Raw genomic sequence first — 144,179 nt, 5'->3', positions numbered from 1 at the left:
AGGATAACCCCTTTAGGATCATGGGTGCAGCTTGTAATATAGATTGCAATCCATATGGTTTAAGCATAGACAAGTGGTCATGCTGAAAGTGAAATTATAGATTTATTTACACCACATAAACAACCTGCCTAGGAGTACACAAACTAAAAAATGTCAGCGTCCATGTGAACACTTGAAATTGAAAAAGGATGATCAAAAGCATAGTACACGTCAATATACTTTGACGCACTGTTCAGTTCGATGTGATTGTAAAAATTATACATAATAATTTTCATATAAAGAATAACAACTAAAAATTAATGTACTTACAATGCGACAAAACCTCCTATATATACACACACTACCGTTCAAAAGTTTAGGGTCACTTAGAAATTTCCTTATTTTTGCAAGAAAAGCACAGTTTTTTTCAATGAAGATAACATTAAATTAATCAGAAATACACTCTATACATTGTTAATGTGCTAAATGACTATTCTAGCTGCAAACGTCTGGTTTTTAATGCAATATCTACATAGGTGTATAGAGGCCCATTTCCAGCAACCATCACTCCAGTGTTCTAATGGTACATTGTGTTTGCTAACTGTGTTAGAAGGCTAATGGATGATTAGAAAACACTTGTGCAATTATGTTAGCACCGCTGTAAACAGTTTTGCTGTTTAGAGGAGCTATAAAACTGACCTTACTTTGAGCTAGTTGTGAATTTGGAGTATTACATTTGTGGGTTCGATTAAACTCTCAAAATGGCTAGAAAGAGAGAGCTTTTATGCGAAACTCGACAGGATATTCTTGTTCTTAGAAATGAAGGCTATTCTATGCAAGAAATTGCCAAGAAACTGAATATTTCCTACAACGGTGTGTACTACTCCCTTCAGAGGACAGCACAAACAGGCTCTAACCAGAGTAGAAAGAGAAGTGGGAGGCCCCGCTGCACAACTGAGCAACAAGACAAGTACATTAGAGTCTCTAGTTTTAGAAATAGACGCCTCACAGGTCCTCAACTGGCAGCTTCATTAAAGAGTACCCGCAAAATGCCAGTGTCAACGTCTACAGTGAAGAGGCGACTCCGGAATGCTGGCCTTCAGGGGAGAGTGGCAAAGAAAAAGCCATATCTGAGACTGGCTAATAAAAGGAAAAGATTAATATGGGCAAAAGCACACAGACATTGGACAGAGGAAGATTGGAAAAAAGTGTTATGGACAGACAAATCGAAGTTTGAGGTGTTTGGATCACACAGAAGAACATTTGTGAGATGCAGAACAACTGAAAAGATGCCATCTGTCAAGCATGGTGGAAGTAATGTGATGGTCTGGGGTTGCTTTGGTGCTGGTAAAGTGGGAGATTTGTACAAGGTAAAAGGGATTTTGAATAAGGAAGGCTATCACTCCATTTTGCAATGCCATACCCTGTGGACAGCGCTTGATTGGAGCCAATTTCATCCTACAACAGGACAATGACCCAAAGCACACCTCCAAATTATGCAAGAACTATTTAGGGAAGAAGCACGCAGCTGGTATTCTATCTGTAATGGAGTGGCCAGCGCAGTCACCAGATCTCAACCCCAAAGAGCTGTTGTGGGAGCAGCTTGACCGTATGGTACGCAAGAAGTGCCCATCAAGCCAATCCAACTTGTGGAAGGGGCTTCTGGAAGCATGGGGTGAAATTTCTCCCGATTACCTCAGCAAATTAACAGCTAGAATGCCAAAGGTCTGCAATGCTGTAATTGCTGCAAATGGAGCATTCTTTGACGAAAGCAAAGTTTGAAGGAGAAAATTATTATTTGAAATAAAAATCATTATTTCTAACCTTGTCAATGTCTTGACTATATTTTCTAGTCATTTTGCAACTCATTTGATAAATCTAAGTGTGGAAAACACAAAATTGTCTGGGTGACCCCAAACTTTTGAACGGTAGTATATAATATATAATATATAGAGAGAGAGGAGAAATAACACACAGATGCTGCTGGTATGCTCAAAATACTCCTCTGGAGGTTTATTGCCAAACTCAATTATAATAATATCATTCAAATGGGGTGTAGGCTTGAGGTTAACCAATCAGAGGCAATGTGACAATAACTCTTATTCAGCCAATCGCAGATGATAAGAATATTTCAAGTACATAATTCTAATTCTACATTAAAATGCTGACATCAGGTAACACCTGGAAACAAGCATATAATGGGCAGTTGTTAGTGGTTTGTTCCCATGGGGGAATTTGTTGCGATAATGAGAAATAGTTGCACTTTGTCTGGGCGTTCAGCCAACCCGCTACAATGGGGTATGAAGACCATATTATGAACACATAAAGATAAGACATTTCTTTGAATTATATAGAGGAAAGTTCATTACAAAATGGAGAATACATATTTTAGTAATTCGGCATCCTGCTTGATAATTCATACTGTAATTTAATACAGAGAATATAAGCAAATAAACCATCCTTCATACTATCTACACAGTCCGTGCTGCTGCTAGAGGCAAGATAGCTAATACAAGTGATTAAGATAAACTATTATAATGCACGCACTATAATACCTTTTCACTGAAAGTGGAGCTTTAATAATGCCCGCTTGGTAGGTAATTGTGGGAACCTTGCTAGCAAAGAAGTCAGGAATTAAGATAGACGTTCCTCTTTTGAATAATAGCATTAGTAGGTGTGTGAGTGACATGTCATATGATATTGTGAAGGCAGAAAAGCAACTGAACAATAAGTTTGCACAAGAAGGGGATGAATCAATGGCTTTCAAGAGGGAAAGTTTTAACAAGAGTATTGCAGCTTCAAAACATCTTACTTATATTTTTCAAGAATACCAATAAAGCAAGATTTTCAAGCTTTTTGGAAGATGCTGCATTTCTGCAGACATTGACTTACTTACTTAGCCAGTAAACATGCTCACCGCCACAGACAACTTTTCGCTATCAAGAACAAACAAAAAGGTTGGAAAACACCTGCAAGTACATCAAGTTGCTAGTCAGCCTGATGAAGAAGTCATTGCATCAGAAATCAGCCATTTGAAATCCTTGTCAAAGAACCGGAAGCATTATTTTCCTTCCTAAGTCCACATGGGTTTGATTTGAGCAGAATTCTGCAGCAAATCCAACCAAGAATTTGCAGGGAAATCCACAAGACAAATCTGAACCATGCTGCAGTTTTTTCTGTGGATTCCCTAAGTAGCCAAAAAATAAAGTAATTAATTTCAAATCTGCACTTGCGGATTCTGCTGCTGATCCACGGGTAATATGAAATCAAAGGGGAAGATCAACAACAAATTCATGCTCATTCCGTGACAGAAATGGAGTCCTCAATATTCATGAGTTGCTGCTAGCGCCGCCCAAATTGATGTCTTATCCTTCGGATAGGACATCAATATTAGATCAGTGGGGCCCCGAATCTCGGCAACCCCACTGATCAGCTGTCTGAAGGTGCCTCAGCGCTGGTTTGATCGCTGCAGCCTCTTCATAGTTTACATAGGTTTCATTTTTTTTGTACTTACAAATGCTGTTACTTTCATAGTGGCTGTTGAAGGCTATATGGGACATCCCTGCAATACCTTGCACAGCCACTATGTAAGGAATGGCATGAGCAAGTACATACAGCTGAAACACGAAGTAAACAATGAAAAGGCTACAGCGCTCACTCGAGCACCATGGCCCCTTCAAACAGTTGATCAGCGGGTGTGCCGAGAGTCGGAACCACAACGATCGAATATTGATGGCTTAACTTTTGGATAGGCCATCAATTTTGAAATCCTGGCTGACCCCTAAATTGCACAGCTCACCCTGCATAAAGAAGAACAGAAAAGTGAACTCTCGTGTGATCAAACACTGAAGATAATAGCCAAGTACCAACTGATGTATTTTTAGGCATTCATAAATAATATCCTGCACTCTTTGAAAAAGCTGTGAATATTCTACTTCAGTTCTTCATGTCTTATCTTTGTGAGCAAGTCTTCTCATGCCTGACAAACATTAAAAGCAAGCAAAGAAACTGTCTGCTTTCTGTTGAAGATGAATTGAGAGTGTGTTTTTCATAAATCTGGCCATTGATACAACGTTTATGCAAAAGAAACAGCAAGCTGAGGTATTACAGTTGAAAAATAAGGCCCCATTCACACGAATGTATTTTTGCGGCCAAAATTTACCCGCAAATCTTCGGGTGAATTGCGGCCCCATACATTTTAATGGGCCCATGCACACGACCGTGGTTTCCATGGTCCGTGAATTGCCCAGGAGCATGGACCGCAAAAAGAACAGACATGTCTTATTACAACCGTGTTTTGCAGTCCAGGCTCATAGAAATGAATGTATGCGGTCATGTGCATGGACAGCGTTTTGCGGGCGGCCGCGGTTGACACTCCGCGGCTGTCCGATCCGCAAGTCACGGCCCGTGCACACCACTACGGTCGTGTGCATGAGGCCTAAGTGTCTTTTTCTCCCAATTTCAAAGCAAAATTCAGGTACTAATAGCAAGCAGTGATTTGTAAGTATTGCGTGTTACTTGTTTATTGGGAGCAGGTTGGTAGGCACCTAGGAAAAAGTGACCATAGCATAATACATTTTCGCCTGTCTTTCCATAGGAATACTGAACTTCAAGAAGGCAAAAATTGATCAGCTTAGGGCCTGTTCACATCACGTTTTTTGTTTACGCCGAGCGGATACGTTTGAATACACTAAAACGATATTCAAACATACCCCCACGACGTATAGATAGACAATAATTGTCCCAACGTAGACCAAAGTACTGTACTTTTGTCTATGTTTAGCCACATTTACGTCTTTTTACGTTTTTTTTTTGTAGTATGGAATAGCGTATACTACTACGCTATTCTGTTCTTTAAAAAAAAACGCATACCTGACATATATATATTTTTTTTAACATTTAATATATAGAGAGAGAGAGAGAGAGAGAGAGATACGAACACCCTTTAATATTTTATATATATCAGGAACAAAAAACTAGTAACAGCACCAGGACTTCAATGTAGGGGAGATGTTGGTTTATTCACCACCGGCTAGAGAAAAGTTCAGGTGTGAACCGAAACGTTGCTCATTCTTTCCACCTGGTGGTGAATAAACCAACATCTCCCCAACATTGAAGTCCTGGTGCTGTTACTAGTTTTTTGTTCCGGTTATTCCATTCCAAGGAGTTGGATTCATCCTTTTACTCGTAACGTGCACATGGCCTGATGTTCAGGTTGCCTTGAGTGCTGTGTTTTTCCTATCTATTTGAGATTATATATATATATATATATATATATATATATATGTGTCTGTGTGTGTGTGTGTGTGTGTATATATGTGTCTTTTTATATATATAGTTATGAGTCAGCACACATAAATACAGTATATATACACACATATATATATATATATATATATATATATATATACACATACATACACACTACCGTTTAAAAGTTTGGGGTCGGCATTGATCGAATACATTGCGGTGTCAGAGGTGGAGATGTCAAGAGGACACTTGCACAAAAAGAGTGCAGGTGGATTGTCACATTGGGTACTATGACCCCTCATGGTCTCAATGAGAATCTGAGCTTTTCCGCCTACTTATAAGAATTCCCTCTTTGTTTAAATATCGCTTTATCTACTTAGAAAATGTCTCTCTTTTATAAATATTCCCTTAAATTTTAAGTGTTATTAATTGATATTTACGCCTGTTCTTTTCGTATTGTCATATTTAGTTGACTGGGTGATTTAAATTTGCTGTCCTTCTGATATATCCTTCGATAACATTTTGGATGCAGCGACCAACCACCGAGGACAAGAAGAAATCTATTATATTTGTCACCTCTGTTTGCTTTGACATCTCCCTATTTTTAACAAACGGTCTTTTTGTCATTCAATGTGACGTAAATTTCTGTCATTTTCCCCTTTTTTACGGCTTTATTATTGCATGATTTAATTAACATTTATTATTTCTCTTACATGTCACTTATCGCAAGTATATATATATTTTTGCTTGCGTCCTCGATTCATGTTGATCATGTTATTCTTGCTCACATGTGTTTTGTGAAATTCTTTTAAACATGTATATATAACTTATAATCCTATGGTTATCACTTCTCTATGAGCAGTAGTTTTAATGTATTATAATGTATGGTTTGTCATTATATCACTGCATTACCAGTAACACATTTATGTATCTGTCAAAATAATCTTATGGTTATCACTCTTCTATGAGCAGTAGTTTGAATGTATTATAATGTATGGTTTGTCATTATATCACTGCATTACCAGTAACACATTTATGTATCTGTCATAATGAATGTAGAGCGTTTATTATGGTCACTTCCACTTACCTTATTATCTCTTGTTCTGTTGTCTTTTTCTCTTTGTTCTTCTTTTTCTTTTCCTTTCTTTCTCTTTCCTTCTCCCTTTCTTGCTTCTTTCTTTTTCCGTAATAAGGGATAAAATAGGACATCCGTTAGCTTTTTATCTACATTAAGGCCCAAAAATAAATGTCTTTTCCACACTTACTTCAACACTCTCTTGTCCCGGGGTCGCGCATGTGTTGGCGAGTCTGGGAGCCTCACCCGGCTCTCTGTCGTCTTTACGCTCGTGCTGCGCCTGCTCTGTCTCCATGGACACGCAGGGGGCACGCAGGCGCAGTGCGAGCGTGACGATGGACAGCTGGGATCTCGCGGCTCATGTCGGACTCTCGCGCATGCGCCGGGGACCGGAACAGAGGACAGACACCGGAACACAATAGTCATTACCTACCCAGTCACATATAAAACCGGACAATGCCAAGTCACAATATACTACCCCCTGAGGAAGCTAGATTGGCGAAACGCGCGTCGGGGCGCTACCATATCAGGCTGCAGTGTGGGGCCACCTTAACATCCAATTCTATGGGTAAGCCTGCTGCAATATTTACCGTGTTTAACAGACTCTTTTTGTCTTGTATATGCTTTGGATACTTGACTCTTCTTTTGGCTGTGTTTGCCCGACTCTGACCCTTCTCTCTTGATCTATCTTTCATTATGGCGTAATTGGTTATGCAACCCTTTGCTTTTGGGCACCTAGGAGCATACGGTTATATGATGAACCTTCTGTTTCGCTTGAAACTGTATCTGTGTCGTTACAAATAGGTTGCATACACGCCCATACTATATGACTTAGACGGGTGATTATTGGTCTTTGTGAGGCTAACACAACTGCCAAGGAATTCTTTGTGCAGGACACTTTAGACTTAATCAATTTGAAGCAACCACACTGTTTCTTTTTAGATCCCTTTGAATTTTATATACATGTCATTTTATGTTGTATGTCCTAATAAAATTTGTAATTTCCCAAACATTTGTGGCGCAACGGCTTCTTTTTCTCAAAGTTTTCTATAAAGTAAAAATATGCCCAGTTGGGCATTTAGCAACTCATTAGCATAAATCTAAAATCGCTAATAAAGTGGTGAAAACAGATCGTTTTATTAAATAAAAAGCATTACTGTCACCTACATTATAGCGCCCATCTCCTTATATAGGAGATAGGCCACTTATAATGTGGTGACAGCGCCTCTTTAAGTTATGCTTATTTATTTAGTATTTGTTGCTGGTATATATTAATGCATTGTTTTTTCTGTTTTTGTTAATAAAATGGCTGCTGTGGCCAATTCATTCCAGCTCTAAGTCTCAGTGTCATCATTTGGTGAAAGAAAGGTAAAGGGTAGTTTAAGGGAGTTGGGAATGTCACACGCAGTTAATGCTTTAAGGGTTACGGAACCGTACTCTGTTTATCCCACGGTCAAGAACGGCCGGAGCTGAGACCCGGGTGCAAGAGGAGGCCATATGACCGGGGGAAACAGGAAGGGGAGCAGCTTGGACACGAGGCAGTTTGAGCGCCAGTCTGTCCGGAAACACAGCAAGGAGCAGTTGTCCCAACCTCCCTCCCTATTTGTTTTTGTTTTTTTGGGGGGGTTATGTTCTAGGGGTCCATGTTGTTTGGGCAGGTGTCATGGCAGCGTATGGCGGGTTTTGGGGGGTCCTTGGAGTTGGTTAAAATTGGTGGTGGTGCGATTCATACTGGTGATTGTTCCTCCCAGATTATACATGGTGGGGGATCTGGCTTATATGGGCTCCTGCTGAATGGGGTCCCGGGGAGAAAAATGGAAATGCTTTAGCCATCTGCATTTCGCATTGTGCCCCTGAGCCTGTAGCAGGACGGCTGGGGGTAAAAAATACAGATATGGGCAGAATGGCGCCAGATCCTTCTTATTATCTCCAAGAACCTTCCCAATTTTCCGTTTGGGGTGTATGGTTTTCACGTCAATGATGTTTGTATGGGGGGCTTGCACGGAAAGGTTATTAAGTTATGGTTATTTATTTGGTATTTGTTGCTGGTATTTATTAATGCGTTGTTTTTTCTGTTTTTGTTAATAAAATGGCTGCTGTGGTCAATTCATTCCAGCTCTAAGTCTCAGTGTCATCATTTGGTGAAGAAAGGTAAAGGGGTAGTATAAGGGAGTTGGGAATGTCACACGCAGTTAATGCTTTAAGGGTTACGGAACAGTACTCTGTTTATCCCACGGTCATGTGGATAAACAGTCATCCTTACCTCTGTGGGAGAAGTGTTTTGGTGTGCTGCTGTATCAAATAAAATTGTTGTATGCTCCATCGAATGCCGTATAGATGCCTATTTTCATCCATATAAGTCGATGGAGGCTGAAAAATCTGTGCCTACAGATAAACACAAAAACCTTGGTGCAGGCTTTGTATAAAAACTGTTTTTCTTCCCTAAACTCCATATTGGCTAGTTTTGAAGCAGGAAATACATCAGAACTTATAAGGATCCCATACAGAACACAATATAGAGCTCATATGGTAGTACATGGAACTTATACAGGGCTTGAATGGAACATTATAAGTAAAACATACGGTCAATAATACCGTACCTGTGCAGTTTACACATTTGTTCAGAGAGCCGATCGGTACCAATTCTTCATACAGCCATGTGGACGAAGCCTAACAGATGTGGTTTAGGTGCATAGACAGAAGCAATCCCCTTTGGCCTCAATGCTGGAATTTGGGGACCCTTATCACCTATTAGTATAGGTTCCAGCTAAAACTAAAGTTTTCATTTTTGTTGTCTGGAAATTGGCCTTAAAGTTAAATAATGCTGTGCACAACAAGGTCATCAAAAGTTCAGCAAGTTGTATTGCCTCTCTTAACTGTAAGTAAAAGCTAATCTTGGCGGTCATCAAATTTATTCCATAAAAGTGGTTTGTCACATTCCCATGAACTATATTATTCATGAAGTTCTCAGTGAGGGAATGACAAGATGACAAGTGGAGTAGAAAAAAACCTCATAAATTTAACAAAGCATTTTCGTTGATGTTTTCTATTCCCCAGTAGGCACTCCTTGCCTTAGCTGCCCTCTTCATACTCATAACCTTTCCTGACCTTCTAGCCATGTTTTAATGTTCATTACATTAACCCCTTCCCGTCATAAACAACTTTCAGATTTTAATTTTCATGTTTTCCTCCCCACCTTCCAAAAGCTATAACTTTTTGATTTTTCCGTCGATATAGTCCTACGAGGACTTGATTTTTGCGGGACGAGTTGTAGTTTTTCATCACAAGAAAAATGGGGGGGACCCAGGGTAGTTGGCAGGCACGATAATGATTAACAGGAAAAGAAAGGAGGATCGCCAGCAGGCGACAAGCCCAATTTCCCAACTACCAAAAAGATTGAATTTAAACTTTATTAGCTACGTATAGCAAGACAGACCACATAAACAATTTTAAAATTCTCACTACCAAGGACCGGACAAAAGGTAGTTTCCCTGTAGGTACATGCATAAGTAGGTACTGGTAGGGAACGTGTACCCCTGAGGACGCTACTCGTTAGCGAAACATGTCGGGGGGGCTTCTAATCATATTTTAATACCTACCATTGACCGGACTTACTATCTACCTAGTCAATTTGAAAATCTAACTTGCTGAACTTAGGAATACGTTCCCTACCAGTAACGTACCTACAGGCAAACTACCTTTTGTCCGGTCCTTGGTAGTGAGAATTTTAAAATTGGGGGGTTAAACGGAAGCTGTAAAGTTAGAAACAATAAAATAATTAATCTATTAATATTTTGCAGCATGATTGAACATTTTGCAGAAAATTTGAGGAATTAAAAGGGATATTCTCTTTCATTTCAACAGAGAGCTATATCCCCCTCTGACTGAGACCAGGGGTCTCAGAAGTCCAGTTAGAGGAGGAAAGACTCTCGATTAGGCGGAAGTTACAGACACACCACATACTGACATCTTTAAAAGGGTTAACAGACAGTGCCCCCTTCTGAATACTCTGCTCGGTTGGGCAACTCATCAGGAAAAAATTCCTGTGAGGCGTTTGCCTCACTTAACAGGTCCCCTGAGGTATTTCCCTCAACCCAAACTTGGAACTGGGAGTCGGATAGGGTCACCAGGTCATCAGTCATAAGCAGATGGTCAGTGTGGGTTTAGCAGGCAAGACACTCCCTACTAAGTTATATTCACAAAGATAGCAGAATCGTCTGAAGTAAGAGATTTTGTTCAGTTGGCTTTTGCGTCAACTCTTATTAAAGAGGATGATTTGGTCCTTAGAAATTGTATTGGGATCCCCGATATCCAGGCATTAATTGCACCTGAAATTGATCCAGCTCTCCTGTCCATTTCAGGCTTGTCTTGTTCCATAAGACCAAACCTTGAGGAACATACAGTTTAAGGTTGCAGATGCAGCTGGACCTTTGTTTTTAATGCTGACCAAAGCCGAACAGGAGAGTGACATGATTTACAAGAGTAGTATTAACACCCTCATCTCCTCCAAACTAGCTCTACTTAATGCGATTAGCAGGGAGATTCTCATCATTGGTCAGTCCTTTAATTACATAACGAATATAAGGAGAGCTCGCTGGTTGACATCTGCTGGAATGTCTGATTTGGCCCCTAAGAGCCATGAATATCTAAATAAGGATTCCTCATATTTATTTGGCCCTGAATTCATTCAGAAGGTGAAGGGACGATATAGAGCTCGTAAGTCATTTGCAGATTTAAAAAGACCTGCGTATTCCTTCAAACTACCTTTTCGGTCAGAGGGCCGATCCTAAAACCCCAAGGGCAGGTCCATGATTTTGAACAAGGACACATTAGGAGGTCATCCAACAGAGGACAAAGTTCTTCCTCAGCAAGAGGCGGTTATTATAGAAACTACAACAACAAAAAAACAGTCAGGTAAGGGAGACTCCGCTAATACTGTCAAGAGCATATTTGCAAGATTGGCAAATGATTACCTCGGACCTATGTGTCTTAAACAAGGCATGGTTTATGTCTTTCTCTGAAAAAATTTCCATTTCAAAGGCGCATACCCAGGTTCAGGACAGGCAGGGGCTTAGACGCAGTTCTAGAACAAGCGTTAGAAGAAGGGAAGATTTCCCTCCGGAACAGAAAGGATAAATCAGCTATTTATTTCCGATCACGAAACAGGACGGATCAGTCAGACCGGTCCTCAATGTAAAACCACTAAACAAGTTTTCAAAGGAGAAGAGTTTCCGGTTAGAAAGTATGACTGACTTAAAATTCCTTTTAAAGATAGATTTAAAAGATGCCTTCCAATCTATATATGTGGCTCCAAAGCACAGATGGCTCCTCCAATTTAAGTGGAGAAACTATACCAATGAAATGTTAAGGAATTTGGCCCTTTTAAATGCCCCATATACATTAACAAGGGTAATGAAGCGATCATAACTTTTCTGAGAAAGAAAGGAGTTCTCAGTTTAATTTACCTAGAGGAAATACTTTATTTCATCAGGACAGAGAGATCTTGATTACACACAGAGTCATGCTAATGTCCACCCTGTCAGACCAAAGTTTCCGCATAAATGTAGAAAAGTCAGTTCTTCAGCCAGCATCGAGTTTAATTTTCTTAAGTTTTCACCCGAATACAGAGACGTTTCTAATACAGGTCCCAACAGAAAAGTGTTTCGACTTAAAGGAAAGGTGTCATGATTTTTTTTTAAATTAATTAATGTGTTTTTATGTGTGTGTGTGTGTGTGTGTGTGTGTGTGTGTGTGTGTGTGTGTGTGTGTGTGTGTGTGTGTCTCATCAAAAAGTTAAGTTATTTCAGTAATTCAATTCAAAAAGTGAAACTCATATATTCTATAGATTCATTACACACAGAGTGATCTATTTCCAGCATTTTTTCTTTTGATGTTTATGGCTAACAGTTAATGAAAACCAAAATTTAGTGTCTCAGGAAATTAGAATATTAAATAAGCCCAATTTAAAAAATAATTTTTAATACCGAAATGTTGTCGTACTGAAAAATATGCACAGTATATGCACTCAATACTTGGTCGGGGCTCCTTTTGCATGAATTACTGCATCAATGCTGCGTGGCATGGAGGCGATCAGCCTGTGGCACTGCTGAGGTGTTATGGAAGCCCAGGTTGCTTTCATAGCGGTCTTCAGCTCGTCTGCATTGTTGGGTCTGGTGTCTCTCATCTTCCTCTTGACAAAACCCAATAGATTCTCTGAGGTTTAGGTCAGGCGAGTTTGCTGGCCAATCAAGTACAGGGATACTGTGGTTATTAAACCAGGTATTGGTACTTTTGGCAGTGTTGGCAGGTGATCGCCGGGATGCCGTTAGTGGCAGACTGTTGCTGGGTCTTACTAGACCCAGCACAGCCCTATCAGTAACAATCGTCACTATGAGAGGGCTGATTTCCCCTGTAACTGGGGCTGTTGTGCAGCCCCAGTTACAGTGGAAACACATGGTGTAAGAAAAAAATAAAAAAAAAATATAAAGTTCCCCAAAGGTCTTTTTTGACCTTTGAGGGACAGACCATAGTAATAAAAAAATAGTAAAGTGCAAAAAAAATTAAATAATAAATACACATAAAATACCCACCCCAAAAAAAAACTTTCCCCCTGCCAATCATTGTTGTAACGCTAGCGCTGACCCAATTACCCTAATATAGACATGTAATATATTAAAATTTACGGTAAACAATGACGATTACAAATAAAAGGTCTATTTTAGGGTAAAACTATGTTATTACCAAAAAAAAAATAGCTGAAACGTAAAAAAGCTTATTTTTTTACTATTATTTTCAAACTTTATGAATAAAAATTCTAAAATAGCAAAAAAGGTGTGCATAAAAACGATAAAAAACGAAACCTGCATTGTCTACGGAAAAAATGTCGCAAAAATCACGTCGTTAGCCCAACAAATAAAAAAGTTATAGCCATTTAACTAACACGTGCTAAAAATGGCTAAACGGTGTCTGGTCCTGAAGGCTCAAAATAGCGCGGTCCTGAACTGGGTAAAGTCACTGGCCGACGCTAGGTGGGAGATTATGCAGTAAGGGGGAGGGCTAACCATCTAACTGACGGCAGCTAGCTCTTTGGGGGGGATAATAGTTTCCCCCCATAGAGCTCTCTTCAGTCAGTTAGACGCTCAACCCCCCCCCCCCTCCTTGCAGTATAGCAACTACTGAGGACCCTATGGGGGAAGGCGGGATTATTCCTAGAGCCCTCTGCCTGCAGTCAGATGGTTAGACCCCCTTGCAGTATAACTCTTCCCCCCCCCCCCCCATAGAGCTCTCAGCAGTTATTATATATATATTTTATTTATTTTTTTAATAAAAATGTCTATTTGGTGCAACTTTGTAATTACGTTTTATTAAAAAATATTTTCACTTTTTGAGATACAGCTGCTTGTATCCTGTATCCGCAGGTCAGCAGGACTGACGGGATCAGTGAAACGGGCTCTGCGCTAAATTATAATCTTAGATGTGATAGATTTGAGGTGGATCCTGCGTGTCACTGATCCTGTCAGTCCTGCTGACCTGACGGATACAGGATACAAGCAGCTGTATCCCAAAAAGTAAAAATATTTTTTAATAAAATCAATCAATCACACTGATACACGCACATACATTATATATATATATATATATATATATATATATATATATATATATATACAGTGAAGGAAATAAGTATTTGATCCCTTGCTGATTTTGTAAGTTTGCCCACTGTCAAAGTCATGAACAGTCTAGAATTTTTAGGCTAGGTTAATTTTATCAGTGAGAGATAGATTATATAAAAAAAAAAACAGAAAATCACATAGTCAAAATTATATATATTTATTTGCATTGTGCACAGAGAAATAAGTATTTGATCCCCTACCAACCATTAAGAGTTCAGCCTCCTCCAGACCAGTTACACGCCCCAAATCAACTTGGTGCCTGCATTAAAGACAGCTGTTTTAAATGGTCACCTGTATAAAAGACTCCTGTCCACAGACTCAATTAATCAGTCTGACTCTAACCTCTACAACATGGGCAAGTCCAAAGAGCTTTCTAAGGATGTCAGGGACAAGATCATAGACCTGCACAAGGCTGGAATGGGCTACAAAACCATAAGTAAGACGCTGGGTGAGAAGGAGACAACTGTTGGTGCAATAGTAAGAAAATGGAAGACATACAAAATAACTGTCAATCGACATCGATCTGGGGCTCCATGCAAATTCTCACCTTGTGGGGTATCCTTGATCCTGAGGAAGGTGAGAGCTCAGCCGAAAACTACACGGGGGGGAACTTATTAATGATCTCAAGGCAGCTGGGACCACAGTCACCAAGAAAACCATTGCTAACACATTACGCCGTAATTGATTAAAATCCTGCAGTGCCCGCAAGGTTCCCCTGCTCAAGAAGGCACATGTACAGGCCTGCCTGAAGTTTGCAAATGAACATCTGGATGATTCTGAGAGTGATTGGGAGAAGGTGCTGTGGTCAGATGAGACTAAAATTGAGCTCTTTGGCATTAACTCAACTCGCCGTGTTTGGAGGAAGAGAAATGCTGCCTATGACCCAAAGAACACCGTCCCCACTGTCAAGCATGGAGGTGGAAACATTATGTTTTGGGGGTGTTTCTCTGCTAAGGGCACAGGACTACTTCACCGCATCAATGGGAGAATGGATGGAGCCATGTACCGTCAAATCCTGAGTGATAACCTCCTTCCCTCCACCAGGACATTAAAAATGGCTCGTGGCTGGGTCTTCCAGCACGACAATGACCCGAAACATACAGCCAAGGCAACAAAGGAGTGGCTCAAAAAGAAGCACATTGAGGTCATGGAGTGGCCTAGCCAGTCTCCAGACCTTAATCCCATCGAAAACTTAAGGAGGGAGCTGAAGATCCGAGTTGCCAAGCGACAGCCTCGAAATCTTAATGATTTACAGATGATCTGCAAAGAGGAGTGGGCCAAAATTCCATCTAACATGTGTGCAAACCTCATCATCAACTACAAAAAATGTCTGACTTCTGTGCTTGCCAACAAGGGTTTTGCCACCAAGTATTAAGTCTTGTTTGCCAAAGGGATCAAATACTTATTTCTCTGTGCACAATGCAAATAAATATATATAATTTTGACTATGTGATTTTCAGTTTTTTTTTTTAGATAATCTATCTCTCACTGGTAAAATTAACCTAGCCTAAAAATTCTAGACTGTTCATGTCTTTGACAGTGGGCAAACTTACAAAATCAGCAAGGGATCAAATACTTATTTCCTTCACTGTATATATATATTTATAATATAACGTTTTTAAATGTGTACATGTGGCACTATATGCAAGGGGGAGCGCTGTGAGGCACTATATACAAGGGGGAGCGCTGTGTGGCACTATATACAAGGGGGAGCGCTGTGTGACACTATATACAAGGGGGAGCGCTGTGTGGCACTATATACAAGGGGGAGCGCTGTGTGGCACTATATACAAGGGGGAGCGCTGTGTGGCACTATATACAAGGGGGAGCGCTGTGTGGCACTATATAGAAAGGGGGAGGGCTGTGTAGCACTATATACAAGGGGGGGGGCTGTGTAGTGCTATCCACAGTGGTATGTGTGTGTCACTCTTTATAGGGGGGGCTTTTTGGTGCTATTTACAAGAGGGGGAGGGCTGTGTGGCGCTCTCTACAGGGGGGCTGTATGGCACTATTTATAGGGGGCTGTGTGTAACGCTCTCTACGGGGGGATGTGTGATATATAGAGGGGGCTGTGTATGGCGATATCTATGGGGGTGTGTGATATATACAGGGGGCTGTGTGTAGCACTATGTACAGGGGGCTGTGTGTATGTGTGTATGTGGTGTTTTACAGTGTGTGGTATTATTATATTCAGGCGCGCAGTGTTTGGTGCTATTATATTTAGGGGTACAGTATGTGGCACCATGATAACTTTTTTTTCGTTTATAGGTGTGGAAATGTTGGAAAAGTGAGGAGACGTCTGAGTGGCAAATTCTGCAGAAATGAGTCATGGCCGGGACAAGTCATGAGCGCTGGACCGGATGGAGAAGAAAAGAGGAAAAATACTACTAGAATCTGAGACACGTCACCTGTGAGTCACTAGATTTATAGAGAATCTGTCACCTCTCCTGACATGTTTATTATAGGAAATCCTTGTATTTCACAAAAAGTGTTTCTGCAGTCCAGGACTGATAGACAATTCTCCTTTGCAGGAGGATGTGTCCCAGCACAGTGTGATACTGTCAGTATGTAGGGACACAGCCCTGTGACAAGGGAAATCGTAACACTGTTAATGCTTGCCCAAAAAAGTAGTGTTAAAAATAGTTACGGCGCGGCAGGGCGGCAGAGCGGAAGGGGGGCCCAAGTTTCCGTAACAGCCCAGGGCCCATGGTCTACTTAATCCACCACTGGTGCAACACACCACCCCCCCCCCCACTGTTCTTTTTTACGGAACACGGTTTTTAAAAACACTTGCATAAAAAAATAACGGCTCACTTTCCCATTGATGTAAATGGGGAGCTTAATCAAGCGTTTGACGCTTTTTTCACGTGTTTTTTTATGCATTTTGTGTGCACTTTTTGGCGCATAATTAGTGCTCCCATTGACTATGGGAACATTTGGCACATTTTACGTTCAAAGGAATTGACTCGACACTTCTTTATTTACACAGCGCGTTTTTTAAAAACTGCTTAGCAATTTGAAGACACATTTTCCTGGCTTGAAGCCAAAAATAGGGATGGGGTGAGATTCCCTCCCACATTTACAGCAGCTGTGAGTCAGGTTGCTTTACCTTATTCACCTTGCTGTAATTCTAGGAAGTGATCCCTCTGGTGGCCAACATTGAAAAACATGTCAAATTATTATTAAATTTTTAATACATCCCACCATGTGGAAGAAAAAAAAATACAACAAAAAACGTAAAAAATGTAATAAAAATAAGTAACTTACTTATTCTAATTCAGACGCATCTCTCATGGGGTGGGGAGCCTATTTGCTAAACTCCGCAATAAGAGGCACTTGGTCAGGCAAATTGAAAAGGGTACATATAAATGTCTAAGGGTATGTTCACACACAGTAGCAAAATACGTCTGAAATTATGGAGCTGTTTTCGCTTGAAAACAGCTCCTGATTTTCAGACGTTTTTTAACAACTCGCGTTTTTCGCGGCGTATTTTACGGACGTTATTGGAGCTGTTTTTCAATGGAGTCAATGAAAAACGGCTCCAAAAACGGCCCAAGAAGTGACATGCACTTCTTTGACGCGGGCATCTTTTTACGCACTGTCTTTTGACAGCGACGCAGAAAATTACACCTCGTGGGAACAGAACATGGTAAAACCCATCGCAAGCAATGGGCAGATGTTTTTAGGCGTAATGAAGCCGTTTTTTTCAGGCGTAAGCCGAGGCGTAAAACGTCCGAATTACGTCTGAAAACAGTTGCGCATGAACATACCCTTAGAATTAAGAGCAGCGAGATAGGAGGTACCAAATCCAGATAGGAGGTACCAAATACAGAAGGTCCTGTGCAGAAGCTCTAGAGTTCTGAACTTGGGCGATAGACCGGAAGCTAGACTTGACAGCACAATATGTTCCAGGGCACACAAACAAGATTGCAGATGCAATCTCCAGAGAAAAACTAACCTTGGCAACGGTTGCCCTAAAGAACCAACTTTTCAAATTAATAATTCAGAAATTCGGGACCTTGGAGATAGATCTATTTGCGTCAGAGACCACAGCTCAGATAGTGAGATTTGTTGCACGCAGATGGTCCCCAAGAGCTTGGAGGATAGAGGCCCTATCCTTCCCATTTAAGTACTTAGTACACCTTTATGCTTTCCCTACCCTGCTACCACAAACTCTTCAAAAGATAGAAGAGGAGTGTATAACACGGTTAATATTAGTGTACCTTGTATGGCCATCGAAACTGTGGTACCCCAAACTACACTCTGACAATAGAGGAGAAGCTCCCTTTGGGGATGACAGTGGAGTGTTTCCAGGGTTAAATGGTCCTCCTATTAAAGCTACCACAACTAATGTAGATCGCTGCGGGAGTCAGCTGTTCTCATTTCCAGAGTTATTAGAACAGGGAAACAACCTAATTAATTTGTCCTTGAGACCAAGGACACGTAACAGATATCGAGCCATCATATCGGAGTTCCAGGCTTGGAGATTACAAACATACAGAGAAGTTCGTGATCCTTCAGATATGTAGGCAGCACTAGAATTCTTGAATTCAAAATTTAATTCAGGTATAGCCTCCAACACTTTAAAATCGACAGGTTCTGCTCTTAATGTTATTATTCCTAATCTGACGGAAAATAGAATATACTTAACCCCTTAATACCGAAGGTGTTTTAAACCTTAATGACCGAGCAAGTTTTTCCATCATCGCATTCACAGAGCTATAACTTTTTTATTTTTCTGTCGATATAGCTGTATAAGGACTTTTTTTTGCAGGACAAGTTTTATTTTTGTATAGCACCATTTTGGGGTACATATCATTTATTGATTAACTTTTAATTAACTATTTTAGTAGGGTACTTGAAAAAAACTGAAATTTCACCATTCTTTTTTGAGTCTTAATTTCACGCCATTTACCGTGTGGTATAAATAACATAATAACTTTATTCAGCGGGTTGTTACGATTACGGCGATACCAAATTTATATAGGTTTTTAATGTTTTCCTATTTTTTAAAAAAAAATATTTGTTTTTGTGTCGCCATATTTTAAGAGCTATAACTTTTTTTTTTTTTCGAAAGATGCAGCTGTATGAGGGCTTTTTTTTTTTTGCGGGACGACTTGTAGTTTTTATTCTAGTAAATGCGACTTTTTGATAAGTTTTTATCAAATTTTTTTGAGGGTAGGATGAACAGAAAACAGCAATTCTGGCATTGTTTTTTATTTAATTTTTTACGGCGTTCACCGTGCGGGTTAAATAATGTAATTGTTTTATAGTTGGGTTCGTTACAGACGCGGCGATACCAAATATGTGTAACCTTTTACTTTTTTTCATAATAAAGTATTTTGTAAGGGGAAAAAGTGGGGTTTTAATTTTTTTTTACTTGAGACTTTTATTTATTTATTTATTTATGTCATACTTTATTTAACTTTTTTTAGTCTTACTAGGGGACTTTACTATGCGATCTTTTGATCACTTTTATAATACACTGCAATACTTCTGTATTGCAGTGTATTATTGCCTTTCAGTGTAAAACAGGCAATCACTAAAGGCAGACCTGGGGGCCTTTGTTAGGCCCCTAGGATGCCATAGAAACCATCGGTACCCCGCAATGCACGCGGGATGCCAGTGGGGTGAGAGAGGGAGCCCCCTCCCTCTAACACGACTCAGATGCAGCACTCGTTATTGAGTGCAGCATCTGATTGCTAAATATGATCGGAGACCACTGCTAGTCGTCTCCGATCGTCGCCCTGAAGCCCGAGGCCGTTGCCAACAGTCCAGACTTCAGGAGCACCGCGCACGATGCAGGAAAAGTTCTACTGAAGTGCCATTGTGAAAAGCCGGCACTTCAAAATAACTACCCCAAATGGCCGATATAAAAACACTATACGTCGTTAAGTTAAGGCTTTTGAAAGGGGCTTTTAAGACATGTGACCTCATACCGTGAGAAGCGAAAACAAAAGGAGATATATGCCAAAGAAGGATTGTCCACACGTATTTCAAAAATTAACTTCAGCGTTTATGTTGTTGTCACACAAACGCAAAAAAAATCAACAACATAATTGTATTAAATACACACTTGCTTTTGTGCACCAACATGCTGCTTAATAAAGGGAAAACATAACACAACCCAGAAGTGTTTACACTTTTTAGAAATTCCACGGCCTTGACCATGCACACCTACAAATCGTGGTAGGAATGGGGCGGAGAGGTTTAGCCGGACATGCCAGCTGTCCACGGCCCTCATGAGGATGTTCCTCAACAGCATAGTGGTGCTGAAGCTGTGGCTGGTAGCCGTGAGGCTGGATGGGAGGCTGGATGGGAGGCTGATAGGTTTGGCCGGGTCAGTAATAGGGAGCAAAATGACGGTCACGGCCAGCCATCGGACCATGGGAGAAGTGGATATGCCCTGGCCGATATTGCGGCATACTTGCGATGGGGGTGGCCGGTTGTGAGGGCCCAGCGATATTGTACCCCACCGAGGGCACTGGGACAGCACGACACTGCTTGATTGCAGAGAAGCACCGCCCTGGACTATGCGGTGGGGTAGCACTGTCAATCAACGACACTATGGCCGACTGGAGGCGCCCCAGCCTATGCTCCGGTACCCGGCGCATTAATAGGGCCATGCTGCGGCAGAAAAAGTCGTAGTTGTCTTCATCTGCGGTGCAGCGCAGGTAGTCCAGGACCTGAGCATCCACCTGTGCACGGGTTCATTGGCCGTCTGCGTCGGGGTGCAGCAGGCTGAGGTGGCACTTCCTCCTGTGGGACTGCTTCTGGCGCAGTGGCTACTGGGCCAGGCTCCTCTGCTGTGGGATCCGGGGTTAGGGTCACCAGGGGAGCGGCGGGTTCTGACGCCTGACAGGACTCGGCCCGTGCCTCCTTTTGCGAGTCATCCAGATTGTCGCTAGTTCTAGAATAATAGAAACGAACACTGAGTAACACATTTTACAGAAGGAAAAGACAGGCTCTTTGCCGTAGATGACATTTCTGCGGGGTCACTTCTTCAAAAGGGTGAAAGGTCGACTACTTACTGTCGCATGTCCATGATGTCTCTCAAGAACAGCAGCTGGTTATAATACATGTAGAGCCTTTTCTTGGTGCCACCATCACCGCTGCGCCCTCTGGACCCATATTCCCGGCGGAACTGGTTGCGTGTGCTACGCCACCGTGTCTTTACATCATCCACTGTAGAATGAACACCAAACAAAATGGGTACACATGATGTTACTGCACACACAGGCACTGTTTCGAAACGAGAGGAAAACACCTACACAGAAGAACAGACATTACTGAAACTGATAAAGCTGCGAGTGAACCGAAACGTTGGGCATGAGAGGAAATGTTAACACAGGGACACACTAGTGAATATGGATGACATTACACATATATCTATAAAGACATCGACTCACCAATTCGTTTACGGTCGCGGGTGGTGCTCTTGGACCAATCCTGCTGGAAGAGCGCCTCCGCAATCTGGTCCCATGCCACCTCCTTCGTTGTCCGGTCATGTTATGACTCCACGTTGGTGTTCCATACCTCAGGCCTCTCCTGCACTAATGTGATGAGCTGCTCGACATCCATGTTGCGTGGCATGTCTGCAACTTCTTCTGCTGCTGGAGTATGGTATGCTGTCTTTTCAAACCAGGGCTAGAAACCACTTCCTGGTTTCTTCTTGTTTGGACCAGTTTGCTCAACCTCATTAGCATAGAGTCAACCAGTCTGGCGTGAAAAACGCGCGTTCCACGGTGGTGCCTCCGTGTGGCATGCGTGATTTTCACGCACCCATTGACTTCAATGGGTGCGTGATGCGCGAAAAACGCCTAAATAGAGAACATATCGTGAGTTTTACGCAGCAGACTAACACCCCATAGACTTGTATAGGTCCGTGCGAGCCGCGTGAAAACCACGCGGGCTGCACGGACGCAAATCACGTTCGTCTGAATCCGGCCTGAGAGACAGACCGATTTAGTCGATCAGAAAACCCGGTCTAGGGACTGTTAAATTATGAAAGCACACGTTGTGTATTCTGTGGCGATTTGCCGCGCGTATTTTCATGCAGCAAATCCGCAGCGTAAAACAGTACCAGCAAAGTAAATGAGATTTCAAGAAATCTCATCTACACGGTGTAGATTTTTTCTATGCGTAAATTGACCTGTATTTTAAAATCCGCAGCATGTTAATTTATCCTGCGTTTTCGCTTGCGAGTTGTATCTGACTAGTTTTAAAGAAAAACGCACCAAAATACGCATCATAAAACCGCACCTATTTCCACATGAAAATGTAAATACTGCACCTAAAAATGCATCAAATTAAGTAACGTGTGCATGCAGCCTTAGGGCTCATGCATACTACCGTAGTGGTGTGCACGGCCCCTGATTTGCAGCTCGGATGGCCGAAAAGTGTCAACCGCGGGCCGCCTGCAAATCGCGGGCCGTGCGCATTCATTTCATTGAGCCAGGACCGCAAAATACAGCCGTAATAAGACATGTTCTATCTTTTTGCAGACCAAGCTCCCGGGCAATGCACGGACCGTAGAAACCACGGTCGTGTGCATGGGCCCATAGAAATGAATGGGACCGCAATTCACCCGCAGATTTGCGGGTGAATTTTGGCCGCAAAAACACGTTCGTGTGCATGGGCCTGAGAGTTTGCAACAAAGTGCCATAAGCAAACATCTGTTAGCCAGGGTGTCTAACATACATTTATCTAACCACTATATTGTGGATTATGTACATAATATTTCAAGGGCTTTATGTCATTTTATTAATGTAATTTAAAAAAACAAAAACCTGACATTACCTATACTACTATGAAACACATAGTAACTGTAGAGTTAGTAAACACAGACTGCAGAGCACAATTTTTATTGCATTAACCAATCATACAGGAGAATCATTACTTTACAAATGAGTAACATGCATAGTATAGAAACTGATGTCATCCACTTTAGAAAACAGACAGAAAGATAAAATGCATTTTAATAGCTGGTCTCTGGAGCGGTTTCATTTTATGTCTAAGAAGTAATTTTATTAAGTCTGTCAGAAATAAATCACTAATTTTATTACATTGGATTTTACTCATCCTCTATCAATGTAATGAAATGCTAGACAAAAGAAAAATAGAAAAATACTAATAGGAGACATTTCTTGTAATTCCATTTATGCATGCATTAAAATTATTGTATTTATTTTTTAACAATATTTTGTCAGTGTGAGGTACTAGAAAATTGTTGAGTAGAACATATTGGAATCTGTCACGTGTGTGTGTATAGGAAGGGAATACATTTACAGCAATTCTCTAATATATAGAGATCACTCAAATCACTCCCTATAAGATAGTGTGATGCCGGTAATATGGGACCTCAGGCTGCTTTACCTGGTGCAAGCATTTTATTACAGGGGTGTATTCTGCCAGTAGAGGGATAGAGGCAGTCTTTTCTTCTCTCCATTGACCATATTTAAGCATTTGAGATGGAGCTTGTATTCTGTTAATGGGGCAGAGCGTCAAGGGAGATTTGATTTCCCACTCTTGCTCTTCCATACTAGGGTAAAGTCCCACATTACAGCAATTGGGGGGAATTTACTAACTATTCTTTGCCAGCTCTTTGGCATAAAAAGGTCGTAAAATGCTCAAAAGTCGCAATTTGCAGGGAAAATTGCAACTCCTGGATAGATTATGGCATTTTTAAAAGTTTGTGGGGCTTAGCGGGTCTGACAAATTTACTGTAATTTAGGCCGGGCTTCGTCCATTACTATAGACCAAAAAAGAGAGAAGATGCAAGTATCAAAAATAGTCAGACAAAACGCCAGTCTTAATAAATGTCCCCTATTGTGTGTATTTTTTGGTTTGGTTTTGGAAGTGACAAATCACAACAAATGAAAAAGCAATTTAAATTAAAATGCAATGGGTTAAAAGCATTATGCTGAATGAATTAAACTGGTCAGGCAACAGAATCTGCTGCATGTGACTGCACCATTAAAACACAATTTTTCAAGCCACTGATGAGCAATCATAGCCGTGGATCTGATGGAGAATTCTATTATTACAATCCTTGCCGACATTGGGGAGAAGATTCCTCCTGACCCAGTGAGGACAGTTATTCGCGAGAGCTGTGAACTAGGCAGAAATCACTATTGTAAGTGTCTCTACAAGTGGCATTTACATTTACAGATAGTGCCACCAATAACAATGATTTTTATGGCAACATGGTGTAACTTTGCCTTAATGCCTTAAGGACACGGCCAATTTTGGCCTTGAGGATAGAACAATTTTTTCACATTTCCCTCTTTGCATCCCGACGCTCATAACTCTTTTATTTTTTGTACCATGTAGTTGTATGAGACTTTGTTTTTTGCGGGACGAGTTGTACTTTATGTAGGTAACATTTTTTGGTACAAATACATTATCGTTTAATTTCTATCAATTTTTATTTTGGCAAAAATGCAGAAAAAAAGCAGTTCCACTGCAGTTTTAATATTTTTTTTTTACACCATACACCGATGATCATAAATAATGTTATTAATTTGTTGTACAGGTTGTTACGGTCATGTCGATACCAAATATGTCTATATTATTTAATGTTTTGGGACTTATATTTTAAAAAGTTTATTTTATTTATTTTTTACTTTTTATTTATCATTAATTTTTTTTACATTCATTTAACTTTTTTTTTTTTAATCCCATAAAGGGATTTATCATTTTGATTTTGATTTTGTAACTGTAATGTACTGGCATAGATCTATATACCAGTACATTAGCCTGTTACTGATTGTACACAGGCAGCTGTTAGGGCATACCTCAGTATGCCCTAACAACAGGAAATATGGTCAGACAGCTCTGGGGTCCTTCAATGGACCCTGGGCTGTCTGGCAATACAAGTTATGGGCTTTGATCGCTTCACAGTTATTTTCTGTGACGCGATCAAAGTGCAGTCCCCTCTCCTTGAACTCCGCGATCAGCTTTCATCGTGACATTCAAAGGGTTAATGGCGGAGAGAAGATGTTTCTCTTCTCTGCTGTCAGAGCGGGGCCGTGGCTGTGTATTACAGCTGGTGCCCTGCTCCCGATCGCGCCCAGAGACGGCTGTCACACAGGACGAGAATGCTCGTCCTAATGCGCCAAGTACTCGCCGCTCAGGACGAGCATTCTCGTCCTGTGTCGGCTACCAGTTAAAGGGGCTGGCCACCATCAACATAAAATTTCAAAAGTGCCCCAGATAATAAAGAAAGCCCTAATACATTTTTATGAGGGAAAATAAAGTAAATAATATATGATTTATGTGGCACCTCCATCTTATCATGCAGCAGTAGCAGCGCTCTCTCTGCAGGTTTGTATGGAAGAGACACGTCCAAAATGAAAGTAAAAATCCCAGCATGCGTCATTCCCAGCACAGCACAATACATCCTTCTCTGCCCATCGTGTTGTGTCTCAGATTATGGCTGCACAGCACCTCAGCTGCCGCTGTACAACTTTATAATAAGGGGTGCCTCACTGTACACCCAACAGTATAATAAAAAAATGGTGCGTTTCCCCATTCTCATCTCTGAATAAAGATTTCCCACTCCCACCTAAAACTGTGAAATGGATATATATATATATATATATATATATATATATATATACTAGTCCTTCCCAATGAATTAGAATATCATCAAAAACGTAATTTATTTCAGTAATTCAATTCAAAAAGTGAAGCTCATATATTATATAGATTCATTACACACAGAGAGATCTTTCCAGGATTTTTTTCTTCTAATGTTGATGATTATGGTAACAGTTAATGAAAACCCAAAATTTAGTGTCTCAGAAAATTAGAATATTATATAAGCCCAATTTCAAAAATGATTTTTAATACCGAAATGTTGGCCAACTGAAAAGTATGTCCAGTATATGCACTCAATAGTTGGTCGGGGATCCTTTTGCATGAATTACTGCATCAATGCGGCATGGCATGGATGCAACCAGCCAGTAGCACTGCTGAGGTGTTATGGAAGCCCAGGTTGCTTTGATAGCGGCCTTCAGCTCGTCTGCATAGTTGGGTCTGGTGTCTCTCATCTTCCTCTTGACAATACCCTATGGATTTTCTATGGGGTTTAGGTCAGGCGAGTTTGCTGGCCAATCAAGCGCAGTGATACTGTGGTTATTAAACCAGGTATTGGTACTTTTGGCAGTGTGGGCAGGTGCCAAGTCCTGCTAGAAAATGACATCAGCATCTCCATAAAGCTTGTCAGCAGAGGGAAGCATAAAGTGCTCTAAAATCTCCTGCTAGACGGCTGTGCTTACTCTGGACTTGATATAACACAGTGGACCAACACTGCTGCTCAGTGATCCAAAGTCCTGTTTTCAGATGAAAGTAAATTTTGCATTTCATTTGGAAATCAAGGTCCCAGAGTCTGGAGGAAGAGTGGAGAGGCATCAATCCAAGTTGCTTGCGGTCCAGTGTGAAGTTTCCACAGTCAGTGATGGTTTGGGAAGCCATGTCATCTGCTGGTGTTGGTCCACTGTGTTATATCAAGTCCAGAGTCAACGCAGCTGTCAACCAAATCCACCCCTCCCATGTACCTATTGTAGTCCAGGATACAGTCCGGTTTGGGGGTCTCTTTAATGGTACCTCGTACTGGTACATGGGTACTGGTGTGGCCATGTATTGTTGTCAATACAAGGGCATCTCTTTTGTCCTTGTACTTGAGACACAATATGATGCTGCTAGAATGTGCCCTGCTCTCACCCCTTCTGAGTCTTTGGCTAAGCAGTATCTTAGAGAGGCCTCTCAGATTTTTTTCTAGCAGTACCGCATGCCACAATACTTCTGGAAGCAAGGCACTTGAAGAGTGGGACGCCGGTATGAAAATTATCCAGGTAGAGGTGGTAACCCTGGTCCAGCAGTGAGTGCACCAAATCCCACACAATCTTTGCATTAACTCCCAGAAACGGGGGGCATTCTGGGGGCTGAATACTGGTGTCCTTTCCCTTCATGTACCCTAAATTTGTAAGTAAGACCTGATGCACTGACGCACAGCTTATACGTCTTCACACCATACCGTGCCCTCTTATTCAGCAGGTACTGTCAGAATTGAAGCCTCCCTTTAAAATGTACCAGGTACTCATCAATAGAAATACACTTCTCAGGGTGTATGCTTGGGCAAACCGGGCACTGAAATGGTCTCATAGGGGACTCAGTTTATATAAATGGTCAAAACTGGGGGTTATCTCAGGGTGGGAACTGCTCATTATCAGCATAATGTTAGAAGCGAAGTATTGCCTCATAATGCACCTTGGACATAGCCATGCGGTACATCGGGGTGTGATATGAGAGGTCTGTGCTCCAGTAAACCCTAATGGATGGCTTCTTCAAAAGCCTCATGTTCAAGAGCAGTCCCCAGAACTTAATCAACTCTGCTGCGTCTTCAGGAATCTATTTCAGAGCCCTGCCATATTACATTTTATCCCTGGGCTGCCCGTGTACTCGGGGGATTCAACTGCGGGGGGGTCACGTCTCTCTGGGGTTTCTACTGTGGTGGTGGAACTGGGGGGGGTCTCCTAGTGCGTTCCTCCTCTTCACCACTAGATGAGGATGTTGACAAATAAAAAAAAATCTCACCATCCGACGAGTCTGTGTCGGAGGCAAGAAATGCATAGGCCTCTTCGGCAGTAAATTTTTGTTGGGACATGTTTGTTATGTTGTGCTTAGACACGTGTAAAATGTATTATTATTTATATAGCAAAAAAAAAAAAAAATGCTTCCCTAACTGGGAGCAATAGGCTGATACCTAAACTTAGTTTTTGTTTTTCTAGAACAAGTGGACTTCCCTGACACTAAACCTAACTAGGGCGAGGGTTCCTAACACTAAACCTAACTAGATTTTATGTGAACTTCCCTGATGCTAAACCTAAGTAGGGCGACAATTCCGACACTAAACCTAACTACAGTACTCTGAGCTTCCCTGATACTAAACCTAACTACGATGACGGGTACCTGACGCTAAATTCCATGATGCTATATCTAAATACGCTTTTTGAGGGTTCCCTGACACTAACCCTAATACTAACCTAACTAGCTTAATATCTGTCTAAACCAACTTTTTTTTATTTTTATAAAGAAAAAGAAATAACCAAGAAATGTGGCCCTGAAGATGTGGGGGTGACAAGGGCAACACAAGAAGGAGGAGGACAGGAGTGGGAAGTGGATGGATTAGGTAGGAAGCAAAGAAAGATAATTTTTCATGATTTTTTTCACAGCACACTCTCTCCACAACCACTCTGAACGACTCTCAAACACTGACAGAGAAGTTCATGGAGGCGCAGCAGGATCTTATGGGCAGGAAATGAGGTCAGCGATCGCAACTATTGGTCAGTAGTCACTGCGTAATCAATTGCGGCGATCGCCGAGGCAGGACCATTGCGTATTGGTCCCTGCACATTGAGCTGTGATGGTCTGCTCATCAACACGCCGGTGGAAAATGGCGCTGTGTTTTCCCCATAACGTGCTATTACCACACCGAGCGCGAACGATGACGGAATAGTATGTCAAGTAGAGGGAAGAGGTTAATGTTGCTGAATTAAAAAAAGAAAAAAGTAGTGACAAGTCACTTCTTGAATAGTTTTATAAGCTGATATTTCCCATTTCCTGATTAAAAAACTGCCCGAAAAATACACCTCAAAATATGCTTCAAAAACTATTGCAAAAATGCTTTGAAAATCAGCTCCAAAAAACACCTGGATTCAGCTATTTTCTCTTGAAATCAGACTCGTATTTTTCAGCCTGCACATATGCAATGTCAATGTGACCATAGCGTCAAGGTTTTCAAGTTAAAGGGAACCTGTCACCAGCATTTCACCTATTAAACTAGCAATACCTGGTGGAAGTGGGTGAAAAATAATTTTTATGTAATCTATAATTATCTTCTAAGTAGAACCTTTAGTAGTACCTTTAATAATCCGTTTTCAAGTGTTCCCGTACCGTGTGCTAATGAGCATGAGTCATATCTTTGTTTGAAAACCCTCATATCTTCATTCCTCAAGCCTTTCTGAGTTAACACTACCTCTTTACTTTTTATTGACAGCTCCTCGCCTCCCCCCACCAGAAAAGAAATCGATGTCCTGTCCTGGTGCGTGCACACAAAAGTCTGATGAAGGGACCAGTCTGGCATTGAAACGCGTTACCTTAACTGGTTCCCGACTGCTGGCTGTGTTTTTACGGCCAACGGTCAGGGTCCTTAAAACCCGAGCCATAGACTTTTTATGGCTCGGGTTTTAACTTGCTGCCCGAGCGATCGGGCAGCTGAATGTCGGGTCTCCGGCTGTCAGTGACTGCCGGGGACCCTGAGGAGAGGATAGAAGCAGCTTTCGCTGCTTCTGTCTTCTCCGATCTCTTTTACACAGCGCTCAATGAACGCTGTGTATAGGAATAGAGGCAGCGGCCGCGACACTGTCTCTATTCCTCCCGGTGTTCATGTGACTGGTCACATGATTGGCGGGTATTGTTACTGACAGACTGCTGCTGGGTCTAACTAGACCCAGTACAGCCCTATTAGTGACAATCGTCACTATGAGAGGGCTGATTTCCCCTGTAACTGGGGATGCTGTGCAGCTCCAGTTACAGTGGAAAAGCATGTTGTAAAAGAAAGAAAAAAATATATATAAAGTTCCCCAAAGGTCTTTTTTGACCTTTAAGGGACAGACCATAATAAGAAAAAGATAGTAAAGTGCAAACAAAAAATCAATAATAAATACACACAAAATACCCACGCCAAAAAAAAACGTTCCCCACGCCAATCATTGTTGTAATGCTAGCGCTGACCCAATTACCCTAATATAGACATGTAATATATTAAAATTTACGGTAGACAATGACGATCACAAATAAAAGGTCTATTTTAGGGTAAAAGTATGTTATTACCAAAAAAAATTAGATGAAACGTAAAAAAAGCTTATTTTTGTACTATTATTTTCAAACTTTATGAATAAAAATTCTAAAATAGCAAAAAGGATGTGTATAAAAACGATAAAAAAAGAAACCTGCATTGTCTACGGAAAAAAACATCGCAAAAATCACGTTGTTAGCCCAACAAATAAGAAAGTTATAGCCGTTTAAATAACACGTGCTAAAAAGGCTAAATGGTGTCTGGTCCTGAAGGCTCAAAATAGCCCGGTCCTGAACTGGTTAATAAATACTCCTTAAATACTTAACTCAATTTCTTTCCACCTCCGGATGGAGTAGCGCTTCTTGACTTCCTCTAATATATGTATTTCATATATATATATATATATATATATATATATATATATATATTTACATTTTTTTTCGCACTGATCCGCGTGCACACAAAGGGACACAATAGCGGCGCATGCGCAGTAACTAGATTTGAGACCCGGACAAAGCAGGGAAGGGTGTCATCCATGCATGACGGGCGAATGCACGCTATCTCAGACAATATTTTGGCATTCAGAGCGGCCCAGTTTTCAGTGGTGGGCTGGCATAAGAACGAACGAGACTGCCAGATTATTACCGTAAAAGGCGCAAAATGTTTGCAGACCGTTATTTATGGTCGCAGTTTAGAAGAGGGGATAACGGCAATGAACTTTTGACAGCAGCGGCCAGCGAGGGGTGAGTAGAGTTCAAAAGGTGAAATGCTGGTGACAGGTTCCCTTTAAGCTTTAGGGAGTTGCATTTTAAATTACATATTAATAAAAAACAATAGTGTCTTGGGTTTAACCACTATCCGCACGAGTAAGTAACTATACGTTGTCGTGTGAGGTTACTTCCCGTACGAGGTATAGTTACTGAGTTGTTTCCGGTCAGCTGTCGCCGACAGCTGACACTCCACTCTTGCCGGCCAGCGGTCCTTTGCCCCTGATTTTGGCAAATTAACCCCTTAAATGCGGCAATCGGTTGCGATCGCCGCATTTTAGGGGTTTCTAGCATATCGGCAGACCCCGGTCTGAAATCGCGGGGTTTGCCGATAGTTAGAATGGCAAACGGAAGCCAAACAATGGCCTCCGTGTCTGCCATGGACGGAAGCCCATCAGGACCATCCTCCGGCTGAGTGACAGAAAGTTACTGTGTCGTTCCCGATGCACACTGTCGGCGACAAGGTGTGCATAGGGAACTGGGAGGTCAGCTGTCCCCGACAGCTGACACTCCAGTGTTGCTGATCAGCGGCTCATCGCCGCTGATTTTGGCAATTAACACCTTAAATGCGGCGATTGATTGCGATCGCCGCATTTAGGGGGTTTGTAGCAAATCGGCAGCCCCCATGCAATTGTGGGGGTTGCTGATTCTTGTGATAGCATCTGGAGGCCAGGCAACGGCCTCCGGGTCTGCCATGTATGGAAGCCTATGGAGGACCAGCCTCTAGCTGGTCCTGATAGACTTACTTTCAGAGTGAGGGTAGGTTCACACACAGTAGCAAAATACGTCTGAAATTATGGAGCTGTTTTCGCCTGAAAACAGCTCCTGATTTTGAAACGTTTTTGTAACTACTCGCGTTTTTCACAGCGTATTTTACGGACGTTATTGCAGCTGTTTTTCAATGGAGTCAATGAAAAACGGCTCCAAAAATGTCCCAAGAAGTGACATGCACTTCTTTGACGCGGGCGTTTTTTTACGCGCCGTCTTTTTACAGCGACGCATAAAATTACACCTCGTGGGAACAGAACATCATAAAACACATTGAAAGCAATGGGCAGATGTTTGTAGGCGTAATGGAGCCGTTTTTTCAGGCGTAATTCGAGGCGTAAAATGCCTGAATTACGTATGAAAATAGGCCGTGTGAACTTACCCTGACTGTGACGTCACACTGACAGTTGGAATACATTACACTACAAGGTAGTATAATGTATTATAGCAGCGATCAGAGCTGCACGTAAGAAAAGAAAGTATAAAAAGTAAAAAAAGTTTATAAAAATGTTTTATAAAAGTGTAAAAATAAAAGTTTTTCTTTTCCAATAATCAGAAATCTATTATAGGAAAAAAATGAAACCGTTAAAAAAAAAAGTACACATATTTGGTATTGCCTTGTTCGTTACGACCCAAACTATGAAACTATATTGTTATTTTTCCCGTACGGTGAACGGCGCAAACAAAATAAATGTAAAACTATGCCAGCATCGCTATTTTTTGGTCACCACCCTTCCCAAGATGTAGAATAAAAAGTGATCAAAAAGTCACATTTACCCCAAAATAGTACCAATAAAAACTACAACCCGTCCCACAAAAAACAAGACCTCCCGCAGCTTTTTTGACTATAAAATAAAAAAATTATGGCTCTCAGAATATGGGGTCTCAGAAAATAAATAATTTTATAGAAACGTAATATTATTGTGCAAACGCTGCAAAACATAAAAAACCTATATACATATGGTATCGCCGTAATCGTACTGACCCGCAGAATAAATTAAATCTTAATTTATTGCGCACAGTGAACGCCGTAAGAAATAAAGAATTTAAAACGCCAAAATCGCAGTTTTTTGGTCACCTTAGTCCTAAAAAAAAAAATTAATTAAAAGTGTTCAAGAAGTTGTGTGTACCATAAAATCAAACCAATAAAAGCTACAGCTCGTCCCGCCAAAAATAAGCCCTCACAGCGCTCAATCGACCAAAAAATAAAAAAGTTCTGGCTCTCAGAATCTGATGATACAAAACAATTCATTTTTTTTAACAAATAGTCTTTTCTTTGTAAAAGTAGTAACGTATAAAAAAAAACTACATAAATTTGGTATCACTGAAATCATATTGAGACGCAGAATAAAACTAAAGTTGTCATTTTTACCGCACGGTGAAAGACGTAAAAATAAAACCCCAAAAACAATGGAGGAATCAGTTTTTTCCAATTTCAACCCGCACATAATTTGTTTTCAGTTTCCCAGTACATTTTATGGTACTTTAAATGGTGTCAATAGAAACTACAACTCCTACCGCAAAAAATAAGCCCTCACACCACTCTATTGACGGAAAAATAAAAAAGTTATGGCTCTTGGAATGCGGGGAGTGAAAAACGAAAATGAAAAAGCAAAAAAGGATCAGTCCTGAAAGGGTTAATTAATTTCTAATAAAAAAAACCATTTATGACCACATGTGGGGTATTGCCGTACTCGGGAGAAATTGCTTTTCAAATGTTGGAGTGCTTTTTCTCTTTTATCCCTTGTGAAAATTAAAAAATTCAACATTTTAGTGGACAAAAATGTTGATATTCATTTTCACGGCTTAATTCCACTAAATTCTACAAAAAACTTTTGGGTCAAAATGCTCACTATACCCCTAAAAAAATTGCTTGAGGGGTGTAGTTTCCAAAATGGGGTCACTTTTGGGGGGTTTCCACTGTTTTGGTCCCTCCAGGTTGTTGCAAATGCGACATGGCACCGAAAACCTATCGAGCAAAATCTGCGCTCCAAAATCCAAAAGGCGCTCCTTCCCTTCTGAGCCCTGCTGGGAGTCCAAACATCAGTTTATGACCACATATGGGGTATTGCTTTAATCGGGAGAAATTGCTTTACAAATGTTGGGGTGCTTTTTCTCCTTTATTCCTTGTAAAAATTTAAAAATTCTATGTTTTTGCAAAAAAAAAAGGTGATTTTCATCTTCAAAGACTAATTCCACTAAATTCTGCAAGAAAACTGTGGGGTCAAAATGCTAACTATACCTCAAGAAAAAAGCCTTGAGGGGTGTAGTTTCCAAAATGGGGTCACTTTTGGGGGGTTTCGACTGTTTAGGCACCACAAGACCTCTTCAAACCTGACATAGTGCCTAAAATATATTCCTAAAAAAAGGAGGCCCCAAAATCCACTAGGGGCTCCTTTGCTTCTGAGGCCTGTGTATCAGTCCAGTAGCACACTAGGGCCACATGTGGGATATTGCTAAAAACTGCAGAATCTGGGCAATAAATATTGAGTTGCGTTTCTCTGGTAAAATCTTCTGTGTTCCAGAATTTTTTTTTATTACAAATGAATTTCAGCAAAAAAAATAGAATTTGTAGATTTCACCTCTACTTTGCTTTAATTCTTGTGGAATGCCTAAAGGGTTACAAAACGTTCTCAATGCCGTTTTAAATACTTTGAGGAGTTTTTAAAATGGGGTGATTTATGGGGACTTTCCACTTCAGAACTGAACTTGTCCCTGAAAAAACATAGCCTTTTGAAATTTTCTTGAAAATATGAGAAATTGCTACTAAATTTCTAAGTCTTGTAACATCCTAGAAAAATAAAAGGACGTGAAAAAAACAATGCAAACATAAAGTAGACATATGGGAAATGTTAACTAGTAACTATTTTTCTGTGGTATTACTATCTGTTTTACAAGTAGATACATTTAAATTTAGAAAAATGCACAGTTTTGCAAATTTTCGCTAAAATTTGAAGTTTTTCACAAATAAATATTGAATTTAATCGGCCAAAGTTTTTCACTAACATAAAGTACAATATGTCATGAGAAAACAATCTCAGAATCGCTTGGATAGGTAAAAGCATTCCGAAGTTATTACCACATAAAGCGACACATGTCAGATTTGAAAAAATCATCTGTGTCCATAAGGCCAAAACAGGCTGTGTCCTGAAGGGGTTAAACAATTTAGAAAGACAAATATTTTAGATGTCATTGACAACATGCAAAATGGTTAAGATCTACTGTAAAATCAGATTTTGAACGCAGCTAAACTTCTAATTTATCCTAAAACAAAAAAATAAATGGGTAATTTCAAAACAATTGAGCTTTTCTTGGCACTTTAGAAGAATTACGAAGAATTACTAAGCAAAATACTTCAGAATTCTGGCCCAAAGTGTGGCAAGAAGTGGAGTATGTGTTTTGCACCAAATTTATTACGGTATCTTTTGGCATCTACCTCGACAGTTTGAAAAAAGGGCATGACTAAGAGGAGTGGTAAAATGCGCTAATTGTATTATGAACGTGGCGTAAAAAAGAGAAGTATTTAGTGATGGTCGTTTCCAGAATGACTTGTCGTTCATGGTTGCTCCGTGAAGGTTGTCGTTCTGAATGAAGAAGCTGATCTGTGGCCTGGCCTGGTCTGGCCTTTGATTGACTTTGACTTTACAAGGCTGCTCCCAACAATGAGCAAAATATCAAACATGGCAGATCAACTTTTCCACAGATTTCCATCTTCGGTTATTCTCTGTCATGCTCGTCTGTGCCACGAAAAAGTGGCAACAGTCGTCAGAAAATGGTCTAAATCTGCATTTTCGGATGTCCAAAATCTGTAGTGCATGACCAGCTTAAGAACACATGTCCTGAGATCAGATCCTGTGAACTGTTTGAAATATAAAACTAGTGTAAAATTCAAGTGCAGATCAAAAATGTCAAGGTCTTAAAAATTGTAACAGTAGAAGCTATGCATGTTACATAATGAATATTTGGCATTTAACTATATTTGCACTCTAGCCAACCAGTTCTGTCGTGCTTCCAGTTATTATTTCAGTTGATGGACCCCACAAATTAGCTATAAAGAGGGTCATACTTCTGAGGGATTTCTTCTCGGATAGACAAATATATTCATATTTCTCTAGACAGTTTCCTTCTGTACAATACAATACAATACAATACAATACAATGTAAGTAAATGTAAATTAATTCATAATGCTCAGAGTTTGCTGTGAAGGAGGTGTGAGGATTCCTGCCAGACTGGTGAGGTCTTTAAATTATTTACTTTTTCCCTTCCGAGGTATATATCCGATTGAATAATCTGCAGGGCTGCTTCTCTGTTACTTGTTGACCCACTTTGAGGTTAAATTGGATATTTAACTTATATTTATAGTGCAAGTAAAATGTATTTAGGTTAAATAAACAATGTGTTCATACGCCATACAAATGCATTACATGAAATATTGGTTAATGCAAAAATCTAGATTAAAATTTATTAAAATGAATAAACTGTTTCCATGACTGTTATAACAGAAATGCTGAAACAATTGAGTTTTCCATTGTAATATGTTAACAGTTCAGTAGCAGCAAATGTGGCTTGTCCCACAAGCATCAAGGAGAGGTTGACGGCAGCCAGTACTCAGCGCTAGACTGTAGAGCTTTATCAGAGGGGACCTGGAGGGGGAGTTTTCCATTAAAGGGGTATTCCAGTTTCAGAAAATTTTATTTTCCTATAATGAAAAGTTATGTCATTTTCCAATATACTTTCTGTACCAATTCCTCACGGTTTTCAAGATCTATGCTTGTTAGGTAATGTATCTCTAGCAACCAGATTGGCAAAACTGTCTCAGTTGATCTGCTAAAAGCTGGATTGGCACAGTGCTGACAGCAGAGCAGGGAAAAGCATCCTAAGGCTGGGTTCACACGGCCATGTTACGTCCGTAATGGACGGAACGTATTTCGGCCGGAAGTCCCGGACCGAACACAGTGCAGGGAGCCGGGTTCCTAGCATCATAGTTATGTGCGACACTAGGAGTCCCTGCCTCGCTGCGGGACACTGTCCTGTACTGTAACATGTTTTCAGTACGAGACAGTTGTCCGGCAGAGAGGCAGGGACTCCTAGCGTCGTACATAACTATGATGCTAGGAGCCCGGCTCTCTGCAGTGTGTTCGGTCCGGGACTTCCGGCCGAAATACGTTCCGTCCATTACGGACGTAATGTGGTCGTGTGAATCCAGCCTTATTGTATTTCATACTTTCCAACCATCCTGGACAACACAGCAGAATAAAAAAAAAGGGTAGACTGCTGGAAGAGCAGGCAAATTTTCTGCAAAAATTTATTCAATATTTCTATGGTGCTGATCATTGTTAATAAATGTCTGCTTTGTCCAATGTCCGATTTTTTTGCGGTGGCTCATAGCAGCGTGACAACCTAGAGATCAGCTCATGCATTGTGAACCACAACTGTCCAAAGCGGACAACTTCCTGAACTAATAATATTGTGTTCTGTGTAACAAAGGCCTCTGCAGTGGTTTCTTTACAGTGGTATGTGTAATATTATATGACAGTTTATACATCCTTTTATCTACAGTGGTTTTAGCTACCACCCACAAGCTTTATTTAGTTCTTGTTCCTGTCTGATTATCACAATCAGTCATGTGGTGCACTTTTATTTTTCAGATCTAAGCTTTATAAAATTAACCATTAATTAACCCACCACATACATGCTGAGATATTGAAAAAGATTAAAATGTTTGTTATAGGTAAAATGGCTGTTTCATACTCCTTTACACTTCTCCTAATTTTTGCTGTAATGGCTCTTTTAACTGTTTAAATTTGATCAAGAATAAATATTAAAGTTGCAAGATCTGTATATATATATATATATATATATATATATATATATATATATATATATATATATATATAGAGAGAGAGAGAGAGAGAGAGAGAGAGAGAGAGAGAGAGATAAGCAGCACCGTGCAAAGGATTCCAACACGGTAATGGGTGCAAGCAGGTAATCCAGATCCGTGGATTATAGTGACAACTTGGGGTAAGTTAGCTCACAGGATCACACGGTTTTTCCCCAGACTGGGAGCCCTGTGTTAATAGATCACACCTTTCTTAAAGGGAATGTGTCGCTAGAATATTTTTTTTTTTTAGTTAAACAGTTAGTGTATAAATGATTAAACATTGTTCTAATTTTTTTAATTTTTTCACGAGTCAGGAAATATTATAAATTAGATTCTAATTTATAACATTTCCCAGTGCTGGTCACTAGATGGAGCAATTCCCAAAATTGCAGCATTGGCATGTGGTAAAGCAACCATATTGCTTTATGCTGCAAAATTTGAGAAAACACACTCGCTCTAGTGAGCTCTCAGAATCCCCCCTCCCTTATCCTGGCTAGTGCCAGGAGAAAGGAGGGGATTGAACGGTCAAACCTCCTACACTGTGTGTCGCCATTTTTTGAGCTAACACACAGTGTAGTAGGTTTACATACAGTAGTAAACACACAGTAAAACACGTACATACACAGAAATAACTTACCTGCTCCTGCCGCCGCCGCTCCCTCCGGTCCGTCCGGTCCGTCTGCTCCCTCCACTCCAAGTGCTTGCATTAGAACACAAGTCCGGAAGCCGCGACCGGAAGAAGTAATCTTACTGTCCGGCCGTGGCTTCCGGTCCACAAGAAAATGGCGCCGGACGTCGCTCGGCCGAAGACCTTCCATTTGGACTGTGTGGGAGCGGCGCATGACACCCGTCCTTTAAAAAGGAGCCTTCACAGGTGGCAGCTAATGAGACACCTAAGGCAGCCCAAGCCCTGGATTGTCCTAAAGACGGAGTGGAACTTCTCTCCCTCTCCAGCAACCCAGACCTTTTCCAGATTTCTTACATAATAAATAAGAGAGGACACTTTCTCCCGTAACATTCCTTTTAAGTATTACATTCTGAGCCCAAATCCTGGCTCTTAGTAGCTACAAAAATGGACAAAAGTATTTGGACACCACACCATTCAATCATTAAATTCAGGTGTTTAATTCAGTCCCATTGCCACAGGTGTATAAAATCCAGCACCTGGCCGTGCAGCCGCCATTACAAACAATTGTGAAAGAACGGGTCGTTCTAAAGAGCTCACTGAATTCCAGCATGGCACTGTAATAGGATGCCACTGCTGTAACAAGTCAGTTTGCGAAATTTCTTTCGTCCTAGATATTACGCGATCAATTGTAAGTGGCATTATTACAAAGTGGAAGCATTTAGGAACCACAGAAACTCAGACACGAAGTGTCAGACAACGTAAAGTTAGGGTGGTGTCGCCGTGTGCTGAAGTGAATAGTTCATAAAAGTCCATACGCTCTGCTGACTCAATAACTGCAGAGTTCAAAACCTCCTCTCGCATTAACCACCGCAAAAGAACTGTGCCAGGAGCTTCATGGCATGGGTTTCCACGGCAAGCAGCTGCATCACCAAGAACAATGCCAAGCGTTAGATGGAGTGGTGTAAAGCAGTGGAAATGTGTTTTGTGGAGTGACAAATCACACTTCTCTATCTGGCAGTCTGATGGACAAGTCTGGGTTTGGTGAATGCCAAGAGAAAGTTACCTGCCTGACTGCATTGTGCCAACTGTAAAGTTTGGTGAAGGAGGGATAATGCAATGGGGTTGTTTTTGAGGGGTTTGACCTAGGCCCCTTAGTTCCAGTGTAGGGGAATCTTATTTCTTCAGAATACCAAGACATTATGGACAATTGTATGCTCCCAACTTTGTGGGAACAGTTTGGGGAAGGTCCTTTTCTGTTCCAGCATGACTGTGCTCCAGTGCAAAGCAAGGTCCATAAAGGCATGATTGGGTTAGTTTGGTGTGGAAGAACTGGGCTGGTCCGCACAGAGCCCTGACCTCAACCCCATCAAACACATTTGGGATAAACTAGAACGGAGATTGCGAGCCAGGCCCTCCTGTTCAACATCAGTGTCTGACCTCACAAAAGCTCTTCTGGATGAATGGCCAAAAATTCACACAGTCACACTCCAAAATCTTGTAAAAAGCTTTCCCAGGAGAGTGAAAGCTGTTTTGCTTTAAAAGAAAGGACCAAAGCCATATTAATGCCTATGGATTTAGAATGGGATGTCATAACAGCTCCCGTAGGAGTAATATAGAGGTGTCCAAATGCTTTTGTCCATATGGTGTGGACATATATATATATATATATATATATACATACACACACACACACACACACACACACACACACACACACACACACACACACACACACACACTAGTCCTTCTCAATGAATTAGAATATCATCAAAAAGTTTATTTATGTCAGTAATTCAATTCAAGAAGTGAAACTCCTATATTATATAGATTCATTACACAGAGTGATCTATTTCCAGCATTTTTTTATTTTAATGTTGATGATTATGGTAACAGTTAATGGAAACCCAAAATTTAGCATCTCAGAAAATTAGAATATTATAAGCCCAATTTCAATAATGATTTTTAATACCGAAATGTTGGCCTACTGAAAAGTATGTCCAGTATATGCCCTCAATACTTGGTCGGAGCTTCTTTTGCATGAATTACTGCATCAATGCGGCGTGGCATGGAGGCGATCAGCCTGTGGCACTGCTGAGGTGTTATGGAAGCCCAGGTTGCTTTGATAGCGGCCTTCACCTCGTCTGCATTGTTGGGTCTGGTGTCTTTCATCTTCCTCTTGACAATACCCCAAAGATTCTCTATAGACTTTAGGTTAGATGAGTTTGCTGGCCAATCAAGCAGAATGATACTGTGGTTATTAAACCAGGTATTGGTGCTTTTGGCAGTGTGGGCAGGTGCCAAGTCCTGCTGGAAAATGACATCAGCAACTCCATAAAGCTTGTCAGCAGAGGGAAGCATAAAGTGCTCTAAAGTTTCCTAGTAGACGGCTGCGCTGACTCTGGACTTGATATAACACAGTGGACCAACACCAGCAGATGATATGGCTTCCCAAACCATCACTGACTGTGGAAACTTCACACTGGACCGCAAGCAACTTGGATTGATGCCTCTCCACTCTTCCCCCAGACTCTGGGACCTTGATTTCCAAATGAAATGCAAAATTTACTTTCATCTGAGAACAGGACTTTAGATCACTGAGGAACAAACCAGTCCTTTTAAAGGCTTAGGAAACCTTTGCCGGTGTTTTGTGTTGATTCGCTGATTAGAGTGCGACACCATGAGTCTACAATCTAAAACTTTTACCCAATATTATAATTTTCTGAGAGACTAAATTTTGGGTTTTCATTAACTGTTTGCCATAATCATCAATATTAAAAGAAAAAAATGCTGACAATAGATCACGATGTGCGTAATGAATTTATATATGTGTTTCACTTTTTGAATTGAATTGCTGAAATAAATTAACTTTTTGATGATATTCTAATTCATTGAGGAGGACTAGTATATATATATATATATATATATATATATATATATATATATACACATACACACACAGTTAGGTCCAGAATTATTTGGACAGTGACACAATCTTCATGATTTGGGCTCTGTATGCCACCACATTGGATTTGAAATGAAATAACTGAGATGCAATTGAAGTGTAGACTTTCAGGTTTAATTCAAGGGATTGAACAAAAATATCCTGTGAAACGTTTAGGAATTCGCAACCATTTTTCTACACAGCCTCCTCATTTCAGGGGCTCAAAGGTAATTAGATAAATTCACATTACCATAAATACAATATATATTTTTTAATACTTTGTAGAGAATCCTTTGCCGGCAATGACTGCCTGAAGTCTGGAACCCATGGACATCACCAAACGCTGGGTTTCCTTCTTTGTGATGCTTTGCCAGGACTTTACTGCAGCCGTCTTCAGTTGTTGCTTGTTTGTGGGTCTTTCTGCCTTAAGTTTTGTCTTAAGCAAGTGAAATGCAGCTCGATCTGGTTGAGCTCTGGTGATTGACTTGGCCATTGCAAAATATTCCACTTCTTTGCCTTAAAAAACTCCTGGGTTGCTTTTGCGGTATGTTTTGGGTCATTGTTCATCTGTACTGTGAAGCGACGTCCAATTAACCTTGCTGCATTTGGTTGAATCTGAGCAGAAATTATATCCCTGAACACTTCAGAATTCATCCGGCTGCTTCTGTCTTCAGTCACATCATTAATAAACACTAGTGATCCAGTGTCTTTGGCAGCCATGCATGCCCATGCCATCACACTGCCTCCACCATGGTTTACAGAGGATGTGGTGTGCTTTGGATCATGAGCCATTACAGGCCTTCTCCATATTTTCTTCCTCCCATCATTCTGGTACAGGTTGATCTTAGTTTCATCTGTCCATAAAATGCTGTTCCAGAACTGGGCGGCTTCTTTACATGTTGTTTGGCAAAGACTAATCTGGCCTTTCTATTTTTGAGGCTGGTTAATGGTTTGCACCTTGTGGTGAACCATCTGTATTTGCTCTCATGAAGTCTTCTCTTTATGGTAGACTTAGATACTGATACACCTACTTCCAGGAGAGTGTTCTTCACTTGGGTAAATGTTGTGAAGGGGTTTTTCTTCACCATGGAAAGAATTCTGTGATCATCCACCACTGTTGTCTTCCGTGGACGTCCAGACCTTTTAGAGTTCATGAGATCACCAGTGCGCTCTTTTTTTCCGAGAATGTACCAAACGCTTGATTTGGCCTCTCCTAACATTTGTGCTATCTCTCTGATGGATTTCTTCATTATTTTTCAGCCTAACGATGGTCTGTTTCACTGAGAGCTCCTTTGACCTCATGTTGTGGGTTCACAGCAACAGTTTCCAAATGCAAATGCCACACCTGGAATCAACTCCAGACCTTTTACCTGCTTAATAGATGATGGATTAATGAGGGAATAGCCCATGCAGCCCATTAAATGGCTTTTCAGATAATTGTCCAATTACCTTTGGTCCCTTGAAAAAGAGGCAGCTACATATTAAAGAGCTGTAATTCCTAAACCCTTCCTCAAATTAGGATGTGAATACCCTAAAATTAAAGCTGAGAGTCTGCACTTTAAGCCCATATTGATTATATAACGGTATATTCTATATATATTGGTAAACAGCTAAAATGCCAAAACTTGTATCACTGTCCAAATAATTCTGGACCTAACTGTATATACCGTATTTTTTGGACTATAAGACGCACCTGACTATAAGACGCACCCAGGTTTTAGACAACAGAAAATAGGAAAACATTTCATATTTTACTTCTTTTACAAAGAAAAAACTATTGGTTAAAAAAAATAAAGATATCTGCTTGCCGCCATAGTATAGGAACCTTGAATAGGTCATCCCAGAGAGTTGTAAGACAAAGTTTATAAACAATAAATACGCAATAAATAAGGTTCCCAATGAAGGACAGCAAGCAGAGATCTTGAAAACTGAGGAATTGATTTTTATTCTAAAAGAGAACCTTTATCAGATAAAACTGACACACCAACATCCCACGTGCAGCAAGTGTAGTAGCGGATATCAGAACTGCTCAGTTCCAAACCTGATATATTAGGGCATTGCTCATGATGCATATACCCGACGTACGCAACCACAAAACATCACCATTTCTGTTTGTCTTCTGTTTTAAATAAAGATGTATTATTATTGAAGAATAAAAAAAACTTGTTCTTCCACTCTGTGCGCCGTTGACATGTGAGGAGCGTCTGTGCGCCTAATGACGTATTGGCGGAGGGCGGAGTTGGCGAGAGGCGCTTGCGGCCCCGCCCCCTGCACCGTCAGTTCGGTGTGTGGCGCCCCCTCTGCTGCCGACGGTCAGACAGTGACAGGGAGGTGGCCAGAGTGCAGACGGCTGGGTGTGCAGCCACCGGGCTGACAGGCCGCGAGTCTCGTAGAAGGCACAGAGTAGCATTCACCCGTTCGCTTCCGTCGCCGGGCTGCTGTTAGTGGTGCTCGGGATGTCAGCGACTTATGGCTCGCTGGGGCTGATGACAGGAGGCGGGGAAGCGGCGACGCTGCCCACAAGTGCCCCGCTGCTGTCACAGCCTCAGGAGAGCTTTTCCCCGTTACCGCCGCTGCCAATAGCCTTCGAAGGCTTGGGGCTGGGCCCTGTGGAAGAAGCGGACTCCCTGGACGGACCCGAGTATGAAGAGGAGGAGATGGAGATCCCTCTTAGTGCGCCCCCTACCAACCAGTAAGTAACCCCGTGTAATACCAATCTGCAGTGGGTGATCATGCCAGGGCCAATGCTGCTCTCCGGGGTGTTGGTGTCTGTTCTTGTCTTCTCTCGGGCACACCCTACCTCCCTCCACACCCCGCACTGTCCTCCCATGCTTCCCTGCAGCCGCCTCACACCCTGCTCTACTAGTCCAGGGATGGAGAACACCCCCAGCATTCCTCAAGGAGTAGTGAATGCTGAGCCTTGTAGTCACAACAGTTGCAGGGTGTGTTGAAGCTGGGCACTGATGCTGGCTATTGATGTGTTTGGCCAGTGTTTGTAAGCTGGAGTACCAGTCATCTGAGGGGCACAAGACCTGGCACATGAAATATGTTGTATTAATGGATGGTTTATACATTTTCTTGACTGGTACATGGAATCTGGACGTGTCAGTCCTTTCACATCAGTAGATGGGTTTATAACTTGTCTTCTGTGTTATGTAACTGTAAAGAATAGGGCACACCGGCGACGAAAGCTACCGGCTCGTCCAATTCCCCGGGTTACAATGATGCACGGTCCTTTGTATGGCACAATAATAATTTTTGCCCGATGGAACTGCCCTATCAGTCATGAGTTGTGATGACGATGGTGCTCGCATTTCTTTCCACTCTTGATCTAAACAGATGAGTTATTTGCTGACCTCAGATTTTCCCCGCTGGTTATAGTATCTGATTGAAAAACTGATGGACTGATCTCTAATCTGTTGTCCATCAACTAATGGGGAAGGGGACAGGCCGTGATGAATACGTTTTTCAGCAGGGAATTGGAGAAGCTGCGCTTGTACTGTGATGAATCGATTGTTTTAGCAGGTTTTCCCCCCAGACATTGTCATGTCATTTGAATGTACTTTCAAGGTCTGATCTGTGAGATTCTGACCAATGCCTAAAGCACTTTCTACTTGTTTCCCTGCCACTCTGGTCCTAAATCTTGGACCCCCACTGATCAGACATTGATGACATAACCTAGAAGGCAGGGTTATTACCAACATAAACATTTGACATATCCATGGGTGATCCCATTCTGGAGATAGAGGTGGGTACCAGCTCTGGGGCACACATCTATCAGACATATATGGCATAGCCTGTCGATATGCCAGGAATGTTTACATTTGGAATAGCCCTTTAACCCGTTAGTGACCGCCAATACGTCTTTTCACGGCGGCCACTAATGGGCTTTATTCTGATGCATAAGCCTTTTTACGGCGCTGCATCAGAATAAATAAACAGAGCAGGGAGCCGTTAAATCTCCCTGCTCTCAGAGGGAGCGGAGGGCTGGGGGCGTCCCTGCTCGAACGTGTGAGATCGATATTAGTATCAATCTCACCCGTTTAACCCCTCAGATGCAGCGCTCAATAGCGAGCACCGCATCGGAGTGGTTTTGGAGAGAGGGAGGGAGCTCCCTCTCTCTCCCACCGACACCCGGCGATAAAATCGCCGAGTGTCTGTGACACCGATGGCAGCCGGGGGCCTAATAAAGGCCCCCAGGTCTGCCTGTAGTGAATGCCTGCTAGGTCATGTCGGTGAATTCCGTAAAAAATAAAATAACAAACGATGGAACAATTGCTGTTTTCTGTAAATCCTGACTTAAAAAAAAGTGTGATAAAAAGTGATCAAAAAGTCGCATCTACTCCAAAATGATACCAATAAAAGCCCTCCTACAACTGCATCGGCGGAACAATAAAAAAGTTATATCTATACAAATTTGGTGGTATTGCAATCGTAACAACCCGCTGAGTAAAGTTATTGTGTTATTTATACCACACGGTAAACGGCGTAGATTTGGGACGCAAAAAAGAGTGGCAAGAGTTCTGTTTTTTTTTTCTATCCCCCCCCCAAAAAAAAGTTCATCAATAAATAATATGTACCACAAAATGGTGCTATTAAAAAATACAACTTTTCCCCGCAAAAAACAAGACCTTATACAGCTATGTCGACGCAAAAATAAAAAAGTTCTATTTCTTGGAATTTGACTATGGAAAAAACATAAAAAATACCTTGATCATTAAGGGGTTAAAGAGGACCTGTCACCTCTCCTGTTATGTCTGTTTTAGTAAATACTTGTATTTCCCGTGAACTAATTCTGGAGCATCTTTTCGGAGAACTCTGCGTTGTTCCGTTCCTCTGGTATTTCTCTCAAAAATGTATGAATAAATTGACAACTGGGTGTTCGCATTTCCCTTGTCAAAGGGTCGTGTCCCTACACATTCTCACTCGGTCAGCACTGATTGGACAACCAGTTGTCAATTTATTCATATACTAGCTGTGCCCGCGACTTCAAACGCGCAGACCACTAAAAAAACGTACCCATCCCGTTTTTTATAAGTATACTCCTAGCCTGGGACTATACTCCGAACAAAGTGAAAAAAAAAACAAAGACCATAAACAAACTTCAATTAAAAATAGTTTTCTTTCAGTAGTCCGGTTCACTACGACAACGCTTCCCTGTAAACAGTGTTAGCAGTAGAACCACCAGGGATGTGGGCATAAAGATTGGTGGAGTCGCTAACATTGGAGAGAGCCACACAGAGCTGGCCATGTGCAAAGCAGGTGACACTGAGGTCCACGCCCGCAATGCACAGTGTTTGGCCCTGCGCTTTGTTGATGATCATAGCGTAACATTAGCTGACAGGAAACTGTACACGTTTAAAACTGAAGGGAAAATTAGTTGGAATGAGGGGGATTCAGGGTATAAAAACGCTATCACCTGCGCCGCATCCTGTTAAAATCTCAGCTTCTATCGGTATAACGTTGTGCCACAGACTTGAGCTCTTTAGGCAGGCTCTAATTTAATCTGCCCTCGTTCCTCATGGTATGACTGGCAAAGTCTGTCTAATATCGCCACACAAAAACATTCATACCACCCATGGGCTGGTCATTTTGTTTAATATCTCGCAAGGTTCCATCTACTGCTTGTACCGGTTCACGGTTTGCCATAGTGCACTCGTCCCATATTACTAAGCAGCAATCGCGTAGAACCCTTGCTTTTCAATATCGTCAACCTTTCGCAATTTGGCAAAAGAAGTATGTCCTCGCACTGTATGAAGAAGTAAGCGTAAGTAATAACATCCGGAGTTGTTTGGATGCACCGTATAGACTCTTCCAATGACATGTTCTTTTAAAATGCCTGGCTCGCCATTCACAGCTGTTCCACGTCTTCTACGGCACCTTGCTGCTTATTATAAGTATAATATGACGGAACTTCGTTTATAACAGTGTTTTTGCAAAATCATCTGTTTCACAAAGTTGAAAGTATGCCAGCAAAGTGGTTTGTCTCGGTTTTCCTAACCGCTCTGCCACATTTTCAGGGTTGAAGTACACCCGCTGCCCGCCTTCAAGGTGAACATCAAGATGCACCACTGGCGGATATCTCTCGTGAATGTGGAAGCTCAAAATGCGCCACACCGCCTCAGAAGAGCTTCTATATCGGCCAGGATGGAACCTAGTGACTTTGTCATATTCATTATTTCTCAACGCAAATGTGGCCTGGTCACTAACCTTGTTGACGTATTTACATATATATTTGATGGCTTTGACGCTGTTACATATTTCGACGTTGATGTGAGCTGGAAATGTTCTTGATTACACCAGTGAATAGGGTACAACCCATCGATTGTCCAAAATAATTTCTTGACCACGTAACCTGACTGTAGCTGTGAAACCGTCTTGTAGAGGTGATCTTCGACGATACAACGGATACCCACTACATCGTTTGCTCTAGTAGCGCTCTAGGGTATCTTTTAGAGCAATGACCCTCCTGCTTGCTAGGAGGGTTTCTATTTAAAGCGCCGCATGGCCCATGAACCATGTGCGTCTTTACAATCTCGTGAAATATCGGATCCTCGTTCCGGTCAGGAATTTCAGCACTTATGACGGTGTCAACAGTATCGTGACATTTTTTCTTGCGGCCACAGGAGAATGTGGGCGTCTGGCAAGCCACGCTTTAGCCACTCCACGCTGTACATGAAACGAAGAGCTGAACCGAGCTGTTTTGTGATCAGGTCGTTCATCAACTCTAATTTTAAGTAGAGAACTCTGTCTATAATATCATGCCTATCATAAGACGCCTGTCCCGTGAGATGTTCTTCGGAAATTTCGTACCACTTTGGATTAGTTGTAATCGTTATGAAAAGGTCAGGTCGGACGTAGCAGAAAGCATATTCATGTAACGCGGACCACCGGTAAAACTGGATGGCAGGATAAGTAATCGCCCTAAGTTTTCCACGTTGTTATCTTGTTGCATGGTGTCTCGCAGATGCACGTAATCTTCAGCGCGTAAACGCGTCTGGTTAGTGCGTATCTACACTAAATGCTCCATCTCTATTTTCGCATACATGTCCTCAATAAATTGGCTGAACATTGAAATCCTTGCAAATAGATAAACGATTACGCCTTATCTGCAGCAGGTATGAATACAATTGCTGGGCTGATATATTTTTATGAAGATTTGTTACCCTAGTAGTAGGATTAACTTGGTAGAGTCCAAAATTGCACCCATCTTCGCCGTGGCAATAAATTAAAGGATATTGCAAGGCATCGTAAATTGTGTGTTTCAAAAATGCGTTGCAGGCGATAATCGTGAGTGCGCAACACAATGTCACGCCTATCGCACTGCTGATCAACTAAAACCCTAAAACCACTGTAACTTCAGCTGTGACGGGTGTTCTATCTGGCGCGGTGTTCAGCAACAGGACGTCTATCTGCGCTGACGATCATTTTGGAATCATTGCTTTGCCCCTGCTGTATAGACTGTAATGCAGCATGAAACTATGCACGTGTGGATTCACCTGATGCAGCATGTTTTGAAGTTGATATACAAGGTTACTATTTAGTTCTGATTTCTGATATTGGCCTGTTCATTGTAATCTGATCAGAAATAAAGCTGAAGACATTTTGGCTCCTCTTGTGGTAGCAAAGACCCGATGAGATTGTAAACTTGACCTTGCACCTTGAAGGTTGGCATGAATGGTCCCTCTGTAATTAGTATTTGCCCCAAAAGATGTTGTTTGGAATGCGCTGTTATATAAACGGATACTGTCTTAGGCCTCATGCACACAAACATGCTTTTTCGGCCGCAATTCCCCCGAAAATCCACCGGAGAATTGCAGCCCCATTCATTTCTATGGGGCCATGCACACGACTGTAGTTTTTACGGTCTGTGCATGGCCTAGGAGCCCGCACCGCAGAAAGAACGTCAAGTCTTATGCCCGTGTTCTGCGGTCGAGACTCATTGAAAATAATGGCCGCGGCCAAGTGCATGGCCCGCAATTTGCGGGCGGCTCGCGGCTGATAGTCCGCTGCTGGCCGACCTAAAAATCACGGCCGTGCACATGGCTACGGTCGTGTGCATGAGGCCTTAGAAGTGTTTTGATTGTGAATGGTCACCATTTAAAAGTTGCTTAAAACCCTCTACGTGTTTTTGGACATCAGTTTATAGATTTTTTTACTTTTCGGTAATTGCTTCCTCTGCACCATATTCTTTTCTGGGCCAGTACAAACTCTGCCCCCTCTACTTCCTAGTCACGAGTAATTCTGAAACCAGAAGTGCAAAAATTCCTTGTCCTCTTCAAAATTTAGTTTTTGCTTTTGTGGTACTTCTGGTTTCTTAACTTTTTTTTTTAGAGACAAAGCTGTTCATGAGATAGAACCTGGCCAGCCAGCCTTGTTTTACAGAATGCCTGGCTCCACGTGTTCTATTCACTGGACGATGCTTGCCATTTGTCGTCTACTTCTACTTTAAAAAAAAATTGGATTAATGTCATGGCAAGGAATTGTAGAAGAGTTTCGAGCACTGCTTGAGTTATGATATGCTGGTTGCTAGAGATGTGGCTTCTGGCAGCAGTAAAGCCGTATCCGTCCTCATCTTGGGCTCTATGCACATTGGCCCACGTCTATTAATGCTGTCGTATAGATAGACAGCGTAAACTTAGACCAGGCAGGCACAGATTGCGGCAAATTTATCACGGTGCATTCTGTATGATCATTTTGGCACATCTTGTATGACCTGTTAGACACTTTTTTTATTCCTTTGATTTCACTTTCATTTGTGCCAGGCTTTTGGTGCATTAAAGCCATGCCCCTTTAATGGGAGCCACTACCCTTTCTTGTTAAACCTTGCCCCCTTTTCAAGACCCGTTGCTGTTTCCACCTCACAAAATACTTTTTAACCCCTTCCCTCTTTAGCCACTTTTGACCCTTCTGACAGAGCTTTTTCAAATCTGCCATGTTTTATTTTATGTGGTAATCACTATGGAATGCTTTTACCTATCCAAGCGATTCTGAGATAGTTTTCTCATGACGCTTTGGACTTTGTTACTGGCAAAATTTGCTCGATGCATTCAGTATTTAATTGTGAAAAATTGCAAAAATTAGCATTTTTCTAAATTTAAATGTATCTGCTTGTAAGGGCTTATTCAGACGAACGGGATATACGTCTGCAACGCGCGTGATTTTCACGCGCGTCGCACGGACCTATATTAGTCTATGGGGCCGTGCAGACAGTTGCGTGATTTTTACGCAGCGTGAGTCCGCTGCGAAAAACTCACGACATGTCTGTTCTTTGTGCGTATTTCACGCATCACGCGCACCACACGGAAGCACTTCCGTGGGATGAGCGTGATTCGCGCAACAGCTGTAAAACTATGAATGAAAACAGAAAAGTACCACGTGCTTTTCTGTTAACAAACATCCAAACGGAGTGTCATAATGATGGCGGCTGCGCGAAAATCACGCAGCCGTGCATCATACGGGGCTGACACACGGAGCTGTTAAGTGCCTTTTGCACATGCAAAACGCCGTGTTTTTTGCGTGCGCAAGACTCACACGCTCGTGTGAATCCGGCCTAAGACAGGCAGTTATACCACACAAAATTGTTGCTAATTAACATCCCCCATATGTCTACTTTAGATAGGAATTGTTTTTTGAACATCCTTTTATTTTTCTAGGACGTTACGAAGCTTTGAACTTTAGCAGCAATTTCTCACATTTTCAAGAAAATTTCAAAAGGCTATTTTTACAGGGTCCAGTTCAGTATGAAGTGGCTTTGAGGGACTTGTATATTAGAAACCCCCAATAAGTCACCCCATTTTAAAAACTTCACCTCTCAAAGTATTTAAACCAGCATTTACAAATTTTCTTAACCCTTTAGACGCTTCAGAGGAATTAAAGCAAAGTAGAGGTGAAATTTACAAATTTAATTCTTTTTTTTGCAGAAATTAATTTTTAATCCATTTTTGTTTTTTTTGTAACACCAGAAGTTTTACCAGGGAAATGCAACTCAATAATTGTTGCGGAGGTTCTGCAGTTTCAGGAAATATCCCACATGTGGCCCTAGAGTGCTAATTGACTGAAGCACAGGCCTCAGAAGCAAAGGAGCGAGCACCTAGTGGGTTTTGGGGCCTTCTTTTTATTAGAATATATTTTAGGCATCATGTCAGATTTGAAGGGCTCTTGCAGTACCAAAACAGTGGAAATCTCACAAAAATGACCCCATTTGGGAAACTACTCCCCTCAAGGAAATTTTTTAGGGGTATAGGGAGCATTTTGAAATGTAGGTTTAGCTATTTTTTTCTCATTTCCACAAGGACTAAAGGGGGAAAAACCACCACAAAATTTGTAAAGCAATTTCTCCCGAGTAAAACAAAACCCCACATGTGGTCATAAACGGCTGTTTGGACACACGGCAGGGCTTAGAAGGGAAAGAGCGCCATTTGGCTTTTGGTGCTCAAATTTAGCAGGAATGGTTTGGGGAGGCCATGTCACATTTGCAAATCCCCTGAGGGGACTAAACAGTGGAAACCTTCCACAACTGACCCCATTTTGGAAACTACACCCATTGAGCAATTAATTTAGGGGTGTAGTGTGCATTTTGACCCCGCAGGTGTTTCATAGAAGTTATTAGAATTGGGCAGTGAAAATAAAGAGTCCCTTTTCTTCAATAAGACGTATCTTTGTTTTCTCAACAAATAAAGGAAAAAAAAGAATCACAATGTGTAAAGCAATTTCTCCTAAGTACAGCAATACTCCATTTGTGGTCATGAACTGGTATTTGGGCACACAGTAGGGCTCAGAAGGGAGTGCAGATTTTTCTGGATTGGTTTCTGGGAGCTATGTCGCATTTGCAATGCCCCTGTGTGATCAAAACAGTGGAAGCCCAGAAGTGACCCCATTTTGGGAACTACACCCCTCAAGGTATTCACCTAGGGGTGTAGTGGGCATGTTAACCACGCAGGTGTTTTGCAGAAATTGGTGTGCACTCGATGTTGCAGAGGGAAAATGGGATTTTTCCCATAGATATGCCAATATGTGGTGCCCAGCTTGTGCCACCATAACACGACAGCTCTCTAATTATTATGTGGTGTTTCCCGGTTTTAGAAACACCCTACATGTGGCCCTAATCTTTTGCCTGGACATTTGACAGGACCCATGCGAAATTGAGGCCTAATTTGGCGATTTACAAAGTATTGATTCACAATTGCAGGGCTCAGATGTGAAATAATAAAAGAAACCCCCTGAGAAGTGACCCCATTTTGGAAACTGCACCCCTCAAGGCATTTATTAAGGGCTGTGGTGAGCATTTTCACCCCACAGGTCTTTTCCATAAATGGTTGCACTGCGGATGATGCAAAGTAAAAATTTCAATTTTTTCCCTAGATATGCCATTTCAGTGGCAAATATGTCGTGCCCAGCTTGTGCCACTGGGGAGACACACCCCAAAGATTGTTAAAAGGGTTCTCCCGGGTATGGCGATGCCATATATGTGGAAGTAAACTGCTGTTTGGGCACACTGTAGGGTTCAGAGGGGAGGGAGCACCATTTGGCTTTTGGAGAGCGGATTTTGCTTGGTAGTAGTTCTGTTTGGAGTTTTACTGGTATTTTAGTTTATAATGTGGGGGTACATGTAAGCTGGGCAGGGTACATCAGGGGGATAGTCAGGTGGTATAATGGGGTAAAAAAAACAACAATAAAATAATCCATAGATGTGTGTTACGCTGTGAAGCAATCCTTTATGCATAGGCTAGTGTCGCACTGATAAATGTCCTTCTTTATCCCTCTTTTGGTCCACACTCCGCGCCTTTGCAGTTTGGGGAATTTTTCTGGGAAGTGTTGTCCTGGTATAATACTGGTGCCCTCGCTTCCAGCAGATATGTTTGGACCCCACTCTTCCTGGTTCCCTAATTTTAGGGCCTTGATAATTTGCCTCTTGGAACAGAAGAAATGTTCCCCTCGGGTCGGCACAACTGCATATTTTTTTAATTTCCTGACTTATTGGAGCCTTAACTAAATTCATTTTTTGATAGACGTAGTGGTATGAGGGATTTTTTTTTTTGCGGGACAAGCTGTAGTTTTTATTTGTACCATTTTGGGGTACATGCGACTTTTTTGGAAGCCAGGTGACCAAAAGACAGCAATTTTGGCATTGTGTTTTGTATATGTATAATACACATATATACAAACACAGCGTTTACCATGTGTTATAAATTACATGTTAACTTTATTCTGTGGGTCAGTCCGATTCCGGCGATACCAAATTTATAGCACTTTTTATGTTTTACAACTTTTTGCATAATAAAATTCCTTTTTTTTTTTTTATTTAAGTTTTTATTACGTTTTCAACATAACAACAAAACAGTTAAGAAACAAAAAACAAAAAGGAGTAAAAAAAAAACATTTGCACTATATAATTTATCAAAAGAAAGGAAAGACAAAAACAATTCCATCCGTTGTCAACAGATTAGTGAAAAATCTTAATATTTTATAGTACAAATACATTATAAATACCAATTAAACAAGTCTCAGCTTCTTCGACTATAAGTAATAATTTTAACAGAGAAAAAGAAAAGCCGCCGTATTACCTTCTTCCAAAACATGGAAGTCTGAGCCAGAAGTTTTCCCCCTGCCGCATTATTTGGTTTATACAGAAAAGTTTAGAAAATGGAAAATGAACCTATAGCCATACGTTGCCCCCCGAACTACCAACGCCCATGAATAATAAAATTACTTTTGTAAAAAGAATGTGTTTTTTTTCTGTTTCTCTATGTTCTGAGAGCCATAATTTTTGCATTTTTTTAGTCGACGGAGCTGGAAGAAGGCTTGTTTTTTTTGGCTATAGTTTTTATAGGTACCTTTTTTGGATACACAATTTTTTTTACCGCTTTTTACTGCAATATTTGTAGGGCAAAGTGACCAAAAAACATATTCTGGTATAGTTTAAGTTTTTTTTTTTTTCTTTTTACGCCGTTCACCGCATGGAATAAATAACACAATATTTTTATAGTTCAGGCCGTTACGGTCGCGGCAATATTAAATATGTATGGTTTACTTATTTCTTTCAATAATAAAGGGCTTGATAAAGGAAAAATGTGATTGTATTTTATTACTTGAAACTTTTATTCTGTTTTAAAACTTTTTTTTACACTTTTTTTTTGTCCCACTAGGGGACTTGTAGGGCTAACTGTCTGATTTTGTTTTTTTTCTAATACATTGCACTACCTATGTAGCTCAATGTATTAGATTTGTCAGTCATTCGGCTTCCGTAATGGCAGAGCAGGAGGCCATTGTTAGGCTTCCTGTTGTCCTAGCAGCAGTCGGCAGCCCTGCCATTGCAGGGCAGAGCTGCCGATCTGCTTTCAACCTCTAAGATGCAGCGATCGCTCTCGATTGCTGTATCTAAGGGGGTTAATTGCAGTGGTCGGAGCTAGCTCCGGTTCCTGCCATTACAGGTGGAGATTAGTTGTAACCTACAGCTGACGTCCACCGATGACGCTGGCTTAGTTCCTGAGTCGGCGGCATCTTACCGTCGGCTGTGGAAGCCTTCCAGTCCCCGCCTCCGGGTAGGTTCTGAACGGCTTTTGTGCTATGCAGACCGGGAGGCCAGTATTAGCCCTCCAGTTGCCATTGCAGCTACCGGAACCCTGGCAATTTCATTGCTGTGGTGCCGATGATCTGCAAACTCTTTAAATCCAGAGATCGCTGGTGACTGCTGCATTTAAGGGATTAATGGCGGGGATCGAAGCTCATTTCGGTCCCCGCCATTACAGACGGATGTCAGCTGTATGATACAGCTGACATTCGGGGATGATGGCACCGACTCTGCTTCTGAGCCGGCGCCATCCATTTGTCGTATGGATACGGCAAAATGCAGGAAGGCACTGGCTTTCCATGACCTATACATACGACAAATGTCGGGAAGGAGTTAAATGTTGCGCTAATTTGTGCCAAAGTGTTGCGTGGTGTTTGACGTTTTCTAGACTCAGACACGGTAGTAAATCTCCCCCATTGTGTTTGAAGTACTCAATTCACATTGCTCCTGATTTATACCTCCAATATATGCACCTGCCTTACAGTTACATAAGTCACCCATAAGCCACCACTCATTAGTCATGGTACAGTCGACAGTTGTCTTATGACCTATGTTTATCCACTGGAAGTAAGGATAAGATTCCTATTAAATGACCACAAGCAGAGATGATCTTGAGGAAAAAAGTGAGGATTTGATAGAGAAAACGTATTGAAATGTTTTTAATTTTACAAAGTATTATCTTTTGTTTTAATTTAAATTTTTTCCCCTGAAACTGGAAAAAGGCCTGTTCACATCGGCGTTCGGTTCAGTCAGACCTTTCCGTTGGAGAAAGCTATCAACGGAAAGGCAAACGGAAACCATAGTTTCCGTTTGTATTACCGTTGATTTAATTGGTAAAGCTTCCGTTCCAAATGGTTTCCGTTTGTCTCTGTCCCGTAAGGTTTCAGTGTTTGTTTTTTGCGGAATCAATAGCACACTCGACTGCGCTACTGTTTCCGCCCAAAAAAAAACACGTTTGCCTTTCCGTTGATGGGTTCCTCTGACGGAATGGTCTGACGGGAGCCATCAACGGAAACCAAACGCTGATGTGAACAGGCTGTAACCCTTTAAATATCAGTCATCCTTTTCTTTCAGGGTGTTAATTCTCTTTACTTGTTTCTTAACCCCTCCCCGATGTATACGTCTCAAGCACACGACCCAAGGGTTTTTACGGTCTAAAAATACAGATCCGACCGCTGCGGATACACATCCGCAGCAGTCCGAGATTGCAATTAGACTTCTGCGGGCATGTCCATTCCGCAATTGCGGACAAGAATAGGACATGTTCTGTATTTTGCGGTTCATTTCTACGGGACGGACACACCGTAAATATGCGGAAAGGTGTCTGTGGCCAATAAAAATGAATGGGTCCGCAAATTCATGCGTAATTATGGATCCTGAAATACGGATGAAATCTACGGTCATGTGCATGGGGCCTAACATCATAGCCGGGGGAACTATCCGGACTCACGGGCTGTCTGTTGTACAATACAGCGGAGACTCCACTTAAACTAGCGGGATCCAGCTCGTTTAACCCCTTAGATTCTGGAGTTAATAGCGACCATGGCATCAGTCCAACCCCAGGGTTGGACTGGGAAAAGATGTTGGAGCATTTTGGAGAAACGGTGACGCCCTCGTTGCTCCAAAATGCTAATTTGCATGTACTGAATAAAACAATTTTCTCTGCAAAGGGGGCACCCATCTGAAAAAGGTAATAAACGTTCGATTTAGGTGAGCCTACTCGATTACCCTGGTTCTAGTTTGATAGGTAAATTCTAGTGACAAACACGTGCCACTTGCTCTTGCAGGAAATGTGGCTTTTGTATTGCTGCTGGCAGGATGTGCTTTCTACCTCCCATTACCACTAGAAGTTCTCATATGGGCTCTTCTCTTGCTGTCCTGGAGCCATTAGTGCCTTACATTACTAGAACAATACGTTCCATTGAGACAGGACAATTTCACCATGCCGTTTACAAAGAAACCAAATAAGCTTTCTAATGATTAGAAAATAGGAAGTTGTTGTTCCGGAGCTTCGCTTCAGTGGTGGAGATATAGCTGGCCTTACACAGGCACGGCTATTTCTACCGACTCCACTATAAAGACCACCATTATTTTGCTGGGGAGCGGGGAGATTTATCAACTCAACACTAGTTTTCTACGCTGACATACCTTAGAGCAGTATGTCCGTAGCCGTATATATTCCTAAGGCTGGGTTCACATGAGCATGTTCGGTCCGTAATGGACGGAACGAATTTTGGCCACAAGACCCGGACCGAACACAGTGCAGGGAGCCGGGCTCCTAGCATCATAGTTATGTACGACGCTAGGAGTCCCTGCCTCGCTGCAGGACAACTGTCCCGTACTGTAATCATGTTTTCAGTACGGGACAGTAGTTCCACGGAGAGGCAGGGACTCCTAGCATCGTACATAACTATGATGCTAGGAGCCAGGCTCCCTGCAGTGTGTTCGGTCTGGGACTTGTGGCCGAAATACGTTCCGTCCATTACGGACGTAACATGGCCGTGTGAACCCAGCCTAATAGTGTCCTGCAGGGTTTCTCTACTTTGGGGTCGAGTAATACATTCATGTTGCTGTACATCACTTCATCCCACCACACGGTGATACCCATGGGTGCTGCCATGCATAAGGTCTATGGGGCTTCTAGCCAGGCATATTGCAGCCCTGTATAGATATATATTTTTTATCCTTTTAAGAAATCAAATCGTATAGTCTGGGAACATTAAGGCCGCATGCACACTATGCTTATTATATGCGGATTTGCCGCACGTATTTTCGTGCATCTAATTTTCAGCGTAAAACAGTACCAACGAAGTAAATGAGGTTTGAAGAGATCCCATCTACACATTGCAGGTTTTTTTTCTGTACTTAAATTGATTTGCGGAGCGTATATTAAAATCCGTAACATGTCAATTTCCGCTTGCAAATTGTATCGGACTAGTTTTAAAAAGAAAAAAACGGACCAAAATCTGCATAATAAAAACTCTGCCTATTTCCGCATCAATATGTAAAAACCGCACTAATAGGTGCGGATTTTACCTGCGGAATTAACTGCGTTTACTTGCGGCTTTGATGTGGATTTTCTGCACCAAATTCCGCAACGTGTGCATGTAGCCTTAGAATTCTGAGATTGAGGAGATATACAAAGTTGAATTATGAAGACGTCACATTAACGTTCTACGTATAGGCAGTGTTTTTTTTTTTCGATTAACATTTCTGTGTGTGGAGATAGAAGCCGGGCAGCTGAAAGTTTCTATCTTACTTAAAACATTTGTTCTGCTACGTATATCCTGTTTTTTTGAAAATGTGTACGGTGAGGGGTTTCCTGAGGATATTGAGTTCATGCTTTTCTTTCTCTTAATTGCGGAATACTGCCTAAATGAACGACTACTCCTGAAATGAGTTTGTCTTAATCCCATTGTTCCAATCTTGTGTTTGCGCTTATTTTAATGATTGGTCAGTCACAATCGTCAGACTTGGTTATATGGTACCCGGGACAAGTTGATGCATATTTTGGCAAAATTCCATTTTGTGAAAGGTTGCTGGTTATCTTTACTTGGGTCATACTCTTCCTGTCCTTCAGTGCTCATTTTACTAGCCTGCTTTCATTTGATTTACTTGAAATTTCTGGTAAGTGGGGTCCTACAGCTGGGACCTTTCACTTGTTCCTGTACCCCATCCTGTCCTGCTCTAGAAGTGGCTGCTCGTACTTGCTCACTCTCCTTCTATTGTTTATGGAAGGTATGCATCAGATCAGACGTTTATGGCATATCAAATTGATATGTTTTTATGTAAAAACCCCTTTAAATAGGTTGGCTTGGAATTTCTATTCTTTATCCATCAATAAACCACATAGGACGCCGTGACTTCCATGCACTGCCTGAAGAAAACCTGCATCCTATAATAAAAGGAGTTTTTACTGTTAACATTGTGAAACTGTGCACTGGAAAGGGAGACGCTTTGATTTACAAATGTGTAAGGGCCTGTTTACATCATGTTTTGGCCCTACTTTTAGCATGCATGTTAAGTAAGCTCCCTACGTACACGCTTAATGTGTCCATAGGGCTCCACTAGTCCGACAGTCCTAAAGAGTGTCCTTTTGCCTGTCGGACTGGTATACTTCGGTGTAGTGTTTTTCTTTATTTATTTTTTTTTCTGGAGGTTGAATAATGTAGTATACTACGCTATTCCATCCTGAGGGATTCTGAAAACAAAATAAAAAGTACCCGGCCAGAGTGATTCTGATGCTCTGGCCGGGGACTCTGTAGTTTATAGCCATATGTCCATATATGTACAGTGACATCAGAAGCTCTCTCTAGGAGCGGAATCCCATGCCAGAGCGTTTGCGATGCCCTGGCCGGGGATTCTCGCATTACAAAGCCCCTAACGTCACTGTCCATATATGGACCGTGATGTCAAGGGCTTCCCCAAGACAGAAGTCCCGGGCCAGAGTGCTTGGGATGCTCTGGCTGGGGACTCCTGGTTGAAAGCCCCTGACATCACTGTCCATATACGGACAGTTGTGGCGAGGAGTTTGGGCGACGTCTCCCACTGTATGCCTATTTAGTCGGATATGTCGGTGCCTTCCGTCGGAGGTATACGTCAGGACTCCTCCTGACGTATACCTCCGATGAAAGGTAAAATGTGATGTAACCAGGCCCTAACAAATAAAAGAAAAAAAAAATGCACAAAATGCAAACACAAGAATGCTATTAAATGAATTGCTCTCCCTTGTGTATGCAGCTTAAAGGGAACCTGTCACCAGCATTTCCCCTATTAAACCAGCAATACCTGGTGGAAGTGGGTGAAAAATAATTTTTATGTAACCTACAATTATCTTGTAAGTAGGATCTGTACCTTTTAGTATTCAGTTTTTTAGTGTTCATGTGGCGTATTTTCATTTGAAAAGAGTTCTATCTTCATTCCTCAAGCCTTTGAGTTAAAGAGACTCTGTCACCACATTATAAGTGCCCTGTCTCCTATATAAGGAGATGGGCGCTGTAATGTAGGTGACAGTAATGCTTTTTATTTAAAAAAACGATCTATTTTCACAACGTTAGGAGCGATTTTGGTTTATGCTAATGAGTTTCTTAATGCCCAAGTGGGCGTGTATTTACTTTCGACCAAGTGGGCGTTGTACAGAGGAGTGTATGACGCTGACCAATCGGCATCATGCACTCCTCTCCGTTCATTCACACTGCACTAGCGATATAGTTATATCACTATGTGCAGCCTCATACACAAGCCCTAACATTACTGTAGTGTCCTGATAATGAATACACATGACCATCCAGCCTGGACGTCATGTGTACTCAGAATCCTGACACTTCTGAATCTTTTCTGTGAGATTCCGGCAAGTGAAACGAAATTTCGCGAGATTTTGCTTCACTTGCCAGAATCTCACAGAAAAGATTCAGAAGTGTCAGGATTCTGAGTACACATGACGTCCAGGCTGGATGGTCATGTGTATTCATTATCAGGACACTGTAGTAATGTTAGGATTTGTGTATGTAGCTGCACATAGTGATATAACTATATCGCTAGTGCAGTGTAAATGAATGGAGAGGAGTGCATGATGCCGATTGGTCAGCGTCATGCACTCCTCTGTACAACGCCCACTTGGTCGAAAGTAAAAATACGCCCACTTGGGCATTAAGCAACTCATTAGCATAAACCAAAATCGCTCCTAACGTTGTGAAAATAGATTGTTTTTTTAAATAAAAAGCATTACTGTCACCTACATTACAGCGCCCATCTCCTTATATAGGAGACAGGGCACTTATAATGTGGTGACAGAGCCTCTTTAACCCCACCTCCTTACTTTTAATTGACAGCTCCTCACTTCCCCCAGCACACACTAAATCCAACGCTTGCGCACTGATGTCCTGTTCTGGTGCATGCGCACAACGGGACATTATAGTGGTGCATGCTCAGTAACTAGATTTGATGCCCGGACGCAGCAGGGAAGGGTATTGGACCATACATGGCGGGCGCATATGCACAATCTCAGGCAAGATTTTGGCATTCGAGACGGGTCAGTTGGCGGGCATAGAAAGAGGAACGAACAAGACTGACGGAATATTAACATAAAAGTTGCAAAATATTTGCAAAATTTTATTTACAGTTGGAGGAGGAGTTTAGGAGCGGGGATAACGCCAATGAACTTTTGACAGCAGCGGCCAGCGAGGGGTGAGTAGAGTTCAATAGGTGAAATGCTGGTGACAGGTTCCCTTTAAGGGTGCATTTAGACATGTATTTTTACGGCACAAATTAGTCCACATGCTATCTGCAGCAAAATCCGCGTGTATTACATGCATATTTTGAAGTGCAATTTTGCGGATTTGCTACGGACTGTTGCTGCAGCAATTCCACTGCAAATCTGCATCCAAATCCGCATTTAACCCCTTAGCGACACAACGTAACACTGCGTAATGGCTCGAAAGTGTGAGTATGGAGGGTGCTCACAGGCTGAGCCCGTTCCATACTCGGCGGGTGCCATCTGTATGGAACACCCAAAGCTTCACTCTTAACGGCCGGGATCCGAGAACTCCAATCCTGGGCGTTTAACCACTCGGATGCATCAGTCAACAGCGACTGCAGCATCTAACAAATATATATTTTTTTCTTTTGTAAAAGTAGTAATTCGTAGAAAAAAGGTATAAACTTGGTTTTGCAGTAACCCTATTGACCCGAAGAATAAAGTTAACATGTTGTTTGTACCACAATGTGAATTCCGTACAAATGACACAAAAAGCAATGGAGGAAGCCCTGTTTTTTTTTTTTTTTTTGTTTTTTTTATCATCCACCCCACAATTTTTTCAGTTTTCCTCTACATTATATGGTACATTAAATAGTGCCATTAAAAACCACTCGTCCCACCAAAAAAAAAAAAAAGCTCTCATATGGCTGTATCAGCAGAAAAAGTTAGGGCTTTTGAAAGACTGTAAAATGGCTGCGGCACCAAGGGGGTTAAAAATAATTTTCTGCCTTAGGGCTTGTCCACACAACGGAATTGACGTTGTCCTGAATTGCGGATGGAAAATATGCAGCGGAATACAGTAGCAGCAAAGTGGGTGTGATTTATCAAATGTCATCCACGCGCTGCGGAGAGGGGAGTGCTTTCCTGCGGTTTTCTGATGTACTGCGTAATTTGCTGTGGAAAAGGTGCAGAACGTCTTAGAAGAGATGGAAGAAATATCCCCATCACACAGCCCTTGAAATAAAATTCACCAAAAAAAAAAAAACAACAAAAATCTGCACTACGTCCTACTTTAGACCCTTGATCTGACCAGCAAGTCTCATGTATAATCTGCTTTTCCCAGTCCAGAGCCAGGGGGGATGTGTTGGCGTGCAAGGGAAGGGATTATAGAGCGTCTATGAAAAAGCTTTGTTTGTTTCTCAGAATGATCATGTGATTTATATTAATAATGTTGAAAAGAAACCTGATGATGATGACATCCGGCACACAGCCATGAAATGAACACAATTGTATAGTCAAAGGGGGTATGCGGCACTTTAGTGGTGTTTAAAAAGCTGCAAACGATGGCTCACGCCATAATTGCTCAATAATTTGTGCCTTTTTCCGTTTTGTGCTGCTCTCGCAACGTTAAAACAATGTGGGTGGAGCTTAACAGTGGGGTAGAGCCACCTACGACCCGACACATCTACTATAATTTATGCCAAAAATTGGTGTAATTTAGAGCGAAAATCTATGCCAGCATGTGGATTACACTTTCTGGCACATCGACATTACGAGATGTGACTACGGTAATTTATTAAGAGGCGTCTCCACCTTAATAAATTCTTAGCGTCTTACTCTTGTGGGCTAAGATTGCTGTATAAAACGCCAGTCTTAGTAAATCTGCCCAACAGTTACCAGTGGTAGCAATACATGTGACATGCTCAGAATGGGCACTGTGCAGGTGTAAAAAAAATAAATGTAATTATATTGTAATATTAGGGAGTCACTTTGTTCCCTAGTGGTTTTTATTGGCTTTCTCTACAGTGCTGCAAGTAAGTTGTATTCTCGCTGCTGTACAACAGGCGCCAACAGCAGACTAACAGCGCTGTTTTACGGTAGCCTGTCTTCTGTGAATGGAGATCCTGTGGGAGGATTTCATAAACGGCACTTCTAGGGCAGCGGGTATTTTACCTTCATATTGTCAGCTATTGTTTATAAAGCACTTTGTGGTTCTCTTATTGTCTTGGGTGACTTCTATGGCTCTCTGTCGCTGTCACATGTGAAGCTACTATGTCAGTCCTGACATGATACCCTGGCAGAATTCTTCAGCTTTGTCACTTCCTGTCACACTTCCAGTTTTCACGGACTACAGCCAGGCAGTGTTTAGGTTGCTGGAGTTTGAGTGTAGTCAGACACTTCTGCTCTTCATCCCATTATACTGTGGGGTAAAATGACTACAAATTTCAGAATGATCATGTAAACATTGAACGAATTAAAGAGGTTTTTCCATCTGTGACATTTGTCGCCTATCCACAGAACAGGATCAGTGGTGGTTCAGTCGCTCGTCTCTCCTCACCAGGACTTGGGAGGGTGAGGCGTAAAATCTGAATTGCTGGTCCAACAGAAAACGTCTGTGTGAAAAAAAAACAAAGGATCTGATATTGTGTTGATGTAAAGTGCAGAGGGAGCTTAGTCTCCATCTCAATGAGCAGCTTGATTTTATACGTGTAGCGCTTAGTCTGGTGGTCCCCAGACAGCCCCCATACATCAGTACGCCCCAGTTGCCCTCTGATTTCCTTTTTCTTGATCTACCATCACTAATCGTCCCACATACAACACTATAGACCTCATTTCCATCTTCTGGGACTGTCATATGATGGCTAGAAAAACAACCTCATCCCTATGTCATGAAGCAAGTACAATGAAGCGTGTCATGCGGCCCTGCACAGCAGTGCTAAGGCAGCTTGGGGTCGAAAAATGAAAGCCTTTTGTTTTTAGTTTATTTTCATTAAATTAGATCTGTCTCTTGTAACAAAATAAACTGTAGAGGCCTCTAAAGATTAAACAACCTTCTTATTCCCAATGTATATAGAGGATGACCCCTCTATTCCTATCAATGTATATAGAGAACAGGGAACATATCGTTCTGTAACTTGTTGTGGCCAGAAAGAAGAACCATTATTTTTAACTTTATGCTCTATACGTAGTTCCTTCTTCTACATTCAAGCAGGCGTCTCCTCTGAATCCACACGTTATCTTCCCTTTTCTAAAAAGAGACATTTGCAATACCGAGTAACATTTAGAATTTGTACTTGTAAAGAGTCCATTTCATCTTTTCACGACGTATCCGTTAAACAGATCCCATTATAGTTTATTGGATTTTTTTTTTATTTTTTTTGGTAGGATGCCTCCGGATAGAATAGCATAGTTGTCTACACTACTCTATCCAGCCAAAAAGTGTTACCGACGTGTACAGCTCAAGAGGCCAAAAGGGAACGCTTTTCGCCTCCGCCTGTATATTGGGAAAGGGGAATTACTGTATCTGCACACGATGAGGGAGATTTAACAAGGCCGATGCAAAAGAATAGTCATGCAGTTGTTCCCAGAAACCCATCAAGTTACTGCTTTCTTTTTTCAAATGGACTCTTGAGAAATAAGTGCTGCAATCTATTTGGTTGCTATGGGGAACCGTCCACTAATTGTGTATTTCGTATCATTTCACTCTTTCCCCCTTTTTTTTAATTTATGAATATCTTTCTTTTTCTGTGTCGTCTTAGGTGGTATCATGGCAAGCTGGACAGAACCATTGCAGAGGAGCGACTTTACCAGGCTGGCAGGACTGGAAGCTACCTCATCAGGGAGAGCGATCGACGGCCGGGGTCCTTTGTGCTGTCTTTTCTCAGCAAGACCAATGCTGTCACCCATTTCAGGTAGGCCGTTAGACCGCCATCATAACTGGTCATTTTCGCTAATTCTTTTGTTGCTCTCATGAAAATGATTTCATAAAGCACAATGTAATGCACTATAATGCCTCACCTGCTATATGTAGGAACGCTCGAATCTGGAATGTGACGATCAGGCATGTATAGTTGTACTATTACACTGCACGGCCATACATATTGTGCACACTTGCCAACAGTCCCAGTTTTGGCGAGGCAATCGCGCAAACCGAACCACAAAAGGTGCTGAGTTTTTTTCAAATTTGCATCAGAGTGGGTTTCGAGGCATTTTAGGGGTATTTTCAGGTCACGCTTGTGAGGTTTTAAGTGTTTGTCAGTATGATTGTGTATTATAAAAAAAAGTATGAGATTGGGAGAGACTAGTGCTAAAGCTATATAAAATCATGGTGCATGTGATGTCAATGTTTCTAAAATACTGTGTAAACACACAGGAGCCCTCGCTTATTCCAGTTACGGATGCAGGATTGTTTTCTCATGTTTGGATAAAAACCATGACATCGTATTGTTCACCCTAATCCTTATAGTTCATGAACAGAATGCTAGGGCAACAGTGTGTTCAGACGCAGACAAAGTGGTAGGAGAGCGTGGCCAGAGGTGGAAAAGTAACACCGTAATCATGACATTGGTGGGGGACAACCTTAATAGGCTTCCATTGGTGTCCAATTTTTGTCTCTGTTGGAGACACACGTCGCGGGTTTATTGCGGATTTGACGCAGATCTCACCTGTTGCTTTGCAATCCGCAACGTGGGAACTCTATTCACACTGTGTTTGCAGAAATACTCCCGATGTATAAATCCGAACATGTCCATAGGGCCTCATTGACCTTATGTATGCCAATAACGTGTTGGGGTGGATGAGTCAACATAACGCCGCCTTCTTTTTCTTTCTTGAATACAGAGGCATCCTGGGAAAAAACTATTCGCAGTCAATGGGCAATATTTGCCCTGCAGTTGCATGCATCGGTTGTAGGTATACGTCGGGAGTATTTCCAGCAGTGTGATTTAGAGCCTTAGATAACTTGGAAATGGAGAATAGAATATAAAAAAAATGTCACACACTAGGGGCTGTATATCGGTCAATGTGACTTGCTGTCTTTTGTAATAATGTTGGTGACGACAGAGTTGTTCCCTCATGGTTTTATGTAAGGAATGAAGGCAAGCTGGAGATTATGGCGAATGCTTTATTTATAACCCCCTCGGTTTTGTTTTCCAGGATTATAGCAATGTGTGGTGACTTCTACATTGGAGGGAGACGGTTTTCTTCACTTTCTGATCTCATAGGATACTATAGTCATGTCTCTTGTTTACTGAAAGAAGAAAAACTACTCTTTCCTGTGGCACCACCAGAGGCAAGTCGGACAATAATCATAAATTGGCAAAATTCAGCTGCCACTGCTGTGATGAGACGCAGGAGTATCCTTTTTTTTTTTTTTTTTTTTAACCAAAACTTAGACTGTTTCATATGAAAAAAGGGCATACGTGTACTTACAAAAACGCAGGTATAAAGGAAAGTAAGGCTCTGTTCACACTAGTGTAATGGCTTCTGTTCATAACCGTTTTTGAACGGATCTTATGGACTTGTAATAGGGTCCATCATGTTTCCATTGGAGTTCCAATATTTTGACTGCAAGAATAGCTCTGCTGACTGTCTTATTTTTGCCATAAAAAATGCAGAAAGCGCTGATAGGAGAAAACACGAGTATGAGTAGAGTCTTAGTTGCATGGTTGCCAACCATACAGAAAAATATATGGGACTTTTTTCCAATATCTGTTAAGATAAAAATGAAGGTGTCGGAGATATTATTATTATTATTATTTTTGCTAGGGAGCTTGTGCAGGTTCTTGTCATTGTCATTATTTTACAGCTAATTTCTGTTTTAATTTGTCCATAAAAATGTTGGCTTTTCATGAATTTTCAAGAAGTTGTCAAGAAAAAAATAAAATCAGGTTGGCAATCCTGCTTAGTTGTCAAAAAGAAAAATACTTCAAAATATGTGAAAGTCCACGTGAAAAAGAAGGAAATAGAACTTTTTCTAACTTTGATGCCCTCTAAACCAGTTTTATACTTGTGAATAAGGGGGGGAAAAAAAGTTGTGAAAACGTTTTTTTTTTTTTTTTGCTGTAATTCAGACGCGGTTCCCGTTTCAATTAGCGCAAATTGTCTAAACTGGACATAAGGGAGAGGGAAGCCCCAAGTGACAGCAGTAAGAGAGATCGCAGCCTATTACGGTCATCTCTCCCCTGGGGTGGGGGGTGTGGTAAATGAATTTCTCTATTACCTCTCTCTTACCAATCAGGTAGGGTGTGTGCTCTCTCTTTATTTTTTCCCTGCCACAGGGGTGAGAAGTTCCACATCTAATCCCCCTATGCACCTTATCCGGCCATTTGTCTCCGTGGCTCAGATGTGTACCATCTGTATCGCAGAGATTTTTGGTTTGTTCAGTCATGTGAAGAGATGTGCATGTAGACAAAGACATATGTGGCATATATGAACTCTGCACGTCTTGTACTTTTATTTTTAGGGGGTATTGTTTATCTCGGGCTCTGCTTGGGTCAGACTTTTAGCCGGAAGCCATGCATTTATGGGTGTTTTTGCACAACGCTTTGATGCAAAATTGAATGAAGGCACCAATGAGTGTGAGCTGGGTGGCACTTTTATAATGTACTAGGTGTCTGCATTCAGAAAATATTTGGGTTGTTTGGTATAATAAAAATGTTTATTTTATAATTCAATTGTGTCAAAAGTATGAAAATTGTTGCAGCAGCAAAACGGTTTAGCTAATCTAGTCTAGGTTGAGAGTTTGTAATTGGCACACCATGAAATATGAGAGGGAAAAAAGCTCAGAGGTCGCATTAAAATATTTTTAATAGCTTATCTATAGTAAAAAAAACGCCAGTCCTAACTTTTTGCATTTTTTTGCCTTTTATTAGCCAGTGGAAGACAGGCGAAGAGTACGTGCCATTCTTCCTTACACTAAAGTACCAGAAACTGATGAAATCAGGTACATACATAAAGTAATTAACGGCTTATGTTCTCTGGAATAAATATGAATGTGCCATGTCTTGCATGGGGATAAACTTCTTGCACAGCACCATAAATATATAGCGCAGGGATGCTGCGTTCGCTCAGGAACTGTGCCCATGCCATCAGCAGCGGATGTCCGCTGTATCATGCTGTGTAACCACCTTAGATGCCGCTGTCAATTGCTATTTATTGATAGCTTTGTTAGCTTATCGGGACCTATGCGTCACAATCTCAAGGTGCCGGTAGGTTGCCATGGTACCCAGGGCCCTAACCAGGTCTGCCATGGATGTGAGCCTATGTCACACTGACAGGCATAATACACTGCAATACAGAATGTATTAAATAAATTAAAAAATAGACATAATTGGTATTGCCACAACCACAACAACCCGTACTATAAAATAACCATAACAATTACCCTGCTCGGTGAATGCTGTAAATAAATTAAAAAAATGCTTTTGCTCATTCCATTGGTTATTGGTTGCCCATTCCTGTCTTTTGGACAGGTGGTAATACTGTATTTCCCCTGCAGAAAAAAATTAACATTAAGCACGATAACCCCCTCGCCGATAACCGGGGTTCACAGCAGTGTGCCAAAGCCACCCATCCAAAAAAAATCCGCTGGTTGTTGAGGAACTTCTAGCAAGAAAAAGGGTTTTCTAAATGGGACAACCTGTTGGAAGAACATTAAGCTGAAATTTGTTACATTTTGTAGAACTAGAAATGTTTTCTTAATAAATATTGTAAAAAAAAAAGTAGCCACCACATATCTCCCCATGAAGATGCGGATATGATGATACAGGAGATGAATGCGCCTCTAGTCAAGCACACGTGCTATAACAAATATTCTTTCTTGTGTCTCTGCAGTTTCTTGAAAGGAGACATGTTTATTGTCCATAATGAATTAGAAGATGGATGGATGTGGGTTTCTAATCTGCGTACGAATGAACAAGGACTTATTGTTGACGATTTGGTGAATGAAGTGGTTAGTAAATATGGTTTCCTCCTTATTTACCGGTCATATGGACCCATAACGTTAAACGCTTTGTCTCCATGATGTTTTAAATAATTTTTTTTTCTATTTTTAGGGCAGAGAAGAGGATCCCCATGAAGGCAAGATGTAAGGATTTTTACTTGGGGTTTCAGGTTCTGTGAATTACCATTCCTTCAATTATCCTATACTTGCTGTTATTTTTCTGCACTTATCTGCTACATTATCTAGTTGGACATACAATTAAAAGTGGTTGTCCCATTCGGACAACCTCTCTCCACACGTCGCCACATCAGCTCTAATTAGAGTTTGCGAATGTCCGGCACACATTTTGTGTAGTGAGGCTGTGATATTGTGGTGTAAAGGACAGTACTTTTATACTGGGATTCGTCTTTTTTTTTTTTTTATATATAATTATTACCTGGAACTTCCACTACAATGTAGTCTGGAGAATTTGCTAAACTATTATCACTCGAGTCTGAGCATAAAAAATGTCAGATGTTTGTTCACTGCATCTTTTGTGTAATGACAGTGGATACGATGTTCCTATAGCGGTCTTCCAATAAGAGTTGGCTTTATGACATAGGGAGCACTGGAATACAACTAGCACTGGCCTCTAGCGCCAAAAACCTCTAGGCCACATCTGCATTTTGTGTTGTGGCTCTATAAATAAAATACTAACCCTTGGATAATTGTGACTGGAACGCCATCATTTCACAGTATTTTGCTCCATATTTAAGCAGACAATGATTATTGTTAAACTTTGTTTAGACAGGATTGTATTTCCATTGTACCTTTTTGGTTTACTCGCTGTTCACAGTGGGTATTTTTGATGGCTGGATGCAGCGCTACTCTTGCCGCCAAAACCCTGTTTATCACCGAGAGGTCAATCGTTTCTTTTGACAAGATCAGATGATTTCAGACATCTTATCTCTATGTTATGCTTTTCTTCAGATGGTTCCATGGGAAAATCAACAAGCAGGAGGCTTATAATCTGCTCATGACAGGTAACTACTGTGCTGGCTTTTCTAAAATCATCATATGATGGGGTGGGGGCTGTGACACAATATTATATTATGTGGTTTTAAAAGCAGTTTACGTTTTTGCCTTGAACTTACGGAGTGAGTCTAGATTTTATCAGATAAGGTTATTTAAAAAATTCACATTTAAAGGAGCTCGGTCACCACATTATAAGTGGCCTATATAGTACATGATGTGATCGGCACTGTTTTTTTTATTTAGAAAAACGATCATTTTTGACGGGGTTATGACCTATATTCGCTTTATGCTAATTACATTAATGGACAACTGGGCGTGTTTTACTTTTTGACCAAGTGGGCGTTGTACAGAGGAGTGTATGACGCTGACCAATCAGCGTCATGCACTACTCTCCATTCATGTACTCAGCACATCGTGATCTTACTAGATCACTATGTGCAGCCACATACACACACACACGCACGCACGCATGAACGAACGTTACTGAAGTGTCCTGAGAGTTAATGGACATCACCTCCAGCTAGGACGGGATGTCTATTCAGAATCCTGACACTTGGGTAACGTTTGTGTGAGATTTACAGCAAGGCAAGCGTAATCTCGCGAGATTACGCTGTAAACGGTCATTTAAAACGAGATTACGCTTCCCTTGCTGTAAAGTAATTATCATAAAGCTAATATAGGTCGTATCTCGTAAAAAATGATCGTTTTTCTAAATAAAAAAATACTGCTGTGATCTAGATTACAGCGCCGATCACATCATGTACAAGATAGGGCACTTATAATGTGGTGACAGAGCCTCTTTAAGGTAATCTTTATTTAGAAAAGAAGGAAAAACTACTTTACTCCACTCTTGCACATTAATTTGATGTTGGGGTGCAAAGTACCCTGTTATATTTGCCTTTCTTATAAACACTGTCTAACAGGAAAGTTGTCCTTGTTGTCAAACAACCAATCACAGTGCAGATTTAGTTTTCCTTTAAAAATATGGCCCAATGTTAAAATCTAGCAACTGAGAGGTGTTGCATGGGGCAACAGAATATGGCTTGAAAGAGAAACACGGATGTGTGTGTGAATGTGATATTCTAAGGCCCCACGCACACGATAGTAAAACTGCGGACTGTAACTGGTCCGCGGTTTTTACGGACCCATTCAGTTCTATTGGCCGCGGACACATTTCAGTATTTCTACGGAAGGGTGTCCGTGTCGTAGAACTGTCGGGAATTATGGAGCATGTCTGGTTTTACGGGCTGTGCTCCCATACTTTGTATGGGAGCACGGCCCAAAAATGCAGACGGCCTTGCCCGCAATCGTGGGCCGCGATTACGGGCACGGTCGTGTGCATTGGGCCTAAAGGTGTGCTCAAGTTCCAATTGTGTTTTTCCATCTTCCTTTTGTGTGATTTGTTCGTTGTCTATGAAGGCAAGTGATGTCAGACGCGGCGTTCCCTGGTGTGAATGTACTCTGTTAAGTCGCAGAGAATGTAAAAAGAAAAGCGGCATGGCCACGCTCACTGCATCTTCTGATCTTCTATCTGTTTTTGTTATACAATTATTAGGTTGACTTCTTTTCTCCTGATCACCATGCCCCTAGATTTCTGACTCTTATAAAAAAAAAAATTATCCATCAAAGTTTCTTCAGGAAAGATTCTACAAGGTGTCCATTTTTAACTTAGCAGTGGTATTAATTTAGTTTCCAGCAGAACAGAAAAAGGGTCACTACTCAAACCTCTTTTTTCTAAAAAAAAACAAATAGAAGTTAATCTATCGAACCTGGGCTCGATAATAATCAACGAGAAATGCAAACCAGTAACTGTAGAGAAAAGGACATTCTCGAAGTATGAACATAATGTGCAATCTGGCCTCGAGAAATCGGTCTTTCGTCCTCAAATTACTGAAAATTAGGCTAGGGTTACATGCAACTATGTCGCACGACCAAAGCGTGATGTGTTATGGCAGTGATGCCGCTGGCTGCATCACAGTGATCGGTGAAAGCTGGCAACAATGTTATTCTGCTGGGCAGAAGAGAATATTCTGTTCCTTTTTTGCAGCGATCTATAAAGGGATCAGAAAATACAATAGTGGACTTTCTCAACTGAAAACCTTTTAAATGTGAAGCAGTGGACTCTAAACCAGGTTTATCAAGATCTTGTTTGCCTCTGGGGAGAACACCAGATAGACCTCTTTGCCCTTCAAGACAAAATGAAAGAAATCTGCCTTTTCTCTAGACACTAAAGACCATTTATTGTTAAATGTAGCCCTGTCACAAAAGTGGAGTGTAAGCCTCGCTTATGCCTCCCCCTTTGAACCACATATTCCAAGAGTGCAAATTCCAATAGAGATAATGATAATTCCTCTTTGACCAAATATGAGTTGGTGCGCGCTTCTAAAAAAGGGATCTAGAGATCCGTCTTCATCTTTCTTCCTGTATCCTGAAAGGTCATTGTTATAAAAAGGGACTTTCAGATTGTGTGATATCTACACTTTAAGCCAGCAGGGAAAAAAAAAAGATTACGTCCGCCATCTCAATCTGGAACAAACTCTATTCATGGTTTGGTGACAACATACCAGATCAATCCAGACCTGTTATTGAGTTAGGCCTAAGGCCTGGCACTCTTTAAGAGGACCTGTCACATCCTTTGACATCTATAACAAGCTGGATAGCTTACCTGCTGCTGCAGTGCTGATTTTTTTTTTCTTTCTAGCCCCCCACATTTTCCTGCAATCAGTTCCGTTAGTTTCCATCACCTGTACGAGTAGACCGTCAAGTGGGCGGTCCCCAGCGCTCAGTGTCCATCTCAATGATAAACACTGAGCGCCGGGGACCAGGCTACCATGAAGACCAGCGGCACCCCTCAAACGCATCACAGGGGTCAATTGGCCGTCGGAGGGGACTTTCCCCTTTTTTCTTACAGTTAACATGCCATGGTCGCTATTGCCTGCAGCATCTTAGTGGTTAAACATTCCCAAATCTACCTGTTGCACTGAGGTGTCGGCTGTAACATACAGACACCCGCTGAGTTTAAAGCGTGCTTAGCCTGTGAACCCGCTCCATACTTTCCCTTGGCAGTTGCCACGTACATGTACTTGACATGTCGCTAAGGGGTTTAAGCCCATTGTATCCAAGCCATGGCCTTTTCTTGTGCCAAACGAGCAAGAGCATCTCTGGATCAGATTTGCAAGTCTACTACTTGGTTTAGTGTAAGATCTTGTGTAAAACCTTAGACTGGGCATATAAGCAAATAATAATCTTGCCTGTAGGAGAAAGATTCTACATTGCCATTGTTTCACAAGGATCTAGTATAGGAACGAGCGCTCGTTACTCCGATCGCTTGTCTCCATACATTAACGTGTCGCCAGTGCATCTCTCTGTTTACACAAGCAGATATGTGCTGCCGACAACGATAATTGTTTCAGCATTTAAAATTATACAATCAGCCGATTGCTCGTTCATGGGCTGATCGTCGCCCTGATTATACAGGGCAATTATCGGGAAGGAGAGTTCTGTGTACGCTCGTTTGCCCAATAATTGGCCACTCCAACGTGATGACACAAATATTTCCCTCCCAGTGTTTTTTGTTTGTGTGTGAAGATTGTTTTTCAAGATGCACAAGAGAACTGTGTTCCTGCTTTATATAACTTTCGCTGTAGTTACTTTTTGGTGACCGTTGTGGAGGAGGGGGGGGTTAAACCTCTCACGGTTCCTGCCCCTTCAGCGGTCAAGGGTCAACCAGCGGATTGTGCCATCATGGTATACTGTTGGAAACCTAATTACCGGAGAGACCGATTCTCATTTGGTGCCGCAAATTTTGCAAAAAATTTTGAGGTTTTATCTAACTATGGCGACTTTGCTGCATCATTTGGCCATAAATACAATATAACTGCTGTGTGTGAACACCGCCTAATGCCTGGTTCCCATGGATCGGATATGCTGCGTAAAAATCCACTGCAAAAGTCGCAGCACTTGGCTTTCTGTTGCGGGATTTGCATCCCATTTGAATTCAGTGGGGAAAACCCAAAACAGAAAATCAAATGCAATAAATTGACATGCTGTGGAATGAAATTCTGCATCGCAGGTCAATTTATTAAAGTTTACGTTGTGTGTTTCCGCAGCGTGGGCATGAGATTTTCTAAATCTCATCCACTTTGCTGCTACTATAAATGCTGCAGAATTTCCTCACAATTCCGCAGCGTTTACACTACATGGGAACCCGGCCTAATGGATAGAAATATTCTGCTTCTCAATTATTTACTTTGATTTGACAAAGTATCATTTCAACTTTAAGTCATGTGACGTTTTAGTTCTTTATTTTAAAAATTCATAGTTGGCCAGATCGGCAGTTTCCTGGTGAGACCATCGGACAATACTCCGGGAGACTATTCTTTATATTTTCGCACAAATGAAAACATACAGCGATTTAAGATCTGTCCAACACCAAACAATCAGTTTATGATGGGAGGTCGGTACTATAACAGGTAACAGATTGATAGCATGTTTGACATTTTTGCATTTTCATGTTTAGTTTGAGGAAAACATTGTAGAGTAATAAAAATCTGTCACCTCAAAAGAGAAAGTAGAAATTCCCTGGTTTTGCATTATTTGTGGAATGAACCAATCTGGCAGTGGTACTGTGTTTAGATTTTAACATGCAAGCTCTTAGGGAATTTGATGTTATCTTTCCCGTGCCCTGCAGTCCCTTTAGCAGAATATAAAACACTATTTATAGCAGACAATCATTTATGAATAAGACACGGATTATATAATGTTGCCTGCAAGCCCCAGTCTTACTAATGAGATACTGTTCCAGCTGAAGAGTGCTGTTGTGTTAATGGGGCAATGTTAAGCGAGTTACAATATACTAGTCCGTCTCAATGAATTAGAATATCATCAAAAAGTTAATTTTTCAATAGTTGAAAAAGTGAAACTCCTATATTATATAGATTCATTATACACAGTGATCTATTTCCAGCATATTTGTCTTTTAATGTTGATGATTATGGTAACAGTTAATGAAAACCCAAAATTTAGTCTCAGAATTTAGAATATTAAATAAGCCCAATTTCAAAAATGATTTTTAATACCGAAATGTTGGCCTACTGAAAAGTATGTCCAGTATATGCCCTCAATGCTTGGTCGGGCTCCTTTTGCATGTATTACTGCATCAATGCGGCGTGGCATGGAGGCGATCAGCCTGTGGCACTGCTGAGGTGTTATGGAAGCGCAGCTTGCGATGATTGCGGCCTTCAGCTCATCTGCATTGTCGGGTCTGGTGTGTCTCATCTTCCTCTTGACAATTCCCTATAGATTCTCTATGGGGTTTAGGTCAGGCAGGTTTGCTGGCCAATCTAGCACAGTGATACTGTGGGTATTACACCAGGTATTGGCACCTGCCCACACTGCCAAAAGTACCAAGTCCTGCTGGAAAATGAAATCACATCCCCATAAAGCTTGTCAGCAGAGGGAAGCATGAAGTGCTCGAAAATCTCCTGGTAGACGGCTGCGTTGACTCTGGACTTGATATAACACAGTGGACCAACACCAGCAGATGAACTTCACACTGGACCGCAAGCAACTTGGTTTGATGCCTCTCCACTCTTCCTCCAGACTTTGGGACCGAGATTTCCAACTGAAATGCTAAATTTACTTTCATCTGAAAACAGGACTTTGGACACTGAACAACAAACCAGTCCTTTTTCTCCTTAGCTTTTCTCAGGTAAGATTTTTCTGACGTTGTATCAAGGAATACGACAGTTGTAGCCCATGTCCTGGATACGTCTGTGTGTGGTGGCTCTTGAAGCACTGACTCCAGCCATAGTCCACTCCTTGTAAATTTCCCCCAGATTCTTGAATGGCCTTTTCTTGACAATCCTTTCAAAGCTGCGGTTATCCCTGTTGCTTGTGCACCTTTTTCTAGCACTCTTTTCTCTCAATTTTCCATTAATATGTTTGGATACAGCACTCTGTAAACAGCCAGCTTTAGCAAGGTCCTTTTGTGGTTTACCCTCCTTGTGGAGGGTGTCAATGACTGCTGACTTGATAGTTTCTAGAAGACAATCTTACCCATTATTGTGTAGCCTACTGAACCAGGTTGTTGGACCATTTAAAGGCTTAGGAAACCTTTGCAGGTGTTTTGTGTTGATTTGCGGATTAGAGTGTGACCTCTTGAGTCTACAATCTTCAACTTTTACCCAATATTATAATTTTCTGAGAGACTAAATTTTAGGTTTTCATTAATGGTTAGCCATAATCATCAATATTAAAAGAAAAAAATGCTGGCAATAGATCACTTTGTGTGTACTGAATCTATATAATATGAGCTTCACTTTTTGAATTGAATTACTAAAATAAATTAAGTAAAAACACGCCCAGTTGTCTATTAAGAAACGAATTGGCATAAATCTAAAATTGTTTATAACTTGGTCAAAAATGATCGTTTTTCAAAATAAAAACCACTGTTATCTACATTACAGCGCCGATCAGATTATGTAGGAGATAGGGCACTTATAATCTGGTGACAGAACCTCTAACTTTTTTTTTTCTTCGATTTTCAAATTTTTATTATTTTTTTTTAAATAAACCGGTATGACCACAAAAAAAGGACATCTGATTCATAATCCGATCAAATTACAGGCAGACCTCGCAGGGCAGCTAAAATATAATCATTACATAATCTGTAAAGACCATTCTCTTTGTACCGACATCCGAGGTATACATATAGAAAGGGGAAAAAAAAAAAATAAGTAGAAAAAACACAGATCCAAGTAACACTCCGATCTGACCAGACTTACAATTCACATGTAAAAAATAGGAGTCGTGACCAGGCTAAGCAAATGTAGACATAAAACTCTGAGTATAATAACAACTTATTGGGTGATGTATAGATATGAAAGATATTGTGTTTTTCTTCTGTAAGAAGTATGTACGTAGCACTAAATAAGGAGTAAACAATACAAATGAAAGGCAGTCCGAGTAATGTCTCACGGATCGAATTGTAAGAAAGAATAACTGTTCCCTTTCCCATTGCGTTTGTGAAATTTAGAAAGAATCCCTAAGTAGCTGCAAGGACTTTAGATTTATATGTAATCCATTTATCCCATGTGCGGAGGAACCGCTCTCTATTCCCAACTTCCCATCCTGCGAGTTCTTCAAAACGGTATAATTGATGCACCTTCTCTCTCCAATGTTGGATGGAAGGGGGTTCCATGTCCCTCCAGTGTAAAGAAATGAGCAACTTAGCTGCTTGTATTAACCATGTTACTAGACAATGCTTGGACGGTTTACAGTCCTGAGATGGTACCCAGAGAAGAAATTGAGTGAGATTAAGAGATCGGTTCACTCCACAAATCTCAGCTATTTCCTTCCAAAATAAATTAACACTTTGATGATATTCTAATTCATTGAGAAGGACTTGTTTCTTTTATTCTTAAAACTGTTTTGCTTTGTTTCGTTTTGTTTTTTGCTTCTGTTTTGTTCCACATTGTATTGCACCACTGACTATGCTGGCCCTACATGAATTATAATGATGCAATTCCCTAATCTATTCTTCCATTGTCACTAATGGTAAATTTATATTTCAAAGATTTTTTTCATGGTGCCAGTCTAGAAGTGGTTTATAAAGACATTTTGTGTGGTTAAAGTTTCATACGTGGTTACATAGGTTGGGGAAAAATACAAGGTGCTTCTCTATAATCTTTGTGAACTAGTCACCTGATATCTGCTCTTAAAGGGGTTATCTTTTCAAGGCATCCCCTTTCCATAGGCATTAAGGCATATGGGCCTCTCAGAGAAGTCGCCTAGCGAAAACCCACTATCAAACGTCTCTCTCGCTCTGGTGGACACGGCCCGTCCATGTATTATGAGGATGGCCATTGTTTTGAATGGCCGACATGGAATACTAAACTTCTGCATGGTTGGCCGCAGTTTCCCCTGGTAAATGGCGGTCACCCAACTACCTTATCAGTGGTTGTTACACAAATCGCTAAACATGCCAACACAGGATAGGATTGACACTAGGATATAGGCTGGCTTGTATCTCGTGGCATTCTGTCCACTTGACTGTCATTCTGTGTGGTTCAATAAATAAAAGTAATAATATGGCCAGTGAATACATATGTTTGAATTGTCTTGTTTTTTTAACAGAATTGATGATATTATAGAACACTACAGGAAAGAACAAATTGTTGAAGGCTATTATCTAAAAGATCCTGTTCCCATGCAGGTAAGGTTATAAAACGTATATTTTACATACATGGTAAATGCCATGTTGATTTAAAAAAAAAAAATCACATTTATTAAATGGTCTTAAAATGACAAAACACGCTGCTCTAACATTAACCCCTTACCGCAAAATGATGGGTCTGGTACATCGGCATAACTAGTACATTACCGTAATCCGACGTACCAGACCCATCATGAAGATGAAGTGGGACCAGGAGCCGTGCTTGCTTAATCTTCAGCGGTTTTCAGCTGTAGTATACAGCTGACATCCCGCTGCAGCGGCCGCGATGGCAGTTCTCGCTGATCGTAGTGCAGTGTATTGTACTGGGGATCAGAAGATCAGATCTTCAAGTATCCAGGTAAGTGTAAGAAAGATAAATAAATAAGTTTCAGGTAATGAAAACAATCGCCCTGTTTCCCTGATCAAGTCCTTTTATAATTGAAAAAAAAAATAATTAAAAAATCTATACATAATAGGTATTGCCGCGTTCGCAACTGCCTGAACTATAAAACTATCACGTTTTTACCGCACGGTGAACACCATAAAAAAGTTACATAAACAAAGATGGCATTTATTTTTTGGTCACATTGTCTCAGAAAAAATGTAATTAAAAAGTCACAAGTACTCCAAAATGGTACCCACAAAAACTACAGTTTTTCACGCAAAAAACAAGCCCTCCCAGAGTGAAATCAACTGAAAAATAAAGTTATGGCTGTCAGAAAATTGCGACACTAAAACATGATTTTTTTTTTTTTTTTTTTAGGGAGTATTTTTATTGCGGGAAAGTAGTAAAACGTAATTAAAAACAAACTATATGATTTTGGTGTCGCTGTAATCGTATCGACTAACAGAATAAAGTTAACATGTTGTTTATACTGCAGGGTGCACGCTGTAAGAAAGAAAAAACAAAACGGTGCTCGAATTGCTGTTTTTTTGTTTTCTCGTCTCCAAAAACGTTTTCTAAATAGTGTTAAAAAAAACAAAAACGCATGTACTCCAAAATGGAACCAATAAAAATTACAGCTCGTTCCACAGAAAACAAGCCCTCACACAGCTCCATCAACAGCAAAATAACACGTTATCAGTCTCCGAACTCCATGATGCAAAATAATGGCCCAGACTAATTTTTTAGGTCCAGTAGTTTTTCCACTAAAAACCTCATCATTTGCTAGACCCCACAGGTAGACCCCGAGGATGCATCAGAGATGGACACTTTAGGGCCTTCTGCTGCTTATAGGGCTAGTGAAGAAGTCAAAGATTAGACAATACTGGAGCGCAGATATTTTGTACAATACCGAAAAAACCCAGCCTGTGCATAAAGGATTGGTTCAAAGCGTACCACACCAATCCATGGATTATTAATTTTATTATTCATTCACCCCATTATGACATCATCCTATTATGCCCTGATGTACTCCGCCCAGCTTACATATACCCTGATGTACTCCGCCCAGCTTACATATACCCTGATGTACTCCGCCCAGCTTACATATACCCTGATGTACTCCGCCCAGCTTACATATACCCTGATGTACTCTGCACAGCTTACATATACCCTGATGTACTCCGCCCAGCTTACATATACCCTGATGTACTCCGCCCAGCTTACATATACCCTGATGTACTCTGCACAGCTTACATATACCCTGATGTACTCCTCACAGCTTACATATACCCTGATGTACTCCGTCCAGCTTACATATACCCTGATGTACTCCGTCCAGCTTACATATACCCTGATGTACTCCGTCCAGCTTACATATACCCTGATGTACTCCGCACAGCTTACATATACCCTGATGTACTCCGCACAGCTTACATATACCCTGATGTACTCCGCCCAGCTTACATATACCCTGATGTACTCTGCACAGCTTACATATACCCTGATGTACTCCGCCCAGCTTACATATACCCTGATGTACTCCGCCCAGCTTACATATACCCTGATGTACTCTGCACAGCTTACATATACCCTGATGTACTCCTCACAGCTTACATATACCCTGATGTACTCCGTCCAGCTTACATATACCCTGATGTACTCCGCACAGCTTACATATACCCTGATGTACTCCGCCCATCTTACATATACCCTGATGTACTCCGCCCAGCTTACATATACCCTGATGTACTCTGCACAGCTTACATATACCCTGATGTACTCCGCCCAGCTTACATATACCCTGATGTACTCTGCACAGCTTACATATACCCTGATGTACTCTGCACAGCTTACATATACCCTGATGTACTCCTCACAGCTTACATATACCCTGATGTACTCCGTCCAGCTTACATATACCCTGATGTACTCCGTCCAGCTTACATATACCCTGATGTACTCCGCCCAGCTTACATATACCCTGATGTACTCCGCACAGCTTACATATACCCTGATGCACTCCTCCCGGCTTACGTATAGCCTGATCTACTCCGCCCGGCTTACGTATACCCGGATGCACTCCGCCCGGCTTACGTATACCCGGATGCACTCCGCCCGGCTTACGTATAACCGGATGCACTCCGCCCGGCTTACGTATACCCGGATGCACTCCGCCCGGCTTACGTATACCCGGATGCACTCCGCCCGGCTCACGTATACCCGGATGCACTCCGCCCGGCTCACGTATACCCGGATGCACTCCGCCCGGCTCACGTATACCCGGATGCACTCCGCCCGGCTCACGTATACCCGCATGCCCTCCGCCCGGCTCACGTATACCCGCATGCCCTCCGCCCGGCTCACGTATACCCGCATGCCCGGCTTACGGATGCCCTCCGCCCAGCTTACATATGCCCCCACATTATAAGCTGAAATTCCAGTAAAACCCCAAACAAAACTACTACCAAGCAATATCTACACTCCAAAAGCCATATGGCACTCCTGAGCATGATCGTGTGCACAAACAGCAGTTTATGACCACATATGGGGTTTTACTGTACTCTGGAGAACACGCTTAACAATTTATTGGGTCTCTCTCCAGTGGCACAAGCTGGGGACAACATATTGGTCACTAAAATGGCATATCAGTGGAAAAATGGCAATGTTTAATCCGCAACATCCACTGTGCACTAATTTCTGCAAAACACTTGCGGGGTCAAAATGCTCACAATACCTCTAGATGAATTTCTTCAGGCATGTAGTTTCCAAAATTGGGTAAACTTTTTATTCTAAACATTTTTTATATTCATTTTTACGGCCTTATTACAATAAATTCTGCAAAAGACCTGTGGGGTCTAAATGTTCACTATATATACCCCTAGATGGATTCCTTTTAGGTGTGTAGTTTCCTAAATGGGTTCACTTTTGGGGGGCCCCTACTGTTTTGGGCCCGCAGGGGCTTTTGAAATGACAAGGCACCTGAAAGCCATTGCAGCTAAATTTGAGCTCCATCCCTTTTTGAGTCCTGCAGTGTGTCCAAACAGCAGTTTATGACCACTTATGGGGTATTGCCGTAATTGGGAGCAATTGCTTTTCAAATGTTGCAGTGCTTTTTCTCCTTTATACCTTGTAAAAAGTGAAAATTTCAGATTTTTTTTTTTTTTGGGGAAAAAATTTAGCTTTTCAATTGCATGGCCTAATTCCACTAAATTCTGCAAAAACCTGTGGGGTCAAAATGTTCCCTATAGCCCTAGATAAATTCCTTCAGGGGTGTAGTTTCCCAAATGGGGTCACTTTTGGGGGTTTTCCACTGTTTTGGTACCACAAGGGCTTTGTAAATGTGATAGGGCACCCGAAAACCATTGCAGCAAAACGTGAGCTTGAAAAGCTAAATGCCGCTCCTTCCCTTCTGAGGTCTGCCGTGTGTCCAAACAGCAGTTTATTACCACATATGCGGTATTGCCGTAATTGGCAGAAATTGCTTTTCAAATGTTGGGGTGGTTTTTGTCGTTTATGCCTTGTAAAGATTGAAAATTTCGACGTTTTGTTGGAAAAATAATTATATTTTTACAGCCTCATTCCACTAAATTCAGCAAAAAACCTGTGGGGTCAAATGCTCACTATACCCCTTGATAGATACGTTGTGGGGTGTAGTTTGCCAAATGGTGTCTTTTTGGGAGGGTTTCCCTGTTTTGACCGACAAGACCTCTTTAAACCCGCCATGATGCCTAAAATATTTCCTAATAAAAAGAAGGCCCCAAAATTAACTAGGTGCTCCTTTGCTTCTGAGGCATGCGTTTCAGTACATTAGGACACACGGGCCACATGTGGGATATGTCTAAAAACTTCAGAATCTGGGCAATAAATATTGAGTTGCTTCTCTGGTAAAACCTTCTGTGTTAGATTAAAAAAAAAAAAGGATTCAATTTGAATTTCTGCAAATAAAATGAATTTTGTAAATTTCACCCCTACTCCGCTTTAGGAGTCTCATAAGAATTAAAGAGTTAAGAACATTTCTAAATGCTGTTTTCAATACTTTGAGGGGTGCAGTTTTTAAAATGGGGTGATTTATGCGGCTTTGTATTGTATCGACCCCTCAAAGCTACTTCACAACTGAACTGGTCCCTGAAAAAATAGCCTTTTGAAATTTTCTTGAATATGTGAGTCATTTCTGCTAAAGTTTTATACCTTCTAACGTCCTATAAAAATAAGAGCGTTCAAAAAACAATGGAAACATAGTAGACATATGGGATATGTGAAATAGTAACTATTTTGTGTGATATTACTATCTGTTTTACAAACCGATGCTTTTAAATTTAGAAAAGCACAAATTTTTCCTAATTTTCGCAAAATGTTGGTGTTTTTCACAAATGTTGAATTTATCGACCAAATTTTTTCACGAACATAAAGTACAATATGTCGCGAGAAAACAATTTCAATCGTTTGGATAGGTAAAAGGATTCCAAAGTTATTACCACATAAAGTGACACATGTCCTGAAAGGGGGTATGTTCACACAGAGTTTTTTGCAGGCAAAAAATTCTACCTGGAAAAATCAGCTCTGGTTTTTTAAAGTGGTTTTGCACCACACACGTTTTATGATGCGTTTTTTTTACGCTTTTTATTTTAGCTCTCTTAAATAGAAAGGTGGCATAACCGCCAAAAAACGCGTCAAATCGCGCCAAAGAAAGCAACGGACTCTTATTTCCATCTCCCATTGATTTCAATGGGGTTTTTGAGGCGGAAAATGCCATAGGGCAAGTCGCTTTTTACCGCGAGCGTTATTTTCGTCTCGCGGTAAAGAAACCGCTTCCACCTCCCATTTGAAATCAATGGGAGTCAATTTCGGCAGTTTTTTGCCGCGGTTTCCGCTGCAAAAAATTCTGTGAACAGGGCCTTAATGAATGATTTTGAAGCCATAGTAGACTATAAGTAGTACTCCAGAAGACATAGTAGAAAATTTAATCCTTTTATTCGTCCACAGTATGACATTTTGACTCCTTTCCCAGGGCCTTTATTAAGCAAAAACACTTGGTTCAGTTCATAAATATATAAATTCTAATGCAAGTTTTGTTTTTTTTCTCTGTAAATTTTTTATTTACAGTTTTCTCAAAATGGGAAATAATAATGAACTGAACTCACAATGAAACTAAAGTTAGTTCAGACAAATCTGAAAAGGGTCCCAACTTTTTACAGGAGTGTCGGGTAGCCCATAGTAACTATAGAAGGTAACGGGAGAAGAGACGTAGCAGTCCTCCTGAAAGGGGTTTGGGGGGGGGGGGAACCTACATACAAATAATATAAGAACATAAGACCTAAATTCCACAGCGCCTTTAAAACTCTTCCAATGGTGCCATGATTTTAGAAACTTGTTTTGGGATCATAGCAAACCATTGATCCCCTATTTTCATTACCTCCTTGTATTTTATTGGACTACGTCAGAATCGAGGGAGGGGTGGTTTGTCTCCATAGTGCCGGGATCCAGGCTCTTTCTGCATTGACCAGCTGCCGAGCCATGGAACGCATGTATGTGGACAGAGGGATATCGCAGAGATGTAGCAGAAATTAGGTCAGGGACTTGGAGGTTACGCATTATTAGTCTGCCCTAAAAAAAACTAGCCAAGGCTGGACCAGAAGACATGCATAAGTAGATCCGTCACCGTTCTACATCTCCAACGGAGAGGGAAGATTGAGTGCAGCAATAAGAGTGTAATCTGGAAGGGACCCTCTTTAATCTTGAGAAGATCTTGAACCCTGCCTCTTGTATTCTACTAGCAATAGATGTTTTGTATGTCAGAGTTTACAAATAGTCCCTTTGTTCAGTTGTGAAGGTGGGGCCTTGGTCCCTCTCCCAATTGAGCTAATAAGTAGTCAGTTGGAAGCTAGGGGTGACTGAGGTCCCCCGATGCAGCTCAATGTTGCTTGAAGGGAGTTTAAGGGCGAGTGATAGAATACTTCCTGGTTACTCTACTCTATTTCACAATTTGTAAGAAAATAGAGATCTGTAGTAGTTAATAGGATCTGAGTGGGTATTCCATTCCCATCACACACAAAAGGCTAGGCCTGGAATTTGTTACCAGACTCCCAACTTCTAAATCGATCATTTTCCATGCCAGGGGAGGGGGGGGGGGGTGAAGGCTTGCCCAGGATGGGATATAACTGGGGAGAGGAAAACGTCCATTCTGAGAGACCGTAGAGGCCACCTTTTTGAAGTTGGTCCTATACTGGAGTAGTCTCAGAAGAGTTTGTTCGCCAAGCCATTGTGTCGCCTGGAGTGGGAAGGGATGTTCTATGGTTATTTATTGCTTAACCTGCCTATGTCTGCACCTATTCAATGTTTTCCATAAGTGAGAAGTGTGAGGCTAGGCCACAAGTCCAGGTGGCAAGTACCTCCATTATGTTTAGGGAATTAGAGGGTAGTGCACACTATGTGAAGGAGCTTCCTAGCCCATATAAATTTAGTCAAGATGGATAGCAATGCCCTAAAAAATAAAAAAATGGTCGAGAGATATGGATTTAGAGGAAGAGATAGGGGAACCTGGGGGAAAAGTTCATCTGAAAGGCAATTTTTATGTTGAAAAATCCAGTACAGGGAAATGAGCTGAGCAGATTTAAGTTTTATGGGAAAAGATTCAGTATAACTTGTAATTTATTAATTTAAACCTCTGCTCATTCTGTGCTTGAGTCTAGTGGGCGGTCCTACGCAGTGATTGACAGCCCTCCCTGTATGAGAGATTAGAGGTAGCTGTCAATCAATGAGTAGGACCGCCCACTAGACTCCTGAACCCAGAATGACCAGATGTTTAAATAAATTACAGGTTTTACGGAATCTTTTCTCACAAAACTATATATCAATCTGTTCAGCTCCATTTGTTCTGTAACATGCTGCCTACAGATTCAACTGCGTTTTTTTTTAATGTGACAAGTTCTCTTTTAATGGGGAGCACAATCCAAGCCAAGTGAGGAGGCTTCCGTTAGTTTCGCAAGTCCCAGGATCAGTGGAAGGGGAAGGATTCAGCAAGCACAATGACCATGGACTGTGGGAGAGTAACATGGAGCGCCTCCGAGTGTTGGCCATTTATTACTCGGGCACCTCCACTATTAGGTGAGGTAGGGAAATCAATGGGGGGGGGAGCGAAAGAAAAGGTGATCTTTGATATAAGCTGCCACCTTATCTGAAAAACAACAATGTCCGTAGTGGCACGAATATGGCACCTAAACGGGTCTAGACAAATGAAGGGATATGGAATAGACTTGGTGTGTGCCATTTGGTTAGGGAAAAGTGGGCGAAGAATGACCATTTGCTTTTAAAGATGCCGATAGAGAAGAATAGAGGCTGGCTATCCATGTTAGCACCCAGACCAACATATGTAAATAAATTCCTTATTGACTAAAATCGGGGGCCGTTTCGGTGTCCAGTGATTAAAGGGCAGATAGTTATTAATAAGAGAAGTTTATAATTTATTTTTTTTTCTTGCTTGAGAATGACTGGAATGGGAGCTGAAACATCGCTCCATAGGTGAATAAGGTTGAGAATTGAAAAAATTTATTGTAATTGTTACCTTTTTATAGCACTTTTGAATAACAATCCCTTTTGATTTACTTTTTACATTTCTTCCACAGCATCAAGAACAAGTACTGAATGATCTTGTGGATGGGAAGGAAATATACAACACAATCAGGCGAAAAACAAAGGATGCCTTTTACAAAAACATTGTGAAAAAAGGCTATCTTCTAAAGAAGAGTGAGTATATTGGACAGATGTACACTTATGGATAATGTGTAGTATTGTCAGATTTCTAACCCGGCTTTCCTCTACCATAGGGGAGTCTGCTTTAGATCTAGTTGGAATGACAAGTAGAAGTTCTTCCTTTTTTATATTTCCTATTCCGTTTGAAACCACTTCTGTCAGTTTTCTAATCTAGGAACATTAGGTCCGATTCACATTGTTCACATACCAAGCTGTTTTTTTTTTTTATAAACCACGGAGTGCTATATCGGTGATCCATACGTATGTATTAGGGTATGTTCACACAGGGCGGATATGCTGAGTAAAAGCACAGTGTTTCCGCCCTGTGTGCCGCAGTGAATTATGGCGTAAAAATCGCACCAAATTGTGGTGGTTTTCCGATCTAAAATGTCCACTGCAGAAAATGGCACAAAAAAAAAAAGAGATTCATACTTGCATAACCATGGGAAAGCGTCCCTCCGCTGTCGTGCAACCTGAACTCCTGGGATGACGTTTCGTCCCAGGAGGCCGGCCTGGACGAAGAAACACAGAATTTTGGGTAAGTATAAGTTTTCTTTATTTTTTTTTTCCTCCGTTACGTTTTTTGCAGCGATTTTTGCTTTTCCGCTGCAAAACACACTATCTCCTATTTGCAGGTTATACTTCCCTACTAAATTCAACCTGCAACAAACAAGCAGCGTTTACGCATATACGAGTGACCTGCTGCGGATTTAAAAACCGCGCCGCGAGTCAATTTCTGAGCGTTTTTTTTTCTGCTCCGCATTTACGCAGTTTGGGGAGGAGATTTGTTAAATTCTTATCCACTTTGGCAGCATAATATAGTAGCAGCAGATTTTTCGTAATAAATTCCGTTGCAGAAAATCTGCAGTATTTACGCTACGTGTGAACTTACCTTTACAGATCTATATTGTACGGTTCTGTGAACACCTCTAGCTCGCTATAGGCTTGTACTTTGTGTGAGTCCAGATTTTTAACAATGAAAAAATTACGCGTTCCCCATCGCATGCTATTATGTTATGCAGGTTTTTTTCCTTCGAAGCATTGCTTCTAGAGGAGAATATAGTGCCTCCTTGAGGTACCATGCGGTAAGCCAAGTGTTATTGCTGGCTGTCACTTCTTCCCTGCTGTAATTGCACTTGAAAAAAAAGAGAGCAGTAATTTGATAGAACTGGTTTTTAGAACTGCTACATTGATCTCTTATGTTACTTCATTGCCAGGTGTGACATTCTTGTGCCTCAGTTATGAAAGCTAGTGCAGACAAGAACTGGAAGTGTCGCTCATAGCAACTAATCTCATTTCAGCTCTTATATTTTCAAAGCCGGTCTGAAAGTGACGGCAGTGATTGGTTCTCTAATCTCCAAGGCCACACACAGACCGATGTCTGGCGCCAAATGTCAGTGACGCATTGATCCAGCCCTGAACCAGTGCTGTGGTGCAGGCAGTGTGGCAAGGTGCCAATTCATTTACATTACTCTGTATTTAGAACATAATGTAACTTTCTCCTGAGCAATAATGAGCACTTAGAATAGCGATTGTTACCTGGCCCCTGACACGTTTAGTCCGCTTAGAAGTAACTGAGTGCTGTGTCAGACGGGGAAAATTCACCGTGTTCCAAATTATTATGCACATTGGATTTAAGTGTCATAAACATTTAATTATTAGTTTTTTAATTAAACTCATGGATGGTATTGTGTCTTAGGCTGGGTTCACACGACCTATTTTCAGGCGTAAACGAGGCGTATTATGCCTCGATTTACGCCTGAAAATACGGCTCCAATACGTCGGCAAACATCTGCCCATTCATTTGAATGGGTTTGCCGACGTACTGTGCCGACGACCTGTAATTTACGCGTCATCGTTTGACAGCTGTCAAAAGACGACACCTAAAATTACAGCCTCGTCAAAAGAAGTGCAGGACACTTCTTTGGACGTTTTTGGAGCTGTTTTCTCATAGACTCCAATGAAAACAGCTCCAAAAACGGACGTAAAAAACGCCGCGAAAACGGCGCGAAAAACACCGCGAAAAATGCGAGTTGGTCAAAAAACGTCTGAAAAGCAGGGTCTGTTTTCACTTGAAAACAGCTCTGGATTTTCAGACGTTTTTGGTCACTACGTGTGCACCTACCCTTAGGGCTCTTTGGATCATTGTAATCAATCTCAGACACCTGTCATAATTAGTTTGCCAGGTGTGCCCAGTCAAAGGAAAACTACTTAAGAAGGATGTCCAACATTATTAAGCAGGCCACAGGTTTTAAGCAATATGGGAAAGAAAAAGGATCTCTCTGCTGCCGAAAAGCGTGAAATAGTGCAATACCTTGGACAAGGTATGAAAACATTGGATATTTCAAGAAAACGTAAGCATGATCATCGTACTGTGAAAAGATTTGTGGCTGATTCAGAGCACAGACCGGTTCGTTCAGATAAAGGCATAATGAGGAAGGTTTCTGCCAGACAAATTAATAGGATTAGGAGAGCAGCTGCTAAAATGCCATTGCAAAGCAGCAAACCGGTATTTGAAGCCGCTGGTGCCTCTGGAGTCCCGCGAACCTCAAGGTGTAGGATCCTCCAGGGGTTTGCAAGTGTGCATAAAGCTATTATTCGGCCACCCCTAAACAATGCTCACAAGCAGAAACGGTTGCAGTGGGCTCAGAAATACATGAAGACTAATTTTCAAATCGTGTTGTTTACTGATGAGTGCCGTGCAACCCTGGAAGTTCCAGATGGATGAAGTAGTGGATGGTTGGTGAATGGCCATCATGTCCCAACAAGGCTGCAACGTCAGCAAGGAGGTGGCGGAGTCATGTTTTGGGCTGGAATCATGGGGAGAGAGTGGTATGCCCCTTTAGGGTCCCTGACTTTGTGAACATAACCTCTGCAAAGTACGTAGAGTTTATGACTGACCACTTTCCGTGGTACAAAAAGAAGAACTGTGCCTTCCGTAGCAAAATTATCTTCATGCATGACAATGCACCATCTCATGCTGCAAAGAATACTTCTGTGTCATTGGCTGCTATGGACATAAAAGGAGAGAAACTCATGGTGTGGCCCCCATGTTCCCCTGACCTCAACCCTATTGAGAACCTTTGGAGCATCCTCAAGCAAAATATCTGAGGGTGGGAGGCAGTTCACATCAAAACAGAAGCTCTGGGAGGCTATTCTGACATCCTGCAAAGATATTCAAGCAGAAACTTTAAAATGTTTTGATCTCTGTTGTGCATAATAATTTGAAACCGTGCATTTTGAGTTTTTTACTTCTAAAAAAAAAAAATCTGTTCTCATTAGGAGATTTGTTCAATAAAATTTGCATTATACTCCAACAGTTGATGGCTTGAAGATTATACTGACTGTCATTTGCATCGACTATTTAGGAAAATCATTTTGAATGCGGTGTAAATTAACTGTTGGAAGATTTCTCTTCTAGGAAACTTTGACATTGCTGTGAGAAGACCTCTAGTCATAGCTAACGTACCGTGTATGTTTCTTCTTTGTAGGTAAAGGAAAACGGTGGAAGAACCTGTATTTTATCTTAGAGGGTAATGATGCCCAGCTTATTTTTTTTGAAAGTGAAAAGCGTGCAACAAAGCCCAAAGGATTAATTGATTTGAGTGTGTGTTCTGTCTATGTAGTCCATGACAGTCTGTTTGGCAGGTGAGAGGTTCCAACCAAATGTGTTTTTTTGTTCTCCTCTTTCTATCCTGTTGCAAAAATTTAATTGGGTGCAATTTACACTTCATTTTTTTTATTTTATTGGTAATTGCCTCGGATTAAAGCTGCCATACGAGCAGAAGTCATTTAGGAGTCTTGCTTAAAGAGGCTCTGTCACCAGATTTTGCAACCCCGATCTGCTATTGCAGCAGATAGGCGCTGCAATGTAGATTACAGTAACGTTTTTATTTTTAAAAACGAGCATTTTTGGCCAAGTTATGGCAATTTTTGTATTTATGCAAATGAGGCTTGCAAAAGTCCAAGTGGGCGTGTTGAAAAGTAAAAGTCCAACTGGGCGTGTATTATGTGCGTACATCGGGGCGTGTTTACTACTTTTACTAGCTGGGCGTTCTGATGAGAAGTATCATCCACTTCTCTTCACAACGCCCAGCTTCTGGCAGTGCAGACACAGCCGTGTTCTCGAGAGATAACGCTGTGACGTCACTCACAGGTCATGCATCGTGTCAGACGAGCGAGGACACATCGGCACCAGAGGCTACAGATTATTCTGCAGCAGCATCGGTAAATCGATGTAGCTACTTACCTGCAAACGCTGATGCTGCTGCAGAATCAACTGTAGCCTCTGGTGCCGATGTGGCCCACTTGGACTTTTACTTTAAACACGCCCAGTTGTACTTTTGCAAGCCTCATTTGCATAAATACAAAAATGGGCATAACTTGGCCCAAAATGCTCGTTTTTTAAAAATAAAAACGTTACTGTAATCTACATTGCAGCGCCGATCTGCTGCAATATCAGATAGGGGTTGCAAAATCTGGTGACAGAGCCTCTTTAAAGAGGTTGCCCGGTTTTTTTCAAATTATGGCTCTACTCACACAGTTTTTTCCCGCGGAAACCGCAGCAAAAAAATGGCCAAAATTTACTCACGTTTTTTACGCGTTTTTCTTCAAAAGACGCACGCAGTTATTTAATCTTTCTATTGAAGAGATAGCTAAAAAAACAGCGGCAAAACATTGCGTAAAAAATCGCAGGCAAATAACGCATGTGGTGCAAAACCACTTAAAAAAAAAAACTGAGCTGATTTTTCCTGGCATAATTTTCTGCCTGCAAAAAACTCAGTGTGAACTAAGGCTGCGTTCACACTGAGTTTTTTGCAGGAGGAAAATTCCTCCTGCAAAAACTGCTCCAGACGTTTTTTGCACAGTGGTTTGACGAAAACTCGTCAAAACTCTCGGCGAGTCGTTTTTTGTCCTGTTTCTGACTGATTGAAATGGGGTTTTGGAGGCGAAAACCGCCTCAAGATAGGTCATGTCGCTTCTTTTTACCGCGACGCGTTTTTTCTGCTTGCGGTAAAAAAAAATTGTCCGCCTCCCATTGAAGTCAATGGGAGGCATTTTCGGGCGATTTTTGACTAGTTTTGCAGAGCGGTTTCCGCGGCAAAAAAACGCGTCAAAAAACTCTGTGTGAACAGGGCCTTAGTGTTTTTTTTTTTTTGTTTTTTTTTTTTTGTATAATTGCAAGTTAAACCATTTTCCAATATATTTTCTGTATCCACTTTTCATGGCTTTCAAGATCTTTGCTTGTTGTTATTCAATGGGAACATTAACTCTTTCAGGACGCAGCCATTTTTGGGATTTTCATTTTCATTTTTTTCCTCCCCACCTTCCAAAAGCCATATTTATAATTTTTTTTGTCGATTATAGCCATATGAGGGCTTGCTCTTTGCGGGACAAGTTGTAGTTTCTCAATATTTTGAGAGGCTTCGTTTTTACAGCTTTCATGATACGTTAAAAATGGCATGTTCACGTCTACTGGTCAATATGATTACGGCGATACCAAATTTTCTATAGTATTTTTTTTGTTTTACAACTTTTATGCCTAATTTACACAAACGTGTTATACGTCCGTGTGATGGCCGTTAAAACAACGGCCGTCATACCGACCTATGTAATTCAATGGGGCCGTTGTTTCAACGTACCGTGTGAAGGGTCCATAAGAAAATAGGACATGTCCTATTTTTTCACGCTTCACGCATCCCTCCATAGACTCTAGTCTATGGGAGATGCGTGATAACGCGTCCCGCAGCGCAGAGCACGGATGCACCTCGGACCTGAAAAATGGCCGTTTTTCAGGGCCGAGATGCGCAACGCTAGTGTGAATCTGGCCTTACAAGGAAGAAACTAATTGTTAAAAATAAAATTTGTGTTTTGTCGCCACGTTCTGAGAGCCATAACTTTTGTTTATTTTTTCGTCGATTGAGCTATAGTTTCGATTGGTACCACTTTGTGCTACATGAGACTTTTTGATCACTTTTTATTTCCTTTTTTGTGGTATATGAAGTGACCAAAAAACAGCAATTCTAGCGTTCTATATATTAATTTTTTTACGGCGTTCACCATGCATGGTAAATAATGCTATAGAAATCTGACTTTTACGAACGCTGCGATACCAATTTTTTTTTTACATTAAGAGAAAAATGGGGGGAAAGTTTTTTGTTTTTTTTCTGGTACAATACAATGTATTGCAGTAAATTGTCGGTTTTACGGGTTCCTGTTAACCCCTGCCACAGGCATGGCTTAGTAGATGAAGGGAATGCAGTCCTGGGGGCCTTCATTAGGCCCCTGGACTGCCATGACAACCAACGGCACCCCCCCCGATCGCATCATGGGGGGGCCCCATGCGCTGTCAGAGTGGGGCACCCCCTCTTCCTAATGTCTTAGATAGTTCGATTGTGCTTGATCACAGCATCTCAGGAGTTAAATGGCCAGGAACAGCACGATCGCTGTTCCTGGCCGTTAGTCCCGGGTGTCAGATGTAAAACACAGCTGACACGTACAGAGCAGGTTCAGCGGGTGAGCCTCCTCCGAACATCACCCCCCCTCGCACCATGACGCTATAGTACGTCGCTATAGTACGTCGTGGTGCACGAACAGAGGTTAATGGTCGTCGTCTTGTGTATAAATCTCTGTTATGATGGACACACAGGTGCACGGCTCGTTACATACTACCCTATGTTTTCATTACATTGCACCTGGTTTATTTTATATATTTTTAACTGTCTATAGTATATACTTGGGAGGGGGGTTATTTTTGTATTTCTATTTTTGTATTTGTGTATTTAATATCATGATTAATAAAATTATGTTTGAATTAATAATGTATCAAGATTTATTTTTGGTTTAATGGATATAGGCATCTGATTTCTTGAGTATGATATATTGGCTGAGTAAATATATATAGGTTATAGCACGGCTCGTTACAGTATGTATATCAGAGCTATGTCTTCTAATGATCCCAGCACCTGTGTCCATCACATGACCATAGAGAAAATCTTAGGCTATATTCACACGACAGTGAAAAAAATGTCCATTAAAAACTAATCAACTTTTCATGGCCATTTTGCATCAGTGTGTCCCTAAATTTTAATCAATTTCCAGTCCGTTTTTAATGGCCGTTTGACATCCGTTTTGCATCAGTTTTTCATGGCCTTTAAAAAAACTGATGAATTTCATTGGTCAGGCTTTTTTTTGTCCCAGCCCCCTGAAAACACCCAAAGGAAGGTCAGATGTTCACCTAGACACTATTTACAGCCTCCCTGTCTGTGATGCCACACGCCTCCCTGTCTGTGATGCCACACGCCTCCCTGTCTGTGATGCCACACGCCTCCCTGTCTGTGATGCCACACGCCTCCCTGTCTGTGATGCCACACGCCTCCCTGTCTGTGATGCCACACGCCTCCCTGTCTGTGATGCCACACGCCTCCCTGTCTGTGATGCCACACGCCTCCCTGTCTGTGATGCCACACGCCTCCCTGTCTGTGATGCCACACGCCTCCCTGTCTGTGATGCCACACGCCTCCCCCTGTCTGTGATGCCACACGCCTCCCCCTGTCTGTGATGCCACACGCCTCCCCCTGTCTGTGATGCCACACGCCTCCCCCTGTCTGTGATGCCACACGCCTCCCCCTGTCTGTGATGCCACACGCCTCCCCCTGTCTGTGATGCCACACGCCTCCCCCTGTCTGTGATGCCACACGCCTCCCCCTGTCTGTGATGCCACACGCCTCCCCCTGTCTGTGATGCCACACGCCTCCCCCTGTCTGTGATGCCACACGCCTCCCCCTGTCTGTGATGCCACACGCCTCCCCCTGTCTGTGATGCCACACGCCTCCCCCTGTCTGTGATGCCACACGTTGGGAGTTAATACCATAAGTATATTGTAAAATTTTATTTAAAAATAAATAATTATTTGCTGAAACGGACAACCCCTTTAATGTTTTCTATCCCCCCTGCACACCGACCTTGCCTGTAATCACGACCAGTAATTACAGGCGCGGCCGGCCCCGAACAGTCACCTGCATTTGTGGGCCGTGCTCCCATTATAAAGTATTGGAGCACGGTACATAAAATGAAAAAATAGGACATGTCCTATTTTTTGCTTGTCATTTCTATGGCTTAGACACCTTCCCGTAAATATACGCGAAGGTGTCCGTGGGCAATAGAAATGAATGGGTCTGTACTTTGATCCGCAATTACGGTCCGTAATTGCACATCAAAATTATGGCAGTATGCATGGGGCCTTAAGGGCTTAAAACCAGCTGCACCAGAGCTCTACAGTAGATTACGCCAGATCAGTAGGTCATAACAGCTTTGTTTTAGGCCCCCTGCGCTTAACCGTGCCCGTGATTACAGGCACGGCCGGCATTTATAGGCCGTGCGCCCATATAAAGAATGAGAGCACTGTCCGTAAAAAGCAAAAAATAGGACGTGTCCTATCTTTTGCGGAGTCTTCCTACAGCACGGACACCTCCTTCCTGTAAATATATGGGGAGCTGTCCGTGGGTAATAGAAGTGAATGGGTCTGTAATTACGGATGAATTCTACGGTAATGTGCATGGGGCCTTACAGTCCACATTGGAGAACAAATGGTTTAAATATGTACAATTTGGTGCATATTTAATGTTTCCCTATACATTCTATCAGTGTGTTTGGACCATGACTGTGTGTTGTCCTCCCTTGCCATATACTTTTCATATAGAGGTAAAGATGTGTCCACTCTTACTTTTTTTTTTTTTTCTTTTTTTTGCGTTCACTTATTCATGATGTCAATACAATCTCACGCCATCAAGTAAAAAAAAAGTAGATTTTTTTTTTTTTTTAACATGGGAGTCTAATGGTAACGGATGGCCGAGGTCGCACATAGACTCATGTTTTTTAAACCCTTCACGACTGCCATGCAGTTAGCACATATATAGACGTTTGCAGCATGCATCAGGGGTTTGAGTGCAGAAGCGGCTTCAGCGTCAGCGGCTCTGCACTAATCTGTGTCCGCTCTCTTTACAAGTACCGACACCTTTTTGACTTAGTTTAAAAAACAAACGTGTTTTTTTGTATGAAACTAAAGTTAAAAGTGCAGCTCATCTCACAATGAAGCAGTCTGCAATTTTCTCTCTCCTACCGTGTGTGTCGGCACCCCACCCCCCCTTCTCTCTCCCTTGGCTTCTGCCCAGAGATAACGGAGCCAGTGTGCCCGTTATCTCGGCAGATAAGGTACTAAAAGTTTTGTTTGAACTCTTTAGTCTTCTTCTTCTCTCCTGGAGAGTGAAGAAGACTATGGGTATGTTCACACGCTTAGCAAAAAACATCTGAAAATACGGAGCTGGTTTCAATGGAGAACCGCTCCTGATTTTCAGAAGTTTTTTAAGCCACTCGCGATTTTCGCTGCTTTTTTTTACGCCCGTTTTAGGAGCTGTTTTCAATAGTCTATGAAAAACTGCTCCAAAAACGTCCCAAGAAGTGACCTGCACTTTTTCACGGCCGTTTTTTTACGAGGCCGTTTTTAAAAAAAAAACACAGCCCGTCATTGCAATGAGAAAACTGCTTTCTGCTATCAATGGGCAGATGTTTGGAGGCATTCTGCTTCCGATAATAGGCTGTGTGAACATACCCTTACTGTTAAAGGTGTGTGTGTGTGTGTCATATACACATGTATGTACGTACAACTAGGAAACACTGGGCCCCCCTCCCCTGGGTGCCACACACAGCCTGGCCTTGTAGATAGTGCCCCCTCTGTAAATAGTGCTATGCGCCCCCCCTGTAGACAGTTCTATACAGCCTCCCCATACAGTGCTATACAGCCCTCCTTGTAGACTGATATACTTTCAAGTATCACAAGGAGGGACAATCGATGTGGCGCTCAGCAGCAATATATATATATATTTTTTAAGCCACGCCTCTAATCCCACCCAATCCTAGCTCATACACACCTGGTTGAGCCCACACGGTATAATGCTGCAGTAGCTGCCACCATACAGTATAATGCCCACACAGATGCCCCGTGCAGTAAAATGCCCAAACAAATTCTCCCGTGCAGTAAATTGCCAAAACAAATTCCCAATGCAGTAAAATGCAAAAACAATTCCCCCATACAGCATAATGCCCACATCGCTACCCCCACACAGTATAATGCTCTCCATAGCGACCCCCACAGTATAATGCCTCATAGCTGTCCCACACAGTATAATGCCCTCATACAGTATAATGCCCCCCCATAGCTGTCCCCACAGTATAATGCCCCCCATAGCTGTCCCCACAGTATAATGCCCCCCGTAGCTGTCCCCACAGTAGAATGCCCCCCGTAGCTGTCCCCACAGTAGAATGCCCCCCCGTAGCTGTCCCCACAGTATAATGCCCCCCATAGCTGTCCCCACAGTATAATGCTCCCCCATAGCTTTCCCCACAGTATAATGCTCCCCCATAGCTGTCCCCACAGTATAATGCCCCCCATAGCTGTCCCCACAGTATAATGCTCCCCCATAGCTTTCCCCACAGTATAATGCTCCCCCATAGCTGTCCCCACAGTATATTGCCCCCCATAGCTGTCCCCACAGTATAATGCCGTCCCATATAGTAAAATGCTTCTATAGCTGCCACCATATCAGCTCCCTTCCCTACCCAGTATAATGCCCCATAGTGCCTAAAAATAACAAAAATTACTTACCTATCCCCGTTCCCACGACGGGTGAAGGATCCTTCTCCAGTCTGTGCTTTGACTCGGCGCAGACAGGCAATGACGTCCCTACATCGTGCCTGCGCTGAGCCGCTCACAGCAGAATGAATGCTGGAGCACGGAGCTGTCTGCTCCTTGCTCCAGCATTCAGAAAGTGGGACCAGCACGGTGAGCTGTGTGGCTACGGAGATGCCTCCCTGCTCTGTCATAGTGTTCAATAGTATCCTCATCCTAAGGACGCAGACACTATTGAATGTGGTGTTGCTACCGCTGTAGCAGCCATAGCGGCTGTTAGCGGAGCCTCCGGGCATGGGGTGCCCGTGCCGACTGGCGGCATGGGCCCCGCTCATCCTGCGGGCACCATATGCGTTCGTCCGTCTGTCCTGTAAAAATAGGATATTCAATGCGGTTACAAAATTATTATCGTTTAAAGAACTGCACATCAGAAATGGAAAATTTGACCATCTGTCAAAAGCATCATTCGAGGTACAATTTTTTTTTTTTCACGCTTATTTTACATCTCGTGCCATACATCTCAGGATTTAGATAGAAAGTAAAGACGGAATCCTCCGTATTAGAGGGGTGAGGGGGTTCTCTCTGGTTTGGGATTGTAATGCTACATGATTTTTGAAGTGCCTCTGACCATAATAGCCGATAGTTGTCCAACGTGCACGTCCTGTATGTTTGTAAATAGCCTTTTTTGGGTAAAGTAATCTTTAGTACAATATTTTTCTTTCAGGCCAAACTGTTTCCAAATTGTAGTTCAGCACTTTAGTGAAGAGCATTATATATTCTACTTTGCTGGAGAAACTCCAGAACAAGCAGAGGTAATTTTATATAATTCACATGTGTGTATATGTAATGTAAACACAAGAAAGTAATGAGGTATGTGTGCTCTTTTTTTTTATTTTTATATTTCTTAATTCTCTAATGCAAGCAAGTTTTACTCATCTTGAAGTTAATATTTAAAGACAGCAGACCATTAATTCTCTTTCTCTCTCTCTGCGTCTCTCTCTCTGCGTCTCTCTCTCTGCGTCTCTCTCTCTGCGTCTCTCTCTCTGCGTCTCTCTCTCTGCGTCTCTCTCTCGCTCTCTCTGCGTCTCTCTCTCGCTCTCTCTGCGTCTCTCTCTCGCTCTCTCTGCGTCTCTCTCTCGCTCTCTCTGCGTCTCTCTCTCGCTCTCTCTGCGTCTCTCTCTCTCGCTCTCTCTGCGTCTCTCTCTCTCGCTCTCTCTGCGTCTCTCTCTCTCGCTCTCTCTGCGTCTCTCTCTCTCGCTCTCTCTGCGTCTCTCTCTCTCGCTCTCTCTGCGTCTCTCTCTCTCGCTCTCTCTGCGTCTCTCTCTCTCGCTCTCTCTGCGTCTCTCTCTCTCGCTCTCTCTGCGTCTCTCTCTCTCGCTCTCTCTGCGTCTCTCTCTCTCGCTCTCTCTGCGTCTCTCTCTCTCGCTCTCTCTGCGTCTCTCTCTCTCGCTCTCTCTGCGTCTCTCTCTCTCGCTCTCTCTGCGTCTCTCTCTCTCGCTCTCTCTGCGTCTCTCTCTCTCGCTCTCTCTGCGTCTCTCTCTCTCGCTCTCTCTGCGTCTCTCTCTCTCGCTCTCTCTGCGTCTCTCTCTCTCGCTCTCTCTGCGTCTCTCTCTCTCGCTCTCTCTGCGTCTCTCTCTCTCGCTCTCTCTGCGTCTCTCTCTCTCGCTCTCTCTGCGTCTCTCTCTCTCGCTCTCTCTGCGTCTCTCTCTCTCGCTCTCTCTGCGTCTCTCTCTCTCGCTCTCTCTGCGTCTCTCTCTCTCGCTCTCTCTGCGTCTCTCTCTCTCGCTCTCTCTGCGTCTCTCTCTCTCGCTCTCTCTGCGTCTCTCTCTCTCGCTCTCTCTGCGTCTCTCTCTCTCGCTCTCTCTGCGTCTCTCTCTCTCGCTCTCTGCGTCTCTCTCTCTCGCTCTCTCTGCGTCTCTCTCGCTCTCTCTGCGTCTCTCTCGCTCTCTCTGCGTCTCTCTCTCGCTCTCTCTGCGTCTCTCTCTCTCTCTCTCTGCGTCTCTCTCTCTCGCTCTCTCTGCGTCTCTCTCTCTCTCTGCGTCTCTCTCTCTCTCTCTCTGCGTCTCTCTCTCTCTCTCTCTCTCTGCGTCTCTCTCTCTCTCTCTCTCTCTGCGTCTCTCTCTCTCTCTCTCTCTCTCTCTCTCTCTCTCTCTCTGCGTCTCTCTCTCTTGTACATAGTAAAACATTTTTCTCATTATTTTATAATCCATAGTTTTAATCCCTCAAAGATAGCCATCTAGCCCATTTTCTAGTTGTTTGTTGCATATTTAGTATTCCAATTTCTGCTAAGCACATTTCATAAGTATAGCACTGGTTCACTTTACCAATTACCATTGGAATATTCATAATTTTGTCTTCTTTCCAATTGGATGCTATGAGTGATCTTGCCGCTATTAGAATCTGATTAGTTATCCATCTACATTCTAAAGGGATATATTTTCATAAGACATATTTAATATCGCCAACTCCGGTATCTGAGATTTGTCTCGGATACAAATCTGTGATATTAAGCCGAATATCTCTTTTCAAAAATGTAGAACTGTGGGGCAGTCCCCCTCCCCACCACATATGTTTGATTCGCTTTTACATTGCATTTTCTCCAGCACATGCCCAGATATTTTGGATACATCTTATTTAGTTTCAATGGAGACCAATGCCACCTTAGTTGTATCTTTTTTGTGGCTTCTATGTGATTAATACAATAGGAGTACTTATTTTCTTGTATTATTGCTTTGCGCCATACTCTCAGTGAATAGCTCTTTTTAAACTCCTTTTACCAACTTCACCTATAACGCCTCATGCACACGACCGTGTGTGCCGTCCGAGTCCCGTCAGTGATCCGAGGAAAGATAGGACATGTTCTATCTTTCCTCGAATCAGAGGCTCGGACCTTTTTTTCACGGACCCGATTCACCCGCGAAAGTGAATGGGTCAGGGAAGACTATCGGGTGCCACTTAGATGCCGACAAAGAGTGGCACAACAGTTGTGTGCAAGACACCTAGGTGAGCTTCCCTCGCGCTTTAAGGTCAAGTAACATTTCAATTTAGTATGCAGATAATATATCCATTCTCCCAGCTGCTTCTTACAGCAGTAACTGCCCACAATCCCAGTGCTACTCGCTTGGCTACAGAAATAAATATGACATCTGTGTTACTACCAGTTGGTTCATGCTGTTTTCTGTGCTGAATCCATAAAGTGCAGTCATGTTAAATTGTATCTGTGATTATGTAGATGAGACACGTAGATCATGAATTTAATATGAGAGTACAGATATGCTCAATCTTTCCTATTTCTTCATATTTTATTAGGACTGGATAAAAAGTCTACAGGCATTTTGCAGTCTACGAAAATCAACGCAAACCACCTCTAATAAACGGCTTAGACAGGTTTGTCTTACTATAGTAAATATTGTGATCAATTCTGTATACATAAAGGAAATGCTCACCGCATACTTTACACTGTCAGGCCTCATTCACACGGCAGTGTTTCCCGGCCGGGTGCCGGCCGTTCGTAAATCGGCCGGCACCCGGCTGCATTAGGAATAATAGACCCCTAATGGGGCTATTCACACGACCGATTTTTTGACGGCCGGGAAATCCGGCCGTCAAAAAATAGGACATGCTCTATCTTCGCCCGGGTACCCGGCCGCCCGGCTCCCATAGAAGTCTATGGGGCCGGGTATTACACGGCCATCACCGGAATGTGTTCCGAGTGATGGCCGCTTTTCCCGGCGCTTGCGCTCTATCTCCTCCTCCTCACAGCGCAGAGTGCATGTGAGGAGGAGGAGTTGATGCCATTCTGACGAATGGCATCGCTGTACACTGTGTGGCAGGGCCGGGGTGTACAGCAGGTGGGAGCGCTGCGCTGGCTCCCTTCCCCTGCTTGTTTTAAAAGCACCCTGGCCCGGCGACACCTTCGCTGGTGCCGCTTGCAGCTGCTGCTGCTGCGGCTGCTACTACTGTAGCGACGCCGCTATAGCAGAGCGGGGAGGTATCTCCCCGCTCTGCTATGTGCTAGCCGCACTTTAGCTCCTTGAAGGAGCGGAATCCCCGTGTTTTCGGGGATTCCGCTCCTGGACAGAGCGCTTGATGTCTCTGTCCATATCTGGGCAGTGACATCAGGGGAAACTCCTGAAGCGGAATCCCCGAACACATGGGGATTCCCCTTCAGGAGTTGCCGCTGATGTCACTGTCCGGATCTGCCCGGCCCGGCACGGATGCAAAACTTAATGCAAACCGGCCGGGCAAAATGGCCGATTTTACCGGCCGACACACTGGCTCGGGAACGACCCGGTCGTGTGAATCCCGCCTAAGGCTGGGTTCACACAGATTTTTTTGCAAGAGGAAAATCTGCCTGCAGGCCGATGTTTGCAGCTTTTTTCGCCCGCGGTCAATGAGCGCAAAATATGCTTTCTTTGCCTCCCATTGTCACATGTCAATGGGAGGTCAGGGGCGTAAACGCCCGAAGATAGGGCATGTCCCTTCTTTTTCAGAAACCGCGTCAAAAAACGTCCGAAAATGCCTCCCATTGATTTCAATGGGAGGCGGAGGCGTTTTTTTCCCACGAGCGGAAAAAGCGGCTCGCGGGGAAAAAAACTTAAACTGCTGCGTAATATGTTGCCGCTATATAAATAAAGATTATTATTAAATCAATGGGAGGCATTTTCGGACGTTTTTTGACACTGTTTCTGCGTATAAAAACGTGTAAAAAAAACTCAGTGTGAACTGGCCCATAATGATTAGGTGCTTGACAGACTACTGCAGTTGTGTTTGAAGAAGCCTGTACTCAGTTACTGTAGCAAATGTTTAAAAGCGTTTCCCCACCAGACACATTTATGTTTGATAGCTGATCTGTAGAATGGGAAACCTGAGCCCCTTCTTTCCTCCTCGCCCCCTCTTTCCTCCTCGCCCCCTCTTTCCTCCTCGCCCCCTCTTTCCTCCTCGCCCCCTCTTTCCTCCTCGCCCCCTCTTTCCTCCTCGCCCCCTCAACCGTGAGCTGTTTGTATAAGCCTGCACGCTGCCACTCCATACAAAGTGACAGCACCACATATCTTAAATACAGTGAAACACATCTTGAGTATCAGTGTAGTATACCTCTAGTGTATAAGATCTTTTCCGTATAATTGGTAGCGTTCTCCTCTTTTGCTAGCAGTACCTTCTATTGTATACATAGGAGTGGTGTACCAAATATTGAAAAGTTACCTACCCAGAAAATATCTGCTCAAAATTGTTCAGTTTTACTGCTGTTTCAATTTCCCTTTTTGGACAGTAGACATTTAGAAACTTTACCTACTTTTTATCTTAATTTTCTTTTTCTACCTTCTTCTAGGTCAGCAGTCTTCATTTGCACATAGAAGAAGCTCACAAGCTCCCTGTCAAACATTTCACTAGTCCGTATTGTAATATCTGCCTGAATATTGTACAGGTAGCAAAAACACATGCCAGGGAGGGCCAGAATCCTGTTTGGTCAGAAGAGTTTTTCTTTGAGTAAGTACTGTTTAGAGGTGTTGTCAAGTCTCCGGACACCAATTACTAGTACTAGCATCAGAGGGTATTGCCCACACCATAACCCAAGCACTGATGCAAAAATCTGTTTATTCATGCTTCTTGTTCCAAACCGTAACCCCTAGGGTATGTGCACACACAAAATAAAAAACGTCTGAAAATACAGAGATCTTTTCAAGGGAAAACCGCTCCTGATTTCCAGATTTTCAGATTATTTTTTTAAGCCACTCGCGAATTTCGCAGCATTTTTTACGGCTGTTTTTCTATGGAGTCAATGAAAAACAGCTCTAAAAACGGCCCAATAGTGACATGCACTTCTTTTTTGCGTAAATAACGCTCCGTCGGAACAGAGCGCCGTTTTCCCGTTGAAATCATTGGGCAGATGTTATGGCCCGAAAAAACGTCCATACTACAGAGCCGCTCTTTATGTCTCCGTATTGTGCCTCCATATGGCACAATATTAAGAAAGCTCCTAGAGGAGAATAGCTCCGTAAGGCTATGTTCACACAGAGTTTTTTGCAGCCGGAAATTCTGCCTCAAAATTCAGTTTGGAAGTTTGAGGCAGATTTTCCTCTCCCTGCACGCCGATTTTCGCTGCGTTTTTCGCCCGTGGCCATTGAGCGCCGCGGGCATAAAACGCAGAGAAATACGCTTTCTCTGCCTCCCATTGAAGTCAATGGGAGGTCAGAGGCGTATATGCCCGAAGATAGGGCATGTCTCTTCTTTCTCCCGCGAGGCGATTTTACCGCTCACGGGAGAAAACCACCCCGCCTCCCATTGAAGTCAATAGGAGGCATTTTAGGACCGTTTTTGACGAGTTTTGCGGCGCAGTTTCCGCATAAAAAAACTCGTCAAACTCTGTGTGCCTAATACAGCCTCCAATTCATGCAGAAAAAACTCAAATATGAAATTGGTGGTGCAGTACGGCCCCATAGACTTCTGTAGGTGCTGTGTTATGCTCCGTACAGTTCAGAGCTTGTACAGAGCCATAATACAGTAAAGCGCTTGAGCCTTTGCTTTTGGCAGACAACATAGAAACACACTGTATGGTTGTTGGCTATTATAGCTTATACATACGTATATTAACTCCTTCAGGACAGCCTGTTCTGGCCTTGAGGACAAAGCCGATTTTTTCAAATCTGACGTGTTACCTTATTTAGTAATAACTTGAATGCTTTTACCTATCCAAGTGATTCTGAGATTGTTTTCTCGTGACATTGTACTTTATGCTAGTAAATTCGATAAATTCAATTATTGTGTGAAAAACACCCAAAAACGTGCAAAAATTAGCATTTTTCGAATTTTAACCCCTTAAGGACGCAGCCTAGTTTTGGCCTTAAGGCTCAGAGCCCATTTTTCAAATCTGACTTATTTCACTTTATGTGGTAATAACGTCGGAAACCTACCCAAGCGATTCTGAGATTGTTTTCTCGTGACACATTGGGCTTCATGTTCGTGGTAAAATTTGGTCGATATATTCAGTGTTTATTGGTGAAAAATTTCAAAATTTTGAGAAAATTTTGAAAAAATTGCATTATTCAGAATTTAAATGCATCTGCTTGTAAAACAGACAGTTAAACCACCCAAAATAGTTACTAGTTCACATTTCCCATATGTCTACTTTAGATTGGCATCGTTTTTTGAACATTCTTTTATTTTTCTTGGACGTTACAAGGCTTAGAACATAAACAGCAATTTCTCATATTTTTAAGAAAATTTCAAAAGCCTTTTTTTTAAAGAGGCTCTGTCACCAGATTTTGCAGCCCCTATCTGCTATTGCAGCAGATAGGCGCTGCAATGTAGATTACAGTAACGTTTTTATTTTTAAAAAACGAGCATTTTTGGCCAAGTTATGACCATTTTCGTATTTATGCAAATGAGGCTTGCAAAAGTACAACTGGGCGTGTTGAAAAGTAAAAGTACAACTGGGCGTGTATTATGTGCGTACATCGGGGCGTGTTTACTACTTTTACTAGCTGGGCGTTGTGTATAGAAGTATCATCCACTTCTCTTCACAACGCCCAGCTTCTGGCAGTGCAGCACTGTGACGTCACTCACAGGTCCTGCATCGTGTCGGCACCAGAGGCTACACTTGATTCTGCAGCAGCATCAGCATTTGCAGGTAAGTAGCTACATCGACTTACCTGCAAACGCCGATGCTGCTGCAGAATCATCTGTAGCCTCTGGTGCCGACACGATGCAGGACCTGTGAGTGACGTCACAGTGCTGCACTGCCAGAAGCTGGGCATTCTGAAGAGAAGTGGATGACACTTCTATACACAACGCCCAGCTAGTAAAAGTAGTAAACACGCCCCGATGTACGCACATAATACACGCCCAGTTGTACTTTTACTTTTCAACACGCCCAGTTGTACTTTTGCAAGCCTCATTTGCATAAATACGAAAATGGTCATAACTTGGCCAAAAATGCTCGTTTTTTAAAAATAAAAACGTTACTGTAATCTACATTGCAGCGCCGATCTGCTGCAATAGCAGATAGGGGTTGCAAAATCTGGTGACAGAGCCTCTTTAAGGTACCTCTTCAGTTCTGAAGTGGCTTTGTGGGGCCTATGTATTAGAAACCCTGATAAAACACCCCATTTTAAAAACTAGACCCCTCAAAGTATTCAAAACAGCATTTAGAAAGTTTTTTAACCCTTCAGGCATTTCACAGGAATTAAAGCAAAGTGGAGGTGAAATTTGCAAATTTCATTTTTCTTGCTGAATTTCAATTTTATTCATTTTTTTTTCTGTAACACAGAAGGTTTTACCAGAGAAACACTACTAAATATGTATTGTCCAGATTCTGCAGTTTTTAGAAATGTCCCACATGTGACTCTACTGCGCTCGTGGACTAAAACACAAGCCCTAGAAGCAAAGAAGCACCTAGTGCATTTTGAGTCCTCTTTTTTATTAGAATATATTTTAGGCAGCATGCCAGGTTTGAAGAGGTGTTGAGGTGCCAAAGCAGTAGGAATCCCCCAATAGTTACCCCATTTTGGAAACTACACCCCTCAAGGAATTAATTTATGGTTGTTGTTACCATTTTTACCGCACAGTTTTTTCACTGCACGTATTTGAATTGGGCTGTGAAATGAAAAAAATGTAATTTTTTCAAATAAAATGTCATTTGTGATCAAAATTTCTTATTTTCACAGGGAACAAAATACCCCATTTTGTTGCCCAATTTGTCCTTAGTGTGGCAATACCCCATTTGTGGTGATAAACTGCCGTTTGGGCCCATGGGAGGGCTCAGAAGGAAAGGAGCGCTGTGTGTTCTTTGGAGTCCAGATTTTGCTGGATTGGTTTTCGGGTGCCATGTCTCATTTGTAGAGCCTCAGAGGTATCAAAGCAATGGAAACCCACCAAAAGTCACCCCATTTTGGAAACTACACCCCTCAAGGAATTCATTTATGGTTGTTGTTAGCATTTGGACCACACAGTTTTTTCACAGCACCTATTTCAATTGGGCTGTGACATTAAAAAAATGACATTTTTTCCAAGAAGATGTAATTTTTTATCAATTTCTTATTTTCACAGGGAACAAAATACTCAATTTTGTTGCCCAATTTCTCCTGAGTGCAGCAATACCCCATTTGTGGCAATAAACTGCCGTTTGGCCCCGTGGGAGGCCTCAGAAGGGAAGGAGCGCTGTGTGTTCTTTGGAGTACAGATTTTGCTGGTTTGGTTTTCGGGTGCCATGTCGCATTTGCAGAGCCCCAGAGGTATCAAAGCAATGGAAACCCACCAGAAGTGACCCCATTTTGGAAACTACACCCCTCAAGGAATTAATTTATGGGTAATGTGACCATTTAGACCCCATAGTTTCTTCACAGAACTTATTTGAATTGGGCTGGGAATTTAAAAAATATATATTTTTTCCAATAATATGTCATTTTAGCTCAAAAATTCTTATTTTCACAAGAAATAAAATACTCAATTTTGTTGCCCAATTTGTCCTGAGTGCGGCAATACCCCATTTGTGGTGATAAACTGCAGTTTGGGCCCATGGGAGGGCTCAGAAGGAAAGGAGCGCTGTGTGTTCTTTGGAGTCCAGATTTTGCTTGATTGGTTTTCGGGTGCCATGTCGCTTTTTCAGAGCCCCAGAGGTATCAAAGCAATAGAAACCAACCACAAATGCTCCCATTTTGGAAACTACACCCCTCAAGGAATTCATTTATGGGTGTTGTGACCATTTTGACCCCATAGTTTTTTCACATAACTTATTTGAATTGGGCTGGGAATGAAAACAAAATTATTTTTTTCAAATATGTAGTTTTGGCTGAAAATTTCTTCTTTTCACAAGAAATAAAATACCCCATTCTGTTGCGCAATTTGTTCTGAGTGCCGCAATACCCCATTTGTGGTGAAAAACTGCCGTTTGGGCCCATGCGAGGGCTCAGAAGGAAAGGACCACCATTTGGCCTACTGGGGATTTTCTAGTGCGAAGTCATGTATGCAGAAGCACCTGAGGTACCAGTAGAGTTGAAACCCGCAAGAAGTGACCCCGTTTTAAAAACTACACCCTTAAGGCATTCATCTAGAGGTGTAGTGAGCATTTTGACCGGAGACATACACCCCATAAACTGTAATGTGGGTTCTCCCGGGTATGGCAATACCCTACATGTGGCTGTTATCAGCTGCCTGGGCACACAGCAGGGCTCAGAGGGGAAAGACGAGGGGGGATAAGCTGTGCGGAGTGCATCAGGGTAAGTAAAATTAGGGTAAATTATAAACCAAGGGATGTATGATCAATTTTAAAACACTCTTTCATACAGAGCTCTGGTTATTCGGGACACGTGTTACATTGATATATTGTGTCATCCCTTATCGCCCTCTTATAGCATCCCTCCCATGTACCTATTGTAGTCCAGGATGCAGTCTGGTTTGGGGGTGGCCTTTCCTTCATATATCCTAAACCTGTAGGTATACCCTGATGCACTCTCGCAGCTTATACATCTTCATGCCATACCTTGCCCTCTTACCCGGCAGGTACTCGCGGAATTGAACCCTCCCTTTAAAATGTACCAGGGACTCATCAATAGAAATACACTTCTCGGGGGTGTATGCTTGGGAAAACCGGGCACTGGAACGGTCTAATAGGGGTCTCCGTTTATACAAACGGTCAAAACTGGGGTCATCTCGGGGTGGGCACGGCTCATTATCAGTATAATGTAAGAAGCGAAGTATTGGCTCATTTATTTCTTTAGGTTCCAGTTCAGTTCTGAAGTTGCTTTGAGGGGCCCATATATTAGAAACCCCTATCAAATACCCTATTTTAGAAACTAGACCCCTCAAAGTATTCACAACAGCATTTAGAAAGTTTATGAACCCTTTAGGTGTTTCACAGAAATTTAGAGCAAAGTAGAGGTGAAATTTACATTATTTTTTTTGTCAGAAAATCCTCTTTATACAATTTTTTTTATAACACAAAAGAATTTATCAGAGAAACGCAACTTAATACGTATTGCCCAGATTCTGCAGTTTTGAGAAATATCCCACATGTGGCCCTAGTGCGGTAATGGACTGAAGCACCGGCCTCCGAAGCAAAGGAGCACCTAGTGGATTTTGAGGCCTCTTTTTTTATTAGGCACCATGTCCGGTTTGAAGAGGTCTTGTGGTGCCAAAACATTGGAAACCCCCCAAAAGTGACCCCAATTTGGAAACTAGACCCCTTGAGGAATCCATTGTAGTTTTCTTGGGGTGCATGCGACTTTTTGATCAGTTTTTATTCTATTTTTAGGTGGTGTGGTGACTAAAAAACAGCAATTCTACTATTGTTTTTTTATTTTATTTTTTTACAGCGTTCACCGTGCGCTACAAATGACATTCATTTTATTCTGCGGGGCGATACGATTACGGCGATACCAGATGTTTATAGTTTTTTTTTATGTCTTATGGCGTTTGCACAATAAAATACGTTTTGTAAAAAATCATTCACTTTTTGTGTTACCTTATTCTAAGAGCCAGAACTTTATTATTTTTCAATCAATAAAGCCGTGCGAGGACTTATTTTTTGCGTAACGAACTGTAGTTTCGATCAGTACCATTTTTCGGTACATGCGACTTTTTGATCTCTTTTTATTCCATTTTTTGGGAGGTGAAGTGACCAAACAATTGTGATTCTGGTCCGGTTTATTATTATTTTCTCTTACGGCGTTCACCGTGCGGGATAAATAATGAAATAATTTTGTAGTTCAGGCCGTTACGGACGCGGCGATACCAATTATGTATAGTTTATTTGTTTGTTTATATATTTTTATTAATAAATGACTGATAAGGGAAAAGGGGGGATTTTTACTTTTAATACTTTTAAAACTTTTATTTTCTTATTTTTACACATCTTTTTTTTACTTTATTACTTTGTCCCACTAGGGGACTTGAGGGCAGGAGGCCCTGATCGCTATTTAAATACACTGCACTACATGCGTAGTGCAGTGTATTAGAACTGTCAGCTACTCACTGACAGCAAGCATAGTGGGTCTTGACGTTGTCAGGACCCACTAGGCTTCCGTCTATGGCATAGCCGAACGCCATTGTTTGGTGTCCGGTTGCCATAGTCACCATCGCCGGCCGCTATCGTGTAGCAGGCCGGCGATGGCAGCTTAACCCCTAAAAAGCTGCGATCTCTATAGAACGTGGCTTTTAAGGGGTTAATTGAGCAGGGACACAGCGATCGGTCCCCGCTGTAGGAGCTGTGACAGCTGTTGTACGAGACAGCAGCTGTCACAGCTCCTGTATGTGTCGGGAGGACGGCCGAAACGGCCGTTACTCCCGAGACGTACTATTAGGTCATGGAGCGCGAACGATACAGCTGCCATGACCTAATAATACGTCCAGGAGCGGGAAGGGGTTAAAGAAAATTTCAAAAAGCTATTTTTTTCAGGGACCAGTTCAGTTCTGAAGTGGCTTTGAGGGGCCTTATATATTAGAAAGTCACCATAAATCACCCCATTTTGAAAACTTCACCCCTCAAAGTATTCAAAACCGCATTTAGAAAGGGTTTTAACCCTATGGGCGTTTCTCAGGAATTAAAGGAAATTAGGGGTGAAATTTACAAATTTCATATTTTTTTTTTGCCAAATTTCATTTGTAATACAGTTTTTTCTGTAACACAGAAGGCTTTACACGAGAAATGCAGCTCTCTCTATTTATTGCCCAGATTGTGCAGTTTTTAGAAATATTCAACATGTGGCCCCAGTGTCCTAATAGACTGAAACACAGGCCTCAGAAGCAAAAGAACACTTAGTGGATTTTGGGGCCTCCTTTTTTTTATATGTATATTTGAGGCACCATGTCAGGTTTGAAGATGTCTTGTGGTGCTAAAACAGTACAAAAATACAAGTGACCTCATTTTGGAAGCTACACCCATCAATGAATTTATCTAGGGGGCATTTTGACCCCAGTTTTTTTGCTAAATGTATTTGAATTAGGGCTTGTTTAGACGAACGTGTAATACGTCCGTGCAACGCGCGTGATTTTCACGCGTGTCGTACGGGCCTATGTTCGTCTATGGGGCAGTGCAGACAGTCCGTGATTTTTGCGCAACGTGAGTCCATTGCGTAAAACTCACGACGTGTCCTATATTTGTGCGTTGTTTGCGCATCACGCACCCATTGAAGTCAATGAGTGCGTGAAAATCACGCATGCCACACGGAAGCACATCCGTGGGACGAGCGTGATTCGCGCAACAGCTATCAAACTATGAATGTAAACAGAAAAGCACCACGTGCTTTTCTGTTTACAAACATCCAAACGGAGTGTCATAATGATGGCGGCTGCGCGAAAATCACGCAGCCGCGCATCATACGGGGCTGACACACGGAGCTGTTTAGTGCCTTTTGCGTAGAAATTTTTACAAGGAGTAAAGGAGAAAAAAAACATCCCAACTATTGTAAAGCAATTTCTCCAGATTACGGCAATACCCCATATCTGGTAATAAACTGCTGTTTGGATCCACAGCAGGGCTCAGAAGAGAAGGAGCGTCATTTGGATTTTGGAGCGCTGATTTTGCTGGAATAGTTTTCAGTGTCACGTCGCATTTGCAATAAACTGGAGGGACCAAAACGGTGGAAGCCCCCCAAAAGTGACAGTAATTGTTCTTTACGGTTTTTTTTGCGGTGTCCCTTGCGGGAAAAATAACATCATAGTTTGGGTCGTTACGAACAAGGTGATACCAAATATGTGTAATTTTTTTTTTTTTTTTTTTTACCGTGTTAAATGTTTTTCCTATAATAAAAGATTTATTGTAGGAAAAAAAAACATTTTTTGTTTATGCAACTTATAGCTTTTATTTGTAAACTTTTTTTATTAAATGATTTTTTTTTTTTTTTTACTTGTCCCACTAGAAAACTTAGACTTGCAGCTTTGATCACTGCTATAATACATTACACTACCCACGTAGTGTAATGTATTCTAACTGTCATTGTGACGTGACCGTCACTCTGACAGTAAGCCTACGCATATGCTTCTGTACATGGCAGCCCGGAGGCCACGGCAACCATCGCCGATATGCTCTAAACTGCTAAAATGCGTCAATCGACTGGGGTTAACTGTCTAAATCCACAGCGATGGGCTGCTGATCGGCAACGGGGAGAGCAGGGCAGACACCCTGCACAGTTAACCGCCGCTGCGGTGTCTCGCCAAGCGGCGGTTAACTGTCAAAGTATAGACGTAACTGCACGTCAACGTGTGCAAAGTTATTGCTCACCCTGACGGGCAGTTACGTCAAGGTGTGGGAAGAGGTTAATGAACAAATTATTCTAAGATTGCATTGTGTCTGCCTTTTAATGTCGCTTATCACTTTTGCCTCCAACTGGTTGTACGTGCCAACAAAATTGGATTTTGATTGCTGGGACGACTTCTAGTAGGGCTGGGTGATTTTGCCAAAAAATTAAATCTAGATGTTTTTTCAACCCTATGGGCGATTTTCTATTTGAATCTCTATTTTCTTATTACTGTTAAACTGAAAAATATATCAAGAGGCTTTAATAAATTATTTTCTTTATATAAATAGCTTTTTAACATATATTACTATAATGATTGTACGTAACTTAACAACTTTTAACCTCTGCAAATACTTTTTATCAGAAATAAAATTGGAAAAATGTATATCTAATTGATTACAACTTCTGTGTTCCCTGGTAGGGAAAAGGTTAACAGAATCTATAATCAATGATGTACTGCGTCCCTCTGTGTCAGTCTCAACATTGCATTGTGCTTATTACATCACTATGTGCAGCAACATAAACACACAGTAACGTTACTGCAGTGTCCTGACAGTGAATATACAGTACCTCCAGCCAGGAAGTGATGTGTAATCAGAATCCTGACACTTCTGTAGCGTTTCTGTGAGATTTACAGCAAGGCAAGCGTAATCTTTTTAAATGACAGGTTACATCGTAATCTCGCGAGATTACGTTTGCCTTGCTGTAAATCTCACAGAAACGCTACAGAAGTGTCAGGATTCTGATTACACATCACGTCCTGGCTGGAGGTAATGTATATTCACTCTCTGGCCACTGCAGTAACGTTACTGTGTGTATGTGGCTGCCCATAGTGATGTAATAAGCACGCTATCTGCTGTGTAAATGAATGGAGAGAAGTGTATGACGCTGATTGGTCAGCGTCATATACTTCTCTCCACAAGCCCACTTTTGTTCAAAAAGTAAAACACGCCCAGTTGTCCATTATGAAACTCATTAGCATAAAGCTAAAATAGATCATAACTCCGTCCAAAATGATTGTTTTTCTAAATAAAAAAAACACTGCTGTAATCTACATTACAGCGCCGATCATATTATGTACAAGATAGGGCACTTATAATGTGGGGACAGAGCCTCTTTAAATAAATTTCATTAAAGAGAACCTTTCACCTGCCCATACATGTGCAGCATGTAAAGGGGAGGGCTGCACAAACCCTGGGGCACTTTACATTTTTTTTTCCTACCCTCCTCCGTTATTTAGATATCGGTGCCGTTATAATTTGGCGCCCGATGTTTAAATAACCCCCTGAAATGTCAATGGGGCGTGTAATGGCAAGGGGGTCTGTAACATCGCTGTGACACTGTCCAATCCGCTACTAGCAGTGCCACGGCTAGAGCTGGAGAGAGGAGAGCGTGGGCGCCCATATATGGACAGTGACGTCAAGGGCTTTCCCAAGACGGGTGTCCCCGGCCAGAGAAATTGCGATGCTCTGGCTGGGGACTCTGCTTTTAGAGGGAGCCCCTGAAGTCACATTACATAAATAAATAGTGATGACAGAGGTTGCAGGGGATTCCGCTCCCAGAGGGGGCTACAGCAGCACTATCTACAAGGGTGGGTGCTTGCTTCCCCACTGAACTGCTGTTCCATACTGTATCATTTTGTTCAATACAGAATAACCGTTCCGTGGGGAAGCAGGGACAGAACGGGGAGGAGCTTCTAAGAAGGGGCGGACCAGGCAGGCGAAGAGGCAGCTTCCTCCAGCAGCACGGCACCACTAGAGAATCGATTTAACAATTCTGTTAAAAAAAAAAACAGAATAGTCTGAGGCCTTGAGGGCTTATTAATCAAATGAATTTGATCGCCCAGCCCTAGCCGCAATTTATAAAGGGGTTGCCCTTGGGAAACAACACTTTTTAATTTTAGGAACCTACCCTTATGTGTTAGGTGATTAAATGGGTAGCAGTAGCCCATTTTTGAGGCTATAGAAGTTTAGAAAAAAAAAATGACTACCTTTTTAATAAGAACTTGTCCATGAAGGTGAAATCTTTGAAATGATTCTTTGTTTTGTAGTGATTTATCAACGGATATAAACAGATTTGAAATTAGCCTAAGTAACAAAACAAAGAAAAGCAAAGATCCTGACATATGTAAGTAGTGGCTTATTTGTTCTCTACTGCAGATTTTACTATAAATGCAGAACGCAATAATCTTAGTTGCCGGTGTACACATGACTTTCTTATATTCCTGTCCCCTAGTATTTATGCGCTGCCAGTTAAATAGACTGCAAAAAGGGCATGCGATAGATGAATGGTTTCAACTCAGTTCTCACATACCACTGAAAGGTATAGAGCCGGGGTCCCTGCGTGTCCGGGCAAGGTACTCCATGGAGAAAATCATGCCAGAAGAAGAGTACAACGAGTTTAAAGAGGTACTGCTACAGTTGGCATTGTCAATTTGTATTGGTGGAAAGTTTTTACATTTCATCTGTTTATTAGCATAACTAGTTTGGTTTGTGTACATATTCATGTGTAAACTTGTTAACTGTTGTTGAGCGTAGTCTGAGGTGTATTCATCTTAGATGTCCCAGAATTGCTCTCTCTGCAATAAGCCGTGTATCACAGGCCGACCATTCAGATAAATGGTGTCCGCTAGTGTGAGTGCCACTCTGGCATATAGAGGGGGGTCCGAAGAAAACTCCTTCACTATATGACCTGCAATAATTCTGTAATGTGCTTAATTTTTGTTTCTTTTGCAGCTTATACTTCAGAAGGAGCTGCATGTTGTAAACGCATTGTCACATGTATGTGGACAGGATCGAACACTACTTGCTAGCATTTTACTGCGGATCTTCCTGCATGAAAAAATTGAGTATTTACTTTTGCGAACACTAAATGACAAAGAGATCAGCGTGGAAGGTATAGATCTTATTTAGGAGGTTTTTATGCATCCATATATTTTTTTGTGTGTGAAATCCCTGTTTACATGGGGGGGATTTATACATCATGATTTGCAACCAAATTGTTTCATTTAACCTCTAAGTGTAAAAAAAATTGTACATTATTTATGGTCATTATTTTCTCTTACTGATCCTATCCTCCTTGTGCAGTCCTGATTCTATATAAATGCAATGTAATTAGTGGTCTGCATTCTGTTAATAGTTATAAGTGTTTATTAAGACATGTTCTGTTTTCCCATAATGCAGATGAAGCTACAACTCTTTTTCGAGCTACGACCTTGGCAAGCACACTCATGGAGCAATATATGAAAGCTACTGCTACTCCATTCGTTCATCATGCTCTGAAAGACACAATATTAAAAATAATGGAAAGCAAGCAGTCGTGTGAGGTGAGAACTCTACTGATTTGTGATCTGCTCACATTGCCATTAGACTTTAATGTTTACAGTTAGAATATTTAATTAGTCAATGTCAAGTCTGCCACATCAGTTTTTACATCTTTTATCCCATGGACTTCACATTTACCCATCCATCATTTGCTATTGTATCTACCGTTTATACAGCTGAATCCCTCAAAGCTGGAAAAGAATGAAGATGTGAACGCTAACTTGGCTCACCTCTTGGCTTTACTTTCAGAGTTGGTGGAGAAAATTTTTATGGCAGCGGAAATACTTCCTCCGTAAGTAAGAAGTTCTTGTTCATATTGATGTATCTGAATAATTTATTGTAGGTTGGTCACTTTTGCTGGCCATACACCTTCAATAGCAGTCAACCGCTTTATTCCCCTACTGCCCCATAAACAGGTACTCAGATCACACAGGCCTGCTTATTTTATTGTGTGACAATGGATTGGACAAGCTCATATCCAACAAGTCTGCTCCTTCTTTGTCTCTTATTTGGGGAATACCCGGCTGTGCCTATACAGATAAGATTTTTGTGAACATTACTTAAAGGGGATATATTGTGATGTGGAAAAAAATACATGAGTAGGCTAAAATTAATAGGCTCTTCTCACCATCTTCGTTGTTACGGATCCGGCACCCAATGAAACCCATTGATTTTAAAATTAGGTGCGTCTGGTTCCGCAGTGGTGTCTGTTGTTTTGATAGGAAAAATAGTACTGCATGCATCAAAGGCTAATGGAACCTCCGAAGCAGATGTGAACAGAGCCTACCTCTACATCTTCTTCCTTCTTTTTTTGTGTGTACAGTATTTAATTTACTTCTACTTTTTTACATATTTTTTTTTTTTTTCCTCCTGTAGTACTGAAAATTTGCATTCATTCCATTTATTACCACTAGAGTGCAGAAAAACAAGAAACCCGTGTTTTGTAGCCGCTTAACTATGACTGCTGTGTACACCGTGGGTTAATCTCCTCCCACTGTAACAGACTTGTCACTTCCGGTCAGGTCACACAGCAGGAAATGGAGCATCTCTCACAAAACATAAAGTAGAGTAGCATTGTGGAGGTGAACTCGGTTGGGTTGTTCCACAGCAGCAGGGGATGTACAGGTGAGGGGTTACTCGGGGAAACGTTGGCTCCACTGCAACCATGAAACAACCACTCCCAGCGTGTTCTATTGCAGGGGCTTGGACAGGGAGGTAATAAAGCTGAGTGGTTACTTGGGAAATCGTTGGCTCCACTGCAACCATATAACCACCATCCTCGGCACATTCAATAACCGAGGCTTGTGCGTGCTGGGAGCTGTTTCACAGTAGTGGGGGGAGGTGCATAGGCCATAATATACATTAAGATGAGACAATATAGTAACAATAATTAATGGCTTTTATTAGACATACAGTCTCATGTCTTACATTACAATTCTGTTCAGGAGGTTTTGGCGCTCTCTCCCGTCTGTGGCCCTTTCTTCCCACTTGTCAGCTTCCTGCCATCTCGCCTCTCTGCACAACCCATTAATCCCATTCCTTTACTGCCGACAGTCCAGTTCTCTGTGCTGCTGTCCCTCTCTCCCTCTCCTCCGCTCTGAGCCAGAAGCAGCAGAAACTAGAGTCCATAGAGGATGAAGAGGTAGGGATGATCTATTGTCAGCTTGTTTCTTCTGCACTGTGGGTGTTCCAAAGCGCAAGCCCCAGTGCTGTTTCCTCAACATGCTGGTCTTCATTATAATGGCTCCCATACTTAAATAACATAAATCCTTTTTTTTAAAAATGTACAATGCACCAAAAAATAAACTACACAACAATATGTTTTAGATTGCTTCATTACTAAACTACTTCACTAAAAAGAAAACAATACATTCATTTAAAACTGATCAATCCTTAGACCATGCTGCCTGATGTAAGAGCAGCACAGTATAGGGACAGTTCCACTCTCCTATTGGCCAAAAGGACACAAACATTGTGCAGTTTAGCGAATAGTACAATGGACTCCGTGCTGTCCTCCTCACAATGATTGATTGGCTGCTGCCTATGTAGATACACAGCAGCCAGCCATTAATCACCCATGAGAGAGAAAATTAGACTCGCTTTTATTAGCCAAACACCACCATGTTTTTGTGCCGCTTTGGCTTATGGCAGAGCGGACATGTCCCCATACTATGCCGCGTTTACATAGTATGATGACTGATGACGCTTTAGATGTGTACTGAAGCCAATGACTTTGGATTCTGACCATGAAATGTGACGCTTGTGTCTGTCGTTACCTCAATGGCCGAACTTGTAAAGATTTTGCTCATTTATCTTTTCACAGTACTTTGAGATATATATATGGGTGCTTACAGAGAACTGTACAACAAAAGTGGCCTTCTAATACAACGATGAGGACAAGGGTTGTTAGGTAAGTGGCTACGTACAATCAACCAAAAAAGGACAAAATTCCTATCTTAAAGATATATATACTGTATACAGTATACAGAATGCAGAGCAGCTGTATCTCAAAAGTAAAGCAAATTTTTAATTAAGACTAATTATAAAGTTACACCAAACACACTGATCTGTTTATTTAAAAAAAAAAAAAATAAAATATATATATATATATATATATATACATACATACATACATACATACATACATACATACATACATACATACACACACACACCCCTTAAAGGTCTACATAGCCCTTAAGCTTTTGCCTGGTGTGTGCTTTTAAAATGTTTGCTTTTGAGAATAACCAGAACATACATGGTCCTGAATGTGGTAACTATAAGCATATAAAATGAGGGGTGAGGCTATTCACTTGTCCATTACCAAAATGTTTCCTTTATTCTAATTTTCAGTGGCTTTGTTTTTCTGCGATTAATCTGCCCTGCTATCCTCAATCCAAGGATGTTTAATATCATCTCAGGTATGTCCAGCCGTTTGCACTTCTGTTGTCAATGTATTTTTAAGGGGAAATACTATTTATTAAAAAGTTTTCTCGTGAGCTGGGAACCCAATTGCCATTACTTCAAAAATGTATTCTTTAAAAAAATATATACAGTGAAGGAAATAAGTAATTGATCCCTTTCTGATTTTGTAAGTTTGCCCACTGTCAGTCATGAACAGTCTAGAATTTTTAGGCTAGGTTAATTTTACCAGTGAGAGATAGATTATATAAAAAAAAAAAAAGAAGAAAATCACATAGTCAAAATTATATATGTTTATTTGCATTGTGCACAGAGAAATAAGTATTTGATCCCCTACCAACCATTAAGAGTTCAGCCTCCTCCAGACCAGTTACACGCCCCAAATCAACTTGGTGCCTGCATTAAAGACAGCTCTTACATGGTCACCTGTATAAAAGACTCCTGTCCACAGACTCAATGAATCAGTCTGACTCTAACCTCTACAACATGGGCAAGACCAAAGCGCTTTCTAAGGATGTCAGGGACAAGATCATAGACCTGCACAAGGCTGGAATGGGCTACAAAACCATAAGTAAGACGCTGGGTGAGAAGGAGACAACTGTTGGTGCAATAGTAAGAAAATGGAAGACATACAAAATGACTGTCAATCGACATCGATCTGGGGCTCCATGCAAAATCTCACCTCATGGGGTATCCTTTATCCTGAGGAAGGTGAGAGCTCAGCCGAAAACTACACGGGGGGAACTTGTTAATGATCTCAAGGCAGCTGGGACCACAGTCACCAAGAAAACCATTGGTAACACATTACGCCGTAATGGATTAAAATCCTGCAGTGCCCGCAAGGTCCCCCCGCTCAAGAAGGCACATGTACAGGCCCGTCTGAAGTTTGCAAATGTACATCTGGATGATTCTGAGAGTGATTGGGAGAAGGTGCTGTGGTCAGATGAGACTAAAATTGAGTTCTTTGGCATTAACTCAACTCGTCGTGTTTGGAGGAAGAGAAATGCTGCCTATGACCCAAAGAACACCGTCCCCACTGTCAAGCATGGAGGTGGAAACATTATGTTTTGGGGGTGTTTCTCTGCTAAGGGCACAGGACTACTTCACCGCATCAATGGGAGAATGGATGGAGCCATGTACCGTCAAATCCTGAGTGACAACCTCCTTCCCTCCACCAGGACATTAAACATGGCTCGTGGCTGGGTCTTCCAGCACGACAATGACCCGAAACATACAGCCAAGACAACAAAGGAGTGGCTCAAAAAGAAGCACATTAAGGTCATGGAGTGGCCTAGCCAGTCTCCAGACCTTAATCCCATCGAAAACTTATGGAGGGAGCTGAAGGTCCGAGTTTCCAAGCGACCGCCTCGAAATCTTAATGATTTACAGATGATCTGCAAAGAGGAGTGGGCCAAAATTCCATCTAACATGTGTGCAAACCTCATCAACTACAAAAAACGTCTGACTGCTGTGCTTGCCAACAAGGGTTTTGCCACCAAGTATTAAGTCTTGTTTGCCAAAGGGATCAAATACTTATTTCTCTGTGCACAATGCAAATAAATATATATAATTTTGACTATGTTGTTTTTTTTTTTGTTTTTTTTTATATAATCTATCTCTCACTGGTAAAATTAACCTAGCCTAAAAATTCTAGACTGTTCATGTCTTTGACAGTGGGCAAACTTACAAAATCAGCAAGGGATCAAATACTTATTTCCTTCACTGTATATATATATATATATATATCAGAGTAATTGAGAAACACTCACAGCACACAACGGCTGTCAAGTATTTCTATACCTTAGGTTATGTGCACACGCTAGCTGGCTTTTTCGTCTGAAAAGACAGACTGTTTTCAGGAGAAAACAGCTGCGTCGTTTCAGATGTAAAAACTCCTCCTCGTATTATGCGAGGCGTTTGAGACGCTCGTATATCTTGAGCTGCTCTTCATTGACTTCAATGAAGAACGGCTCAAATTACGTTGCAAAGAAGTGTCCTGCACTTCTTTGCCGAGGCAGTCAATTTACGCGTCGTCGTTTCACAGCTGTCAAACGACGACGCGTAAATTACTGGTCGTCGGCACAGTATGTCAGCAAACCCATTCAGATGAATGGGCAGATGTTTGCCGACGTATTGGAGCCGTATTTTCAGATTTAAAACGAGGCATAATACGCCTCGTTTACACCTGAAAATAGGTCGTGCGAACCCAGACTAACCATATACGTAAACTGGAGAGCTTAAATCCTGAAGCCTGTTTTCTCTCAGAAATGAATAATTTGACCCACGAGGTCTCCTTTGTAAATGCAGTTTAGCACAAGTGTTTGCCGTGATTTTTAGAAATGATAGTGTTCTGGTATTCTGCAATGACACTGCTGATATTACTATGATGGCAAACCTCTTAAAGGGTTTGTTTTATGCTAGTGATAGGCCACCTTTGTCTTTGGGATAAACCTTTTAACGCTTTTTTTTTTTATATTAAATTCTTCATCTGCCCAGTGTCTGCATTGTACACTTGTACTAGCTGTGTCCATCTAGTTCTATACCCATGGTTGCTGTGTCCATCTAGTTCTATACCCATGGTTGCTCTGTCCCTTCAAGACATGAGCAAATAATGGGTTTCCTGCTTGGCACTTATAACCTGGGTTGTCTGCCCCTGCTGTTACGTCCATTGACTTGTTCATCAACACCCTTGGGGCGTTTTCAGATAAAATATACCCCTTCTAGATGTTATGATACAGAAACTTAAATTTCTTATGCCGATGTATGGGAGTCTCATGACAGACGACGTGAAAGCAATATTTACTATTTAATTGGCACTTTATACTCTGTACACTGGTGTTTAATGTTCTCTTGCCCCTGACTGGCAGAATAGCATAGTCTGCTGTGCAATTCTGCCTGCTTAAAAAACAAACCTAACACCTGAGGGGACACCATTATAGGTCTGCAGGTTCTGTGAGGATGGATTCTTTGTATCTGCAATTTTTTTGGGTGGAATCGGTATTCATTTATTAAATATTCCGTAGTGGGCATTCAGGTAAATTATATTGTTTACTGTATTTGTGCCATTTTTGGCATTAGTTGGAGGAATAGGGCCATATGGATATGGAAACACTACACATTGCAGTGTATTTCATAGTCCCTCAAGCCACATTCACACACTGCTGATTTTGGTGAGTATTTTGCATCTGTATTGTTAAGCAAAAACAAAATGCATTGAAAAAAAAGTATAAATCTTTCCGGTATACTTTCCGGTTTATGTTCCAGTCTTCAGTTTGGTTTTAAAATTCGGGTGTAAAATACTGACCAAATCCACAATCTGTGAAAGTGTGTGTAGTAACGGGAAAGGAAAAGGGGAAAGTAGTGTGATCAATTAATTTTTTTAAATAATAAATTCTGTATTAGTAAATAGTTAAAGATAACAATGTTAAATGAAAATCCGTAGTGCCAATGACCCCTCACTTGACACTAAAGACAAATAAATGTCTTGAATAGTCGTACTCTATTACAGAACATTTTCTGTATTTCCTAATAAAGAATTTATTATTTTCAAAAATTAATTGATCACACTACCTTCCCCTTTTCCTCTGCTGTTACTACACATACTATATCAAAATGTGGTGGTGTACACCTAGTGTGAATCCTATTGCTCCAACATTATATATAAAACTAGGAGGGTAGTACCGATCAACGCATAAATCTGTGAACGTGGCCTAACACTTCAGTATAGAAACTACTACATTAACTTAGTGAGACTTGGTACAATATTTTGCTTATTTCTCTTAACCTCCACTTCTCTACTCCGGCAGACTCTCCTTCGCCAACTGCAGCAAGAACGTTGACGCTAGTCGCCAAGTCTTTACAAAATTTAGCAAATTTGGTCGAATTTGGAGCCAAAGTAAGAAAAGTTTTTTGCACAGCTCATAATAACAATCTATATTGTGTTTGTTTTATAGGTATTCTGTACTAAGAACAGACTTTTCCACATGCACCTAAGGGTTGTTTACACGGGCCAGCGATCAGTCGACAAACTAGCAAACGCTCGTTCGACGGCTGATGACGGTTTGTGCGGCCTATAAAATCATTGTCGTAGACGGCACATCTCCCCTTATAAACGTGGGAAGTAATAATCCTTCGTCCCCATACAGAAAGCTTCGACACGTGTTAATGGGCCTGATAACAAGTGCCAATAGACTTGTTATATCATTGATCGGTGCTCGGTGTGTGCAGACATCTCGTGTAAACCAATCTTTTAGTCGCTGAGCCGATCTGTTGATCTAAAGTACCTCTCTTGGATTGAATTTTAAAGGGTAATGGCACTGTTGCTTTTAATCTGCCATCTGCTGGATTATTGAGTCTATCAAAAAAGAATCCATGTGTGCAGCGACCTTTCAAGGTTTCTTTTATCATTGGTAGCCCCTGGACAACTTTCTGTTCACATCTGCAGTAACTTCACCATTCTCCCTTTACGAGCTGGAGTAATCCCCCCTTTTTATTTTGGATACAAATATGGTGGCAAGAAAGCGTTTTCCTAGCACTTTCAATAAACCTGCATATAAGGTACAGTTTAATTGTGAAAACCTTCTGGTGCTATTCCATTGCACATGCATCATTGACTTCTAATCTGCATAACTAAGGATTGTGTAGAATTGTGAACAGATACATTTGTCTGAGATTCTTTATTTTATAAACAACAAAGACATTCAACTTGAGCTTTCCCAACATCTGCAGTGATCACTCCTAGAACTGTGAAGACGACTGCTCCTGGTAGAAGAAAGTAGCGCCTACTCTGAAGTCTATTCCCAAATGTCAGCGTTCACTGGAATTAAATGGATAACTTTGTAGCAAACAGATGAATACACATTGATAGATCAGTGCGATATACACAACGAAAGCCTAAGGCTATGTTCACACAGAGTTTTTTGACGCAGAAACCGCGCCGTAAAACTCGTCAAAAACGGCCCGAAAATGCTTCCCATTGATTTCAATGGGAGGCGGGGGTGGTTTTCTCCCGCCAGCGGTAAAACCGCCTCGCGGGAGAAAGAACATGCCCTATCTTCGGCGTTTACGCCTCTGACTTACCATTGACTTCAATGGGAGGCAGAGAAAGCGTATTTCGCTGCGTTTTATGCCTGCAAAAAACGGTGTGCAGGGAGAGGAAAATCTGCCTCAAACTTCCAAACTGAATTTTGAGGCAGAAATTCCGCCTGCAAAAAAACTCTGTGTGAACATAGCCTTAACAATGCAATACCGGAGCATAAAAACATGCAGCATGCCTGGCTGAAATACCCATGTGCATTCACATGTTTGTAGAATACGTGATGGGGGAGCTTTAAATGGGGTGGTAGTGTGCCGCGTTCAAGAACTGCATGGTAAAACTTATTTTACCGTCATTTTGCATTGTGGTTGTTAGCTGCACAGTTTTTATAGTTGATACATGTTAAAAACGTGTTTCACGTGTAAAAACTGGGCAGCTAATAAATTTATCAATTTGCGGAACCATGGCATTGTTAAAAACGCATGTAGACCATAACTGCGGGAATCCAGCCTTAGTGATTATGTCATTTCTCTCTATGAATTGCTTGCATGATTGAGTACCATGGCTATGTAGATCCCTTGTTGCTTTCATTTGTCTGAATCCATTTCCTGTTTGGATTTCACAGTTTAAATCTACATAAGCAATCGAGTAACTTTGCTTAACTGTTTTTGTACTGATTTTCAGTTATGAAGTTTTCTTCATATAAATGCAAAATTCATCTACAGTAGTTTCGGCGCCACTCAGCTGTCAGACGTGACCCAACAACCACTAATGTTTACACTTCACTTCTTTTCCATCATGTTTCCTTTGCTTTTTGATTCACAGTTCTATCCAGTAAAATACAAATAATAATTTAATGGAGGCCTAACCGAGCCTCTCACAATCTACTGCTCTCTGGTAATAGGAAACCAGCAGGTTTACGAATTTGGTTTCAGACCTAAATGGAGAAGGAACTCCTCAAACTGAAAATGAGTGCAGTATACATAAAGGATTTTCTGACTTTGAGTTCTGTATAGATTTTAAAGGGGTTTTCCAGCCACTAAAATTTGATGGCCTATCCTCCGGATAGGCCATCAATAGCTGATGGGTCGGGGCCCGACTTTTGGGTCCCCCGCTGATCAGCTGTTAAGAAGGGGAAGCAGCACTGGTATGAGCGCTGCTTCCCCTTCATTTCTTCTTGCTCACTGTGAATCGAGGACATGCATGTAGCAGTGCTTCACAGGTTTTGCAGCCTTTTCTCCCATTCACTTCAATGGGAGAAAAGGCTGCAAATACCTGTGAATCGCCGCTAAATTTGTGTTGACGATTCACAATGAGCAAGTAGAAATGAAGGGGAAGCAGAGCACCCCTTTTAGAACAGCTGATCGGCGGGGGTCCCGAAAGTCGTACCCTGGCCCATCAATTTTTAGTGGCTAGAAAACCCCCTTTAACCATGGAGTTCTGTTTATTTATTTTTTATCCACGTGATTGGTGAATATTCACTTTCAGGTAAGTTGTGCAGGGAAACGCCTCTCTTGCCACCTTGCCTTTGCATTCAGGATTGTGGCCAGTACATATGCAAGTTAAAATTGCTCTGAATCCGTGCATCTAGTCTATAGCAATATATCATGGTAACAAAAAAAAATTTTTTTATATAAAGTAACCAGAAATGATTTACAACGTTGCTGTATATTTGTTTGGACACTTGTCAAATGATCTTCCATTGAGTTCACGAGTGCCCATGAATATGAACAGAATACAAGTCATCCCTTTAGACCATTCATTTCAGTTTAATATATTGGCTTACACTGTGTACCAATAACCCTTGCTTCATTCTTCGTCTACATGCACGAGATACAAAATACAATCTAATAACAATTCCTTTTATTCTGGTTGGCACGGGAGGGACATGATGCTGCAGTGCCACAAAGCTGCGTTATTAACTCCGGAGCTGTAAGAAAACAAGCTTTATTTACTTTAATCTTCTAACTGGAACTGCTTCTGCACTTGTCATTGCATGACTTCCATTTCATTGTAAGTGTAGATCATCATTCATCCTATTTTGCCACTCTCACTGTACTGTAGCCACAGAATACATTTTCCTCATTTAAATTTTTTCTTATATTGGATCTTGAAATTAACCCGACGTCTTTCTCAATTGGAACTGCTCCTTCAACACATTCAAAATGAGCTCAAACTATGATGTTCTTCAACTTACTGTGAGAGAGGTTTCAATATGTATATCTTCATTGCTTTACTGTTCAATGCCTGGGGTAATGAAAACCTTCAGCACACTGCAGTCATCTGGCCTTTTACAGCAGTCACACATGACGAAGCTATGCAAAAGCACTAATGCCAATGTAAAACTGTCATGTCTGAGCTCCCCTGTAGTTTGGAGCCTCTTAGGCTGTTATATTAAGAATCTGCTCAACTTCCAATTCCCTAATATAGTTTTATCAGCTTTGTTCCCTGTACAAGCAGGCGAGAGGATATTAATACTTTCCTGGAGTTTCCCTGCAAGTGCCATCAGCAGGATCCAGGTCTTTTTAATGGCAGTCTCCAAAAGGGCTGACAAACCATGCAGGAGCCCTTGTAAGAACTCCATTACTGCAAACGGCTTGAATGTCATCTTTGTAGCCCTGAGGGCTTATTGGCATCAATTGCCGTTGTAAAGGAATTAAGTTATATAATACAGTAATATTGGGGAATAGCTCATACAGCAATCCTCTAATATAATCATTACGTTGGCACTAAACTAAAGCTATACTTTATAGTCATTCACAGTTAGTATTAATGACACAACTTGGCCTAAAAAGTGGTGCACGTATGGGGGCAGATTTATAATTCGTAAGTCTCCCCCATTATGTAGAGCATGAGACACCAACAGTTGTAATGGGGGCATTATGTACAGCGCATTTAGTCTCTCTCCACATTTTGTTTCTTCATAGCCTTGTTCTAAAATGGGCCTCCGTTTTTCCCTATCCATCTACACACAATCCATCATAATGACCGAAATATTACGTTTGCATAAGTATTCAGACCCTCTGGCTTCTGATACACGCAGCGGCTGTGCTGCGGTAGTGTGGCGCTCAGCCAAAAAATGCATTTAAAAACCATGGCCAGCACTGCGTGTACTGGCAACCTTTGGTGGGACACACAAAATTGATCTCAGATGCATTATGTTTCCATTGATCATTTTTGAGAAGTTTCCCCAAGTTGATTGGAGTCCACCTGTCGTAAATACGGTCCATTGGACCTGATGTGGAAAGGCACGCACCTGTCTATATATAAGGTCCCACAGTTGACCGTTCGTCAGAGCAAAGAAAAAGTCATGAAGTGGAAGACCTTGTCTGCGGACCTCCGAGACAAGATTGTGTCAGTGCGTACATTTCTTCAGGATTGATCTGAATTTTTTTATTTATTTTTTTCCCCAATCTTTATTTAAAGAATTTTTGTGTTGAATTTGGAACAGCAGGAAACTTACTGGGGTTAAAATGCCTCTACTCTGTCTGCATCGTTCTTTAATGGAAGAATTTCAGAACCACCAGGGCTGTAACTAGAACTTGCTCCCTTGCCGAACCGAACAATTGGGGAAGAATGGTCTTGGTCAGTGACCCTAAGCACACAGCCAAGACAACAAGACAGGAATAGCTTTGTGACAACCCGAAGATTGTCCCATCTTAGACATCTATGGCATATCCACAGGATATACCAGAAATGTCTGATAGATGCGGTCTCACCTCTGGGATCCCAGCAGGGAATCCGTGCAAAGGTGGCCGGGAATTCCAGAAAAGGCTGAGCTGCTACGCTGTTTCTGTAAGTTGCGATATATCCTGTGGATATGCCATAAATGTCTAAGATGGGAATATCCCTTTTTGTGGCAAAACCAGGCCTCTTGACTTGAACCTGATCAAATATCTCTGGAGAGACCTTCAGTCTATGCATTGATGCTCCCCATCCACCCTGACCGAGATGGAGATTATCTGCAGAGAAGAATGGAAGACTCGCATACCCATCTTCGTACCCAAGAAGACATTGAGGGTATGTTAACACGTACAAAAAGTGGCTGAAAATTACGGAGCTGTTTTCAAGGAAAACGATCCTCTGATTTCAAGGTGTTTTTTTTTAAGCTGAAAATGAAGCTTTTTTTTAGGCGTTTTTCATAGTGTATATGGAAAATCCGCTCAAACGCCTCAAGAAATGACATCCAACTTTTTTACAAGGCGTTTTTTTTAATTCAGCGGCGTAAAAATACACTGTGCTTTTCACATAAGATGTATTTCCCACTGAATGCAATAGGAAGCGGTTTGTAGGCGTTTCATTAGCGTTTTTTCCAGGTGTATTCCAAGGCGTTTACGCTCAGAAATACTCCTGAAAAAGCTACGTGTGAACATACATTAAGGTTGTAACCACTGCATAAAAATTCTCAACACAGTCCTGAGTAAATAGTTTGAATCGTACATAACCTAGTTTGTAAGGCCGAAAAAAAAAAACACAAGTCCCGCAGAATCTCTCGCGATGTTAATCCAGAAGAAAGCAAAAAGGCCAATTTTCCTCATCTCTGGGGAAAAAATTAATTCCCAACTCTAATATGGCAGTCCTAATTAATCCCGGGATCAATGACCCATCTCCAGAAATCTAGTAACCAACTTGCAATATTACGCTCAAAGGCATTCAGGTCCCGTTTGAAGAAGTTTAGAAGTGATATTTCAACTTTCAGGTATTTCAATTATTCATTTTTTAAATACCTTTATGGAGTGTCCAAACCTGATTTTTTCACCTTGTTAATATGTGGTATCATGCGTAGATTGACTGAATATTAACAGTTTTAGACTAAGGCTGTTACATAACAAAATGTGGAGAAAGTGAAGAGGTCGGTGCTGCTCCGTGAACATAATCCAGGAACTTTATTAGAACTTAGGACGGAGTGCATGGGTAAAAATGTTTCTTACCCAGCCAGCACTTAAATCTAATAAAATATCCTTGTACATAGAAGATAAGAAACATTGGCGCTTTGTGTATCAAATTGAGTTACATGTCTAAGCGTCTCCCATCATATAGGCTCCTGCAGAATGGCCCTCATAACCTAATATGAGGGATAGTTTTATTTTACCCGTCGTACAGCCGGCTGGGTGGTTGTTTTTCAATGTCTTTGCCCTCCTTTACAGCGGTTAGACAGGCCGCATACACATACGTGCGTGGTACATTGATTATACATATACATACGTTCTGTAAAGTCAACAAATATTTTTATTATTTTTTGCCTAGAAGGAATCTTTAATTGCATCAAGTTCTGAAGCCGCTTATGTGCCACCCAATCCAATGTATATCATACCAGATAAGAGAATAGTCCTTAGTAACTGGAGTAGAGTCACTACATTACATGTGGGAGGCATCTGCAAGTAAACCTCTCCTCATAACTATGTAGGTCATCTTTTGTTTCCCTTTTCATTATAAATGCCCTTCACATTTTAAGTAGCGAATAGGAACTTGAATGATGCCAATAATTTATCTATTCACAATTTCCCCGTGTGACTCATACACACAACCGCTTAAACCCAGTTGTTCTAACTTGAAATACTAGACTGACACTGTATGAGCGCCTGTATGTGGCTTGTTGACATGTCTACAGTATTTGTATAGTGGGGGTGTAAATACTTTTGAAAGTGCAATTTTGTATGTTCAGTAATTTGCCCACATGCCCTTGCCGCACGTTTTACACTCTTACCATTTCTGCATCCTTTACAGTTGTCTTGTTGGTACTTTTATAAGTGATTGGTTTAAGAACACGTCTTCTGTGTGTTGTATTTCATAACGTGACTAAAAGCTGGAGTTGCCATTACTGGAGTTACATTTTCCTTTTGGTTGCACTCTTTCTTCATTAATCATGCAGCAAAGTGAAATGGTCCTTGTAAACTGAGCCATACTCATACATGTTTCATGTTTTTTATATTTTTTTTTAGGAACCTTACATGGAAGGAGTGAATCCATTCATTAAAAGTAACAAACACCGCATGATTATGTTTTTAGATGAACTTGGGGTGAGTTCCAATTTTTGGTGCAAAGGCAATTAATGTAATGTATCTCCATGTGCTTCCACCTAGAGTATTAGCCGACTTTCATGGCGCAACACAGATATCATGCTGAATTCTGTGATGTCTATAGGTCAGTACTTCCCGTGGGCACAGTACCGCTGGTATCCGTGCCCGTGGTACAGTCTGCTCCCGAAACACTGTAGCAGGTCTGCAGGGAGAGCTCAGCGGACAGGTCAGGTGTGTGCAGAAAGGGAATCTCCATGACACACGGTCTCGAAGCAGCATCCGTTTCCATGCTGTTGCTGTGATTTGTCTCCTCAGTCATCAGTGTCCCCCTTTGTGGAGTCCCCTTCTCTGGGCAACGCGGATTCCAGACTCAAGCTTATTGATGCTGTCCGTCCCCATCATCAACATTGCGTGCTTCATCAAGCCCTACCGGATAGAACATGATATGGACGCCCCTCAGGCAGGCTGTTTTGTACTCTTACACTATTAGCGATAGCAGCTTTCCCAAAGGGCTCACATGTACTGGTAGATTAACAGCCTAAGGGGTGTCCACACCGTAATTCATGGCTGCTTTTTACCTCCGCCCCAATGTCTATGTGGACAGTTACGTTACTGGGGCTACCCCAGGGAAGCAAGAAAGACCTAGCTTTCCGAGGCAGAGGTAAAAAGCAGCAGCCGTCGAGGGTTGTACCGTAGATTTAAGTAATTGTTGATATAGAATACTTTTTAACTTTTTTTTTTTTTTTGTATGGTCTGTCCAGATAGGCCAGTTCCTTCCATCCATTTTTTTTACAGTTCATTGCATACATTGTGGTGTCTTCCTTGTAGGCAGCAGTAGTGTTGTACTGTGTAATCCTACAAATACAATTCTTGTCCCTATGGAAGGCTACTTGAGTAGATTACAGAAGCAAGCTTTTGAGACCGCTTAAATTTCTTTTTTCAGAAATTTGTGTTCACAGACCAGCAAAAAGATGTTAAGATACAGTTTGTGCAAATAGAATAATTACAAAACATGTTTTTGGTGTTGATTGAATTGATGCCTATTTGAACAACTTGAACTACAGGATATCAAATCTGGAACGTTAATGGTTAATACATTTGGACTATTTCAGAACGTTCCTGAGCTACCGGATACTACTGAACACTCGAGGACTGACCTGTCCCGCAATTTGGCAGCTTTACATGAGATGTGTGTGGCACATTCTGATGAACTCCGAACCATTAGTAATGAACGAGGTGCACAGCAGGTAATGTTAAAAACTTGTACAGAATTCAGCTCCTTCAAGTCTGATCAGTCTTAGATCAGTGTTCTGATGTGCATCACTATTGCCTAAAACATTAAGGTCTTGTTCACACAGTGCAGATTTGATGCAGATTTTGATTGTATTTTTTTTTCTGCTAAAACCAGGAACGTAACTTAAACAGAAGAAATATCGAAATAAAGGCCTTAAAGTGTCTCCTCTCGTGGATCCAATTATGGTTTTGGCTTTTTTTTTAAAAAAAAAAAGCAAGCAAAATCTTCACTGTGTAAATAAGATTTAAAGCAGGCCTTGGCAGAGCCACCGACCAAGAAATGGCCAACAAAAATCTGTCTGTGATGTCTGGCAGACAGTCGCCCAAACCCATCAAGGATCCTAAAGCTACCTATGCACTTATAGGGGTTGTCCTGCCAAGTATATTGTCTATACTTAAATCGAGCCTCAAAATATGAAACTTAACTATGAATTATGACAGGCTATTGTGTAGAAACAGCAGGTGGCGCTATACTAACATTCCTAGAATATATGGCGATATAAGCATTTTTTTTAATAACTGTAAATACACAAATTTTCATAATTTAGGGCTTTATTTAACTATAAATAATAATCTTCATGAGACAACCCCTTTTGGGATAGCGGTCTCCCAAACACTCACTATTCTTACAGGTTTCCGCATACACGCGCATATGCATTCAGTGGGGGAGAGAAACAAGCTGAAAATTGGCGAGTTCAGCTGACACTCATCTGATGTGTATGGGCAACTCTTTAGGTTGGATTCCCCCCCCCTCATAGAAATCAGTGTTCCCCAGTATTAGGTAACATGCACATTCAGGAATGCTGAGTGCATTTTAATGGTGAGGTCCTAGACTTCAGATGAGATTTAGAGTGCCTGAAAGGCTGGTTTTCCAACTGTACATTTTGCTGATGCCACCATAAACATAAAGCAGGAAAAATGCATGTAATTGACATTTTATTCGAAAAGATCGAACACTATAGATCAAAATAGGCAGGTTATGTGTTATTGACCAATAAATGTGAGAAATAGTTGCAGGGTTTTAGTCAATATCTCTATAAAGTCTTTAGCCTGCTTAAGGCTGGGTTCACACTGAGTTGTTTGCAGGGGGGAAATCTGCCTCAAAATTCCGTTTGGCATTTTGAGGCAGATTTTGCTCTGCCTGCACGCCAATTTTCGTGGCGTTTTTCGCCCGCGGCCATTGAGCACCACGGGCAAAAAAACTTTGCGAAATACGCTTTCTCTGCCTCCCATTGATGTCAATGGGAGGTCAGAGGCGTAAACGCCCGAAGATAGGGCATGTCTCTTCTTTTTCCCGCAAGACGGTTTTTCTGCTCGCGGGAAAAAACGCCTCCGCCTCCCATTGAAATCAGTGGGAGGCATTTTTGGCCGTTTTCGTGTAACAAAACTCGTAAAAAAAAAACGTGTATACTCCCCCCTAACATTCGAGAAATTTGACATATGCACAGGATATGTCCTAAATGTCAGATATATGCGGGTCCCACTCTGATGGGAAAACCCCTTCCCGCTTTGGCCAATTTTGACCTTCCTGACAGAGCCTCATTTTTCAAATCTGACATGTTTCACTTTGTGGTAATCACTATGGAATGCTTTCACCTATCCAAGCGATTCTGAGATTTTCTGGTGACACATTGGACTTTGTTACTGGCAAAATTTGCTCGATACGTTTAGTGTAAAAAACACCAAAATTTTATGAAAAATTGCAAAAATTTGCATTTTTCAAAGTTTAAATGTATCTGCTTGTAAGACAGGCAGTTATACCACACAAAATTGTTGCTAATTAACATTCCCCATATGTCTACTTTAGATTGACAGTTTTTTGAACATCCTTTTATTTTTCTAGGACGTTACGAGGCTTAGAACTTTAGCAGCAATTTCTCACATTTTTCAGAAAATTTCAAAAGGCTATTTTTTTTACAGGGGCCAGTTCAGTTGTGAAGTGGTTTTGAGGGCCTTATATATTAGAAACCCCCAATAAGTCATCCCATTTTAAAAACTTCACCCCGCATTTAGAAACTTTCTTAACCCTTTAGACATTTCGCAGGAATTAAAGCAAAGTAGAGGTGAAGTTTACAAATTAAATAATTTTTTTTGCAGAAATTCATTTTTAAACCAGTTTTTTTGGTAACACAAAGTCTTACCAGAGAAATGCAACTCAATATTTTTTGCCCAGATTCTGCAGTTTTAGGAAATATCCCACATGTGGCCCTAGTGTGGTAATGTACTGAAGCACCGGCCTCAGAAGCAAAGGAGCACCTAGTGGATTTTGGGGCCTTCTTTCTATTAGAAAATATTTTAGGCACCATGTCGGGTTTGAAGGGCTCTTGTGGTGCCAAAACAGTGGAAATCCCCCAAATGTGTCCCCATTTGGGAAACTACACCCCTCAAGGAAATTATCTAGGGGTATAGTGCGCATTTTGACCGCACAGGTTTATTGCAGAAATTATTATTGGAAGTAGGCCGTGAAAATTAAAATCTACATTTAGGTTTAGCTAATTTTTTCTTATTTCCCCAAGGACTAAAGGAGAAAAAGCATCACAACATTTGTAAAGCAATTTTTTATGATTAAAACAATACCCCACATGTGGTAATAAACGGCTGTTTGGACACACGGCAGGGCTTAGACGGGAAAGAGCGCCTTTTGGAGCTCAAATTTAGCAGGAATGGTTTGCGGAGGCCATTTCTCATTTGTAAAGCCCCTTAAGGACCAAAACAGAGAAAACGGCCAGAAAGTGACTCCATTTAGGAAACTATAACCCTTGAGGAATTCATATACAAGTGTAGTGAGCATTTTGACCCCACAGATGTTTCATATATTTTATTAGGATTGGGCAGTGAAAAGAAAAAAAAATCCTTTTTCTTCAATAAGATGTAGCTTTAGCACAACACTTTTCATTTTCTCAACAAATAAAGGAAAAAAAGAACCACAAAGTTTGTAAAACAATTTCTCCTGAGTACGGCAATACCTCATATGTGGTCATAAACTGCTGTTTGGGCACACGGTAATGCTCAGAAGGGAAGAAGCGCCATTTGGCTTCTGGAGTACAGATTTTGCTGGATTGGTTTCTGGGCGCTATATCGCATTTGCAAAGCCCCTGTGGGACCAAAACAGTGGAAACCCCCCCCCCATAAGTGACCCCATTTTGGAAACTACACACCTCAAGGTATTCACCTAGGGGTGTAACGAGTATGTTGGCCCCGCAGGTGTTTTACAGAAATTAGTGTGCACTCGATGTTGCAGAGTGAAAATGTTTTTGTTTTTTTCCATAGATATGCCAATATGTGGTACCCAGCTTAACAAGACAGCACTCTAATTATTATGCTGTGTTTACTGGTTTTAGAAACACCCTACATGTGGCCTTAATCTTTTGCCTGGACATTTGACCGGGCTCAGGAGTGAAAGCGTACCATTCGATGTTGAGGCCAAATTTGGCAACTTATACAGTATTCATTAACAATTGCTGAGGCTCTGATGCGAAATAATAAAAGAAGCCCCTGAGAAGTGACCCCATTTTGGAAACTACACCCCTCAAGGCATTTATTAAGGGGTGTAAGTGAGCATTTTCACCTCACAGGTCTTTTCCATAAATGATTGCGCTGCGGATGGTGCAAAGTAAAAATTTTAATTTTTCCCTAGATGTGACATTTCAGTGGGAAATATGTCTTGGCCAGCTTGTGCCACTGGAGAGACACACCCCAAATATTGTTAAAAGGGTTCCCCTGGGTATGGCGATGCCATATATGTGGAAGTAAACAGCAGTTTGGTCACACTGTAGGGTTCAGAAGGGAGGGAGCAACATTTGGCTTTTGTAGTGTGGATTTTGCTTGGTAGTAGTTTTGTTTGGAGTTTTACTGGTATTTAATTTGGGGGCATATGTGAGCTGGGCAGAGTACATCTGGGGAATAGTCTGGTGGTATAAAATGGGGTAAGCCATAAAATAATCCATAAATATTTGTTCCGCTGTGAAGCAATCCTTTCTGCACAGGCCAGTGTCGCACTGATAAATGTCCTTTCTTATGCCCCTTTTGGTCCACACTCCGCACTTTTGCAGTTTGGGGAATTTTGCTAGGAAGTGTTGTCCTGGTATAATACGGGCACCCTCGCTTCTAGCAGATATGTTTGGGCCCTCCCCTTCTTGGTTCCCTAATTTTAGGGTCTTGATAAATCGCCTCTTGAAACAGAAGAAATGTTCCCCTCGGTCCTGCACAACTGCATATTTTTTATTTCCTGACTTATGGAAGCCTTAACTAATTTTATTTTTTGATAGACGTAGTGGCATGAGGGCTGTTTTTTTGTGGGACGAGCTGTAGTTATTATTGGTACCATTTTGGGGTACATGCGACTTTTTGATCACTATCCTTTATTTTTGGGAGGCAAGGTGATCAAAAAACAGCTATTCTGATATAGTTTTTTTATATAGCGTTCACTACGTGTCATAAATTACGTAACCTTTATTCTGCAGGTCAGTACGATTCCGGCGATACCTAATTTATTTATTTAAATTTTTTATGTTTTACAACTTTTTGCACAATAAAATTACTTTTGTAAAAATTTGTTTTTTCTGTCGCCATGTTGTAAGAGCCATAACTTTTTTAATTTTTTGTCGACGGAGCTGTATGCGGGCTTGTTTTTTGCTAGACGAGCTATAGTTTTTTAAAGGTACCATTTTTGGATACATGCGACTTTTTGATCACTTTTTATTAAAACATTTTGACGACAAAGGGACCAAAAAAACAGCAATTCTGGCAGTACTTTTTAGGTTTTTTACAGCGTTCACTGCGCGCAACAAATAACATAATATTTTTATAGTTCAGGTTGTTACTGACGTGGCGATACCAAATGTGTATGGTTTCATTATTTTTTTTCATTAATAAATGACTTGATAAGGGGAAAAGGTGTGATAGTGTTTTATTTTATTACTTGAAACTATTATTTTTTTACATTTTGTTTTTTAGTCCCACTAGAGGACTTGAAGGTCCAATTGTTTGATTGATGTTCTAATACATTGCACTACCTATGTTGTCCACTGACCGCAAGCCGATCAGGCTCCGGTTGGAGCCCAATCTGCTTCCGTAATGGCAGACAGGAGGCCATTGTTAGGCCTCCTGTTACCATAGTAGCAGTCAGCATACTTGCCACCGCATGACAGGCTGCCGATTTGCTACAAACCACTAAGATGCAGCAATCGCCTTGTATCACTGCTTCTAAGGGGATAATGGCAGGAATTGGAGCAAGCTCAGGTTAAAGCGGGGTGTCCGCTGTAACATACAGCGGGCACCCACTGCTGATGACGCCGGCTCAGCTTCTGAGCCTGCGCCATCTTGCCGATGGTACCGAAGCGGTTAAGATACCTTTCAGGTGAAGTACGGTTAGCCAGCAGTTATCATAATTAACAGGCATATCTGGCCCCCCCCGAAAGTGCTTGTCATGAGAATAGGCGAGCAGTTTTTATCTAGGGAGAACAAGGGGGGAGTGGCCAGTAGAATATTCATCAGTTTAAGTAACCTTTATGATGGGCTTGTTCTGTCATTTTGATATTTACTGAATAACTTTTTTTTTTTTATTTCTCTTTCACCAGCATGTCCTCAAAAAGCTTCTGGCAATCACAGAACTACTTCAACAGAAACAAAATCAGTATTCGGTAACTAACAACTCCAGGTAGCACCAACTTCTGCAGCCTACGCCGCATGCCAACCTGGAAATAATTTCACAATATCACTTCCTTTTTGCTTTTTCCCAAAAAAAATAGCACATAATAGCCACATGTGATGTGGGACTATGCAGCAAAAAAAATAAATATGTAAGGTTTTATGCTGACAGACCTGTGCCAGCAGCATTAGGGGTTCTATCCCGGTAAACCTGGTGCAGAGGAATTGCACGTTTCACACTTTGAACTGACTATTACAAACCTGAGCCTTTGCCTACTGAACTCAAAAACATCCCAGTTCACTGCATTATGCCAAAGTCTACAATCCAAAAACCCGGTGGCTGACAGTAGACGTGTTCTGCTTCCCGACCGTCATTTATAACTGGATTACAAGCTATTTTTATACTGGTATTTTTAACTGGTTTCTGTTATTGCTCACGACTGTTAAACCACCCCGATAATCTATGTAGTTTTGACTTCAAAAACTGACAAAGAAACAAGTGCTATTATTTTTATTTGTGTCCTGTCTTTCTGGGATTGTTTTTGAAAATTGTTTTATCGGTCACTGATTTATGGTAGATGTTTTCCATCAAAACCATGTGTAATGAAAAGCTTTTGTAAAATGTTTACACCAGTAAATAATTGATTTCATTAAATTTATTGATTGTTGTATCTGATGTGCATGCATTAAACAATTTTGTAAAGTATTTTCTGATTAACTTATTTTTATTCATTTCTACAGGAACCTTTACCTCATTTTGAAGAGCATTGAAAGGGTTATTGCCGTCTTAGAAATGTATGGCTTTTCCAAGGTATATGCCATAAATGTCTCATAGATGCAGTTCCCACCGCTGACTCGAACCTTTCCTTTGATTTAGTCCCACCTGCTGAGGAGGCCAGTGGATCCAGATGGAAAATCTGTGAATTTGACTGGGAATTGCAGAAATAGCTGTGCTCACTGTTTTCGTAACTCCCATAGAAGTGAATTGGAGTTACGGAAACGGCAGAGTGCGGCAGTTTTGGTAAATCCCAGCCACCTCTCCATTGATTTTATGCCTGGATGTGACGGGCAGTGGCCACTTCACCAGGCGGGCCGGAAGACCCCGTTTTGGAGATATTGGTACAGGTCCCAGAGGTGGGACCCACATCTAAGTAATTTATGGCATACCCTGGGGATGTCTAGGATGGAAATACCTCTTTAATCCCTTGGTGACATCCGCCCAGACTCGTGACACCATGGTCGAACGATCAGGAATGGAGATTACACTGATTCCAACTGTTTAACCACTTCGATGCCACGGTCGCTATTGAGTTGCAGTATTTTAAGTTGTTAGACAAAGGGGGGGGTCCTATGTCACCCCCTTTGGCCCCACGAGTGAAGGCACCCCACGTCTGCCATTATCGCCCTCCTAATAAGCCCTGACAGAGGCAGGGCTTAACCCCTTCACTGCCCGGATAAAATGTGATTTATTCAGTCAACATAAGGCTGTGCGACATTTCAATCCCGCATTGGGACGTTTTTCAAGCATAGTGATACAAAGCGGTTTACAGTACCAGCATATTTCTATTGTTCCCCATTATTGCCCATTTTTTTTATCACTATAGGGGTTATTACCCGCTTTTGTTCCCTAATTGGAGAGTCCAAGATGTTACAGGACATATGGATTGAGTGTATGGCTGAGCAAACTAGTTTAAAAGTCCCATGTTGCCTGTTTAGAACATTGCTTAGAGCTCCGGCCGCTAGGCTATACTGGACGCTATTTGACTGAATAGGACTAAATATGGTGTCACACTCACTCACTCTAACAGTCACTCACACACACCACACTCACACTGTTGGGGCAACATGGGCTATGTGAATAGGACTAATGGTGGAATTATGATAAACAATTGATTCACTGTGTCGGTATTCACAGTCTATATGATTTACAAAATAACCGCCTGTCTCTAGGGGATGTTGTCATGTTAATAAAGTTACATTTAAAAAAAAAAAAACAGACGACCGTGAAGAATGTAAGAGCTTCCCCTCACAGACACTGACGGACATGATGATGAGATTGTTGCTGGAGGTAGTTGCAGTTGTCTTATGGGTGCTTTTCTATGGACACATCTGTGGGCTATACCACTTTTTTGTATTTTTTAGACATAGACAACTCCACTGATATAAGAAAAGTATATGAGCAAAATTTTAAATACAAGTATATTAGACATCTGTATGATTTTCTATTCTATAAATAAATTCATAGAAAAAATAAAGTGGACAAACTTTTTAATATTAATGAAGTACCTCTCTTGTGATTTGGTGTGTGGTCCTGCAGTCCCAGCCCCTGACATACCTGTTGAATGTTGGAGGTTACACTAATCATGTATTTTTGTCACTTTATATTTATTATGATATTTATTCACTAACACTTTCTGTATCCATTCAATACTTTGACACCTTAACCCCTTCAGGATGAAGCAGATTTTTTTTTCAAATCTGACATGTTACTTTAGAGGCTCTGTCACCACATTATAAGTGCCCTATCTTGTACATAATGTGTGTTTTTTATTTAGAAAAACGATCTATTTTTTTTTAAGTTATGATCTATATTAGCTTTATGCTAATGACTTTCTTAATGGACAACTGGGCGTGTTTTACTTTTTGGCCAAGTGGGCGTTGTGGAGAGAAGTGCATGATGCTGACCAATCAGTGACTAATCAGCGTTATACACTTCTCCCCATTCATTTACACAGCACATAATGAACAACGCAGGATCACTATGTGCAGTCACATACATACACACATTAATGTTACTGAAGTGTCTTGACAGTGAATAGACATCACCTCCAGCCAGGACAGGATGTCTATTCAGAATCTTGACACTTCGGTAACGTTTGTGTGTGACTTACAGCACAGCAAGCGTAAATTTGCATTTTTCTAAATTTAAATATCTGCTTATAAAACAGATGGTAATACCACACAAAATAGTTACCAGTTTACATTTCCCATATGTCTACTTTATGTTTGCAGTGTTCTTTGAACGTCCTTTTATTTTTCTACGACGTTACAAGGCTTAGAACTTTAGCAGCAATTTCTCACATATTCAAGAAAATTTCAAAAGGCGATTTTTTTTTTTTTTTTTTTTTTTTTTTTTTTTTTTTTTTCAGGGACCAGTTCAGTTCTGAAGTGGCTTTGAGGGCCTTATATATTAGAAATCCCCATAAATCACCCCATTTTGAAAACTACACCCCTCAAAGTATTCAAAACAGCATTCAGAAAGTGTTTTAACCCTTTAGGCGTTTCACAGAAATTAAAGCAAAATTCACTTGTAATAAACAAAATTCTGTAACACAGAAGGTTTTACCCAAGAAATGCAACTCAATATTTTTTTGCCCAGAGTCTGCAGTTTTTAGAAATATCCCACATGTGTCCATAGTGTGCTAATGGATTAAAACACTGGCTTCAGAAGAATCAAAGGAGCACCTAATGAGTCTTGGGCCCTCCTTATTTTTTTTTAGAATATATTTCTAAATATATATTAGGCACCATGTCAGGTTTCAAAATGTCTTGTGGTGCCAAAACAGTAAAGGCCCCCTCAAGTGACCCCATTTTGGAAACTACACCCCTCAAGGAATTGTTCTAGGGGTATAGTTCGCATTTTGACCCCACAGTTGTTTTGCTGAATTCATTCAGTAAAGGTAAAAATAAACTTGTTTTTTTTCTGAAAAAACATAGCCATTTTTAATTTTTACAAGGAATAAAGGAGAAAAAGCACCCCAACATTTGTAAAACCATTTCTCTCGATTATGGAAATATGCCATATGTGGTAATAAACTGCTGTTTGGACCCACAGCGGGGATTAGAAGGGAAGGAACGCTATTTGGCTTTTGGAGCTCAAATTTAGCTTGAATGGTTTTCAGGTGCCATGTCGCATTTGCAAAGCCCCTGAGAGGCCAAAACAGTGGAAACCACCCAAAAGTGACCCCATTTGGGAAACTACACCCCTTAAGGGATCTATCTAGGGGTATAGTGAGCATTTAGACCCCACAGGTCTTTTGCAGAATTTATTAGAATTAGGCCATGAAAATGAATATCAACATTATTTCCACTAAAATTTTTAATTTTTTCATTTCCATAAAGGAGGAAAAACCACCCCAACATTTGTAAAGCAATTTCTCCCGAGTACGGCTATACCCCACATGTGGTCATAAATGTTTGTTCATTAGAAATTAACCCTTTCCAGACTGATCCATTCTTTTTAGTTTTTCCCTCTCTTTCAAGAGCCATAACTTTTTTATTTTTACGTCAATGTGGTGTGAGGGCTTATTTTTTGCGGGAGGAACTGTAGTTTCTAGTGACACCATTTAAAGTACCATTTAATGTACTGGGAAACTGAAAATAAAATTATTTTCAGGCTGAAATTGGAAAAAACTGCGATTCCGCCATTGTTTTTTGGGATTTGTTTTTACCATGCAGTAAAAACGACAACTTTAATTTTTTGATGCAACTCAATACTACAACAGTGATACCAATTTATATAGTTTTTTATTTTTATTATATACCGTATTTTTCGGACTATAAGATGCACCTGACCATAAGACGCACCCAGGTTTTAGACAACAGAAAATAGGGAAAAAAAATATTTGTTAGAAAATAATTTATTCTGTTTCACCACATTCTGAGAGCCCAAACTTTTTTTTATATTTTTTTTTTATCGATTGAGCGGTGTGAGGGCTTATTTTGTTGCGAGACTAAATTTATTTTTTACGTTGTGCTTGGGGAAAAATGGGAAAAGTTTTTTTTTTTTTACACTCCTAAAAATGTATCTAACAATTTTTTTTTTTAACACATTTTATTAGTTCCCCTAGGGGACTTGTACAGAAAGCTAGAAAGAGGTTTAGGGGGCCCTGTTCTAGAGATAGGTGCGGATCTCAGAGGTGGGACCTGCATCTATCTGACATTTATGACATATCCTGTTTTCATAGAAAAACCCTGTCGCTATTGACCACGGCATTTAACTAGTTAAAGGGGTTTGCCATAAAACACAGTAATCCCCTATCCACAGAATAGGGGCTACATGTGAGATCGCTGGGGGTCCGACCGCTGGGACCCCCAGCAATAAAGAGAACAGGGGACCGAAAGTCACCCAGAGCGCTACATGAGAAGCCTGGACTTCCGGGTTCTGTGTCCGACTTATCAATGGAGAGCCGCTCGCGCACGCGCAGAAGAATCCCATTGATCTCTATGGAACTGCCGGACACCGAAAGCGGAAGTCACATCTTCTCATGCAGCGCTCTTGGTAACTTTCAGTCCCCGTTCTTATCGTTCACACATGTATCCCCTATCCTATGGATAGGGGATACATGTGTTTTATGGCACAAGCCCTTTAAACTGCCAGGAACAGCGAAATTGCTGTTCCTGGCCGTTATAGCATCGTGTCAAGCTGACACCTGCAGTGGATGGAGCGGGCACGTCATGGGTCAGGAAGGGGTTAAGTAATGAAGTGGTCAGGGGGCCCGGCGATGCCGGGTCCCTTGACTTCCGACTATAAGACGCAGGGACTTTTTAGCAAGATTTATTCTTGCTAAAAACTGCGTCTTATAGTCCGAAAAATACGGTATATATATTTGACTACTTTTACAAAGTAAAAACTATTTGTTGAAATTTTTTTTTATTTTGTTTCACTATTTTCCGAGAGCCCGCCCCATACATCACCCCCCACACCACGACATGCTATTAAGTCGTGGTGCGCGAAGGGCTGAATGCGCAGCGGATGCTGCAGAGTGAAAATTAGAATTTTCCACTGATATGCCATTTTAGTGCACTATATGTTATGCCCAGTTTGTGCCACTAAATACAAATACCTCATAAAATATTAACCGGGTTCTCCTGGGTATTGCGATCCCATATATTTGGACGTATACTGCCGCTTTGGCACGCTGTAGGGTCAGAAGGGAGGGAGTGGTTTTTGGAGCGCAGATTTTGCTTGATAGTTTTTCTGTTTGGGGTTTTACTGGTATTTCAGTTTATGATGTGGGGGTATATGTTATCTGTGCAGGGTACATCAGGGCATAATAAGAGTATAATAATGGGATAAATATTTCATAGATATGTGGCCGGTGTCGCACTGATAAATGGTGCACAATCTTATCCACTTTAGGAACACTGCACATCGCCATATTCTGAGGGCCAGAACTTCTTAATTTTTTCACCGGAGCTGTGTGAGGGCTTATTTGTTGCGGGACAATCTGTAGGTTTCATTGGGACCATTTTGGGGTACATGCGATTTTATTGATTTTTTTTAAAATAAATTTTTACTACATTTTTTTGGAAAGCAAGGTGAATGCCAGCAATTCTGACTGTTTTTTATTATTTTTTTTTTTTTTACGGCAGGCTATAAATGACCATTTTACTTGTGCGGGTCAATACGATTACTGCAATACCATATGTATATAGTTTTATGTTTTGCAGCGTTTGCGCAATAAAATCACTTTTTCTAAAAAAAAAAATATATATTTTTTGTCACCATATTTTGAGCCCCATAACTTATTTTTCAGTCAAAAAAGCTGTGCAAGGGCTTGTTTTGCGGGAATGGTTGTAGTTTGTATTGGTACTATATTGGGGTACATGCAAATTTCTGATCACTTTTTACTCTCTATTTTGGGAGGGGTAGTGACCAAAAAATAGTGATTCTAGCAGCATTGGTTTTTTTTGCGGTGTTCACCGTGCGGGAAAAATAAATTTATACGTACTTATATTATATGTACTTTTTTTAACGTGTTCATTTTTTCCCTATAATAAAACATTTCTTGTTCATGTAACGTATAACTTTTATTTTTACACTTTTATTTTTTTTCTTGTCCCACTAGGGGACATTAAGCTCTGATCGCTGCTAGAATACATTATATTACCTATGTAGTGTAATGTATTCTAACTGTCATTGTGATTTGACAGTCACTCTGACCTGAAGCCTATGAGGACCAGCCTCTGACTGGTCCTCATAGGCTTCCGTACATGGCAGCCCGGAGGCCATTGTCTGGCCTCCGGTTGCCATGAGAAACATCGGCAGCCCCAGTAAATGCATGTGGGGGCTGCCGATCTGCTCTACACCTCTTAAATGCGGTAATCGACCGCCGTATCTAAGGGGTTAATTGCCAAAATCAGCGGCAACTGGCCGTTGATCGGCAACATGGAGAGCAGGGCAGACACCCTGCACAGTTAACTACCACTGCGGAGTAGTGCCGTGCGGCACTTAACTGTTAAAGCGTGGACGTAACTGCACGCCCAGGTGCGCGAAGTTACTGCTCACTTTGACGTGCATTTACGCCCAGGTGCACGAAGGGGTCAATTGTTTTATCACTATGTAATATATATCTTTATACTTTAACCCTTTCAGGACACAGCCTGTTTTGGCCTTAAAGACGGAGTTAATTTTTTTCAAATCTGACATTTCAATTTATGTGGTAATAACTTTGGAATGCTTTCACCTATCCGAGCAATTCTGAGATTATTTTATCGTGACATATTGTACTTTACGTAATTTAAATGTATCTGCTTGTAAGACCGATAGTAAGGCGGGATTCACACGACCGGGTCGTTCCCGAGCCCGAGTGTCGGCCGGTAAAATCGGCCATTTTGCCCGGCCGGTTTGCATTAAGTTTTGCATCCGGGCCGGGCAGATCTGGATAGTGACATCAGCGGCAACTCCTGAAGGGGAATCCCCATGTGTTCGGGGATTCTGCTTCAGGAGTTTCCCCTGATGTCACTGCCCAGATATGGACAGAGACATCAAGCGCTCTGTCCAGGAGCGGAATCCCCGAACACACGGGGATTCCGCTCCTTCAAGGAGCTAAAGTGCGGCTAGCACATAGCAGAGCGGGGAGATACCTCCCTGCTCTGCTATAGTGGCGTCGCTACAGTAGTAGTAGTAGCAGCCGCAGCAGCTGGTAGCGGCGCCATCGAAGGTGTTGCCGGGCCAGTGTGCTTTTCAAGCAGGGGAAGGGAGCCAGCGCAGCGCTCCCTTCCACCTGCTGTACACCCTGGCCCTGCCACACAGTGTACAGCGATGCCATTCGTCAGAATGGCATCAACTCCTCCTCACATGCACTCTGCGCTGTGAGGAGCAGGAGATAGAGCGCAAGCTCTGGAAAACCCGGCCATCACTCGGGACACATCCCGGTGATGGCCGTGTATTATCCGGCCCCATAGACTTCTATGGGAGCCGGGCGGCCGAGTACCCGGGCGAAGATAGAGCATGTCCTATCTTTTTGACGGCCGGTTTTTCCGGCCGTCAAAAAATCGGTCGTGTGAATAGCCCCATTAGGGGTCTATTATTCCTAATGGTGCCGGACGATTTATGAACGGCCGGCACCCGGCCGGGAAACCCTGCCGTGTGAATGAGGCCTTAGTAATACCACACAAAATAGTTACCATTTTGTTTGCATCGCGTTTTAAACATTCTTTTCTTCTTCTAGGACGTTACAAGGCTTAGAACTTTAGCAGCAATTTCTCAGTTTCAAGAAAATTTCAAGACTTTTTTTGGGGTCAAGTTCAGTTTTGAAGTGGCTTTGAGGGGTCTATACAATACAAACCCCCATAAATCACCCCAATTAAAAAACAACCCCTCAAAGTATTCAAAACAGCATTAAGAATGTTTCTTAACCCATTAGGTGTTTCACAAGAATTAAAGCAAAGTAGGGGTGAAACTTACAAGTTAAATTTTTTTTTTTTTTGCAGTTCATATTTAAGCCTTTTTTTTTTTCTGTAACACAGAGGGAAGGAGCACCTTGAGTATAAACATGTTAACTTCATTCTGTGGGTCGATCCGATTAGCGATACCAAATTCATATTGTTTTTCTACTTTCTCACAATAAAAATACTCTTATAACAAAAATCTGGTTTTAGTGTTGCCATTTTCTGACAGCCATAACTTTTTTATTTTTCAGCTGATATCGCTGTGGGAGGGCTCGTTTTTGCGTGACTAACTGTAGTTTTCGTGGGTAATTTTTTTTCTGAGACAAGATGACCAAAAAACGAATTCTGTATTTTTTACGGTGTTCACTGTGCGGTAAAAATAAACTTTTTTCATTTAGAAAAGGACTTGATCAGGGAAACAGGGCGACTATTGTTTTTAGTACTTAAAACTTGTATTTTTCTTAAACATTTTGTTTTACTTATTTCACTTATTTTTTGTTTTACACTTACCTTGGGACTTGAAGATCTGATCTTCTGATCCCCAGTATATTATGTAGTGCAGTGTATTGTAACTCATTTTCCATCTGAGAGTTAGCCTATTAGGTCCTGCCTTGCAACCAGGAAGCAGTTGCTTGGCTTCCCGATTGCCATAGCAACCATCGC

General features: G+C 41.5%; 1 protein-coding gene across 2 annotated transcripts; it reads left to right on the top strand.

Moving 5' to 3' along the window:
- Window positions 1-43,007: 43,007 nt before the first annotated feature.
- On the top strand, window positions 43,008-135,516 carry RASA1 (RAS p21 protein activator 1). 2 transcript variants are annotated; one of them, XM_075837550.1, is made up of 26 exons: window positions 43,008-43,517; window positions 64,134-64,286; window positions 65,530-65,665; window positions 67,248-67,318; window positions 68,209-68,326; window positions 68,430-68,461; window positions 69,287-69,339; window positions 73,653-73,803; window positions 77,468-77,546; window positions 85,554-85,674; window positions 89,172-89,328; window positions 97,092-97,179; window positions 99,677-99,754; window positions 101,697-101,854; window positions 112,649-112,725; window positions 112,834-113,006; window positions 113,334-113,493; window positions 113,781-113,923; window positions 114,098-114,213; window positions 116,245-116,331; window positions 116,775-116,842; window positions 120,650-120,738; window positions 123,763-123,810; window positions 127,821-127,898; window positions 129,011-129,145; window positions 134,771-135,516. In XM_075837550.1, the coding sequence occupies exons 1-26, from the start codon at window positions 43,282-43,284 to the stop codon at window positions 134,852-134,854; spliced, it is 2,889 nt and encodes a 962-aa protein (XP_075693665.1). In that variant the 5' UTR covers window positions 43,008-43,281; the 3' UTR covers window positions 134,855-135,516. The 2 variants fall into 2 exon arrangements, with proteins under 2 accessions (XP_075693665.1, XP_075693674.1); XM_075837559.1 differs by lacking the exon at window positions 123,763-123,810 and having other exon boundaries at window positions 43,009-43,517.
- Window positions 135,517-144,179: the final 8,663 nt, after the last annotated feature.

This window comes from Rhinoderma darwinii, chromosome 1 (assembly GCF_050947455.1).
Source record: "Rhinoderma darwinii isolate aRhiDar2 chromosome 1, aRhiDar2.hap1, whole genome shotgun sequence".
Lineage (NCBI taxonomy): Eukaryota > Metazoa > Chordata > Amphibia > Anura > Rhinodermatidae > Rhinoderma > Rhinoderma darwinii.
This window is presented reverse-complemented; position numbering and strand designations above follow the sequence as displayed.

Excerpts from the sequence above, each read along its gene's own strand:
- RASA1 (XM_075837550.1), top strand. The coding sequence starts at position 43,282 with ATGTCAGCGACTTATGGCTCGCTGGGGCTGATGACAGGAGGCGGGGAA. Across the intron at positions 64,287-65,529 it reads AATGCTGTCACCCATTTCAG|GATTATAGCAATGTGTGGTG; the intron begins GTAGGCCGTTAG and ends TTTGTTTTCCAG. Across the intron at positions 85,675-89,171 it reads AGGCTATCTTCTAAAGAAGA|GTAAAGGAAAACGGTGGAAG; the intron begins GTGAGTATATTG and ends TCTTCTTTGTAG.